Source organism: Cibotium barometz, chromosome 23 (assembly GCF_041138505.1).
Source record: "Cibotium barometz isolate CiBa-2024 chromosome 23, ASM4113850v1, whole genome shotgun sequence".
Lineage (NCBI taxonomy): Eukaryota > Viridiplantae > Streptophyta > Polypodiopsida > Cyatheales > Cibotiaceae > Cibotium > Cibotium barometz.
The window spans coordinates 13,127,600-13,271,778 of NC_141068.1; the positions used below are offsets into that span (position 1 = coordinate 13,127,600).

Here is a 144,179-nt window from a genome sequence, read left to right on the forward strand (position 1 = left end):
GGTTTGCTTATAATGCCTCTTACAACCAAAGCATCAGGATGACCCCTTTCAAAGCTCTTGAAGGTACATAATGTGTTTCATGTCAGTTTACTTAAAAAGTATGTACCCAGTCAGAGTCATGTTCTAAATGATGAACAATTAACATTTCCAACTCAAGGTCAAATGGAACTTGAACTTGAAGAGATCCTAGATGTACGGGATAAAGAGAATGTGGGGGAGGGAGAGCTTCAAACCCTAGCAAGCAAACACACACACACAAGACAAAGCAAGACACAAGAGAGAGATGGATGGCTGAATTTTCTTCTATCTTCTTCTTATCTACTCCACCAACATAACATAAAGATAAGAGTACACACTATGGATGAATGGTCTACCCCCAATATCACTTCATAGCTTGGATGCTTTCCAAAATCCACTACTGCAAATGTGTGCTCATATTTAATCCCACATGTGGTGACCAATATGTTCTCTAGCAGCCCAATGGGATGTTCTACGCTTCCATCTGCTAGCTGCAAGCGCATCCTTCTTGTACTCCTAATAGCTAGTTTGCACGACTTTTCCCAAATGGACCTTGTCACAATGCCCACTCCTGCACCACTATCAAGTATTGCAGTTGAAGCTACTTTTCGCACTTCTAATGGGAGGGTAGCATTTCCTTGATCATCCTCACAAAATTTTCCTACTTTGTTGATAGGAACTGGCATAACATGCTTTGTCTCAGGGTGTATAGTACATTGATGGTGACCCTTTTGTAGCAATACCTGCTCTAACAAACATGTGGCAATATCATTCCACAACTCTGGTCGAAGCTTTATCAAATCAAGCAAAGGTAAGGTACAAGCCACTGGTGCTGACAAAATAGCTTGCACGATACCCATATCCATCTCCTTTGTCAACCTTCTATGCATGGAGGGTATCCTCAAGGTTTGAGAACAGTTCTCATATTCTCCCAAATAAGATGATAAGGTTTTCATTGTATGCTTACTTCTAGGAGAAACAATTGTTTGAACTTCCTCCTAGATGCTTGGGCGTCTGAAGTTGTTTTCTGTGCCCCTGGTAAAATCCACTTCAGAGAATGGAGGTGAAATAATAGAGGACATATTCTCATTAACTTTCTCATGAACTGCTGCCCACATCTCATTTGCCATGTCCTCGTTAGCATCAATAACTTCATCATTGCATGGGAAGGCAAGAATAGGTGATGGCAGAATGCCTTCTTTCAATGGGGTGTCAATTGGTGCAGATTTCTCTCTATGAGCTTGTGAGATCAGCTCACTTTTCATTTCCCAACTTGATGACACTTCTGGTATGGTTTCTAATGTTGGCTTAAGAGAGGTTGGGCCCCGAGGGATAGGTGGAGGTGGGCCCTCAAGTATTGATTGAGCTTCCCTAATGAGTTGCTGATGTACAGCTAGATTGATCTTCTCCTTCACGAGGGTTTGGGTATTCTTGAAGCTTCTTGGGTAGCTCAGATAAAGCTGCAATGCGACTTCTATGAGCATCAATGATGGCATCTAGAGTCTCGTTCACCTTATCCACAAAAACAGAACCCCCAGAACTATCCTCGGTTGTACTAGCCTCATCTTGTTTAGCACTAGGCCCAGGTTGAGGTTGATGCTCCTCATGCACTTCTTGGGATGTAAAAGCTTGATCCTTCATGTTTTGTTTAGAGACTTCTTGAGAACTAGTGGATGGACTCTTAGTTTGCTTGTTGCAGTTCTTTTTCCTCCTAGTGGTCCTTTTTCTATTGGAATGTAGGGTCTTGTCCACTAGATTTGCCTTTGCATCCCTAGTTCGAGGTGTCTCATCAGCCTCTGCATTTCGGCATTTCGTGTCTGTGATCTAGTCATGACTCTAAGTGGCACGACATCCTCATTCTCTGATGAAGGTGGCGATGGAGCTGCCTCTACAAAGTTGAGTGAGACCTTTGGTTGAGAGGTGCCTTCCTCATGTGGTTTCAGCAAACAATCCTTTGGAAAGTGTTCTACACAACACCCTAGACAATATCTTTCAATTGGTGGAAACTATGGTACTGTTGTATTGGATCGAGCTGCTTGCCTTGGGCGATGTGGACAATCACGAGCCCAATGGGGTTCTCCGCACTCATAACAGGGGCCCATTAGTTTGGCTTCTACTTTCCTTTACTGCCATTGACCTGAGGGGCTTGGAGTCCTAGGTTGGTAGGCGCCTAGCAACATCAAAGAATTTTGTTTCCCCGGTTGAGGCTCCAGTGCTTGGCTTGGATATGCGGGACTTTCAAAGAGATTTTCCTTGCATGAATATGGTGCATATTCCTCCTCCTCCACATAGCTTGGGTTTACCAAGTCTCTACACATATTTGAATTGTCGTAGTCAACAAACCTCACAGGAGCAGTCCCAGGAGCAGGAGGTTGAGCTCCAAGTACAGGTTGTGCTTACTCTTGTGCCATCGATGGCTTACGTTTAAAATTAGTGTACTGTTGATGCATTTGTGGAGCCACTGCACCCCTTTGCTGCTCACGTTCTTGTCTCATTCTTGCAATGCGAGTACATTCCTGTGAGGTGTGGGTATAATTCCAAGCACAGGCCTGGCACCACTTCTTTGTGGGTTGGTTTGTGACTAGAGGAGAAAAGGTATTACATTCTTGGGTTTTATGGTTACCGCCACATGCTCCACAAAGATGAGGACCTGGAGGTAGTACACTCCTCATTCGCTGCTGTTGTTGTTGTGGCTACATGGGTGGGCGATAGGTTTGTCCCAATCTCCTTAGTACTAGGTTAGCTATGTGGTCTGGATTTACTAGTGCGCTAGACCCTGAACTTTGGTCATCACTCCACTGATCTCTAGGTTGCACCTTAGGGCCAGTACCATCTTGGAATTTGAAGTTATCTGTGAAATCCATAGCATCATGGCAACACTCATTGAAATTTGTGTGCTTCTTTGCATAGAGATGTGTGTGCAGTGTTGAAATTTTGAGTCCTTTTATAATGTACTGCTTCATCCTATTTACACAGTCTCTAACACTCTCAGTCTCGCCTTGCTTGAAAGAGTAGATGTTTGCTACTGTGTCATCCTGAATCCCCATCAAGGAAAAAGCAGCAATGAATCTCTCTTCCAAAACTCGTAAAGAAGATTTGTCTGAAGCCTCTAGTGCCTGAAACCAAGTAAGGGCCTTTCCCTCAAACTCGTAAAGAAGATTTGTCTGAAGCCTCTAGTGCCTGAAACCAAGTAAGGGCCCAAACCCTTCAATTTGCGTATGCTTGTCAGTCACTTGCTTAGCTCGAACTGCTTGCCTAAATGCTGCTACATGGTCATATGGATCTCCTGACCCTTCGTACTTCTTTACCAGTTTCTGAAGAGTTGATGGCCTTACTCGTCTTGAATACTCATCATTAGGCCTACGGCCTCTCTCTCAGTGGTTCCTCTCTTTGGTAAGGTGGTCTATATGCATCCCGAATTGGTGTGGGTCCCCTATTACCTGCCTCACCAACCCTCTCCAAAGATCATGTTACCCGCATTTTAGGAGGTGCATTTATGGGAGGCCGAGTTGGCTCCCCTACCCTCCAATTGTCATAGTGAGAGAAACGTTGTTGTGGTGTGATCTGGGCTCGCACTTTTGGTGTAGGATAATATTTTGGTGCTAGAGTTGGGCTACTTGCAGTGGTCCACTTTGATGTTGATGGTCCCTCTCTAGTGAACTCTCGTAGGGGAGGAGCAACAGTTTCTCCAAGAAAGGCTGTCTCTCCTGGTTTAGCTGTATTAGTAGAGAACACTTCCATGAATAATGATTGTCCTCTCCACGTGAGCTCACGAATCTCCTTCCAATCTAAGGTTCGATATTCATTGGCCCATTTATCAATGATTCGGTTCTTGTATTCTGCAAGCTTCTCGACTACCACCACAAGTGCTAGAGGAAGATCTAGCTCTGGCATTCTAGTTGTGGCATAATATTCTTCTAAAGAGTCCTTATAGACCTCTTGAAGTGGGTCATCCTGAAAGACCTTTGTCACTGGAATTTGTCGTACAAACTCCCATTGGTTCTCAGCCCCCTGATCCATTTTGCTCTTGCCTTTCCTATCCCTTTCCAAATTTAGATCTATAAAAAGTAAATCATCTATGGATGGCTTTGAGGACTGGGCATTGGATGGTCCAGGCATGTCCGGCTCAATGACCCAATCATCTCTAGACTCCCTTGCTCCGGAAGGCTTTGATAAATCTAGGAACTCACTCTTAGAGAGCTCTCCTAATTTGTCTACATTCTCTGGATGATAGGTGACTTCGTAGCGAACACCATCTCCACCCATGTACATGTTACCCTGGTCATTGACTAGAGGTGCTCTATCAAGCTCTGAGAAAAAGTCCGCAATCTTAACGAGATACCGTTGTTGTGGATCCTTAAAGATCTCAGCTCCTTGAGCATTCGTGTAGACATATTGAAGTCTCACATTGAGTGGTAACCCCATGGTGTCGGCTTCAAATGGATTAAAAGATCTTGTGGGTGTCCTATTTGGGGCTAAGGGATGACTATTTGACGGCCCTAGATTGTCCATAGACAATGAGCTAGTTGTCCTGGAAAGGGTATCAGATTGGGATTCGGAAAAGGTTTCAACAATATCTGCCAAATTTCCTACCGATTGGGTCCCACTTTCCTGCATAGGTACTCTAGAAGGTACCCTAGACCCTATGGCAGTGCCTATATGACAGTGCCTATATGACGTCCCGATCGCAAGTGCATAAGGTCAAATTTTAAGGTTTTTTTTTCAAAAAAAATCCAAAAATTTTCAAGTTGGCTCAAACTTTGCCAAAACCCATTTTGAACCCCCTTGAACACATTAGGCCAAAAAAATAGCATATTTTTCAGGATCGAAAATCGCCTAAAATTTACTAGTTTCCCGTACTGACTCACTATGGGAAAATGGTTCCGAGACCGAAATTTCGACGATGGGTGTTTTCTAACTCCTCTCGAAAAGTTAGATAACCTCCCAATTTTTTGCGACAGAAAATGAAAAATTTTCCAGACTCTTTTTTTTTGGCACCCCCTTATCCGGTGCGGTGTGGCGGTCTTTATAGTGCGGTGTGTGGGTCTCTCCGCGCGGTGCGCTGTTCACGCACAGCCGCCTTCTTTTATTATTATTATTATTTTTCCTTTTTTGAAGTGCGTGTGCAGTGAATTCAATGCGTGTGCAGTTGTGAGTTTGCAGCGAATTCAATGCATGTGCAGCTGTGAGATTTGTAGTGAATTCGAAATGTTCAGTCTTCATGTGTGTACAGATTTCAGTTTCTCTACAGGTGCAGGTTTAACAGAGAACTAAAATGCAGGTTTAACAGAGAACTAAAATGCATAAAATTAAAGATGCAAAAAACTAAACTAAGCTAAGAACAGAAAACAAAATGAACATGCAGAAAATTGAAACTGTGAAAATTAACCTCAGACAGCAAAAAATATCCTCAAACAGAATGACAGAAATGCAAAAACAGGCCTCTCTCTTTCGCACACAAATTGAAATTGGCAGGTTTAGCGCCTACCTCCAATCCTTCCCGTGTGTTGAATCCTTGTCCTGACCTCAAGGGAGAAGCGTAGCTAGCCAATCGCACTCAAATTGCAAGACAAATAAAGAGAATTTAACAACAGATTAGTCTTAAATAAGTACTAAAATTAGTCCCAAAGCTTGCTCTCCTATCCAACAGTTTTGCAATCGATTGGAGCTTAACAAGGAGTGATAGTGTGTGTATGGTGCTCAACTAATGTAGGTACTCGCTCCCCGGCAGCGGCGCCATTGTAGAGCGGTTCTCTCTACTGTGCAATATAGTGCTCATAGAGTACTACCGATCAACAAACGGTGTTAAGAAACACAATGTCAATCTGAGGACTCAACCCGATTAGTGCATGAAGGCTTATCCCATGAGGGAGAGCTCACATACACGAACCACCACTTGACGATTCAACCATTCAACACCTCAATCAATCTCTCAATCCCTTAAATCCACTACACTAATCAAGAGAACAAGCAATGCATGGCAATCTCTTAATCCCATTCAAACATTGATTAAATCTTAGCTTTCCCTAATGCCAGCAAACCCATAAGCATGCATCTACTAACCCACAAGCTCAAGCAAGCATAGAATGTAACATTCACAAACCCACAAGCTCATAGAGAGAGTCTATCCATGAATAACTCATTGCCAATGAAGTGGGCAAAAGCTTGCATCAATGGACACTACACACACACACACTACAAGCATGCATACATGAGAAAGAAAGAAGCATTCAACTAATCATAGATTAATCTACTTCAATGATGCTAAAACAGGTTAAGAGAAAGAAATGGAGCTATACTCATTGGAGCTTGATGCTCATTAGAGTACAATAGAGAGAGAGTTAGAGAGTTGCCATAGCTTGAGAGCTCAAGAGCTTTACTCAATAGCTTATGAGAATGGCAAAAAACGTACTCTTTCTTTAGCTAACATCTCTTTTATAGAGATGTCACTAACCCTAACCCTAGGCCTCTTTCACACATGGGCGGACAACCCCATAAGTGAGCCTTGCTTAATACACTTAGAACTCTCATTTAGAACCCACATTGGCCTAAAACGATTTACATTGCACTTCGGCACAAAAATATGAAAAAATTATGTGCGTCTTTATGTTCCCATGGCTACAATCCCGCTCTCTCGCATTAACTGCTTCCGGCCTCCTGCCATAATCCGTGTTCCCGTGAGTGTTCCCGTGGAACAGATTGCCTCTCTCTCTCTCTCTCTCTCTCTCTCTCTCTCTCTCTCTCAATAGTTAGATTCTCCTCCATCTTACAATAAGCACTATAGGTAACATTGAGCTCTTCTATAACTCCTTCCCTTTTGGTAAGGCACCATTGGAGTGACAAGGCCCTAGCCTCCCCACAAGAAGGGGTTGTCAACATTGATGGCTAGAGGCAAGCCCCGACATGGACCTTTGCATTTTCCCTTCTTCCCCTTGTGCAAGGCACTACATTGTTCCCATTTTCGTGCATAGAGGTGGTTGTAAAATTTGACTGTTTGGATTGAGTTTACGATCTTAGTGACTTCTTTTTTTTTTGGGACCAATAGATATATATATTTATTATTAAAAAGCGGCTTTAAATCAGATCAAATTTTACATCATTGCATTCAAGCCCTATTCAACAAATCACAAACCAAAGATCGTATGTCATCTTCTAGTGCAAAAGAAGACTGTCCCCATGAAATCTAATAACCTAGCTAAATGCAAGCCTCAATCGTGGCTTCAGTGGTATAACCTTTAGGAGATTGTTTCTCCAGAATTTCACCCTTCTTAGTCCAGATTTTAACTACTGGTTTGGTTGTAACCGGGTTCTCTATAAAGTCCACATAAGTGTAATCAATTTGTTTCACTTTGTGGTACAATCTTATAGTCTTTGGTCCAAATTTCACTAGCTTTGACTTCAAGTTTAGCCTTGTAACTTCCTGAAAACATAGAGAACAACCTGTTAGGCTCAGCCCAGTATGAATAAAAGTCTCCCTAGCAGGAATAGGAACCAAATGATGGCTATTTGCAGAGCTTGAATCATCTGCATCATCTCTTCCTTATTCAGCTTATTCACATAGTAAATAGATCAGCACATGTATATACATTTGTGCATCAACTCTGTCACATCTATCCTTGTATCAATTACTTTTTGAAAGACTATACAGTTCTTGGTGTTCCATATATCCCAAAGATAGCAGAACCTGATTATATTGAAGATTAAGTCAGCATGTCTATCATTAGTAGACCATCTCCCTAAAATCCAATCCCCCCATTGGCCTTGTATCCTTGTATTACAGTAGACCCATTTCCCAATTTTGGTCCAAGTACCTCTTGTTTATATAAGAAAGAAAAGAGAACATATAGATGTATTTGGAGAAAAAACATAGAGTTCACGTGCAAGGAGAAAAAGGAGAGTCCAACATTAAATATTAGATTAGAACTCACCCACTCCACTAGGGGGTGAGTTAAAAAAGGGTGTGTGAATAAAAAAATCATCTCAATGATTGTTTTTTTAAAATAATTGAGAGGAAAGTTCCCACACTCTTCACCCCTTTCATGGAACGAAGGGGAGGGGGAATCGAACCCAGTCCGGTGTGGAGAACGGTTGCCACCTTTAAAACCCGCGACCCCACCCCTCAAGGATTGTTTTTAAATATTCAAAGTGGCAAGAAAACATAGATTAATTGTGAAAGAAAATAATTTTCAAAAATAAAAAATAAAAAAATCTACAGAGAGTTCATTTTGCGAAGGGTTTGAGAAGGGGACAGCACACGGTCTTCTCGCATCACATGCCACCTTTCCCCGTTGCGCTGAATGATTCAATAGAATAGAATTGACACAGTAAGAACAGCAGAAACGAGAAGAAGAAAACAACCCTCGCCATCGCAATGGTTTCCTCTGGCGTTCTCGGCGCCCTCAGAAGAGGATGCGCATCCCCTCTCCTGGTGCGCTCCGCTCCCCCTCCGCCTCGCCCTCTCTCTCACACACATACACGGTGCTTGTCAGGTCTGTTTGCATTCAGGTTTAGGGTTTTTCCCTGCAACACATCATTTCATTTCTCTTCAGGAAAAAAATTAGGATGAGAGTTGCTTTTTGCATCACATCGCTTTTTTTTCTCATTCTGCACCTTCATTTCCTTATTGCTGCATGGAAAACGGAATTTGTTTTCGCCGTCGCATTTCCTTTTTTTTTTGGGGTTCTTTTTTGTTTTGTTTTGTTTTGTTTTTGGGCGCAGTTTTAATATGGATCTTCTTTGTGCGGGTTAGGTCTAGGGTTTAAACTGCTGCTGGGAGCTTTTGATTTTGTTGTTTTGAATTAGAACCTTCTCATAGCCTCATTCGCGTAGATTTCAATTTATCTTTCATTCTCTGCACTCTTCATGTATAATTAAGGAGTTGACCAAAATAGATGTTGAAGTCTCCCATCTTTTTAAGCTGCTTTTTGAGGTTCAACTATGAACAGCGCATTGCAAGCTAAATTTCTTGCTGCTATTGAAGTTGAATGAAAAGATGGCTACATTTGATTGGCTTTGCTCTTCTTTGTCAGGGTGAGTACAGGGGAGAGTATTTTGTATGGCATCCTTTTGGACAGAAATTTGCCATTTAATATTGGTCTGCAGATTCTGTTGTGTGTTATGTAGACTTCATTAGTATTTTCAAGCTCTTGGCTGCTCACCAGCTTTATTAGTTGTGTGAGCAAAGGGTTGAGCTAGAGACCATGAAGAAACTGTGACTATGTTTGCGGGTGTCGGGCATTCTTTTGATCTCCTCGTTGTCTTCTTAGCAGCAATTTAAAAGAGTGGCTGATCAAATATATGCACCAGCCAGCTGGAGGAGCTTTTGTGCTGCAGCCAAGGAGGTTTACATCTGTCCATCATTTTCTTGTAAGTTCAATAAGTGGATCTGTTTTGGTTGCTAAATGGGGTTATCTTGGCCTACTTTATGATACAGATTACTGTTCGTGATGCACTTAATTCTGCTCTTGATGAGGAGATGACTGCAGACTCAAAAGTCTACCTTATGGGTGAAGAGGTAGTTTTTTTTTTCTCTGGGGGGGAACCTTTAATGATGGTTGCAATAGATTTTACAAACTAATTTTACAGCACTTTTTTCTGACTTTATGCTTTGATTTTCATGAACAATGGGTTTTAGGTTGGAGAATATCAAGGTGCATATAAGGTATATCTTTTATTTTCAGAAATTTGTGAGCGTGGACCCTCTTTTGGGCTGGACTTATGTAAGCTTCTGCAGTTTGTTAATTATGTTTTTGTTTCAAAATAGGTATCTAAAGGTCTTCTACAGAAATTTGGACCTGACAGAGTGCTTGATACTCCTATCACAGAGGTATTAGTCAAGTCCATGATGCAGCTGGCATTTATCTGAGGCTGGTATTAGGCATACGATGCATCCTCATATTCTTCTGGTTGTTCACCATTTTGGCGGCATTGGAGTTGTTGATCTAGTAGACTTGGAAAATTTGCAGGCTGGTTTTACTGGTATTGGTGTGGGTTCAGCTTTCTATGGCCTCAAACCTATTGTAGAGTTCATGACTTTCAACTTTGCCATGCAGGTAAGCTGGTGTCTGTTTCTCTCTGAAAGTCGAGATGTTTTCTTAACTTAAATTTTGAAATCTTTGAGACAATGTTTAAAAGTACGAATGCAGCTCTTGTTAGGCCCAGGCTTTTATTGCAAACTGCAAGGGGAAATCTTGTTTATGGCCACAGTTCATAGTAGGGGGGGTGTCATATGTGTGTGCAGAAGGATAGAAAGAGGAAGGATTCTGCAGAAAATTAAAAAGCCCTGATTTTAACCTCTTACAGAGACTCCAATTACATGAATTTTACTAGATTTTTGGAATGTCCCAAATTTTCTTTGCACCTTCTGATTTCTGCGAGTACTACTGGTTGATTTTTTGTCGTTGAGGCTCTCCCCTTTTTTTTCGAAATGCTTGCTTGGCGTTGCTTGCGGCTATAAAAGAGCTCGTGAAGTTCCCCGCCCCCCTTGCTGAATTGACAAGAGACACACAATGAGCCGGAACGGCCAACCCCTCCCTCAAATAAAGTATATTGATCTTGGGAGAATCAAGTACATAGTGTCATGGGCGTTTTTGACCAGATTTCCATACCAATGCATATGAATACAGTATTGCAAACAAGTGGTTGCATATGAATACAGTATTGCAAACAAGTGGTTGCCGATGTAGACTTGCAATCCACGCTACCCTCTCAAGTGCCCATGTTCCCTACCATCTGCTCTCTATTGTTCCACCAACACATGGTAGCAACAATCTGCAAGAGAGCACGTAGGACAAGAGAACACTACACAGGGTATGTGATCTTGTAATCCGGTTTCTCTCTCCTGCTACTTGCTCCCATATTTAAGCATAAAAGCTTACCAATAGCAAGTAGAGTCGATGACAGCGGAAGTCTTTGCGATGGAAGTCCTTGGAGTGTTGAGATCTTCGATTTGTCGCATTTCTTCGCGACAAAAGTCTTCAAGAGGATGAAGGGAACCTTGGGAAAGCTTCCCCTATGGTCCAACTTAAGAAAGGAGGGTTGAAATTAGGGTTTTCAGCAAAAGACCAGAAATTACAGCAATAAAGAGAGCTGTTTTGTTGAATTTCAGTCATTGGGAGTGTGTAGGAGAGTGATTAGCATCCAGAAACACTCTTGGAAGCTTGAAAAACACCTTAGCAAGTTTGGAAATGGAGTTGGGAAGGAGAAAGTGCAGAAAATGCAGCCCAACAGTCCTCATGAAGGAGGCGCCCATCTCTAGAGAGAGGAGGAAGAGTGAGGTGGTGAGTTGTCCAGTGTAGGTGGCAGGCAGGTGCTTTGTGGAGCAAGCTAGAGTGGACACATGGTTGGTTACTCCCTTTGTACAAAGGGGATAAGGTCTGGGCGGTGGACATTGGGTTATGTCCACATCAGCGTGTGTGAACATCGGGCTGGTCATAATTTATAAGTGAGTTTTGGTCACCCAAAACTTAATGAAGTGTGTACACACTCACTTATAAATTAGTGCTAACTCCCATTGGTCAAGCAAGCATGAAAACAGCATGCAATTTCAATTGCAAGCAAGCACATAAAGATGTTATGCAATGCAGCATTGGTATGGACAATCCCCGTTCATGAGACTATACCAAAATAGCCGTGCTCCAGGCAAGTCCACGAGTTACCAGACCCAATGGAACACCAATCCACCAAGCATTTCCGGGCACGGAGGCACAAGTCCCAACGAAAAGCCAAGTCCACAGTATCATATGAGTGGCATCAATCCCCGGCATATACAATTGCCATGGACGCCAGTCCAATGTACATACATGATGAGAAAGCACGGGTGGACCAATTGGGTGGCCAAATGGTGACATCCCCCCGGCTTCTAAACAGTTGTCCGCAACTGAAAAGCATCCAAATATGTCTGAAGCACATGCGGGTAATCTCTGAAGAACTCTTCATCTACCCATTTAGCATCAATGGGAAGACAGTTCTTAAACTTCACAAGGTAACGCCTGACAACTTTGTGTGACGTGAGGGATTTGACCGTCGTAAACACAACCTTAGGCTGACTAAGCTGCACTTAATGATGCTTACGAAAGACAGATACTGTCAATGCAATGCAGTGCAGCTATATTAGATGAATGGGTTACAATGAGATCTGAATAGATCTATGATGCTGTCCTAGATGAATATCCTTCTTGGGATGAGATGGATAGGCTGAATGCTGATGCTGAGGACTGTTCCTTGCTCCAATGCTCAGGTCCACCCTTCGATGCCGGCTTCCCTCTATGTAGGAGATAGGAATGATGACTTATATGCTGAATATGCTGTCTATATGCTGAATATACTAATATGCTGGATGGATTGCTGTCCCACTGTCTTTCCCTTGTCTCCTGGGAAGGAAATGCTGAAGGGATGGCTTTGGAACTGATGCAATGTTGATCGGATGCTGAAAACGCAGATGCTCTCCTGTTGCCTGGGAAGGAAACGCTCAGGAGATGGATGCGTTGGCTGAACTGAACTGGACTGAACTAGGCGTTGAACTGGGAATGCGTTGATGGACTGAAAACGCTGATGATCTGAACTGAGATGATGCGCTTCTATTTATATGTGTTCTTGGTGCTGGTCGGCTAGCCTTGAATGCTCACGGCTGGCTATAAATGCCATAAAATGCCAGTCGGTTGGTAATAAATGCTGTCGGTTGAGCAAATATGCTGTCGGCTGAGCAAATATGCTGTCGGTTGATGCACATGAATGCCTTACAATGCTCATGATGACTAGAGTGCTGATGTTGGTGATAAAATACCCCCATATGATGCTCATACTGATATATGCCTGACTAATACTTAGATGTCTGATTAATGCTTGATGATGCCATGCCACTTGTACATCTGATGGGTGTGCACGTGACACTTTGCCTGCAGCAAGCTTGCGTTCCTTGTGATACACAATCTGCTCTGGTTGCAAGATCTCCTCAAGCTCATCCACTTCTGGTGGATCCTCAATGACCGTTTCACTGGGCTCCGGCCCTACATACTTGCGAAGGAGACTCACATGAAAAGCATTGTGTGTGTGCCAATGACTAGGTAATGCCAATCTGAAAGCCCGATCACTCGAAAAGGCCCATAATACCTGGTTGCAAGCTTAGGAGATGCAGCCTCTTTGCCAGGCCTCTTTGCACGTCTTGCTTTCTCAAATTTCAGCAATACCCAATCATTCTCTTTAACATCCAATTGCCTTCTATGCTTGTCGGCTTGTCGGCAGCCTTTTTATGCTTGTCTTGTGACCTTGCAATGGCTGTCCGCACTTGAGCAAAAGCAATATCCAAGTCTCTTACATACTCATCAGCTGCAAATATCTCATCCTTTGTGCGAAGGATGGGTGGCAAAACCACCTTACCATAAACAATCTCAAACGGGGCCTTTCCCGTAGATGCATGCACTGTGTTGTTGTATGCAAATTCCACAAGCGGTATAAGTACTTCTCCCAAGAAGATTTCTGATCCGCCACATAACATTTCAAGAGATCCAATACGGCTGAATTTGCAACCTCACTTTGCCCATCTGTTTGAGGGTGATAAGCTGATGAAAAGTCCAATTTGGTGCCCATATTATCAAATAAGGCCCGCCAAAAGAGACTTGTAGTCCTGGGATCTCTATCCCCCACAATGGACTTCGGCATTCCATGATGCTTGAAAACTTGTGCAAGATATATTTTAACCATATGCTTAGCTTTGATGGTCTTTTTGACCAGCAAGAAGTGAGCTTGCTTGCTAAACCTGTCCACAATTGTCCAAATTGCATCATTACCCTGTTGGGTCTGTGGCAAGTCCATAATGAAATCCATTGTAATACTTTCCCATGGCTGTGTGGGAATAGGCAATGGCTGAAGCAAACCTGGTGCCTTTTGCCTATCAAATTTTACCTTTTGACAGGTGATACATGCATGTACATGTGCCTCTATGTCCTTCCGCATACCTGGCCAAAAGAAATACCGCTCAATCATATTCGTAGTAGGCATTATGCCTCTATGACCAGCATATGGAGGAGCATGGCACTCATCCAAAACCTTTTGCCGCATGTCAAACACCACACCTAGGCAATTATCTTTCATGAGATAATCCTCTTTGATCACATATGAGGCATGTGCATGACCAGCCATCAAATCAGCCCAAATAGTGGCAAAATCAGCATCCGTATGATACAAATCATGCATGGCAGACAAGTCCCCATGAGAGGCAACCGATATAGCTGCGACATACGGCTTTTGTGATAATGCATCGGCCACTACATTCTTCTTTCCTGGGGTGTGTAAGATCTAAAAATGAAACATAGAGAGGAAATTGGCCATCCTCATATGCTTCTCTGACAGCTTAGTTTGGGTAAGAAAATACCTCAAACTCTGGTGATCTGTCTTCACAGTGAAATTAGCCCCAAGAAGGTAATGTTTCCATATAGTAAGTGCATGAATTACAGCCAAGAGCTCTTTCTCATAAATGCCAAGAGATAGCTCTGCATCATGCAATCTACGGCTCTCATAAGCCACGGCACGTCCCTCTTGATTAAGGACAGCTCCTAAAAAAATTTCCAGATGCATCACATTCCACACTAAAAGGCTTTTGCAAATCCGGAATGATCAACACTCACCATGAGTAGTTGCATCTTTCAATTTGAGGAATGCATCCCTCTCTACATTAGTCCATTTGAATATGGCCTTCTTCTTTGCATAGTTACTGTGGAACGGCGTTCCGCTGTCACCAATTGGCCGACCATTTGGTCCATTCCTAGTTTTTGCGTCTCGTTCACTTGAGGCCAGGCCGGTGTCTCGTGTGAAGAGGCCAGTATTTTGCTGACATGGACGGGAGCCAGACTGGTGCCACCCGTGTGTTAGCAGGATGGTGTCGTATGGACGGGAGCCAGATCAGTGCCACCCGTGTATGACCTGGACTGTGTTCGATCCATGGGACTGTCACGCCATGGAAGAACCAGTATTCGTGCCGTGTTTTGCCTATGGGACTGTCACACCATAGGGAGACTCGTGCCTGGAACTGTGTCTTACCTATGGGACTGTCACTCCATAGGAAGACCAGGTTTTTATGTATTAAATGTCGTGCCAGTTTTGTGCCGACAGATATTTTGTACTTGTTCCATGAACGGGAGATATGTCCATGTTACTATTTGCACATGCACACATATTTTGCATGTTTGAAACTGTTTTCGCATGATATGTATTCGTGTGTTTGCCTGCTTGACGTGTTACTTAGTGAGCGGGGACGCCTGCCAGTGAGTCGTGAAGTCTGCCCTGTATTCTGACAAGTTTCAGTGCATGTGAACAGGTGGTAAGTATATGGTACATGTTGTTTTAATGTTATATATTCTAACCCTTTGATTTATAAGGTTAGGTGTTCACACTTATTTAAAAGTGGGCACCCCCTTTGGGCACCCACTTTGGGGCCAAGGTGGGGAGCCCCACTTTTAAGTAAGTGTGGGGGTGGGCATGGTCACCTACCCCCACTAATCCCCCACATGCATGCGTGGGTATCACCTAAGTTAACTCCACCTTTATTTTATTAAAAAAAAAGGGCCCCCTTCAAGCGTGGAAGGCATCGCTTCCCTCTTACGTAGAGAACCACCATCTCTGCGCATGTTCCCCTGAGGCGGCCTGTTTTCCATCAACTGTGAGGCGGCTGTTTACTCCACGCTGCTCCCTCTCTCTCCCAGGCGGTTGGCTGTAACTCCCACAGGCGGCTGCTCACTTTCCATCCAAGCGACTGCCTCAACATCTACACAGGCGGCTGCTTCATCTTCCCTCTGTACTGTTGCGCATACTGTTTTCCAGGCGGCTGTCACCTCCAATAGCGACTGTGTACACTGCTGCTGGCTGCGCTTGTTTTACTGCAGGCGGCTGTGTTGCCAGCCCAGCACTGACTGCAGGCGGTTACTCTCCCCCACACGACAGTACACCAGCAGACAGTTACTCCCTCTGGCGACAGTACTTGCAGGTTGTTTCTTCTCTTCTGGCTGCATCTCTCCAAGCTGCGCATGCCCTACAGGCGGCTATGGCTATGCGATTGTGTTCCGGCTAGTAGAGCACTACGCTCAGGCGACTCTGTTTGGGCTCCTCCACACTACGGCCAGGCATCTCCTCTCTTGCAAGTGGATGCTTCTTCTCTCATAGCAGGCGGCTGTACCCTTCGTGGTGGTGCTTGTCTTGTTAGTTCTACACGAGGCAACTCTTTCATCAACAAGGGTGGCTTCAAAGCCTACACAAACACCATAAGTTTTGGTCTTCTATCAACCATCTACAAGTAAGTGATTTTTCAGATTTGAATAAAGTATTTTATGTTTAAATCTGATAAAAGATTCATTCCGCTCGGCCAACACCCGTTCGGTGCCGGGTTGTCCAAGCTGTATTGGCGAACCTCGGTCCAAAGGTGCTGAGATCGGGAGAGCCAGACGTTAGTACGAGAGCGCCTGTTTGTGCGTGGTCTCGGAACACCAGTGAGGCGCTCTCTGCGGAGTCCAGTGAAAGCACAGGACCGTAGAGATTGGACCACACTAGTGGTCGTTCTGCTTCGAGTTTTCTTCATCGAAATCCGAGCCTACTTGTTTGGTACTGTTTTCATATGTACATGGACATTATCTGGTTCTCAGAACCCATGGAGCATTGTATTCTTTAAATACTCCCAATAAATATATCATATATTGAGGGGGCTGTCGGCCCGTTCCGGCCCCAGTGCTGGTGTCCATCTTTCCATTTCTGTTCATTTAATTTTCAAGTTGTTGTAAGTTGTCCATTTCATATTTGTGGTTTTAAAGTTGTGCTATTAAGCGTGTGGGTGTCTAACGGAGTCTTTCCCACTTGTCGAGATCGGTTTCATTGGTATCAGAGCACGGTTGTTTCCCTCTTCCTAGTGGGGAAACGAACCTGTGTACTGGACATCCCGCTTTTAGCAAACTTTGAACACAATGGACAGCCAAGGCAACCCTTTGGAAGTGCCAAATTCGAGGGGTCCATCTAGTGCTTCTCGTGGGTCTGATGCCCTGCGTGGTAGGCACAAGCCCCTTGAAAGGGTTCTTGATAGTGAATCCAAAGGTCAAGTGTCTCCAGGAAAAACAGTTATGCTTGAACAAGAGCTTGATGCTATGAGGGCTGAAATGGAACATATGAGAAAACTTTTGCAGGCTCAGGAGCAAGAATTAAAGTTTTTGCATGAAGATCCCCATCTACAAAGTGCTATTGAAGCCAGGAAGGCTGATGCTATGGTTGATGTAACCTTTGAATCAATGGCTCGTGAAGTGGGCAAGAAACCAAGGGAGTTGGCACTTGCCTATCTCCTTCGCAAAGGTGATATCAAAGAGGGGGATGACGGAAAGCTGAAATTCAGAAATCCACCTCGTTTGAAGCATGGAGATCCCGCATCCCAGAGGCTGAAATCTTTCATGCAAAAGGAAGAGGTGACTATTACCTCTCGACATGCATCCTCTCCCCAAGGCACTAAGCCTGACAGATTTATGTATGCCAGTGCTCATGGAGGACACGAAAGTCACATGCATGCAAGATATGTATCTCATGGTGACAGGTTTACTTCCAAAAAATTTTTGCCTTCTGAGTTGTCTCATGGAGAGACCATGCCACATGCAGGTAAGTCACATGCATCTGAGCTTCGAGTTCGTGGAGCACATGCCACCGTGCCCCATGAAGCTTCTATGACGGCCCATGGAGCCCATGCAGACAGGGCTACCCCGTTGGATAAGGGGAAAAGAAAAAGAGAAGACCATGAGCCTCATGCCAGGAAGCTCAAGGAATTCAAAGCAGGTGATAAATCTGTCAAATTTGATGTCTTTCATGGTGAACATGATGCTTCTAAGGTGTTAGCGTTTGTGGCACAGTTCGACATTGCTTTTAGCGATGAGGACTTTACAGAAAAGTCGAAGGTGCGCCATGCTAGCATGTTTCTGAAAGGGACTGCTGCCCATTGGTGGATCACTGAAAAGATCACCAAGGATCCCATCTCTACTTGGAAGGAATTCAAAGATAGATTTTATGCTCAGTTCTTGCCACCCAATGCGGAGCAAACTCTCACTCAAAAGTGGGATAGGTTGGAACAAAAAGATAATGAGAGTGTGCAACAGTATGTTAACAAATTTTGGAAAGTGTTGCTGGAAGTGACTCCCTTCATGCTAATCTCTGAGGATGAAAGAAAGAGGAAGTTTCGTTCTGGATTGCAACCTGCTTATAGATCGGGTATTGAATTGCACCCGAAACATACGTTGCAACAACTCACAGCTTCTGCCCTTGCTATGGAGCAATTGGTGCTCAAGATCAAGCAGGAACAAGGAGGTTCCAAGGGGAAGGACAAGGCTGTCCCAAATCAGCAAAAGGGTGGACAGCCACCTAAAAAGAACTTCCGGGAGCCTTACAAGGGTGGTAAAGCTGAAAATAACACATCCAAAGAACAGGGCCCAAGAAAGAACAAATTTGAATTAACTCCGGAACAAAGAGAGCAATATGCTAAGGATGGAAAATGCTTTTCTTGTGGTAGCAAAGACCACATGTTTCGGCAATGCCCAGATCGCAAACCAAAGCACGAGGACAAGCACACCAAAGCAAATGTTCATGCAGTTCCTGATGTGCAAGGTAATACAGGTCATGATGCAAAAGAGCGTATGGTTTGCAAGGCTTGGGGGCAAATCAAGGATCAGCCCGCACTCTTTATGTTTGATGACTGTGCAACTGACAATTTCATCTCTATGCAAATGGCAGCTGCATTGGGTATTGAGGTTGAAAATATGGGACCTCCGATTGAAGCTGAAGCTGCATTTATTGGCAAAGAGGTGCAGGTTACCCCTTTGATTGGGAAGTTGCGTATCCATATCCAGGGTTACCTTGACAATGAGCATTTCTTAGTTGCTCCACTAAATGGATGTGATGTATTGTTGGGCAAGCCATGGCATCATAGGCTTGAGCCCCGCAAAGACTACAAGTCTAATATGATTTCTTTTATGCATAAAGGTCGCATGCATTTTATTGATGCTGGCAAAGAAGGGGATTCTATCCCAGTTGTATCACACATCCAAATTAATAAAGCAATGAAAAAGAGTCTTTCAGCGTACTTGGTTTTTGTGCGTGATAATCTTGTGCCAAATCATCAAAATGTGGATGCTATGTCTAATGATAGGCTGAATTTTCTTAATGCATTCAAAGACTGTTTTGCTGACTCATTGCCAGGTGAATTACCTCTCCAAAGGCCCGAAGATCATCGTATAGATCTTGTGCCAGGTAGTTCTCCACCTAACAAACCCGCATACCGAGTGAGTGCTGCACAACAAGAAGAAATTATGAAGCAGGTAAACGAGCTTTTAGAGAAAGGTTTGGTTCAGCCCAGTTCCTCACCTTACTGCTCTCCTGTGCTTCTTGTTCAAAAGAAGGACGGATCATTCCGTATGTGTGTGGACTATAGAGCTTTGAACAAGCTTACCATCAAGAACAGATTTCCTAGTCCACGTATTGATGATATCTTGGATAAGCTTGATGGCTCAGCTTGTTTTAGCAGACTTGATTTGAAGAGTGGTTATCACCAGATACGTGTGGTGCCACAAGATGTCCATAAGACTGCATTCAGGACAGCCTTCGGATTATATGAATTCTTGGTAATGCCTTTTGGTCTCACCAATGCTCCTGCTACTTTTAATCGTATGATGGATAGGATATTCCGACCCCATCGCAAGTTTACATGAGTCTTCTTTGATGATATCTTGGTTTTCTCCAAGAATGAGCAGGAACTCAAAACTCATTTGGTCACAGTGTTCGAAGAGTTGCGAAAGCATAAACTTTTCGTCAATGCCAAGAAAAGTGAGTTTTTCCTTTCAGAGATTCATTATCTGGGACATATTGTATCCAAGGATGGAGTTACAATGGATCCTGCAAAGATAGAGACTATTCGGAATTGGCCCGAATTGCAAAACGTACATCAAGTACGTAGTTTTCTGGGATTATGTTCGTATTACAGGCGTTTCATAAGGCATTTCGCTATGATTGCCACTCCTCTACATGATCTCACGAAGAAGAAAACTGTTTTCAAATGGACTTCAAAGGAACAGGATGCTTTCTTGCAGCTCAAGCATGCGATCATATGTGGTTCAGTATTGATTGTTCCTGACTTGCACAAGTCATTCGTGGTTGAATGTGATGCTTGTGGTGATTGCATAGGAGCTGTCCTAAATCAAGAAGGGCATGCAGTTGCATACGAGAGCCGTCGTTTGCATGATGCTGAGCTTCAAGTTGTCACCAATTGGCCGACCATTTGGTCCATTCCTAGTTTTTGCGTCTCGTTCACTTGAGGCCAGGCCGGTGTCTCATGTGAAGAGGCCAGTATTTTGCTGACATGGACGGGAGCCAGACTGGTGCCACCCGTGTGTTAGCAGGATGGTGTCGTATGGACGGGAGCCAGATCAGTGCCACCCGTGTATGACATGGACTGTGTTCGATCCATGGGACTGTCACGCCATGGAAGAGCCAGTATTCGTGCCGTGTTTTACCTATGGGACTGTCACACCATAGGGAAACTCGTGCCTGGAACTGTGTCTTACCTATGGGACTGTCACTCCATAGGAAGACCAGGTTTTTATGTTTTTATTTCGTGCCAGTTTTGTGCCGACAGATATTTTGTACTTGTTCCATGAACGGGAGATATGTCCATGTTACTATTTGCACATGCACACATATTTTGCATGTTTGAAACTGTTTTCGCATGACATGTATTTGTGTGTTTGCCTGCTTGACGTGTTACTTAGTGAGCGGGGACGCCTGCCAGTGAGTCGTGAAGTCTGCCCTGTATTCTGACGAGTTTTAGTGCATGTGAACAGGTGGTAAGTATATGGTACATGTTGTTTTAATGTTTTATATTCTAACCCCTTTGTTTTATAAGGTTAGATGTTCACACTTATTTAAAAGTGGGCACCCCCTTTGGGCACCCACTTTGGGGCCAAGGTGGGGAGCCCCACTTTTAAGTGAGTGTGGGGGTGGGCATGGTCACCTACCCCCACTAATCCCCCACATGCAAACGTGGGTATGACCAAAGTAAAACTTCACTTTAATTTAATAAAAAAAAAGGACTCCCTCCATGAAGCGTAGGAGCATCATCGCTTCCCTCTTACGTAGAGAACTGGCGACCACCCTTCCTTGCGCATGTTTACCTCAGGCGACTGCTGGTTTGTATGCGCTTCTGCTCCCAGGCGAGTGCTGCTGGCTGAATCCCCTCTGCTGCGCCTGCCCCTCTACAGGCGGCTGAATACTCTGCTGGTGGCTGCGTGGAAACGTGCAGGGGACTGCTGACTCTGCTGCTGGCTGCGCCTGACTCTCTACAGGCGACCCTCTGCTGCTGGCTGCGCCTGACTCTCTACAGGCGGCTGACTCTGCATTACTGGCTGCAACCAAACTCTCTACAGGCGGCTGACTTTACTGCAAGGTGGGCTGCGCCTGACTCTCTACAGGCGGCTACTCTCCCAGGTGACAGTACTTGCAAGTTGCCCATCCTCTTCCGGCTGCGGGTTGCTCATCTTCTACCGGCTGCATCTCTCCAAGCTACGCATGTCCCTACAGACGGCTGGGGCTATGTGCTTGTGTTCCGGCCAGTAAGAACACTGCCCTCAGGCAACTCTGTTTGGGTTCCTCTACACTGCAGCCAAGCCTCTCCTCCTTTGCAAGTGGATGCTTCTTCTCTCACAGCAGGCGGCTGTACCCTTCGTGGTGGTGCTTGTCTTGATGCTACTACTTGAGGCAACTCTTTCTTCGACAAGGGTGGCTTCATAGTCCACACAAACACCACAAGTTTTGGTTTTCTATCAACCATCTACAAGTAAGTGATTTTCAGATTTGAATAAAGTATTAATCTGATAAGGGATTCATCCCTCTACGGCCACCCCCGTTCGGTGCCGGGTTGTCCAAGCTGTATTGGCGAACCTCGGTCCAAAGGTGCTGAGATCGGGAGAGCCAGGCGTTAGTACGAGAGCGCCTATTTGTGCGTGGTCTCGGAACACCAGTGAGGCGCTCTCCGCGGAGTCCAGTGAAAGCACAGGACCGTAGAGATTGGACCACACTAGTGGTCGTTCTGCTTCGAGTTTTCTTCATCGAAATCCGAGCCTACTTGTTTGGTACTGTTTTCATATGTACATGGACATTATCTGGTTCTCAGAACCCATGGAGCATTGTATTCATTAAATACTCCCAATAAATATATCATATATTGAGGGGGGGGTCGGCCCGTTCCGGCCCCAGTGCTGGTGTCCATCTTTCCATTTCATTTCATTTAATTTTCAAGTTGTTTTAAGTTGTCCATTTCAAATTTGTGGTTTTAAAGTTGTGCTATTAAGCGTGTGGGTGTCCAACGGAGTCCTTCCCACTTGACGGGATCGGTTTCATTGGTATCAGAGCACGGTTGTTTCCCTCTTCCTAGTGGGGAAACGAACCTGTGTACTAGACATCCCGCTTTTAGCAAACTTTGAACACAATGGACAGCCAAGGCAACCCTTTGGAAGTACCAAATTCGAGGGGTCCATCTAGTGCTTCTCGTGGGTCTGATGCCCTGCGTGGTAGGCACAAGCCCCTTGAAAGGGTTATGGATAGTGAATCCAAGGGTCAACTGTCTCCAGGGAAGACAGTTATGCTTGAACAAGACCCTGATGCTATGAGGGCTGAAATGGAACATATGAGAAAACTTTTGCAGGCTCAAGAGCAAGAATTAAAGTTTTTACATGAAGATCCACATCTGCAAAGTGCTATTGAAGCCAGGAAGGCTGATGCTATGGTTGATGTAACCTTTGAATCAATGGCTCGTGAAGTGGGTAAGAAACCAAGGGAGTTGGCACTTGCCTATCTCCTTCGCAAAGGTGATATCAAAGAGGGGGATGACGGAGAGCTAAAATTCAGAAATCCACCTCGTTTGAAGCATGGAGATCCCGCATCCCAGAGGCTGAAATCTTTTATGCAAAAGGAAGAGGTGACTGTCACCTCTCGTCATGCATCCTCTCCCCAAGGCACTAAGCCTGACAGATTTATGTATGCCAGTGCTCATGGAGGGCACGAAAGTCACATGCATGCAAGATATGTATCTCATGGTGACAGGTCTGCTTCCAGAAAAATTTTGCCTTCTGAGTTGTCTCATGGAGAGACTATGCCATATGCAGGTAAGTCACATGCATCTGAGCTTCGAGTTCGTGGAGCACATGCCACCGTGCCCCATGAAGCTTCTTTGACGGCCCATGGAGCCCATGCAGACAGTGCTACCCCGTTGGATAAGGGGAAAAGAAAAAGAGAGGACCATGAGCCTCATGCCAGGAAGCTCAAGGAGTTCAAAGCAGGTGATAAATCTGTCAAATTTGATGTCTTTCATGGTGAACATGATGCCTCTAAGGTGTTAGCGTTTGTGGCACAGTTCGACATTGCTTTTAGCGATGAGGACTTTACAGAAAAGTCGAAGGTGCGCCATGCTCGCATGTTTCTGAAAGGCAATGCTGCCCATTGGTGGATCACCGAAAAGATCACCAAGGATCCCATCTCTACTTGGAAGGAATTCAAAGACAGATTTTATGCTCAGTTCTTGCCACCCAATGCAGAGCAAACTCTCACTCAAAAGTGGGATAGGCTGGAACAAAAAGATAATGAGAGTGTGCAACAGTATGTTAACAAATTCTGGAAAGTGTTGCTGGAAGTGACTCCCTTCATGCTAATCACAGAGGATGAAAGAAAGAGGAAGTTTCGTTTTGGATTGCAACCAGCATATAGATCAGGTATTGAATTGCACCCAAAACATACGTTGCAACAACTCACAGCTTCTGCTCTTGCTACGGAGCAATTGGTGCTCAAGATCAAGCAAGATCAAGGAGGTTCCAAGGGGAAGGACAAGGCTGCACCAAATCAGCAAAAGGGTGGACAGCCACCTAAAAAGAACTTCCGGGAGCCTTACAAGGGTGGTAAAGCTGAAAATTACACATCTAAAGAACAGGGCCCAAGAAAGAACAAATTCGGCTTAACCCCGGAGCAAAGAGAGCAATATGCTAAGGATGGAAAATGCTTTTTTTGTGGTAGCAAAGACCACATGTTCCGACAATGCCCAGATCACAAACCAAAGCACGAGGACAAGCACACCAAAGCAAATGTTCATGCAGTTCCTGATGTGCAAGGTAATACAGGTCATGATGCAAAAGAGCGTATGGTTTGCAAGGCTTGGGGGCAAATCAAGGATCAGCCCGCACTCTTCATGTTTGATGACTGTGCAACTGACAATTTCATCTCTATGCAAATGGCAGCTGCATTGGGAATTGAGGTTGAAAATATGGGACCTCAGATTGAAGCTGAAGCTGCATTTATTGGTAAAGAGGTGCAGGTTACCCCTTTGATTGGGAAGTTGCGTATCCATATACAGGGCTATCTTGATAATGAGCATTTCCTAGTTGCTCCACTGAATGGATGTGATGTATTGTTGGGCAAGCCGTGGCACCATAGGCTTGAGCCCCGCAAAGACTACAAGTCTAATATGATTTCTTTTATGCATAAAGGCCGCATGCACTTTATTGATGCTGGCAAAGAAGGGGATTCTATCCCAGTTGTATCACACATCCAAATTAATAAAGCAATGAAAAAGAGTCTTTCAGCGTACTTGGTTTTTGTGCGTGATAGTCTTTGCCAAATCGTCAAAATGTGGATGCTATGTCTAATGATAGGCTGAATTTTCTTAATGCATTCAACGATTGTTTTGCTGACTCATTGCCAGGTGAGTTACCTCCCCAAAGGCCCGAAGATCACCGCATAGATCTTGTGCCAGGTAGTTCTCCACCTAACAAACCCGCATACCGAGTGAGTGCCGCACAACAAGAAGAAATTATGAAGCAGGTAAATGAGCTTTTAGAGAAAGGTTTGGTTCAGCCCAGTTCCTCACCTTACTGCTCTCTTGTGCTTCTTGTTCAAAAGAAGGACGGATCATTCCGTATCTGTGTAGACTATAGAGCTTTGAACAAGCTTACCATCAAGAACAGATTTCCTATTCCACGTATTGATGATATCTTGGATAAGCTTGATGGCTCAGCTTGTTTTAGCAGACTTGATTTGAAGAGTGGTTATCACCAGATACGCGTGGTACCACAAGATGTCCATAAGACTGCATTCAGGACAGCTTTCGGATTATATGAATTCTTGGTAATGCCTTTTGGTCTCACCAATGCTCCTGCTACCTTTAATCGTATGATGGATAGGATATTCCGAACCCATCGCAAGTTTACAGGAGTCTTCTTTGATGATATCTTGGTTTTCTCCAAGAATGAGCAGGAACACAGAACTCATTTGGTCACAGTGTTCGAAGAGTTGCGGAAGCATAAACTTTTCGTCAATGCCAAGAAAAGTGAGTTTTTCCTTTCTGAAATTCATTATTTGGGTCATATTGTATCCAAAGATGGAGTTACAATGGATCCTGCAAAGATAGAGACCATTCGGAATTGGCCCGAATTGCAAAACTTACATCAAGTACGTAGTTTTCTGGAATTATGTTCGTACTACAGGCGTTTCATAAGGCATTTCGCCATGATTGCCACTCCTCTACATGATCTCACGAAGAAGAAAACTGCTTTCAAATGGACTTCAAAGGAACAGGATGCTTTCTCGCAGCTCAAGCATGCGATCATATGTGGTCCAGTATTGCTTGTTCCTGACTTGCACAAGTCATTCGTGGTTGAATGTGATGCTTGTGGTGATTGCATAGGAGATGTCCTAAATCAAGAAGGGCATGCAGTTGCATACGAGAGCCGTCGTTTGCATGATGCTGAGCTTCATATGGATATCTATGAGAAAGAGCTCTTGGCTGTAATTCACGCCTTAAAGATATGGAAACATTACCTTCTTGGGGCTGAATTTGTAGTCAAGACAGATCATCAAAGCTTGAGATACTTTCTATCTCAAACTAAGCTTTCAGAGAAGCAAATGAGAATGGCAAACTTTCTTTCCATGTTTCATTTTCAAATTGTGCATACTCCAGGAAAGAAAAATGTGGTGGCTGATGCACTATCTAGGAGGCCTTATATTGCTGCAGTCTCAGTGGCCTCTCATGGAGATCTATCTGCTATGAGAGATTTGTATCATTTGGATGCTGATTTTTGCCATATATGGACTGATTTGATGGCTGGTCATTCACATGCCTCTTATGTTATCAATGAGGGTTATCTAATGAAGGATAATTGTCTATGTGTGGTGAACGATTTGCGTCCAAAGGTTATGGACGAATGTCACGCTCCACCATATGCTGGTCATCGAGGTATTATGCCTACTACTCGCATGATTCAGAGGTATTTCTTTTGGCCAAGCATGCGTAAAGACATTGAGGCTTATGTGCGTGCATGTATCACTTGCCAAAAGGTGAAATTTGATAGGCAAAAGCCTCCAGGTTTGCTTCAGCCATTGCCTATTCCCTCGCAACCTTGGGAAAGTATCACGATGGATTTTATTATGGATTTGCCTAGATCCCAGCACGGGAATGATGCTATTTGGACTATTGTGGACAGGTTTAGCAAGCAAGCTCACTTCTTGCCCGTCAAGAAAACCATCAAAGCTGATCATATGGTAAAGCTTTTTCTTGCTAATATTTTCAAGCATCATGGTATGCCCAAATCCATTGTTGGGGATAGAGATCCCAGGACTACAAGCCTATTTTGGAGGGCTTTGTTTGATAATATGGGTACTAAGCTTGAGTTTTCATCAGCTTATCATCCCCAAACGGATGGCCAAAGTGAAGCTGCAAATTCAGCCGTGTTGGATTTGTTGAAATGTTATGTAGCAGATCAAAAGACTGCATGGGAGAAGTATCTTCCACTTGTTGAGTTTGCCTACAACAATACAATCCATGCTTCCACAGGAAAGGCTCCGTTTGAGACTATTTATGGCAGAGTGGTCTTGCCACCTATCCTTCGTACCAAGGATGAGATCTTTGCAGCTGATGAATATGTTCGTGACTTAGATGTTGCCTTTGGTCAGGTGCGGACAGCCATTGCAAGATCTCAGGATAAGCATAAAATGGCTGCCGACAAGCATAGAAGGGACATGGAAGTCAAAGAAGGTGATTGGGTATTGCTGAAATTTGAGAAGGCTAGGCTTCGGAAGAGGCCAGGACGAGAAGGATCATATCCTAAGCTTTCTCCTCGCTATTATGGACCCTTCAAGGTGATTCACAAGATCAATGAAGTGTCCTACAGGCTTGCTCTACCTAGTCATTGGAAGATTCACAATACTTTTCATGTGAGTCTATTTCGGAAATATATGGGGCCAGATCCTGATGAGCCTGTCACAGAAGATCCGCCAGAAATTGAAGAGCTTGAGGAGATCCTCCAGCCAGTTTTCACAAGGAGAGAAAGCTACCTGCAGGAAAGCTTTCCAGGAGATACCTTGTGAAGTTTAAGAATTATTTGCCTATTGATGCCAAATGGGTAAATGAGGATTATTTTGCAGATTATCCGCAATTGTTGCAGGCATATCTTGAGGCTTTTAAGTTGAGGTCAACTCTTTAGAAGCCCGGGGGCCAGGCCGGTGTCTCATGTGAAGAGGCCAGTATTTTGTTGACATGGACGGGAGCCAGACTGGTGCCACCCGTGTGTTAGCAGGATGGTGTCGTATGGACGGGAGCCAGATCAGTGCCACCCGTGTATGACCTGGACTGTGTTCGATCCATGGGACTGTCACGCCATGGAAGAGCCAGTATTCGTGCCGTGTTTTACCTATGGGACTGTCACACCATAGGGAAACTCGTGCCTGGAATTGTGTCTTACCTATGGGACTGTCACTCCATAGGAAGACCAGGTTTTTATGTTTTTATGTCGTGCCAGTTTTGTGCCGACAGATATTTTGTACTTGTTCCATGAACGGGAGATATGTCCATGTTACTATTTGCACATGCACACATATTTTGCATGTTTGAAACTGTTTTCGCATGACATGTATTTGTGTGTTTGCCTGCTTGACGTGTTACTTACTGAGCGGGGACGCCTGCCAGTGAGTCGTGAAGTCTGCCCTGTATTCTGACGAGTTTTAGTGCATGTGAACAGGTGGTAAGTATATGGTACATGTTGTTTTAATGTTTTATATTCTAACCCCTTTGTTTTATAAGGTTAGATGTTCACACTTATTTAAAAGTGGGCACCCCCTTTGGGCACCCACTTTGGGGCCAAGGTGGGGAGCCCCACTTTTAAGTGAGTGTGGGGGTGGGCATGGTCACCTACCCCCACTAATCCCCCACATGCAAACGTGGGTATGACCAAAGTAAAACTTCACTTTAATTTAATAAAAAAAAAGGACTCCCTCCATGAAGCGTAGGAGCATCATCGCTTCCCTCTTACGTAGAGAACTGGCGACCACCCTTCCTTGCGCATGTTTACCTCAGGCGACTGCTGGTTTGTATGCGCTTCTGCTCCCAGGCGAGTGCTGCTGGCTGAATCCCCTCTGCTGCGCCTGCCCCTCTACAGGCGGCTGAATACTCTGCTGGTGGCTGCGTGGAAACGTGCAGGGGACTGCTGACTCTACTGCTGGCTGCGCCTGACTCTCTACAGGCGACCCTCTGCTGCTGGCTGCGCCTGACTCTCTACAGGCGGCTGACTCTGCACTACTGCCTGCAACCAAACTCTCTACAGGCGGCTGACTTTACTGCAAGGTGGGCTGCGCCTGACTCTCTACAGGCGGCTACTCTCCCAGGTGACAGTACTTGCAGGTTGCCCATCCTCTTCCGGCTGCGGGTTGCTCATCTTCTACCGGCTGCATCTCTCCAAGCTACGCATGTCCCTACAGACGGCTGGGGCTATGTGCTTGTGTTCCGGCCAGTAAGAACACTGCCCTCAGGCAACTCTGTTTGGGTTCCTCTACACTGCAGCCAAGCCTCTCCTCCTTTGCAAGTGGATGCTTCTTCTCTCACAGCAGGCGGCTGTACCCTTCGTGGTGGTGCTTGTCTTGATGCTACTACTTGAGGCAACTCTTTCTTCGACAAGGGTGGCTTCATAGTCCACACAAACACCACAAGTTTTGGTTTTCTATCAACCATCTACAAGTAAGTGATTTTCAGATTTGAATAAAGTATTTTATGTTTAAATCTGATAAGGGATTCATCCCTCTACGGCCACCCCCGTTCGGTGCCGGGTTGTCCAAGCTGTATTGGCGAACCTCGGTCCAAAGGTGCTGAGATCGGGAGAGCCAGGCGTTAGTACGAGAGCGCTTGTTTGTGCGTGGTCTCGGAACACCAGTGAGGCGCTCTCCGCGGAGTCCAGTGAAAGCACAGGACCGTAGAGATTGGACCACACTAGTGGTCGTTCTGCTTCGAGTTTTCTTCATCGAAATCCGAGCCTACTTGTTTGGTACTGTTTTCATATGTACATGGACATTATCTGGTTCTCAGAACCCATGGAGCATTGTATTCATTAAATACTCCCAATAAATATATCATATATTGAGGGGGGGGTCGGCCCGTTCCGGCCCCAGTGCTGGTGTCCATCTTTCCATTTCATTTCATTTAATTTTCAAGTTGTTTTAAGTTGTCCATTTCAAATTTGTGGTTTTAAAGTTGTGCTATTAATCGTGTGGGTGTCCAACGGAGTCCTTCCCACTTGACGGGATCGGTTTCATCAGTGCCACCCGTGTATGACCTGGACTGTGTTCGATCCATGGGACTGTCACGCCATGGAAGAACCAGTATTCGTGCCGTGTTTTGCCTACGGGACTGTCACACCATAGGGAGACTCGTGCCTGGAACTGTGTCTTACCTATGGGACTGTCACTCCATAGGAAGACCAGGTTTTTATGTATTAAATGTCGTGCCAGTTTTGTGCCGACAGATATTTTGTACTTGTTCCATGAACGGGAGATATGTCCATGTTACTATTTGCACATGCACACATGATTTGCATGCTTGAAACTGTTTTCGCATGATATGTATTCGTGTGTTTGCCTGCTTGACGTGTTACTTAGTGAGCGGGGACGCCTGCCAGTGAGTCGTGAAGTCTGCCCTGTATTCTGACAAGTTTCAGTGCATGTGAACAGGTGGTAAGTATATGGTACATGTTGTTTTAATGTTATATATTCTAACCCTTTGATTTATAAGGTTAGGTGTTCACACTTATTTAAAAGTGGGCACCCCCTTTGGGCACCCACTTTGGGGCCAAGGTGGGGAGCCCCACTTTTAAGTAAGTGTGGGGGTGGGCATGGTCACCTACCCCTACTAATCCCCCACATGCATGCGTGGGTATCACCTAAGTTAACTCCACCTTTATTTTATTAAAAAAAAAGGGCCCCCTTCAAGCGTGGAAGGCATCGCTTCCCTCTTACGTAGAGAACCACCATCGCTGCGCATGTTCCCCTGAGGCGGCCTGTTTTCCATCAACTGTGAGGCGGCTGTTTACTCCACGCTGCTCCCTCTCTCTCCCAGGCGGTTGGCTGTAACTCCCACAGGCGGCTGCTCACTTTCCATCCAAGCGACTGCCTCAACATCTACACAGGCGGCTGCTTCATCTTCCCTCTGTACTGCTGCGCATACTGTTTTCCAGGCGGCTGTCACCTCCAATAGCGACTGTGTACACTGCTGCTGGCTGCGCCTGTTTTACTGCAGGCGGCTGTGTTGCCAGCCCAGCACTGACTGCAGTCGGTTACTCTCCCCCACACGACAGTACACCAGCAGGCAGTTACTCCCTCTGGCGACAGTACTTGCAGGTTGTTTCTTCTCTTCTGGTTGCATCTCTCCAAGCTGTGCATGCCCTAGAGGCGGCTATGGCTATGCGATTGTGTTCCGGCCAGTAGAGCACTACGCTCAGGCGACTCTGTTTGGGCTCCTCCACACTACGGCCAGGCATCTCCTCTCTTGCAAGTGGATGCTTCTTCTTTCACAGCAGGCGGCTGTACCCTTCGTGGTGGTGCTTGTCTTGTTAGTTCTACACGAGGCAACTCTTTCATCAACAAGGGTGGCTTCAAAGTCTACACAAACACCATAAGTTTTGGTCTTCTATCAACCATCTACAAGTAAGTGATTTTTCAGATTTGAATAAAGTATTTTATGTTTAAATCTGATAAAAGATTCATTCCGCTCGGCCAACACCCGTACGGTGCCGGGTTGTCCAAGCTGTATTGGCGAACCTCGGTCCAAAGGTGTTGAGATCGGGAGAGCCAGGCGTTAGTATGAGAGCGCCTGTTTGTGCGTGGTCTCGGAACACCAGTGAGGCGCTCTCTGCGGAGTCCAGTGAAAGCACAGGACCGTAGAGATTGGACCACACTAGTGGTCGTTCTGCTTCGAGTTTTCTTCATCGAAATCCGAGCCTACTTGTTTGGTACTGTTTTCATATGTACATGGACATTATCTGGTTCTCAGAACCCATGGAGCATTGTATTCTTTAAATACTCCCAATAAATATATCATATATTGAGGGGGGGGTCGGCCCGTTCCGGCCCCAGTGCTGGTGTCCATCTTTCCATTTCTGTTCATTTAATTTTCAAGTTGTTCTAAGTTGTCCATTTCATATTTGTGGTTTTAAAGTTGTGCTATTAAGCGTGTGGGTGTCCAACGGAGTCTTTCCCACTTGTCGGGATCAGTTTCATCCGCCTTCCTGGAACGCCGGAACGCCGGTCTGGAGCTCAACGCGTGCTCGGAACGCAGAAACGGCAGGCGGAACGCGACTTACACCGGAACGTGTCGGAACGGCGAGTGGAACGTCGGAACGTAGGGCGGAACGCTAGTTCCGGGCGTTCCGGCATGTGTGCATATGCGCGACGGTGGGTTTATTTGCTGTTCGGGTTTATTTTGCTGCGTCTATTTTTTTGGCTGAGCCTCCTGCTTGAGTGCTCTCCCTACCACTCCACCCTTCCTCTTGGCTGCCCCACACTCTCCGTTCCACCTACTACTCCACCCTTCCTCTTGGCTGCCCCACACTCTCCCTACCTCGTTGGCTTGAGCCTTGGTTGGAGATTGCTTCTTTCGGACCTGGCTATGCTCCACCCTCATCCGAGGCATTGCGCACTACACTTCTAGCCACAGAGAGGACGGCCATAGAGGATGCCTTGGGACCCATTCAGGATCTATGGCGTAGATGTGGCGTCACTATCATGGGTGATGGTTGGAGTGACACTAGGAGCCGCTCCATTCAGGGTATCCTTGCGTACTCTAGAGGATGTAGCTTTTTTATTAAAGCTATTGACAATTTAGAGGCGGGCAAAATTGCAGAGAGATTGGCAAATATTTGGAGTGAAGCCATTGATTACGTGGGTCCCAATAATGTCATCCAGTTTGTTTCTGATGGAGAGAACTCAAACAAGGCAGCAGGGAGGATCATTGCGGATAGGTACCCACATATTTGCTTCACTCCTTGCATGTCACATGGGCTCAACAATCTTCTCAAAGATATTGGTAAGATGCAGTGGGTGGAGCCTTTTATTGAAATGGGCAATCACATTGTTTCATTTATCACTCGCCACCACTACATTTTGGCTGTATTTCGACAGAGATCCCCAAAGGATCTCTTAAAGTATTCAGATACACGCTTTGCATATAATTTCCTTATGCTAAAGCGTCTTTTTGAAGTGAAGAATCATTTGAGGCAGCTTGTAGCTTGTGAGGAGTGGGATGCATGGCGAGAGCGTACCTCAGTGGCAGGTATTCGATGCAGGTCCATAGTTCTTGATGACACTTTTTGGGACACTGTTGAGGTATTGTTGCAGGTTGTGCGGCCAATCATTCCTATGTTGAGGCTTCTTGATGGAGATGAGCCTTGCATTGGCAAGGTGTATGAGGGGATGGACAGGATGATTGAGAGAATCCTATCTCTACAGACTTTGGATGGAGGTAGGAGACAGGAGCTATCTCGTCTTGCGACAGGCAGGTGGACAGAGTATCACTCTGCATTAGAGGCTGCTGCTGCATTTGTGGTGGATCCATAATTTCAAGGCAAAGGACAAGAGACAGATGCAGAGGTTGTGCAGGGTTGGGAGGATATCTTGAGAAAGCTTGTACCCAGTGCAGATGATAGGAGGAGGGCCTTTCCTTCTATCGACAAAAGAGAGGCCTCTTCGCTTTGCAGGATGCACAAAATGATAGGTTCAAGATATCCAGTGCACGGTGGTGGGAGGATTATGGGACAGATACACCATTGCTGCAAAGATTGGCCATTCGAGTGCTTAGCCAGGGTGCTAGCTCCTCGCCATGTGAGCGCTTATGGAGCAGTTTTGGGAACATTGCAAGCAAGAAGGGGAACAGGCTTGGTGTCCAGAAGGCAAATGACCTTGTATTTGTTAATGCGAACTTGCGTTTGCTTAACAAGTTCAGGGCTGAGTGTACTCCAGAGCCATTTATTGGATTTTGCCTTGATCTTGATGACAATGATGGTGAGGATCAGCCAGAGGGAGAGGATGATGTGGAGTAGCATGAGGATGAGCAGATTGAGGGACAGCTTGGACAGGAGGATGAGATCCCACTTGCTGATGACTAGTCTTTGACTCATCAGTTACCTTGGCCCTTGAGGCTAGTTTTGTACTTGTCATACTTATACTTTTGTCATGACTCATATGTCCATTGTACTCAGCTTTTTCAGCTATTATATATCCTCATGCGATGTACTTTCTTTTCAGTTTCTATTTGGAGTCTGGACTCTTTAAATTTTTAATGTTTAAGACTTTAAAGTTTAATCTTGGATATTTTAAATGTTTTGTCATTTTATGTCATATGCTGACATGTCATATGACGTGGCGTTCCCCGACGTTCCCGATCCGCTCCCGTTTCTGTACCCGCTCCTGTTCCAGCATCCGACGTTCCCGGAACGTTCCCGTTCCGCGGTAACTATGCTTCTTTGTCAAGTCATGCAAAGGAGAAGCAATCCATGCAAAGTGCCGAATGAACCTGCGGTTGTAAGAGCATAATCCAAGAAAACTACGGATCTCATGCACCGAACTAAATTTGGGCCAATTCCGAATTGCATCAATCTTTGCAGGATCCATCCGCACTCCATCTTTGGACACAATATGCCCAAGATAATGTATTTTTGACAAGAAGAACTCACTCTTCTTTGCATTTATGAAGAGTTTTTGCTTACGGAGTTCTTCAAAAACAATGGCCAAATGAGCTCTATGCTCTTCTTCGGTCTTCGAGAAGACTAGGATGTCATCAGAGAAGACACCTGTAAATTTCCTGTATCTACGGAATATGCGATCCATCATTCTATTGAATGTAGCTGGGGCATTTGTAAGACCAAAAGGCATAACAAGATACTCATAAAGCCCAAATGCTGTCTTGAAAGCAGTTTTGTGTACATCTTCAGGCACTACACGCACTTGATGATATCCACTCTTGAGATCAATTCGGCTAAAGCATGCCGATCCATCCAACTTGTCAAGGATGTCGTCTATGCGTGGAATCGAAAACTGATTCTTGATGGTAAGCTTATTCACAGCTCTATAATCCACACACATACGAAAGGATCCATCCTTCTTTTGAACCACCCTTTTCACCAGCATCAATTACATGCTCTCGGCCTTTATGCATGAAGGTTATCTTGTTGGTCTTGTAAGCCTTGCACAGATCAATATGTGTATGCCAAGGCTTTCCAAGCAATACATCACAGCCATTCAAAGGCGCCACAAGAGAATCCTCATGATCCACATAGCCTTGAATGTGTATGCGCAACTTGCCAAAAATAGGCATGACCTACACTTCTCTACCAACAAAGGCAGCCCCTGCTTCAATTTGAGGACCCGTGTCCTCCACTTCAATACCCAAAGCAACTGCCATCTGTGTGGATATGAAATTTTCAGATGCACAATCATCAAACATGAACAAAGCGAGCTGATCCTTAAGCTGTCCCCAAGCTTTACATACAACTCTGTCTTTGCTATCATGTGAAGTGTTGCCCTGCACATCCGGAACCATGTGCACATTAGGCTTTGATGCATTTGCATTATCATGCTTCTTCTTGTTTGGGCATGCCTTTGCAATATGCTCGGTGCTACCACAAGTAAAGCATTTCCCCTCACTCATATATTGCTTATTCTGCTCCGGAGTGAGACCATAGTCTCTCAGTTTGAAGGGACGCTTCTTGGTAGTGTTATTGTCATGTGCATGATCAATGCCATGTACCTTCTCAGGGCTAATCCAGAAGGGGGCAGCCAGTAAAAGATCAGTAGAACTAGGAGTTTGGAGCATCTGGTGCAGCAGAGGCCAGTGTGGACTTGTAGCAGGGGCATGGAACTTTGGAAGGGTATGGATGAGCTGTCGGCTGCTTGCAAAGGTGGGCGGCTGGACCAGATCAGAAGTGGCTGGTCCAGATATGACACAAACGCAGATTTTTGTATGGTTTTATGCTCACGATTGCTGGCCGACCAGCAGTCGGCCAGTTCTACAATATTCCAAGGCCTATAAATAGGCACACATGCTCATTGTAAAAGGCATTCAATCCTCTAGGGATTGGGTTAGTAGGAGTCCCATAGGGGGACAGAATTTTGGGTGTTATCACCTTTTTATGAAGGTAGCCTAGGGCTGTAGCAAAGTACCCTTTTTGTACTATAATATACTGAAATTCCAGCACATCTCTCTCTCTCTACTCTCTCTCTATATCTGCGTTTTGCATCAGATGGTTTCCAGGAGTGTTTAGGGCTGAAAGAAGGCTCCCAGAGCTTCCGCGCGTTTTATTGGTATCAGAGCATTAGGCTCAGCAAAGCTTAACACTGAATCAGTCCCATATGATGGTGTACAGGTCCAAGGTACAAGAAAGTACACGGATATGAAGCCCAAGGCAAGGAACACAGAATCGGGAAGAGCTCCTAGGAGGTTTTTGGTGGTGTGCCACAAAGCCAAAGGGGATGGCAGTCCTGTGAGCCAGATAGGTTCTCGGGCAACGGTCCCAAGGGAGGATTATCCTCCAAGGGTGATGTGAGAGTGCCAGACTCATTTCTCAGGAATGAAGACCAAGACAGTGTTCAGAGTCAGGGCAGGAATGGATTGTGGACTAGATGGAACAGATGCATAGATCTTAGTCTGAGACAAAGTGGTTTGGAGAACAGGCCGGGCTTTCAGAGAAAAGGGTTGTCAGGGATGGATGGATGACAGAGGGACTTCGGGAAAGGATTTGGTATGATGACAGTCATCCAAGAGCAGGTTGGAATCCCGTCATCAAGTTTAGCAGAGGGGGATGTCATGTGCATGATCAATGCCATGTACCTTCTCAGGGCTAATCCAGAAGGGGGCAGCCAGTAAAAGATCAGTAGAACTAGGAGTTTGGAGCATCTGGTGCAGCAGAGGCCAGTGTGGACTTGTAGCAGGGGCATGGAAGGGCATGGATGAGTTGTCGGCTGCTTGCAAAGGTGGGTGGCTGGACCAGTTCAAGGCGGCTGGACCAGATCAGAAGCGGTTGGTCCAGATATGACACAAACGCAGATTTTTGTATGGTTTTATGCCCACGACTGCTGGCTGACCAGCAGTCGGCAAGTTCTACAATATTCCAAGGCCTATAAATAGGCACACATGCTCATTGTAAAAGGCATTCAATCCTCTAGGAATTGGGTCAGTAGTAGTAGGAGTCTCATAGAGGGACATAATTTTGGGTGTTATCACCTTTTTATGAAGGCAGCCTAGGACTGTAGCAAAGTACCCTTTTTGTACTATATGAAATATACTGAAATTCCAGCACATCTCTCTCTCTCTACTCTCTCTCTATATCTGTGTTTTGCATTAGATGGTTTCCAAGAGTGTTTAGGGCTGAAAGAAGACTCCCAGAGCTTCCGCGCGTTAGAGTTATTTTCAGTCTTTGGACCATTTTTATCTTGGTTTTGGTCCTTTTTAGGTGGCTGTCCATTATTTTGCAAGTTTTGGACAGCCCTCTCTTTGCCTTGAAATGAGGGTTTAGCCTTATTGGATCGACTCAAGTTGAGTTTCAATTGTTCGGTGGCGGTGGCGGTTGCAATTAGTTGGTGTAAGTTATGACTAGGATACATTTGTAGTCCTGCTTTGTACACGGGTTGCAATCCCGATTGAAACCTTTTCTTCCTTTCCGCCTCGGTGACATGCATAAATGGAGACACCTCCAAAAGCACTTTTCAAAACTTTTGTAGATATGCATTTACCGATTCCCCCTCGTTTTGCTTCACCCAATCCCACTTCATTGTTATCTCATTCAATGCATTGGGAGGCAAGAATTGAGCATAGAACCTCTCCTTGAACACTTCCCATGATCTAACAAGATTCGGTGAGAGCTTCTCCGTGAAATGGGCAGCAGTGCCTTTCATGAACATGCCTACATGCCGGATCATGGATTTGTGAGTGAAATTCTCATCACTGAAAGCAATATCAAACTGGGCAATAAAAGCAAGTGCCTTTGATGCATCATATTCTCCATGATATGTGTCAAACTTCACAGATTTGTCTCCGGCTTTGAAGTCACGAGACTTTGATGCATGTGCGTGCATCTCAACATGTTTTCCCCCATGTTTGTCCATTGGGACAGCCCCTGTGACTGGCATCATTTTAGGACCAAAAGGTGATGCATACATACATGTGTCCTGTAAGCATGAGGCATGGTTGGTCCCTCAACATGCATTGATACATTTTCAGCCATAGCTTCTCCCTCACGAGCACACTCAAAGGCATAAGTGGCATGAGAGAGACGTGGAATACCTGCACCAACAGAAAATTGCAGCCCATGTTGCATGTGTTGTGCATGCACATTTTCAGCTGGCAATGGCATTTGACATACATTTTGACCACTGCCATAAACATTGTATCCTTCACGGGCTACATAAGGCATTCTTGCATGGCGTGAAGTCACTGATTGTTCCTCTCCCATAGCATGGAGATTCATCCTCTTAGACATAAGTTCTTGTTCGGGCACCTGTGGGGATTCCAAGACATGTGGGATGGTTGCCTTTTCTGCATAGGCATTCTCGGTACGAGCCAAGTATGCACGTGCTGCATCCCTCGGTTGCATGTGCAACTCTTGAGCAATCATTGCCATTGCATGATCCATATAAGATTCAGCTTTCTTGGCCTTCAAACGGTCATGTACCAATGGATCCTCGCGGCGGTAGAGATTCAATTCTTCTTGTTGTGCATGTAGAAGAGCCTGGATACGAGTAAGTTTAGCCCTCAAGACTATGGACTCTTCTTCCTGCATCTTCTCTTTGCCACGGGATGGCTGTCCCACATATTCATGTTCCCTATTGTGCACCACATGAGTTTGCTCATCCTGTACAACATTGGAAGCATGCATTTCATTGTCCCTGCCTCTTGTGTTAGCATCTCCAACATTCATTGTATGGCTGTCCATAATGTTCTAAGTGTAGAGATAGTTAGTGTTCACGGTGATCGTCTCTCACGATAGAAGAGAACCGTATGCTCTGATACCAATGTAACTTGGTTGAACACAATGCTAATCAATACACTTAAGTACACTAAGATTTGATGGACACTTGCCCAAATACAAGAAGTAAATTGCTGAATTGACAAGAGACACACAATGAGCCGGAACGGCCGACCCCTCCCTCAAATAAAGTATATTGATCTTGGGAGAATCAAGTACATAGTGTCATGGGCATTTCTGACCAGATTTCCATACCAATGTATATGAATACAGCATTGCAAACAAGTGGTTGCCGATGTAGACTTGCAATCCACGCTACCCTCTCAAGTGCCCATGTTCCCTACCATCTGCTCTCTATTGTTCCACCAACATATGGTAGCAACAATCTGCAAGAGAGCACGTAGGACAAGAGAACACTACACAGGGTATGTGATCTTGTAATCCGGTTCCTTCCTCCTGCTACTTGCTCCCATATTTAAGCATAAAAGCTTACCAATAGCAAGTAGAGTCGATGACAGCGGAAGTCTTTGCGATGGAAGTCCTTGGAGTGTTGAGATCTTCGATTTGTCGCATTTCTTCGGGACAAAAGTCTTCAAGAGGATGAAGGGAACCTTGGGAAAGCTTCCCCTATGGTCCAACTTAAGAAAGGAGGGTTGAAATTAGGGTTTTCAGCAAAAGACCAGAAATTACAGCAATAAAGAGAGCTGTTTTGTTGAATTTCAGTCATTGGGAGTGTGTAGGAGAGTGATTAGCATCCGGAAACACTCTTGGAAGCTTGAAAAACACCGTAGCAAGCTTGGAAATGGAGTTGGGAAGGAGAAAGTGCAGAAAATGTAGCCCAACAGCCCTCATGAAGGAGGCGCCCATCTCTAAAGAGGAGGAAGAATTGAAATCCGGCCTTTGTAGAAAAGCCAACCATCACATATCAAAAAGTGGCATGGTCCTGTGGCATTCAGTTCTTGTTCCCATTATGTACCGAATTCCTCGAAATCCGCGTACATGTGCTTCATGTCATCTTGTCACGTAAGAGCAAGGTGGTTTGAATCAAAGTCACAGTTCCCTTTTTGCCCAAAGCATCAGCAGGTACCAGCAAGGTGGTTTGAATCAAAGTCACGGTTCCCTTTCTGCTCAAAGCATTGGCCACTGGGTTGGCCTTTCATGGGAGGTACTCAATCATACCACCAAATTGCTGGAAGATCTGGCTCTAATGGTGCTGACGATCACTCCACTGTGCACTTGGCATTGTCTGAATCCAGCGTAATGCCTGATAGTGAGTGTGAACCTCAAATTCACGGCCATAGAGGAAATGTTTCAGGGCCTGAATAACTGCTAGGAGTTTCCGATCCTAGATCGAGTAATTCTTTTCCACAGGCAGTAACTTACGAGACATGTAAGCTACTGGATGGCCATTCTGTTGTAACACCTCTCCAATTGCGATGTTACTCGCATCGGTGGTCACTTGGAACGTCTCGTCACACGTGGCAAGCACTAGACAAGGCGCTTCTAACAAAGCCACCTTGAGATTCTTGAATGCCTCCAACGCTCATGGAGTCATTCGGATCCACTGCCTTCTAGTCTTGATCCCCTTTAGCAGATCGGTGAGATCTGCCGAAAGGTCAGAAAACTTGTCTATGTGGGTGGAGTATGCTTGGCATATACCCACAAAGGATCTGATGTCATAAGCAGTTTGTGGTACTTCCCAATTGACAATCTCGACCACCTTGGCCGGATCAGGTTGGGTGCCTTCAATACTGATAATATATCCAAGGTAGTGAACCTTGAACAAATAAAATTCCGACTTCTTCTCATTGATGTAGAGCTTGTTGCTTTCCAGCAACTTCAGGACTTTCTCTACATCAATGTCGTGCTGCTCAATAGTAGTTGGAAATACCAATATGTCATCTAGAAATATAAACATACACTTTTCTATTAAGTCCCTGAAAACACGCATCGTCATGCGGTTGCGTTCGTCAAGCCAAAAGGCATGACCACAAATTCATAGTGAGCCCATTTCGTGCGAAAGGTTGTCTTGCGGATGTCTCTCTCAACAATCCTCACCTGGTGGTACCCACTCTTCAAGTCCAGTTTCGAGAACATCTTGGTTCCATTTAGCCTCTCGAGAATATAATCTAATCGAGGCATTGGGAACTTAATTTTGATAGTTAGCTTATTGAGTGCACGATAATCGACACATAATCGAGAAGACCCATCCTTCTTCTTGACAAACAGGATCGGTGCTGCAAATGGTGACACATTTTTGGTGTGGGCATGAGCCCACTGGGTCCACCAAGGAATGGCCTCACTTCCAAGTGCCAACTAGCCAAGATCACTCTGTCAGTATCATTTTGTCTAATTGCGGCAAAATAAGCTTCAAAATGATGCAACCAAGAATAAAGAGTTGTGGGGTTGAGTTTACCATTATGCTTACTGAAGTTCATTTTCTCGAAATGACTCGAGGAAGCTGCTGGTGTCATTCTTGCATCTAAAGCCACACAAGGTATCTTTCGTGTTCCACACATCGCTTGGTTTCTTCTTGTGCAGCAGCACGGGATGCTGCCGCATGGTCTTCCATCTGTCGAATCTCCATTGCTCGCATCTACAACTCGAGCATCGAACTTGGTTGCGGTCGTAACCCTTAAAAAGGGTCATTTTGTAGAGGATATGGGATTTGGGAAACGGAAGGAGAGGGAGGAGGAGACGGAGAAAGAGGGGCTAGAAAACAGGTGCGCTCGTCTAGGACCAAGGCCAAGATCTTCGCCTTCTGCTCTTCCAATTTGGTGCCCTGTTTTTGCGATTGCTTGCATCATCTGTTGGAACATCTCCTGTACACTCATGTTTACTGCCCTCGAAGGACTGCCTGGTGCACTTTGCTTCGAAGTTTATCGTCTCTCTCTTCGTCGTAGCTCACCATAGCAGGAAAAAATGCACCTCCTTTCCGGAGCGCAATCTGACCATCCACTGTGTGTGTGGGAGACTTCTGGAGGCTGAAAACCAACCGTCCTTCGAGGGGCGGGAGTCACACCGAAAGGGGTGGTCCACCGGAGTCTAGAAACCAACCACACAAGCGAGATTTTTTTTTGGGGGTTTTTCTGGTTGAATCTTCACACTTGAAGAAGGCTCTGATACCAGTGTAGCATGCGGAAGCTTCGTGGTCGAATCGGTAACTTCAATGCTCAAATTTCAGCAATCATTCATGACAAAAATAACGCACAATATTGAAGATGTGCAGAAAATAGAGTGAGAGAGAGGGAGAAGAGGTGTTAACTATTTGGCCCTCCAAGCTCTTTTTCACATGATGGAACTCTTGCCCGGACAGATGGACAGGTTGGTGGACAGTTGGGAATAAGGTTCTTAAAACTGGCAGCGGAGCTATAGGAGGCAGCATGCGGATTTTTTGAGCAGCGGCGGCTCTGGGCGCGGCGGCGGTGGCAGCTTCGTCTGCTGCGGCGGCAGTTCTGAAGCAACGACGGCTCTACAGGCAGGGTTGAGGCAGAGGGTGGAGAGTAAGATGATGATGATAATGATGAAGCTCTTGCTCTTCATAAGGTGAGTCTCTCAAGGTGGCTCTCTCAAATTCTTCTCCACGAGGTTGATCCGTAAAGAGGTGTTCTTCAAAAAATTGTTCTCTATCATCAAGAGGAATACAAGCTTCTTATATACTTGAAAGGGGTCCCTGCTTTTTGCCATGCCTTGCTTTTGCCTTTTTGCCTTACTTTTTGCTTTTCCTTTTTTTTTATAATTATTTTATTATTAGCCAAATATAGCTAGAGTTCTTGATTTACACTTTTGTAGCTTCAGGGCCTTGCTTTTTGCCCCTGGAGCTGCTTTTTGGGAAAGCGGTTTTTAGCTTTTTGATCCAGTTTGGTGTCCTCTTTCCAATAATGCTCTTAGCTCTTGGTCAACACAGTTGACTTTTTGCTTTTTCTTGCTTTTTGACCAAGATTGGTGCTTTTTCCTGTGCCGGTTTTAAGAACCCTGTTCCCACGTGTGCACCAACCTGTCCATGTGTCTGGGCCACAGTTCCATCATGTGAAAAAGAGCTTGGAGGGCCAAATAGTTACAAGAGGACATAGTATTGAGTCCCAAATACCCTCTCTAGGGCCCCCACCATGAATGGTGTATTTGCTTTATTAGAATCATGTAAATCAGAAAATAAAGAATGAACCTTGACTTGCAATGTTCACCTTGGTTGGACCACTCCCCTTGGCTGTCCTGGCCCTTGAAACGCGGCAACCCTTTGTCAATAATGAGATGCTAGAACTGAATTCTGGGCTGGGCTTTTATACCCCTTCAGGCTTCTAGTCGGCCAGCTTTACAAAAGTCGGGCTGCTGGAAAATCCTCACGACTAGGAACAAATAGCATTTAATGCTATAAATGCCATCATTTCACTCCTTAAAAGTGGCTGGCCATCTAAGCACACATGCTGGGCAGCCCCTGTGCTGGCTGTGTGGGCTGCCCCATACCTGGCCGACTGGCTGGCCAGGGCCCCTAGGGCTGGCCGACAGCCTGTCCAGCCCATGCCAAGGCAGGTGGGCACAGCATGGGGCCCTCCTGGCCCCTTGGGGTTGCTATAAGCTGCTCCATGCCCACAAGAAGAGCCTTAGGCTCTGCTTTGGGGTAGCCCTATATGCATCCACAGACGTCTAGCATCTAGTTGCAAACCAGATACACAGATCATCTGACATCATTCCAGAGGGAGACTTAGTACGGATTGGCATTGCTTCATGTTCAAGACAATGCCCACTTGACCTCGGACGCGTAGAGTGGAACCCTAGCTTACTTGTCCCGGACTGGGCTCACATGGGACCAGTTTCCACTCTAGGTCTTGCACCTTGTTGTTCAGATATGTCTATGTGGCATCCAAGTGCGGGATGCACGTGACAGATTGACCTTCGGACATCATGCTGCCACCAAGTAATGACTTCCTTAGTGAGGTGTGGAGTTGCCAGATGGACTTTGTCTTAAGGATTTGCAACTTTAGCCAACGGAAAATATGCAACAAAGGGATGTATAAATTGCATGACTGAAGAATGATCACATGTACCATCATACTTACTAAAGTTTGATTGAGCTCGTATGATGGTAGTTAATGGAGTGGTTGAGGAACTAGGACTGGTTGCCAATTTGGGGAGCTTGGAGGGTTGTTGGCAACTATTGATGCTGGAGTTGCATGGCTTCTTGATCGAGCTTATGTTGATACTCCAACGCCGTGCGTTTTGCCTGGCATCGGTCTTCGGCCTCCTTGCGTGTATCAGTGGATGTATTACTTGGAGTATGTTCCACAAGACATGGGTGGTTTAGACATACAGGTGCTGAGCAATACTGATGGATACATGTTTCTAAGGAGTATGGTTCTTTGTTCAGCTTTCTTCTTTTAGGGTGCATCGGAGACGATGTAAGTAGTTCTTGTGCTCCATTTGAGCTGATGCATTAGTGGTTGGAGTCTAGATAGCGGAGTTTGCTGGGCTATTCTCTAGAGTGTTCTTCTTGTGGGCTGCCGGAGGATACTCAGAGGTTTGCAGTGTTTTTTCATGGACGGTTGGACAAACGGGGAGTGCTCGACTAGGTGGAAGTTGGTCATCCGCAGGTTTCTTTGCTTGTCTTTGTGCTGATGCGACGAGGACGGAATGTGAGCCTTCGCAGGGAGCGCAAAGTGGTCTCGCAGTGTTCGGGATCTTGCGTATCTTGGATGAGCTTTGATTGGATCTTTTCCTTTTATGAAAGGGCACTTTATATGGACACCGTGCAGCTGAGTACAGCTGCAATGCAAGTACGGGAGAATGTGACACACCTATGAGTATGTAGGGCAGAGCCAGACATGAGATAGCAAATGACGAGTATGGTCGGACAGTGCAGGTGACATGCGGCATTGCCATGCTGCTGTGATGTTGTGGTAGTGGTGACATGGCATTGATGACGTGGTGATTGGGTACAGCTGGCTGACAACATTACTATTGACCGAATATTCATCTTCTTTCCTCAGTGTTGTACTTCACAGAGCGTTTCTTTGTAGGCAAAGTGCTAGCCAAGAGTGTATAGTAGGTCACATGGCTCTGATTTGACGTCTTCATTCATAGCCACATCTTGTACTTGAATTTCAGTTGTACTACTAAATTCTTGTATATAATACCAAACAGTAGTTTAGGACACGTGTGTGTGCTGAATGTGTGATTCCCCTGCACTCTTCTTTCTCTCTCTCGAAAACCCTAGCACATAGACGCAAGTGTTCTACATTTATGCTTTTGAGCTTCTAGGTCACACTGTGCGTGATGAGAAAATCGACTGCATTTGAGTGGGCTTCATCATGGCTTGGTCTGCACTTCACCTGTGGAGGAATCATTGCTCATTATGTACGAAGATATGACGAATAAGAAGCTAGGCATTTTGTATTTAGAAATCTGCATCTACTCTTGGGTTTTGATAATGGTAGTAAGGACACCATAGCACACGATCTATAGTATGAAGGATGATCTGAAGCATTTTGCATGAGGTTAACAGTGCAGTTTTTTGCTGATCAGGTAGGGATTAATCCATGCATTGTTGGTGTTAATTAATCCATGAAGATCTCACATATTAATTTTTTTGGGAAAGTTTTTCCTTTGCTGGATGTGGTTATGTTTAGCAACTGGAATGCACACTACTGATGTGATTGTGGGGGTTATCTTTTTTTAGGCAATTGATCACATAATCAACTCCGCAGCCAAGACAAATTACATGTCTGCAGGGCAGATTCCTGTCCCTATTGTGTTTAGAGGGCCAAATGGGGCTGCCGCAGGAGTTGCTGCACAGCATTCACAGGTGATTTTATTTGATTTCATATTCTCATTTGGTGCAGGAGCCTTATAGCTACACATGGTTTGACATTATTTTTTGCTTGCATGTGCAGTGCTTTGCTGCATGGTATGGCTCATGTCCAGGGCTCAAGGTTCTCTCTCCTTACTCCTCAGAGGATGCACGTGGCTTGTTGAAGGCAGCAATTCGGGATCCTAATCCTGTGGTATTTTTAGAAAATGAGCTACTGTATGTATTCCTTGCCTTTTATTGATGTGCCCCATCAAGTTATATCAATGTATTGATGATTAGGCAAGGTCTGGACAATTGTGGTTCTTGCAGGTTGTTTTTCTCTGCTTATTCTGCAAATGCAAGTGTCTAAGTTATTTAGGTACAGTCTATCGATGTTTTCTTTTTCAATTAAAGGTAACACTTACAGAAAGACATGCAGATCTATACATATTTTGATTTTGAGAGAGAGAGAGAGAGAGAGAGAGAGAGATTCTCAAAAGACCTCAAGGGTCTATGAGAACAAAAAATAGTACCATAGCTCAATGGCAATACTGATCCATGAGGGGAAAGAAACTGAAAACTGAAGGCAACTAGCTACCGTGTAGAAAGTAGTACAAATAGCCGTGGGGCTAATCCGAGGTGCCAGTATGGGAGGAATGCATGCCTCATCCAATAATAGTACCCTCCTCCATGACAGAGCACAGAGCTGTGTTGATGTCAGTCTTGTGCAGAGAGAGAGAGAGAGAGAGAGAGAGAGAGAGAGATATTAACGTCTACGAGAGGCCAAAGTCGGCCTATGAGACAAAAAATAATACAACTGTGTTCTTCCGGTCATCGGAAGAAAAGAAACAAAAGAAAAAGTGTGCATGTGTCTGGATACAACTGTGAATCATCATGGATCGGTGGAGCCCATATACAAACAATATAAGGGTGTGGGGATGTGGATGGAGTGCTAAGGCAAGATGCATCTCTATATGCTGAAGGGGTAGTACAAGCATGCTATGCAGATCTATGTCTAACTCCATCCAGTGCCATAAGAGGGATATAAGATATCATACATCGCCGATGCTGAGGCTGTGAATGGCATGAACATGTACCATGAGTCTGAATGAAAGCGAGAAGAGAGAGAGAGAGAGAGAGAGAGAGAGAGAGAGAGAGATTCTCAAAAGACCTCAAGGGTCTATGAGAACAAAAAATAGTACCATAGCTCAATGGCAATACTGATCCATGAGGGAAAAAAAACTGAAAACTGAAGGCAACTAGCTACCTATACGATGAATGTGTGTAGAAAGTAGTACAAATAGCCATGGGGCTAATCCGAGGTGCCAGTATGGGAGGAATGCATGCCTCATCCAATAATAGTACCCTCCTCCATGACAGAGCACCGAGCTGTGTTGATGTCAGTCTTGTGCAAAGAAAACTGTTTATGAGAGAGAGAGAGAGAGAGAGAGAGAGAGAGAGAGAGAGAGAGAGTTGTATTAAGGTCTTCAAAAGGCCAAAATGACCTATGAGACCAAAAGGTTACCTCATATCCATGAGGTACATCAGCCTGGGTACAAAAAAGCAATAAAGAAAGATAACAAAAATCTAGAATGATAAAATCTGATCTAGGTACATGAGCAGAGAGCTCTCATATCACCCTAATACATCCCTCATGGGCCGCTGTGACATGGTGAGAGAGAGAGAGAGAGAGAGAGAGAGAGAGAGAGATATTAAGCGTCTACTAAAGACCCAATGGGCCTATGAGACCAAAGTGATACAATAATGCCCATGGCATATCTCATCATGGAATGGAAAATAAAACAGAAAGAAATCATAAACATAGCTATCTCACTGGGATATTAAGGGTCTACTAAAGACCCAATGGGCCTATGCGACCAAAGTGTTAGAATAATGTCCATGGCATATCTCATCATGGAATGGAAAATAAAACAGAAACAAAACATAAACATTGCTATCTCACTGGGGTGATACAAAACTGTGCATGGAAACTCATCATGGAATACTAGGAACATAGAAACATGAGAGCAGCATCAGCTCCCCGTAGATGGTATACCACTTTCCAAAATATCAAGCATAAGGCTAATGAGTATGACTGAGAGGTCTCCCTCAGCTATGTCAGGTGTAAAGGTAGCTTGATGGCGGTGAAGCATTTCATGGATTTGGATCTGGAAAAACCCCAAGGGTCTATGAAACCAAAAGTGGTACAATGGTACCATGGATATATTGAGCCATGGAAAGCTGAAAGAAAAAGTAAAAAGAAAACATCGAACACTAGTGCTCCTCTGACTCAACCCCTGCATGACAGAGCCTACATGTCCTATCCTCTCTGGGTATTTGCTCAACTCTGCCAGTCTCTATCCTCGGTCCATGGGATGATACCCTAAGTTGGCCAATGGCTATCCTCATGGCATGGGACATGAAGGCATCGAGATAACTTGGTCTCTGTATGAAACCATCTACTTGAATCTCAGGAAATGATCTCTGTAGTACTGCATCCTTGTAGGCAATGGGCCTACTGGTGTGATCCATGTGTTATGTATGTATAGCCCCAGTAGCTTGTATCAGATCACCTGGTTCTTGTCCTCGTGTGTAAGCCTAATGTATGGGGAATCTGGATAATACTGAAATGGAGGGAGCTGGGCCATCTGTAATCCATGTGCTTGAAACCAAGTGAGTACTGTGCCATACCAAGATGAATGCTCTCCTCTGATTGCTATCTGTTGTGATGACTGTAGTGCAAGTCGGGGGAGTCGAATTGGATCCATCTCCCTCACCCTCTGTATGTAAGTGACTGTCTGGAACAAGGCCTCCATCTGGCATCAACATAGGAGTCGCAACAAACTCTGCCTGGATGATCTGGTGGGGAATAGATGGCTTGTTGCGTATCATTGGCGATAGCATCATGATTTGAGGACGCTCCATGCGTTGCCAATGTGCCGGGGATTAATATGGTGCCCAAAAGGGAGTTGCATACATAAGTGCGAGAGTGACTAGGGTGTCAAAAAGCCAACCCTTCTTCCTCGGCTCTTGAAAATGCGACTGGAAACAATGCCTCTCCAAGAAGGCTAGAGCTGCATATTCTCTAGTGAGTCTATCCTCTGCTGCCTGTCTCATAGAGAAGCGTGGACTAGTTAAGGTAGCTCCGAGATAGACATATGAGTGCACCACCTCAACATTGTTACCCATGTAAGTGATCTCTGTGCAACGTGCATGTGGGTAGGAGGTGTGGAATACCATAACTTGGTTTTCCCAAGGTGGACTGAGAGTCCCCTCTATGTGCAAAAATCTTGTGAAGTATCCATGTGCTTCTGTAGCCCCTCCTCAAAATCTGCAATGAGTACAATATCATCAGCATATAAAAGGATGGAAACAAGAATATGAATAGCTCCTAGAAAAGCTCATCTGCCTCTGGTTCTGTCAATGAAGTTTGAGATCTCATCTATGTAAATTCCAAAGAGGGTCATAGACAGTGGGCATCCTTGTTTCACTCCGATGGTACTAGATACCTCCTCAGAATACTCCTCTCGAGACTCTCACCCTGCCAATAACTAACTCATACAAGGCAATGATAGCCCATATCATGTCAGACATGACCGTGAGATGTTGTAAGCGCTGTAGGAGACGCACCTGAGACACTGTATCAAAAGCTTTGCGGAAGTCCATAGACCAGCAGTATAGTCGACGGCCATCTGCCTTGGCCTACTCGATGATAGCTCGAAGCATGAATATGGAGAAGGTCCTCTTGAATTGTGCCTGCCCTAATGCCCTGTATTCCTCTCTCTCTCTTCCAATGTGTTGAGCTCAGACTCATGTATAGACCCATAGAGCTTTGCTAAGATATGGCCGGTAATGATGGTTCTGTAGTTATTAGGATCCATGGGGTCTCCCTACATCCAAGAGACAACGGTAGAGCTGATTTGCATAGATAAGATCACAATCATGGGTGAGAGAGAAGAAAGAAAGAAAGAAAGTTATATTAACGTTTACAAAAGGCCAAAATGACCTATAGGACCAAAAGGATTATATCATGTCCATGGAATACATCATCATGGGTACTAAAATGAAACGAAAGAAAATGACAAAGCTAAAATGCTAGAGTTGATCCATGTACAAAGAGCATAGGCTCGCATATATATATAGATATATATATTAATGTCTACGGAAGACCCCAAGGACCTATGAGACCAAAAGTAATACAATGGCCTGAGGCTTTGGGTCGGGGACGTCTGGCTCGTAGAATGGATCGAGCTCTCTCGCTAAGAACTCCTCTGGCACGTGGAGCTGGAGCGTGGGTACAGGTGGTGGGCTCTGACGTCGTAGTAGAGGAACTGTTGTGGGCAGTGGATTTTGATGTGGATGTGTATACCACAAAGAAATCTGTGATAGCTCTCTGTGAGGTGTCTTGCCGGAGCCGGGGTTGTCTCTCAGCATGCTGCCTCAACACTACATCCCTGTGTCGTCTGAGCTCCACAGAAATGGAGATGGACCAAATGGTGACATCCCCCCCGGCTTCTAAACAATTGACCTCAACTGAAAAGCCTCAAGATATGCTTGCAAAAGCTGCGGGTAATCAGAAAAATAATCCTCATCTACCCACTTTGCATCAATGGGCAAGTAGTTCTTAAATTTCACGAGGTATCTCCTGGAAAGCTTTCCATGTGGTAGCTTTCTCTCCTTGTGAAATACAATCTGCTCTGGCTGGAGGATCTCCTCAAGCTCATCAATCTCGGGCGAATCTTCTGTGATGACAGGCTCTTCGAGATCTGGCCCCACATACTTCCTCAAAAGACTCACATGAAAAGCATTGTGAATCTTCCAATGACTGGGTAAAGCAAGCCTATGTAGGACACTTCATTGATCTTGTCAATCACTTTGAAGGGTCCATAATATCGAGTAGAAAGCTTGGGATACAATCCCTCTCGTCTTGGTCTCTTCTGAAGCTTAGCTTTCTCAAATTTCAGCAATACCCAATCACCTTCCTTGACTCGCATGTCCCTTCTATGCTTGTCGGCAGCCCTCTTATGCTTGCTTGCAATGGCTGTCCGCACCTGAGCAAAGGCTACATCCAAGTCATGCACATACTCATCGGCTGCAAAAATCTCATCCTTTGTACGAAGGATGGGTGGCAAGACCACTTTGCCATAAATCATCTCAAACGGGGCCTTTCGCGTGGAGGCATGTGCTGTGTTATTGTAGGCAAACTCTATGAGTGGAAGATACTTCTCCCAAGCACTCTTTTGATTTGCCACATAACACTTCAACAAATCCAACGCAGCAGAATTTGCAGCCTCACTTTGACCATCTGTTTGGGGTGATAAGCAGAGTAGAACTCAAGCTTAGTGTCCATGTTGTCAAATAGAGCCCTCCAAGAGAGGCTCGTAGTCCTGGGATCTCTATGCCCAATAATGGACTTAGGTATACCATGATTTTTGAATATGTGAGCAAGGAAAAGCTTCACCGTATGATCAACTTTAATGGTTTTCTTGACGGGCAAAAAGTGAGCTTGCTTGCTAAGCCTGTCAACTATGGTCCAAATAGCATCATTCCCATGTTGGGATCAAGGTAAATCCATAATGAAGTCCATAGTAATGCTTTCCCATGGCTGCGAGGGAATAGGCAAAGGCTGAAGTAAATCTGGAGGCTTTTGCCTATCAAATTTCACCTTCTGGCAAGTAATACATGTGCGTACATAAGCCTCAATGTCTTTACGCTTGCTTGGCCAAAAGAAATATCTTTCTATCATGCGTGTCATAGGTAAAATCCTCTCTGACCAGCATAAGGTGGAGCATGACTTCTCCATAACCTTTGGATGCATATCCTTCACCACACATAGGCAATTATCCTTCATAAGATAACCCTCTTTGATCACATAAGAGGCATGTGAGTGACCAGCCATCAAATCAGTCCATATATGGAAAAAATCAGCATCCAAATGATACAAATCACGCATGGCAGATAAGTCCCCATGGGAGGCCATTGAAACTGCAGCCACATAAGGCCTCCTGGACAAAGCATGTACCACTACATTCTTTGTTCCCGGAGTATGTACAATCTGAAAATGGAACATGGAAAGGAAGTTTGCCATTCTCATTTGCTTCTCCAAGAGCTTTGTTTGAGATAGAAAGTATCTCAAGCTTTGATGATTTGTCTTGACTACAAGTTCAGCCCCAAGAAGATAATGCTTCCATATTTTTAAGGCATGAATTACAGCCAAGAGCTCTTTTTCATAAATGTCCATATGGATCTCGACATCTTGCAATCAACGACTCTCATAAGCAACTGCATGACTTTCTTGATTTAGGACAATCCCTATAAAATTTCCCACATGCATCACATTTCACCGTGAATGGCTTTTACAAGTCGGAAACAATAAACACGGACCCACAAATGATAGCATTTTTGAGTTGCAAAAAGGCATCTTGCTCATTCGAAGTTCATTTGAAGGTGGCTTTCTTCTTTGTAAGATCATGCAATGGCGAGGTAATCTCAGCGAAATGCCTTATGAATCGCCTATAGTATGAACATAACCCAAGAAAGCTACGCACCTGATGTACATTTTGCAACTCTGGCCAATTCCGAATGGTTTCAATCTTAGCAGGATCCATTCTTACACCATCTTTGGATACAATGTGCCCCAAACAGTGTATCTATGAGAGAAAGAACTCACTTTTCTTTCGAAATATCCTGTCCATCATACGGTTGAATGTTGCCGGGGCATTGGTAAGGCCAAAAGGCATCAACAAAAACTCATACAATCCAAAAGCTGTCTTGAATGTGGTTTTATGGATATCTTGGGATACCACACAAATTTGGTGATAGCCACTCTTTAGGTCTATACGGCTGAAACAAGTCGAGCCATCAAGCTTATCCAAGATGTCATCTATGTGTGGGATTGGAAACCGGTTCTTGATGGGGTGAGCTTGTTTAGAGCTAGATAATCCACACACACGGGAAATGATCCATCCTTCGTTTGCATAAGAAGCACAGGAGAACAAAAGGGTGAGGAGCTTGGCTGAACCGAACCCTTCTCCAAAAGCTCATTAACTTGCTTCATGATCTCCTCTTGTTGTGCGGCACTCACATGATAAGCGGGTTTGTTAGGTGGGGAAGTACCTGTCACAAGATCTATGCGATGATCCTCGGACCTCTCAGGAGGTAGCTCTCCTGGCAATGCATCAGCAAAACAATCTTTATATGCATTTAGAAAATTCAGGCTTTCTTGAGTCAATACATCCACATTCACATTACTTTGTTCAATTTTGTCACGAACAAAAACCAAATACGCAGAAAGACTCTTTTTTATTGCCTTATTAATTTGGATGTGAGATACAACTGGGATGGAATCCCCTTCTTTGCCAGCATCAATGACATGCATGCGGCCTTTATGCATAAAAGTGATCGTGTTGGTTTTATTTTCTTTGTGTGGATCAAGCCTCTATGATGCCAAGGCTTACCAAGCAATACATCACATCCATTGAGAGGAGCAATCAAGAAATGCTCATGATCCAAATAACCTTGTATACGTATGCGCAACTTGCCAATAAGAGGAGTCACTTGCACCTCTTTGCCAACAAAAACAATGTGGCCAAACGATTGGGCACCCCTTTCTCCCGAAAGTGGCCAAGCTATCAATTTTAGAAGGTTTCTCTTAAAAAAAAACAATGTGCTTTCTGTTTTCCCTTTTTTAGCGAAACCCTCAAAAAGCTAGTTGCCATTTCTGGCCTGCTTTCTGTCAGCGGTCAGAGCCTTCTGGCGACCTGCTCTGCCAGCGCACAGCAAGTCTGCTGGCTGCCTCTGCCTCTGCCCTGACCCCCTGGTGTGACCGTTGGGCGTCTCTGCTCTGCTGCAAGTTTGCTGACCACCTGGTGTGACTGTCGGGCCTCTCTGCTCTGCTGCACCTACAGCCCTCTGTGCTCATTAACAGCCTGGCTGCTCTGTTGCGCCAATCAGTTCTGCTGCTGCTGTGGAACCTTATCATGCCATGCTTCTGCCCCAACAGTCGCGGGCTGTCTAGCTGCTCCATTCTGGTCATGTTTTGCTGTGCCAACCAGTTCACCATCTGGCTGCACAAGCAGCCTCTTATGCGCCTACAGCCCTGCTGTCTAGTGTGCACAGGCTGAGTACAGCTCAGGCCTGCACATTTTAAGAGGAGAAGTTGAGTGCCTTTATTCTAAGTGTTTAATCGAATTTATAGTTATGTGTGAAAACCCCCTGACCGGTTACAAACTACTTTGATCTCCAGAGGAGGTGAAGTGTGAAGTCTTCTTCCTGGGTACAATGCTCTGTTCTTGGTCACTTTTAGTGGGCCATTCAACAATTTTTTGAAACACATTTGTCATGTGCATCACAGATGCCATGGACATTTCTAGGGCTAGATCCAGAAGAGGCAAGCAGATAAAGATTATGAACCAGTAGAACCAGAAGGTAGGAGCTTCAGGTGACTCATCTGAGGTGGACATGGAGCATAGCATGGATCAGAAGGCTGTCGGCTGCATGGAGGCTGACATCAGCATGACCAAAGGACTGTCGGCTGCAGGACAGAAGGTGCTGGCAGCAGGCGCATCCAGAAGACACAGTCGGCAGCATTAAATGGATTTTATGAATTAATAACTGGCCGACCAGCAGTCGGCCAGTTCCCCACATGCTCCAAGGCCTATATAAAGGCACCTTTGCTCCATGTTTGAGTCATTCCACCCACTAGGGGTGTGAGTCAATAGGAGGTCCCATAGGGGACAGATTTTAGGGTTTATTACCTTTTTATGAAGGCAGCCCATGGCTGTACAGATATGTACCTTTTTGTACCATAGTATATACTGAAATTCCAGCACTTCTCACTCTCTCTCTCTACTCTCTCTCTACCTGCGTTTTTGCATCAGATGGTGCTTGTCTGCATCAGAAGGTTTTCAAGAGTGTTTAGGGCTGAAAGAAGACTACCCAGAGCTTCCGCGCGTTACAACATTCCTTGGAGCGCAATAAACTGTCCACTAGAAAAAGAAACGCTTGTTTGCACCTACCATACCCTCTATCAAAGCCCAAAGCTTTGATACCAATGTTACATGCCTGTGGCAGAAGAACTTAAGGTGTGATTAAAAATGCAACAAACTTAATTAAGAGTGAGTGAGAGAGAGAGGAGAAGATGAGAGGTACACCCGATTGAGTCCCAACCAACCCACTTAATTGCAACCAAATGAGTTCTAATGGTGACCGAACTTTGTAAGAATGAGGGTGGGGTCCACATATACACATTAAGGACCTCCACCTTGCGATACAATGATGTTTTCAAGGAGTGTTTACCTCATGGATGAAGCATTGGCTGAGTTCCAGGCTGGCTAGTGGCATAGGATGTGCTCACTAGGCTAGATTTGTGCATGGGATGATGCACTCATGTAAATCTCGCACTTCTTAATTGAGATCTTTGCTTGTACAAGGGTTAATCGTTGTTGCTCTTTATCATTTGTGAGATGCTTAATGAGGGACTCACACATGCTTAGAGCTCATCCAAAAGGTTACAATTGTGCTCTTTATGAGAGAAAGATAAAACACTATTTAGAATAATTTATGAAGGCATAGTTAGTCTGGAGTTGATTGAATTAGGAGTATTGTAGGCACACTCAAATTCGCCAACAAGCCTATGAGGTCACTGTCACCATTTGGTCTCTTCTCTAGTCTCGTGCCAATTTACAGGGGCTAGGCAACCTCGTGCTGCCCGTATTGAGGCTAGTGTGTGGACTCAAGCGCTTGGGATCCTAGTTTTTGTGTCCATTTTTGTCCAGTGTGTGTGGATCTGAGTGCCCATAAACGCTAGTGCTGTACATGTTCCACGACCAGAAGATTTGTTCATAACAAAGTGCATATGCAAACATGTTTGCATGTTTGAAATTGTTTTTGCGTGAACTGTTTTTGTGTGATTGTCTACTATGAATGTCTACTTCACGGGCCTTGGATGCCTACCTGTGAACCGTGCAAATGCTATGTATTCTAGTGTGTTTTGTGGCATGTGAATAGGTGGTAAGTGCCCTCCAAAACTTTATTTTAATCTATTAAAATGCTTTGTAAGGTTTATAACCTTTTGGAGGTTCACATTCAAAAAAATTTGAGTGGGCAACTTATTAAAGTGCTCGGGGCCCAATCTGGTGGGCATCCCATTTTGGGCACTTTGTGGCGATACTGTATGGGTTGGGCGTCCCATAAGTGAGGGGTGACCACCTATGTGGCAAGAGTTGGTGTAGACAACAAAAATGACATGCACGATTAATTCTCCTCTTTTTGCAAGCTTCATCTTCAGCTTCCTAGCTTCCTGCACTCCATGACTCCTGTCACCAATTGGCCGACCATTTGGTCCATCTCCAGTTTTGTGTCTCGTTCACTTGAGGCCAGGCTGGTGTCTCATGTGAAGAGGCCAGTATTTTTGCTTGACATGGACGGGAGCCAGATTGGTGCCACCCGTGTGTTAGTAGGAAGGTGTCGTATGGACGGGAGCCAGATTGGTGCCACCCGTGTATGACTTGGACTGTGTTCTATCCATGGGATTGTCACGCCATGGAAGAACCAGTATTCGTGCCGTGTCTTGCCTATGGGACTGTCACTCCATAGGGAGGCTCGTGCCTGGAACTGTCTTACCTATGGGACTATCACTCCATAGGAAGGCCAGGATTTATGTTTTACATCGTGCCATTTTTGTGCCCGACAGATATTTTGTACTTGTTCCATGAACGGGAGATATGTCCATGATACTATTTGCACATGCACTCATGTTTTGCATGTTTGAAATTGTTTTCGTATGACTTGTATTTTTGTGTTTGCCTGTTTGACGTGTTACTTACTGAGTGGGGACGCCTGCCAGTGAGTCGTAAAGTTTGCTCTGTCTTCTGACAAGTTTTGTTGCATGTGAACAGGTGGTAAGTATATTGCACATGTTGGTTTGATATCTTATTTCTAACCTTTTGTTTTATAAGGTTGTATGTTCACATACACTTAAAAGTGGGCACCCACTTAGGGGCCAAGGTGGGGAGCCACACTTGACTTGTGTGTGTGTGGGGGTGGGTGCATGGTCACCTACCCACACCACCATGGAACTGGCCGCCCACATGCAAACATGGGGAGCCAGCCAACTCTAGTCGTGCAACTCCCTCTCCAACACCTTAAAAATAGTGGCGACCACCCTTCGTGAGAGAGAAAAACCGGCAATCGCTTCTGCTTCAAGATGTTGCGTATCTGTATAACCAGGCGGCGACTGTACAAGAACTGCTGCGCTGCTTCTTCATACAGTAGACTGTATGTTGCGCAGGCTGCCTATTCTGCAGGCAGCTATGTGTACTTCTCCAGCTAGGCGGTGCACTGCCTATCCTGCAGGCGTCCCCTGTATTCTCAGCAGCCAGGTGGCTGTGTGTGCGCTTCAGATAGGCAGCCAAACAGGCTGCGCTGCCTACCACAGCAGCCGACTATGTATCCACCACCAGAAAGCTGCGCTCCAGCACCAGCTCCAACTGGCGGCTACTTCACCTCTGTCCAGCAGGCTGCGCCTGTCTACTGCAGGCGCCTACACCACCTCCTCTCTTGCAGGCGGCTGCGCAGGTTGCAGCCAGACGTTACATCTCTCATCAAGGTGGCTACTCCTTCTGTCCAGCAGGCTGCAGGTGACTGTGCGCCTCCATCTCCTCCTCCAGGCTGCCTTTTCTCCACTGCAGCCGAGCGACTATATTGGCTGCTCTTCCACGCTTCTTTAGGCTGAGCCATCTTCTCCTATACATCTGGTGGCTGTGTTCCTACAGCGAGGCGTTACCTCTCCGAAGGCGGCTGCTCCATTTCCTTTTTGCAAGAGGTTGCACTTCCTTTCCATTGACGGTTACAAGAGGATTTTGCACCTCTTAGGTGGCTACACCTTCTGCACAGGTAGCTCCTCCTCAATCTCCCCGACAAGCTGATGTGTCTCGGTGTCTCTCTCAAGTAGCTGCACACAAATACCTCGGGTATTGGTCTTCCATCTGCAATCTACAAGTAAGTGAATTTTCAGATTTAAGTAAAGTACTTTGTGATAAATCTGATAAGGGATTCTCTCCATGGAAACAGCCATTCGGTGTCGGGTAGTCCAAGCTCTTGGAGAACCACGGTCCAAAGGTGCTGAGATCGGGAGAGCCAGGCGTTAGTACGGGAGGGCGTGTTTGTGCGTGGTGCTGGAACACTAGTGGGGCGCTCTCCGCAGAGTCCAGTGAAGATACAGGACCGGGACCACTCAAGTGGTTGCTCTGCTCCGAACATCTACTTCAAGCCTTTTGTTTGGTACTGTATTCATTTGTACATGGACATCATCTGGTTCTTGGAACCCATGGAGCATTGTATTTGTTAAATACTCCCAATAATATATTATATATTGAGGGGGGGGGTCGGCCCGTTCCGGCCCCAGTGCTGGTGTCCATCTATTTCATTCCATTTCATTTCAATTTCAAGTTGTTATTAAGTTGTCCATTTCAAATTGTGATATTAAGTTTTGCTATTACGCGTGTCGGTGTCCAACGAAGTCTATTCCCACTTGACGGGATTGGTTTCATTGGTATCAGAGCACGGTTGTTTCCCTCTTCCTAGTGGGGAAACGAACCTGTGTATTGGACACCCCGTTTCGAGCACAGTTAACACAATGGACAGCCAAGGCAACCCTTTGGAAGTGCCTAATTCGAGAGGTCCATCAAGTGCCTCACGTGGTTCTGATGCCTTACAAGGAAGGCACAAGCCCCTTGAGAGGGTGAATGATAGTGATTCAAGGGGACAACTGTCTCAAGGAAAGACAGTCATGCAAGAAGAAGAGCCTGATGCAATGGTAAACGTGACTTTTGAGTCCATGGCACGGGAAGTGGGCAAGAAGGCAAGGGAGTTGGCACTTTCCTACCTTCTCCACAAAGGTGATATCAAAGAGGGGGAAGATGGAGAGTTGAAATTCAGAAATCCATCTCGCTTGAAGCATTGAGATCCCGTATCTCAAAAGTTGAGGTCTTTTATGCAAAAGGAAGAGGTGACAGTCACCTCTCGACATACATCATCTCCACAAGACACAAAGCCTGACAGGTATATGTATGCTAGTGCTCATGGAGGGTATGAAGGTCACGTGCATTCAAGACATGTATCCCATGGTAGGGGTGACAGGTCTGCCACTAAAAGAGTTTTGCCTTCTGAGTTGTCTCATGGAGAGACATTGTTTTATGCAAGAAAGTCACATGCATCTGATTCTCAAGTTCGTGGAGCACATGCCACCGTGCTTCATGAAACTCCCATGATGGCCCACGGAGCCCATGGAGCCCATGCAGATAGGGCTGCCCCGTTGGATAAGGGGAAAAGAAAAAGAGAGGACCATGAGCCTCGTGCCAGAAAGTTCAAGAAGAACAGGTTTGGTTTGACTCTTGAGCAAAGGGAGCAATATGCGAAAGACAGGAAATGTTTTGCATGTGGAAGCAAAGAGCATATATTTCGGCAGTGCCCCAAACGTAAGCAAGATGCAAGAGGACAAGCAGTCTAAGCTTGATATGCATGCAGTTCCCGATAGGCAGGGTAGTGTTGATCATGTTGACAAAGAGGGATATTCCATCCCTATTGTATCTCACATCCGTATTAATAAAGCGATAAAGAAGAATTTGGTAGCAGATGCATTGTTCAGGAGGCCATATGTGGCTGCAGTTTCAGTGGTCTCTCATGGGGACTTATCTGCCATGTCGACTGTATGCTGCGCAGGCTGTCTATTCTGCAGGCAGCTATGTGTACTTCTCCAGCCAGGCGCTGCACTGCCTATCCTGCAGGCGTCTCCTGTATTCTCAGCAGCCAGGCGGCTGTGTGTGCGCTTCCAGACAGGCAGCCAAACAGGCTGCGCTGCCTACCACAGCAGTCGACTGTGTATCCACCACCAGAAAGCTGCGCTCTAGCACCAGCTCCAACTGGCGGCTACTTCACCTCTGTCCAGCAGGCTGCGCCTGTCTACTGCAGGCGCCTACACCACCTTCTCTCTTGCAGGCGGCTGCGCAGGTTGCAGCCAGACGTTACATCTCTCATCAAGGTGGCTACTCCTTCTGTCCAGCAGGCTGCAGGTGACAGTGCGCCTCCATCTCCTCCTCCAGGCTACCTTTTCTCCACTGCAACCAGACGACTATATTGGCTGCTCTTCCACGCTTCTTTAGGCTGAGCCATCTTCTCCTATACATCTAGTGGCTGTGTTCCTACAGCAAGGCGTTACCTCTCCTTAGGCGGCTGCTCCATTTCCTTTTTGCAAGAGGTTGCACTTCCTTTCCATTGACGGTTACAAGAGGATTTTGCACCTCTTAGGTGGCTACACCTGCTACACAGGTAGCTCCTCCTCAATCTCCCCGACAAGCTGATGTGTCTCGGTGTCTCTCTCAAGTAGCTGCACACAAATACCTCGGGTATTGGTCTTCCATCTGCAATCTACAAGTAAGTGAATTTTCAGATTTAAGTAAAGTACTTTGTGATAAATCTGATAAGGGATTCTCTCCACGGAAACAGCCATTCGGTGCCGGGTAGTCCAAGCTCTTGGAGAACCACGGTCCAAAGGTGCTGAGATCGGGAGAGCCAGGCGTTAGTACGGGAGTGCCTTTTTGTGCGTGGTGCTAGAACACCAGTGGGGCGCTCTCCGCGGAGTCCAGTGAAGGCACAGGACCGTAGAGACTGGACCACTCAAGTGGTTGCTCTGCTTCGAACATCTACTTCGAGCCTTTTGTTTGGTACTGTATTCATTTGTACATGGACATCATCTGGTTCTTGGAACCCATGGAGCATTGTATTTGTTAAATACTCCCAATAATATATTATATATTGAGGGGGGGGGGGGTCGGCCCGTTCCGGCCCCAGTGCTGGTGTCCATCTATTTCATTCCATTTCATTTCAATTTCAAGTTGTTATTAAGTTGTCCATTTCAAATTGTGATATTAAGTTGTGCTATTACGCGTGTCGGTGTCCAACGGAGTCTATTCCCACTTGACGGGATTGGTTTCAACTCCCATCGTGTTTGCTCATAGAGGAGGCTCCACCCATCCATTTGCAAAACCGAGCACATTTCTGTGATCCTCATCAAAATGGGCCCTGCTACACCCCTCAGCGGCGGCTGCTTCACTAGGGTGGTCTATACCACTGCCACATCATTAGTAGGCAGTTGAATTGCTGCTAGACGGCCTCCGTGTGCTGCCCTTAATCAGCCCATGTTGTTGGCCAACTTGTTTTGAGCTGGTCAAATCTTTTCGGGGATTGGTCGTGTTGATTTAAATTTTAGGGTTGGCTGTTCCAGGCGTCCATAGTGCTTGTCTGTGCGTGTGGGTGGTGCGTGTGCTGCGTGACCAGTCCATTGATATTTACGATGCGAGAGAAATTCGCCTACGACTCTGCTACCACTCTGCCGCGCTGTTTGGTTGTGCTCGGTAGTGACCATCAGTGCCAATTCTTCATTTTCAGCATTCCCATCGCTGTGAGGCTACAATCCAGGTGCTAGTATGGATACACCAGGGGCGCATGTGGACTTGGAACACTAGTTTTGAGATTACTGCACTCCAGTGAGAGGTGGAGAGTTGCTGGGAATGCTGTTCATTGATGGAATCATCATCGAAGATATTTATTTATTATTTTTTCCGACTGGCCTTAGGCCCAAGACCCTCCTGTAGTTGCCGTTTTTCATTGCCTGTAGGCAATGCTATCAAGGAAGCACCTTGTGGGGTTTTGAACCCACGATCTCTTGGTCCTAGGCAAACACCTTCACCACTTGGGCTGTCACCTCATTTGCACTTGTATCCATTTCTTTGTTCATGGAAAATGTGGCTTAAAAAGCCCGGTTTGGCCCCAATGTGGTGTCATTTATCCCAAAGAGTTTTGTGAACTTAATTGCAGTGCAAATAATGACCATTGTTCTTTTTTGGACCTCAAGATTTCTCAATCTTGTGCTAGTTTAGATGTAGATATATATGATAAACGTTTACAACCTGAGTATTCCAACTTAAATATCATAAGAATGCCTCACTTCACTTCTAACATTTCTAAAATAACTAAGTATGGTGTTATCTCTTCTTAATTATTCAGATTCTCTCGTGTTTGTTCAAACAAGTTTGCTTTTATTACTCAAGTTTGCCAACTCATCAATTTGCTTGTGCAAAAGGATTATTGCTTTAAAAAGGTTTTAAGCAAAGTTTGTTGTTTTTTGAATCGGAGTAGACATATCTTTGAGATTTCTACTTTTGGAATGTTTAAGATTATAAGTAATAAGTTTCACAAAAATGGGGAGCTTAAAAGCCCATTTTCTGTTTAGATCATTTTAGCTCTTAGTTGTTATTTATCATTGCTTCTAGTCTTGCTTAATCATTGCTTTAATAGGGAAGTGATTTGGTTTTGCTAGTCTAGTTGTAGCCTTGATCATGACTGAGTCTGTCCTTCACCTCCGGAGAAGTGATAGAAACTTAGCTCGTTGGTCTCTGGATAAAATTTTTGTCCTCTTGGTTAGGACAAATTTTATATATATGTAAACCTGCACCTACTTTGGGGCGCTGATAACGTGAGTAGGGATGTCATAGCACCTAGTCCATGCTATGCATGATGAAGTTGATGATCTTATACTTCATGATTGGACAATCTTCGAGGTAAAGTTTGCACTTTTTGTATTCTGGTCTTTACTTGTTTTGTTTTAGTGATAACGTGAGTAGGGATGTCATAGCACCTAGTCCATGCTATGCATGATGAAGTTGATGATCTTATACTTCATGATTGGACAATCTTCGAGGTAAAGTTTGCACTTTTTGTATTCTTGTCTTTACTTGTTTTGTTTTAGTGAATTAGTCATTAAAAATTTGTTTACCTTGTTTGTTAGAAATTCTTTTGTTGTGGTTCAATAAAGAATTTGTGTGTGTGTGTGTGTGTGTGTGTGTGTATGTGGGCGTGCGTGATTTAGTTATGTATTTGTCTATTTTTGCAAGTTATTATTACTATTATTATTATTATTTTTTCTTGTGTGTCTATATTAAGCCTTTTTATTTTTTATTTTTTTACTTGTTTTTGGTGATTCTCTTCTTTCTTTTAAAATTATTCGTAAGTTCAGATTCATCTGGCCTTATGACGGTATATATATAAAGCTTCATTTTCAGCATTGTCTTTGTCTTCTGTTGTTAAGTGTTTTAGTGTTCATTATTTATGAGACGGTGCCCAATTATTGCTCACACCCAACCAAGCGAATTACATCGGTATCATAGCACAGTTGTGAATTACATTAGTATCATAGCACGGTTGTTTCCTTCTCCTCAGCAGGGAAATGGTTTGTGGGCTTGGACACCGTGTAAATATTGCACTTGACATTATTGACGGCCAAGCAAGGAGTGGTGAAGTGCCAAATTCAAGAGGGAATCCAAGTGATACACATGCCTCGGAATCTATGCATGAAATATATGCACCTACATCACGTGCTTTGGATTATGCACGGGTTGGACAGCCATCCAAAAGCAAAGAGATCATGCAAGAAGATGAGCCTAGTCCATTAAAGGCTGATAATTAGCATGTGAGAAGGCAAGTGCAAGCAATAAAGTCCGAGATCTCATCTATGTAGAGGCCAAAGAGTGTGGGTTAGTAGAGTGGGCATTCCTGTTTCACCCCAATATCATTGCCAACTGGTGATCAGATCAGATAATCCACTTGGAGCCCTGATCCTCCTTGTCACCAATTCATCACTCCCCAAATGATCTCCTCAGTGAAACCTGACTCCTGCTTTCGGTGGAAGAGGCGAGCACGTGGGACTGTGTCAAATGCCTTCCAGAAATCCACGAAGCAACAAAAGATCTTCTAGCCTCTCGACTGTCCCTCCTCGATGATGGCCCTCAATGTGAAGGTATGATCCAATGTCGAGTAGGAGCGTCTGAAACCAGCTTGCCCCTTTGCTCCCATGCCATGATGTTCCTCATGTGAGCTAGCTTCAGCCTCCAAAACTGAACCATATAGCTTTGCAAGTGTGTGCCCCATCATGATAGTGCAGTAGTTGTTGGGGTTCATGGGGTCGTCGGCTTTATGGATCGGCAGTATGATGTTGGTGGACCAAGAGGGTGGGAAACCATGACAGAGTGCCCTATTAAATAGCTCAGCTAGAAGGGGGGCAATGGTGTCACAAGCGTGGGTGATGTGCTCAGCTGAAAGGTCGTCATGGTCCCTGGATTTCCCTGGCTGAAGCTTATGGATGGCCTTAGTGACATTTTGAGTAGTGAAGAGGGTGGTTGAGCAGGGTCGGGGTGGCTGAGGTGAAACAATACTATGGCTGGTGTTGGAGGTGTAAAGATTTTGGGTATGATGGAACCAGATGTTGGGATCAGTAATTGGGGTGGCTGACCTGCGTTCTTGGAGCTCCTTCCATGCCTCCTTACTGTTTTTGCTCAAGAGGGTGCGGCAAAGCTTATGTTGTTGCTTAAGGATGAACTCCCTTTTCTTATGGCGGCTGAAGCTTTGCCATTTTTTCTTGCATTGCTTTTCAGTGAGCTGCCTGCATGCTTTTGTTGGAAAGCCTGGCACTCATCGTCATACCATTGGTGTCGCGGTAGGGAGCCCGATGGTGGTTTGGCTGTGGTATGTTGGGTAGTAGGGAAGGAAATGTGAGCTCATTCATGGAGAAAAGAAGTGAGCTGAGAGGTAATAATACTGAGTGGGGCTGAGAGATCAATGGCTGAGATACGGGAGTGGAGGTTGGATCGATACACGACATCTAGGCTGTGGTCAAAATGAACCTCCAAGTAGTGGGATGTGGGTCCGTGAGGTGGTTGCTTGGGGAAGGAACCCAAGAGAGTGAAGGCCAAGTAGGCATGGTCAGCACCTAAGGGGTAAGGAGGGATGCGGAATTCTAATATATGTGAGGTGAGGCTTGGGGATCCCATCAAGTTCTCCATCCCATTATATATGATGAGCCCACCAGCTGCCCCGGACTCCAAGAAAAATCTGCCATATGCTTTTATTTTTCCCCCATCCTTGGATCTCCTCTTGAAGCTCATGTCATCTATTTCTATGTCCTGTAAAATGATACGATCTTGCTCAAAATCGAACAGGCTGACCTGGGTACTTCTGGTCTGGGCATTAAAATCACCTAACAAACAGGAAGATCTCCCGTTGTGTAGAAAATTCCACAATGTCTTTGTATAAGGCCAAGTAAGGGGACTGCCCATCGGTGGGGGAGAACCTGGATGTGTCGGGAGGGAAGTAGCGTACAGCTGTGTACCATATGACCACCATACCTCTCCTCAGCCTCAGCTACATATACCTGGATTCCTCATCATTTCTAACCACTGATAGAATATTTCGGAAGTGTGGCTTGAAGAGGACAGCCACCCCTCCGGAACCTCTCATGCCTCCACAGGTCCGTGTCTCTCCATGATAGGCAGATTCCCATACATACCCAAACACCTCTGGTAATCCTGTCTCCTGGATCTGGTGAGTCTCGGTGTAGAAGATGACTTTTCTATTTATGAAGGTCTTGGCAAAGCCTCCTGCATCTGACCACATTGTACCATTGCAATTCCATAGTGCCATTTTCAGCTTGCATGTGGCCTCATTGACCCACGCCCCTATTTAGTACGCTGATCTAGGATAATAACTCTGCCTTCTCTGTACACAGCCCATTTACCTGCCTTGCGTGAGAGATAGAGTGCTGCTTGATAGAGAACATATAAAATGATCCTGGACAGTCTCCATCTAAAGAAAGACACATGCTTATCTGGCAGACATGCATGCCTATTTGAGCACCTACTGCATGTGTGTGATTTACGTGCCTTGCATGAGAGAGAGAGTGCTGCTTGATAGAGAACATATAAAAGCTTCCTGGACAGTCTCCTTCTAAAGAAAAACACATGCTTATCTGGGCACATGTACATGCCTATTTGAGCACCTACTGCATGTGCGTGATTTTTTTAGTTATTTGAAATTTATCTCCCCAACAATGCTTTGAAGTTCATATGCTTGTGATTCTGTATGCTTTGAAGTTCATATGCTTGTGATTCTGTAAGCTATGAAACAATTTCTGCTGCTACACTTATCATTTTGGGTGTGCAGATATGGAGAAGCATTTCCAGTTTCAGCTGAAGTACTCGATCCTAGTTTTGTTCTTCCTATAGGGAAGGCTAAGGTGAGAAGATTCAGGAAGTGGAATCATGTGCCTATGAAAGTTTACTGCTCATTGACTTATTTTATTCGTCAATATTGTCTTTGTATGGGGGCAGATTGAGCGTGAGGGAACTGATGTGACCATCACAGCTTTCTCTAAAATGGTTGGCTATGCTTTGAAGGTAAAGCCATTGTACTTGTTTTTTTTTTGTTGTTGTTGTGTGTGCGTCCCTTTGTAAAAAGGTAAGCCTTAGCTGCTAGTGGCATGTAATATTTGCTAAACGACCATATTTTTTAAAAGTAGGTTTTGGGGAAATTTTTAAAATAGAATCTTCATTTTTTCCTCCATGATCTCTCTCTCTCCCCACCCATCCATCCAAAGCAAAGGCATGCTTTCTTGAACAGAATCTTCCTTTTGTTTTGGGTCGGATTCTGTTAGTAATTAATATATATATGTGTGTGTGTGTGTGTGTGTGTGTGTGTGTGTACAAAAAGGAGACTTCTATTATGTATGAATAGACCATAAATCACGGCTGGAAGCTGGAACAAAACAAGGCCTCTCCCCAAAATGTAGGGTGATCTCAACCAATATGGGGCACAAAGGTGCCAAGAGAGTCCTCTGGGGGTCATTGAGAAAAAGATCCCTTGATCACACTCCCTCATGAAAACAGTGTGCTTTGCATGCGCAGATCTGGATGGTCCCTATATACAAGCCCATGTGGCCATGAGAATGTGAATAATATCTCCCCATATAATACAAATGCAGTGAGTGTCGTATGTCTAAGTGCCCTCAATAGCCTCTGTGCATCTGGCCCTCTAAATCTGCCAAGTTGTGATACTGGCAATGAGCTCCCAGGTAGTATCAATCCTCTGCAGAGGTGGTCTATAATGTGTATGAGGAATATCCTATAGCATGTAGTGTTGGGCCACGCCTCTGCATATCATTATGGTTGTGTATAGATCCCTGCCCTCAAAAAACATTTGTGGACCAGACTGAGTGAGCCAACCAATAGTGGCCCAAGTAACATAAATGGTCTCTCCTCAATCTGCACATAAGCTGAGCTATAGAGCCTTAAATCCTCTGAGCAGCTCTACACCCCCATATGCAATGTTGCACAGTTTGAGAAGCTACCGGGCATATGGGACAGGCGGGGTCTTCTCCAAATTTAGCCCTCCATTGATTAATGGGAAGGCCACCTTGTAACAATAACCAAAAGAAGTGGGACATCTGGCTCCTCCTATATGAGTGTCAAAATCTCTTTTGAATCAATGGGGTGATGTCATAGCTCTCCCAATTCGACGTGAGTGTAGGGAGTCCTGAATTTGCCCAAGTAGGAGCTTGGCATCATGGACAGTGTACCTGAAAAAAGGCTTACTCTTCATAGGATCGGATGCATCAATCCACTCCCACTCACCAGGATCCCAATGAAGATATCTGATAGGACATCCACCATACAACCATAAGCACCAAGAGCTATGGGTCACAATATTTAGTGGAGGGTCAACATGCCATTGCTTTCCTAAGCGGCTAACTACTCTCACTAGGTGGAGGGCAGTGTGAGGAATAATCTCCTGCGTGTCACATTTCAACAATCTCCATGGTGGCTGGATAGAAAGAAACATGATCTCCCTCTTCATGTTGAAGGTAAAGATGTTGATCGTGAAATGTGCTAGTAATCCGCTCATGAGGTATAGCTGCATAAATTTGATCAATCCGTCTGAGACTCCCTCTGAGGTGTTGGGTAGATGCAGGTCTCCGATCCATAGGGGGACTTTTAAAAGTTTTCCAAGCAATAACTGTCGATACACATCTCTCCTAGCCAAGCCACTGCATATATCCAGACACACCCAAAGGTCGTCCAACCTCATCTCTAATGAGGTCATTCCACATAATGGGCTGTCTATTAGCCTCATCCTCTAATCTAGGAAGCCTCTATCTCAAAAAAGGTCTCCGCTACTCAAGGCTTTGATAATGGCAACTATAAGTGGAGAGGAATGTGGCCTATACTCTGCCTCAGTAAAGATGAAACGTGAACTGAGAATCCAGACTCCACCATGAGGTGTACAACCAAAAATGTGAAACATAAAAAAATTATTCCTAAGGCTAAGTGCCTGGAAGGAATCCTTTGACCGCTAGCTTGCAAAGCAATGCCCTGCAATATATCCGGATCTACAATTTTGAGCCCCCCTTCTTGTCTAGGGTGTATAACAGTCTCCCAAGCCACTTTGGCCCGGGCGTCTAGGGAACCATCCAAACCTGACCAAAGAAAGTTACTTGCCAATCTCCGCAGGCTGGACAATGCATCCACGCGAGAGAAGCACCAACAAGAGGCAATGAATGATGCTGAGGCAAGTAGTACTTGGTTAACCACCACCAAGGATTTGGAGGCTAGATCTGATCTCCTAGAACACCAATGAAGAAGTTTCTTCCTAATGCTCATAAGTACTGTTGCAAAGTGCTGTGTAGGCGATATATCAAACCCAACTTGACACCCCAAATATCTGGCAGTACATTCTTTGTCAATCCGAGCTCTACACAATTGACCCTTTGGGAGTCGCTAATCCAAAAGCCAACCGAATTATGCCAATTGATGCCCTTGTAGCCAAGCAAAACACTTCTGATCCAGTTCTGAGAGAATCCCATACATCTAAGAGTCCCTTCAAGGAAATCCAATCAACTCTATTGTATGCCTTCTCAAAGTCTAGCAATAAGATGGTGCTGGTTGCTTTCTTCAACCGCCTTCCAAAAAGAGAAGATATTATCAAAGATACTTCTTCCTTGAAAAGGAACCCATCCTACGTATCATGAATCACAACTTGCAAAACCAGCCACAACCTCATGCTTGCTACCTTGGCAAGTATTTTATAGGCAGTCCCAAGCAATGTGATAGGCCTCCATTTACCAATATTGGTTGTATCACCACCTTTTACGATAAGGTGAATAAGACCCTCAGTAACAGAAGAAGGCTTAGTCCTTGTGTTCACATTTACTGGAGGGATATCCCCCCAAAGTCATCCCAAAATATCAAGAAAAAAGGTGGGTGAGAGGTCATCATCCCTTGGACACTTACCCTGAGGTAACGCACGGAGTGCTTGCTTGAACTCCTCAGAGGAGAAGGGGGCATCAAGTGAAGTAAACATGTCCTTGATGATCATCTAATGACTCTTGGGCATGTAGCGATACTCGCTTTCTGCTCCAGGGAGTACTGAAGCTCAGCCCTAACAATACATAAGGTATCTGCAATCTATTGGGCATCCCGGTGCTTTTCATGTTCCCTCTGTAATGCTGATAACCTATGTGTAATAGCCCTCTCATTGTCAAATGACATTTTTGTTGGGGTTAGGGTTGTGCACAGACATAGACTCACACAGAATGAACAACAACAAGAACACTCAAGAGAGATGGTGATTGATGCTCACACAAAGTTGATAGCGTAGAATGTTTGGACCTTGGGGGTTGACTCCACAATATCAAAATACAATAAATGTGGTGTCCTTTCACACCTAATATCCAAGGGGAAAAACCCAAAGGGAGAAAAGTGCCCCTGGTTAGCCCCATGTTCACATGTGGCACTACTCATGGCATGTGGCACAACTCATAGTATATATGCCAATAAATCCCCCTTGTAGTGGCAATGTGAACCTGAACAAGGTCTGCAACAGGTCACTCTTTGTAGGAGAGTAAGCCTAAAGATTTGTGGAAAGCTTCAAACTTCTAATGAGGCAACGCCTTCGTGAACAGATCTGCAACATTGTCCTGTGGGAGCAGTAAGATAATGAGATCTTCCTTGCATGAATCCTCTCCCTGACATAATGATAATGAATCTCTATCTGCTTAGTGCGTGCAGGAAACACTGGGTTTCGTGCCACGGCTATAGCACTCTGAGTGTTAGTGAGTATGTGTCACATAGTCACAAGCGATGGGGGACGGCCATAAGTAGGGAACGGTGACGGGGGAGGGAACGACACTCAAAAAATACTTTTTTTTAAATAAAATTTTTCTACTCCACACTTATTCTACTTTGGAAGTACATCAAAATGAGCACAAATTTACACTAAAATGGTAAGCTTTTGAGTCATTAATAATTAAGTAGATACAAAATGAGTCATGACTCAAGAGTTAGGAGTCAGGACTAAGCCTTAAGGAGGCAGAATACATGGACGGACACAAATGAGTCAATGACAAAAAAGTGCTGAAGACTAGAGGCTAGAGGCTAGAGCTAAGTAGTAAGGCCCATGAATCATGATCCATGAATGATCATCCATGGGTAGCTTGTGCCAAAGAACCATCAAGCTCATCCTCAGTCTCATCCTCATTGGCATGCTGCTCCTGCACCTCATCCTCTTGTTGCTCTTCTTGTTGACTCATCTCCCACTCGGTGAAGGAATCTACCTTCTTGGTCACGCTCTTGCAAAGCATTCGCAAGTTTGCGCTGACGAAGACAAGGTCATTGGCACGCTCTACCTCGAGTCGGTTCCTCTTCCTAGAGGCAATGTGGCTGTAGGTACTCCAAAGTTGCTCCAAGCAAGAGGAGCTGACGGCCTGGCTAAGTATGCGGATGGCAAGCTGCTGCAGCTCCGGTCCATCTGAACCAAAGTCCTCCCACCATAGAGCAGCACCAACTTTGGAGCGGTCAACCTGTGCATCATGACAGCCATAGGAGCCATGAAATGACCTGTACATTGAAAGCTGGTCCCTGATCTTGCGCCTAACCGATGCATCAGGCACAAGACGATCCAAGATGATCCTCCATCCAGCGCTCACCTCCCGGTCGCTCTCCTGCTTGTTGCCTTGGAATTCTGGGTCCACCACATAAGCTACCGCATGCAATGGAGAGTAGTAGGAATTCCACCTTCCTAGACACAAGGCATGGATCTCCTCGTATCTGTCTTCGTCAGGCACGAAGTCTTTCAACTTCTCTATCATGCGATCCATGGCCTCGTAGACCTTGCCTATGCATGGTTGCATAGCGTCTACAATCCTCAATAGGTGGACTATGGGCCTCACCATAGCATATGTGGTCTTCACACGCTCCTACCAAGAGGCGTCATCCGCCCGTAGCCTACACTCTTGGCCAGTGTTTGTATGGGACTCTTGCATGGCGACAAACTCGTCGCTAAGGAAAAGCCCCCTCAAAGCACCACTACAATCCTTCAACCGGCCCAACATGAGAAAGTTGTAGGCAAACCGGGTGTTGGAATATTTGAGGAGAGAGAGACAGGACCTCTTGTTGAACTCATGCCGAAGTCTTTGGTGGTTGAGGACAAAGGAGACCATGGTGTTGGCCTCCTCAATGAGCGGGCTGATCCATGGAATGCCCCGATGTCTTTGAGGAGGTTGTTTAGGCAATGAGCCATACAAAAGGACACCGTGACATGTCCATACATACCTTGGAGAATAGCTCCCGCCGCCCTATTGGAAGGCTCCCCATCCGCAACAAAGCCCACTACATGCTCGGGGCCAACGATCTCCATGGTGGTAGCCCACTCCGCGGCAAGCACATCCGCGCTCTTCCCAGTGCCGGATGCATCATGAGATGAGATGAAGTACATCTCTCCGCGGGAATATGCAACCATGCCGTGAATGAGTTCCTCTTGCGGGTGTCACTCCATCCATCCACAATGAGGGAGACTCCGTTCCTCTCCCATTGCCGCTTTGTGTTGTCGGCCGCTTGCTCTACAATGCACTTCTCCTTCTCGAGCAATGTAGTGCGCAAGCTCTCGGATGAGGGGGGCGTATAGGTTGAGCCATACTCCCCAATCTTCTTAACTATGACCTTGAAGTATTCTGACCTATTCAAGAAAGTAATTTACTAATGAGAAGGGGACTAGGATGATGAAAACGTGAATGATGAATTGGCAATGATCGATTGCACTTACCTAGCCGCTTGAAAGGCAATGTGGTCGTGGAAGAAGAAGCGGGCCACCGCCATATCCACCTTCTCCTTCAACTTGGGGTTCCAATTCTCCCCAAGTGTAGATTGTCGCCGTGGGCCACGTAATGGTTGAGAGGCCGTGGAGATGGAGGGTGCCGGCGTCGTGGATGGAGTAACATTCCGACTTGATGGTGAAGGTGATGGTGTGCATGATCCCGATCCACCACATGACTCCATTGTAGAGGCTTGAGTTCCTCTCCCCATCGTCGCGGGATCCACGGCCACTCGTGGTGTCCTTCTTGTCGCTTCGACTGCTTCGTAGACGCTAAGCTTGTCAAGAAGTTCCCGTCTCTTCTCGGGCGTGACATTTGTGCAAAATCTCACCTCATGCCCACTCTCATGCAAGAGGTGGGCTCGCACTTTGTCGGCGCCACCCGTTCGCCGGTACGGGCAAAGCTTGCATACCCATGGCCGAGAACCGCCTCCATGAGCGGATGTGGTGTAGTTAACCTCCTCCCACCATGTCCATCCCGTTGTCCTTCTACGAGAAGCCCCGGCACGTGAGGAGGATGCCATGGTTGAAGATGGCTTGATTCTTGAGCCTTGAGAGAGAGAGAGAGAGAGAGGCCTAGAGGCTAGAGCCTAGAGAGAGAGAGGCCTAGAGGCTTGGAAGTTGGAAGGCTCAAGAGGCTTGAAAAGTTGAGGGAGAAGTGAGAGAGAGAGAGAGAGAGAGGCCTAGAGCGTAGAGGCTTTGAAGTTGGAAGACTCAAGAGGCTTGAGAGAGAGAGAACGAAAGAAAGAAAGAAAGAAAGATTTTATTAACGTCTTCCAAAAGACCGAACTCGGCCTATGAGACAAATCGGTGTACCTGTATGGGGTATCCTCTGTCATCCCAACAAAATGAAAAAGTACTGAACTAAAAAGCTGAATCTGGGTGTGCAATAAGTACAATGAGTGGTGGAGGGGATGGAGCTCTACTACGAGGAGAATGCAAAGCTATATGCATGGAGTATACAATCATGATATGCAACCTAGCTAGCTCCATCCTGTACCATACTGGGGGTATAAAATGGTATACATCAATGAAGGGGGTGTCCACAGCTCCATGAAGAACATGCTTGGGTGTGCTCTGAAGCGAGCCAGTCGCTCCGCACCCTCTTTGTGAAACTGAGCTCTGATCTCTGTCATCTCTCTCTGGTATACGTGTGGTGTCCGAAAGCCAGGTGTCCTCTGTCTCCTGCGGGCTCTGAGTGTCTCTGCTCTCTGGAGAGTAATTCCCTGCCGTGTAGGGGCTGGGAGTGGGATGGATCTCTGAAAAAATGTAGTAATCTGTGTCTGTCGTCCCCCCTCTGGAGCTGTCTGAGCCTGTAATGATGTCTCTCTGTGGCGCTGTATGTCTAGAATGAATCTCCCCAGTATGCGCTGGGCTGCTGCCTCAAAGATCTGGCATAGGGAATGTGGTTCTCTGAATAAAATAGGATATCTCTCTCTGATGGCTGTATATGCTCTGCATCTGCATACATAATGCTCCTCACTCTCCACCTCCTCTCTGCACAATCTGCATACCCTCTCCTCTCGGGGGATCCGTGCTGCTCTGCCAGTCTCAATCTCCAATCGGTGTGATGAAACTCTAAGCTGACCAATAGCCACTCGGGAGCCGTGTGGTAAAAAGCCCTCCATGTATCTAGGCCTCTCTATAAATCCATCATCAGTGATACTCATGAAGTGATCTCTGTAGTATAGCATCTTCGGTGGAAGAGGCTGTGTAGGCGATATCCATGTCTCTCGTGTATAGAGCTGTCATAGATCCTGTCTCAATACTCTGTTCCTCTCACTATGAGAGAGACGGATATGTGGTGCATCCCTGTCATACTAGAATGGTGGTAGATGATCCATGTCTAGGCCATGCTGTGAGAACCAATGTGTGACCTGTGCATACCATGATCCTCTGTCTCCTGCCTCATCCAGCTGTCTAGATGCCTCAAAAGCTCTGTATGACAATCTGTCCTGTGGCATCTCTCTGAATCTGTCTAGCAGGCATATAGTCTTAAATATGGCCTCTACCATCATAGGAGGCGCAGCAAACTCTGCTCGGATAATGTCATGAGGTACTGACGGTTTGCTGTGTATCATGTGTGCCATCATGAGGGCCTGTGGTCTCTCTATCTGTGTCCACTAATGGGTAGCAAGGCCTGGCGCCCATACCGCTGCTCCATACATCAATGCCGGTGTGACTAATGTGTCAAATAGCCACCCCTTCGTCTGGGGCTCCTGAAAATGCGCCTGGTGGCACTGTCTCTCTAGCATAGCCAATGCTGCATATCCCCGTGTCAATCTAGCTCTGGCTGCTGAACCCATGGTGAAGCGTGTGGCTGCTGTAGAGAAGGTAACCCCTAAGTACACGTATGATGTCATCACCTCCACCTGGCGTCCTGCGAGAGTGAATGTCAGCTGACTCCTGCCATGTCTCGATGTATGAAAGACCATAACCTTGGTTTTCCCAAGGTTCACAGTAAGACCCCTCTGTGTGCAGAAATCATGGAGTGCATGTAGATGCTGCTGTAGACCACATGGAGACTCAGACACTAATACAATATCATCAGCATAAAGCATAATATGTACTGAGGTACCTGCTAAATCAACTCCATCTCCGCCTCCCCGTGTAATGAAGTCAGCCACCTCATCAATGTATAACCCAAATAGCGTGGGGGAAAGTGGGCATCCTTGCTTCACACCAATGGTGCTAGCAATAGTCTCCGACATACCTCCTGGACATCTGACTCGCCCAAAAACCTGCTCATATAATGCATAGATGCCCCATGTCATATCTGCTGGTATGCCAAGAGACTGCAGGCGCTGAAAGAGCCTCTCTCGTGGTACTGTGTCAAATGCCTTGCGGAAATCCACAAAGCAGCAATAGAGCTTTCTCTTCCTCACTTTGGCCTGATCAATCATACATCTCAAAGTGAATACATGGTCAGTGGTAGAGAAAGCTCTCTTGAAGCCTGCCTGCCCTGATGAGCGTAAACCTGCTCGCTCAGCATATAAGCTAAGCTCTTGCTCCAACACTGCACCATATAGTTTGGCCAGCACGTGGCCAACCATAACCGTCCTGTAGTTGCTTGGATCGAGCATATCACCTGTTTTGTGAATCGGCACAATGGTGTGCATCGTCCACTCCGCAGGCAAACCCTCTGCTAGTGTCCTGTTAAACAGGTGTGCAAGAAAAGGAGCCAAAGAATCTACTGCATATATGAGATGCTCACCCTGCAGGCCCATATGGCCCGGCGGCCCGTCCATGCTGTAGGCGGCGGATAGCTTCCTGTACCATCGAGTGGGTAAAGAAGCTAGCTGTGGTAGGTCGAGGCTCCTGTGGGCTGAGGTATAGGTGGCTATTGTGGGGCGTGGTATAGGCCCTCTGCATATGTGTGCCATGTCTATGGGTCTGCAATAGGTGTCGGTGTCCGGGGCTCTCTGAAGTGCCGCCATGAGACAGGGCTATCTCTACTCATGAAGAAATGAAAGATCTCTAGCTCATGTATCTCTGCGAAGGCCCGCCTTTTGCGGCGAGTAAGTCTCCTCATCTCTCTCCTCAACTCGTGCTCTGTGATGGCTCCCAAGGCTCTCTGTATGCGGAGCCGTGAGTATAGGGCTCTGCACTCGTCATCATACTATCTGTTCTGGGGCATAGTCCCAGATCTCGCAGGCTCTCCTGAGTGGACACGACGTGGGAAGCTCTGTAATGCAGCCGTGTGTAGGAGTGATGCCAGCTGGGCTGTAATGGCATCCATAGGTGCCAGGGGATCCATGAGTAGGAGCCCATCCTCTACTCTGCCAGTGTATATGTCTGCCATGTCATGTGTGAAGTAGATGGTAGTGTGTGGCGTCGGTATGTGGGGGGCTGGTGATACTGGTGATCCGGCTAGTGAAAATGCCAAGTATGTATGATGTGCCCCAATAGGATGAGGTGGAATGGAGAATGAGGTGACAAGCTGTGATGCCTCCAAAGACCCCATAATGTAGTCTACCACCGTCCCTCCGGTCCGTGTGTGACCCCCATGTGGGAAGCATGTCATCCCGGCCACTGTAGCATCCCGTTATAAATAACGAGACGATGCCTGGCTCCCAACTCTAGTAAGTGGTCCCCATAATGTCCTCTGTCTGGTCCAGTGTCCTCTGATGCCCGACTAGCCCCTATCTCCTCTGGATCCACAGGGTGGAGGATCTCCATGTCATCATAGTCATACACCTCACACTGTCTGCTCTGTGTGTGGGCATTGAAGTCGCCCGTAAGAAATACTTCCTCTAGTGTAGAATAATGCATAATCTCCTCTGACAGACAAGTGTATGGCGAGGCTCCTGTCTCCTCCTCCTTTGGCATGTCCTCTGTAATGACATAGGAGGATCCTGATGGAGAAAAGTAACATAGAGCTCTGTATATAACCCTGTCCTGTGAGAGCTGTAAGCTGATCCACATGTATTTGGCCTCTGGATCCTGTGCTACCACTCTTAGTCTCCCCTGTAGCTCCCGTCTGAATAGAACTGCTACTCTCCCCGACCCTCTCGAGGTACCCTGGCGTGTGGTCCTCCTATATGCTGACTCCCACTGGAATCCCTCTACTCGAGGTAGCCCTCTCTCTGGGCTCTGATGTGTCTCTGTGAGAAGTATGATGTCTCTCCCCACCATAACATGCTCCAGTCGTCCAGGCTGCATCCATAGTGAACCATTACAGTTCCATACTGCCATGTGTATCTCTGTCAGTGGCCTGGTCTGTGTCCCATAGGCCCCAAACCGCTAATCCATGGGCCGGCCATCAATGATGACCCGACCATCTCGATAGAAGGCCTTCTTGCCTTCTCTCCTCGCGTGTAAGACTCGTGGCATGCAAGCTCTCCTATGCTCAAGCTGCATCCTCGTGAGATTGAGTCTTTCCCGGCTCTCCATGCTTTGGTGAAGGGGAGAGGGTGCTCTTCCTTATAGCCGAGCTTCATGCATAGAAGCTGTCCATCTTTTTCGGGAGTGGAGTCGGGTGTCTCGGCTATACTTGTGACTCGAATGTTGAGGCGGCGGGCATGCCTCATCTTCTCCTCCTCAATGGTGGTGTGAATGATTTGGTGTTCTTCCCTTTGAGTCTCCTCCCTCACTTCTTTACGGTTCTTCACCACCTCAACCCATCCTGACTGCTTGGCTTCGAGTTTCCCTCCATGTCCTTTGTGATCTCCTTGGAGATCTCTTCTTTGATGGCCGTGAGAGTGTTGTCATTGATCTCCCCTTCTTCCTTCTCAGTATTCTTGATGGCTACCATTTCCACTTTCAATGCACTCACCTCCTCCTTGAGTGCCGTGTTCTCTTGTTCGAGGTTTGTGACCCGTGCTTCGAGAGCCATGATGTGCCGGTGTAGTTTGTTCTCCACCTCATTGAGGTTGGAATCGGATGTCTTCTTGTTCTCCTTGATTAGTGCCTTCATTGCCGTCTCGAGGGCATCGAGTTTCTCTTGGAGACTCGGGGCCATTCCTCCAGATCACTCTCCAGTCCTTCCCACAGGTAGGGAGGAGAGAGAGAAAGAAAGAAAGAAAGGTAGGTATATTAACGTCTACGAGAGGCCAAAGTCGGCCTATGAGACAAAAAATAATACAACTGTGTTCTTCCGGTCATGGGAAGAAAAGAAAAAGTGTGCATGTGTCTGAATACAATTGTGAATCATCATGGATCGGTGGAGCCCATATACAAACAATATAAGGGGGGGGGGTGGGGATGTGGATAGAGTGCTAAGGCAAGATGCATCTCTATATGCTGAAGGGGTAGTACAAGCATGCTATGCAGATCTATGTCTAACTCCATCCAGTGCCATAAGAGGGATATAAGATATCATACATCGCCGATGCTGAGGCTGTGAATGGCGTGAACATGTACCCTAAGTCTGAATGAAAGCGAGCTAGCCTCTCCTGTGTCTCCATCTGGTGTCTCATTCGGATAGCTGCTATCTCTCGGTGATGGAGTCGGGGTGCTGTATGTCCAGTCTGTCTAGGTCTCCTCCTGGCTCTCAATTCCTCTGCTCTCTGTGCGGTCACCCCACGCGGTACATTAGCTGGCACTGGCATAGCTCTCTGGAAGAAATCTGTGAGCTGGGACTGTCACAAACCCCTATATTCTAGGGACATGCGGATGCGTGTCAGGCCTAGAAACATGCGGATCCATGTATGTATTATACCTGGGCATGTGTATGGATCATATGAGTGGATGCATATGAGTCCAAGGACATGGCAAGACATTTGTGGACTTTCGGGCGGTGCCCGTGTGGATTCCGGCCATGCACACATGGTGTGTTATGATGGCAGGTGGAATATTTTCAAGTACAAGAATGAATGTAGGTGGTTCTCCAAGTTTACATGTGCACAATGCATAAATGATGCATGCCATAACGTTATTTTACTTTGTGTGACATTGTCTTGCTGCCTGGACAATGCTTGTTATTTTGGCTTGTGAAGTCCGAGGGACCGGGGACGCCCGGGCACCTTGTGGACACGTGTGTGCACTCCTGTTTGGGCCTAAAACTGTGGGCTTATGGGTTTTGCAGGTGGTAAGTGCGTCCACACTCAATTTACAGCTTACTTCATTTACTACTAAGGTTTATTGGTTTGCAGGTCCACACTCATTAATAAGTGGCCGGACAACTTATAATGCGTTCGCATTTGGTTGGACCAAAATTAATGAAGCCCGGACAGCTTATGGCCATTTCCCATTTGGTTGGACCTAAACTTATAGAAACAGGACAAATGGAGCACTATGGGCTGGACACCTACCTGGACACCTTATGGGGACACATGTCAGCCAGCATGTGTAGGTGGCACCTGAAAAAGGCGCCTCCCTCAAAAGGCCATTTTGGGCTGTTTTACTCATTATTCAACATATTGGAGAGCTGGTTGGAGCTTTGGGAGTTGCTACAGGGCTGGTTGCTTGCTTCCCGGACTCGCACAAGCTTGGACAACGATCCCCACACTCTTCTAAAGGGCTGGTTGGTAAATTTTGGACTTGCAATTTCTGTTTATTGCGAGTTTTGGGCTGGTTACAAGTGTCCAAAGTCAACTTGGACAGTACAGGACAGCTCTAGGGACCTCCACAGGGCTGTAGGACCCTTTACAGGTGGATTTCTCGCGACAGAAAGTTGCTGTTTTGGACTGGTTATTGCACAAAACAGGCCGGACAGCAATGGAATATGTGAGCATGGATGTGTCTCAAGGATTCCTCGTATAGCAGGTGCTTAGGGCAAGCGTTGGGGACACTTGCTCGCGGAGAACACATGTTTCTGGATCAGTTTCTCGCGTGGAAACAGGGCCTAAAGATCCATTTACATCTTGTGCAGGGGGGAGTACCTGTGAGGATTGTGATACTCTTGTGCAGGGCGGATGTACCTGTGAAGAGGCTTGTGCAGGGCGGATGTACCTGTGTGTAGGGCGGATGTACCTATAGATTCTCTTGTTTAAAATGTATTCATTCATAATGTATTTGGAAGAATCAGGTGCAGGCTGGTGGTGAATCCCCAGGCACCCGTAATCTTGTACTTTGCAGACTCTTTTGGTAATATAACCTAAAGGGGGGGGGGGGGGGCAGCCTATCATCGGCCCCTTTATGTGGTGTACTGTCATTTTCAGCTTTGTGGTTGTAATGCTCAAGTGTCAAGTGCTCAGAATCTTGTTCACATTTATACGATTCCAATACACGCGTCCGCCTCCCGTTACATTGGTATCAGAGCTCAGTTTTTCCCCTCATTGGAAAACGGTCTGAGGCTTGGAATCATAACTGGTGACCTGATTTGAGTGTCATGGACAGCCACATTTCTGACAGTGTGGAGAACACATAGAACCGTGAATTTCATGGTACAAGGGATGCAAGAGATGCTGCAGGCAATGATGTCTATGGAGATGCAGGTACTGATGACACTATGCATTCTAATTTGGAATCTTTGAGGCGTCAAGTGCGACGCTATAGGGCTGAAACTGAAGAGCTCAGGTCATTGAAAAATGACCCGGATGTACAAAGGGTGTTGGCTGTGAAGGCAAAGGCTTCGGTCCATGAAGTCAATTTTGAAGCAATTGCAAAGGAAATGGATGTTGAGAAACCCCGAGAGCTTGCACTTGCATACCTAATGGTTAAGGGTGATGTATACACCGAAGCAGATGGTAGATTGGCTTTCAAGAAGCCACCCCTCATGGCTGCCCGTGGTGGTGCACATGATGCACAACAAGCAGGAAGAGCATAGCAAGTGCCAAATGCTGAAAGGACAAGAGTCCCGGGTGCTAGGCTTGATGCAGGTCAAGAGAAGAGTAAGGATGAGGGATCCTCTACTCATTCCCGCTTTGCTCCAAGAAGACATATCCGTTCTCGTGTTGAGCTTTCCAGTCATTCGGAGAGTGTGGCTCCAGAGAGAACGAAGAGGGATCGTGAATCTTCATCGCGGCATCATCACCATGGAGATGAACAGGATGTACATAGGGATGCACATAGAAGGAAGAAGCCTCGAGAGTTCAAGTCCGGTGACAAGGATGTAAAGTTTGAAAACTTTCAGGGATGGATGGACTCTACCAAAGCACTTGCTTTCATTAGACAGTTTGAGATAGCTTTTTGCAATGAAGACTTTTCGGAAAAGTCTATGCTCAGGCATGTGGGAATGCATCTCAAGGATACGGCAAGTGATTGGTGGCTCATACTTGATGGAAGTGCTGCCCCAACTTGGTCTTCTTTCAAAATTCAGTTTTATGATCAATTCTTACCACCAAACTTTGCAAAGGATGTACGCAAGGAGTGGGATTGGCTGTCCCAAGATGAGGGAGAGTCCGTTGCTTCTTACATAGCAAAGTTTTGGAAAGTCCTTCTCAAGGTTACTCCCTTCATGAAGATTGGAGAGGACGAGAAGAAGAGAAAGTTTGAATCGGGGCTCCATCACATCATCCAACAAAGCTTGGGAGTGTACGCAAATAAGACCATACAAGAGCTTATACACTCAGCCATGATTGCGGAGAACTTGCACATGAAAGCACCCACAAATAAGCCATTTGTAGGTCTAAACAAGAGCAAATTCAGGGCTGGTTATGACCAGAAAAAGGGTGGACAGCCACCTAAGAATGCTCCCAAAGATGGCCGAGATGCAAAGGATGACTCTGAAAAGAAGCCGGGGGGTAAACGCCACAATTTCGGGCTCTCAAAACAGCAATTGGAAGAGTATAGGAAAGCTGGAAAATGCTTTAAGTGTGGCAGTAATGATCATATATATCCTAAATGCCCACAGAATCCTAAGAACGCTGAGCCTAATGTGGAAAAGCCTCTTGTGAATGTTATACCCGATGTGCAGGGTAATAGAGGGCATGAGCCCAAGAGTAGAGTCATATGCAAGGCTTGGGACAAATTGAAGGATCAGCCCGCTTTGTTTCTTTTTGATGATGCTTCCACATATAACTTTATATCCGTACATATGGCTGCTGCCATAGGTCTCAATGTGGAAGACATGGGAATGCAAATGAATGCAGATGCCGCCTTTGAGGGCAAACAGGTTGATGTAACTCCGGTCATTGGTAAGCTCCGTGTACATATACAGGACTACCTCGACCATGAGAGCTTTTTAGTGGCTCCTCTTACAGGTTGTGATGTTTTGTTGGGGATGCCCTGGCATCACCGTTAAGAGCCTATTAAGGCTTACAAAGAGAAGAAAATCAGCTTTGTACATAGAGGCCGTGAGCACTCTATAGATGCTGGTACTATTGGAAGTACCATACCTCTTGTAAGCCATGTATAAATTAATAAGGTTATAAAGAAATCAGCTTGTTCTTACTTGGTTTTTGTACGTGATACCATTGAACATTCTAGTGTTGATGTTAGTACATTACATAGATCTAATTCCCGGTAGCTCTCCACCTAATAGGCCACCATACAGGGTGAGTGCTAGTCAACAAGAAGAGATTATGGCACAGGTGAATGAACTTTTGGAAAAGGGTTTGATTCGGCCTAGTTCCTCGCCATATTGCTCGCCGGTACTTCTTGTTCAAAAGAAGGATGGTCTGTGGCACACACGTGTTGTGGGGTCATAGTGATCTTTTTGAGCCATGGGGTTGCTCGGGAGTGCCACGGAAGTGTGTGCACAATTTTCTTTAGGGTTTGGCACCATGGGTGGCACTTCTTTAATGAAAATAGGGATGGATATGGGCAAGGTATTTCCTCTTGTTGCTTGGAGTACCGTGCCCTCAATAAGATAACCATCAAGAATCGGTTTCCGATTCCGCGCATTGATGACATCTTGGACAAGCTTGAAGGTTCGGCATGTTTCAACCGAATAGACCTCAAGAGTGGGTATCATCAAGTGAGAGTGGCACCTCAAGATGTACACAAGACTGCATTTAGGACAGCCTTTGGTCTTTATGAGTTTTTAGTGGTGCCCTTTGGCCTTACAAATGCACCCGCTACCTTCAACAGGATGATGGACAGGGTGTTCACAAAGCATAGAAAGTTCACGGGTATATTCTTTGATGACATTATTGTATTCTCAAAGAATGAAGCCCAACATCGTGAGCACCTGGCTATTGTGTTTAAAGAGCTTAAGGAAAATCAGCTCTACATAAATGCAAAAAAGAGTGAATTCTTCCTCCCAGAGATTCACTATCTTGGTCACATTGTATCAAAGGATGGTGTGCGCATGGATCCCGCAAAAATACAAGCCATGCAAGAATGGCCAGAGCTGAAATCAGTCCATGAAGTGAGGAGCTTCCTTGGTTTATGTGCTTACTACAGGAGGTTCGTCAAGCATTTTGCTTTCATTGCCGCTCCGTTACATGAGTTAACAAAGAAGAAAGCAATCTTTAAAGGGACACAAGAAGAGAGAGATGCCTTTCAAAAGTTGAAGAGTGCAATCATCTCGGGACCGGTACTCATTATTCCGGATTTGCTTAAACCTTTTGTGGTGGAATGTGATGCATGTGGGGACTGCATAGGGGCTGTTTTGAACCAAGAAGGACATGCCATTGCCTATGAGAGCAGACGCTTGCAACATGCAGAGCTTCACTTACAGGTTTATGAGAAGGAGTTGTTGGCTGTAATTCATGCCCTTACTATTTGGAAACACTATCTTTTAGGGGCTGATTTTATGGTCAAAACTGATCATCAAAGTTTGAGATACTTTTTGACTCAAAGTAAGCTCTCAGAGAAGCATATGAGATGGGCAAATTTCCTCTCAATGTTTCATTTTCAGATTTTACACACTCCAGGGAAAAAGAATGTGGTGGCAGATGCCTTATCTAGACGACCATAGGTTCATGCTATTACAGTTGCATACCATGAGGACTTATTGGATATGCGTAATACTTATCATCTGGATGAGGATTTTGCACATGTATGGGCTGATTTGCAAGAGGGTATTGCTCTCCCATCTTATGTCATAAGAGATGGATATCTCATGATGCAAAATCGTATGTGTGTGGTAAAGAATCTTCGCCATAAGGTTATGGATGAGTGCCATGCTCCTCCATATGCAGGTCATAGAGGCATTTTGGCCACAACACAAGCTTTGGAGAGGTATTTCTTTTGGCCAGATATTCGCAAGGATATTGAAGCATATGTACGTGAATGTATGGTATGTCAAAAGGTCAAGTTTGACCAACATAAAGCACCTGGATTGCTTCAGCCTTTGCCTATACCAAATGAACCATGGGAAAGCATTGCTATGGATTTCATTATGGATTTGCCAAGGACGCCACAGGGAAATGATGCTATTTGGACCATCATTGACAGGTTTAGCAAGCAGGCACATTTCATTCCTGTGCCCAAGACAATAAAGCCAGATCATATGGCTAGGATGTTTTTGGCACAGATATTCAAACACCATGGCATGCCTAAATCTATTGTGGGGGATAGAGATCCTAGAACCACAAGCTTATTTTGGCACGCATTGTTTGACAATATGGGTACAAAGCTAAACTTCTCATCAGCTTACCATCCACAGATAGATGGGCAAAGTGAAATAGCAAATTCAGTCGTCCTCGACCTGCTGAAATCTTATGTATCTGACCGCAAATCGGATTGGGAGAAGTATTTACCACTTGTGGAGTTTGCCTACAACAATACGGTACATACTTCTACGGGCAAGGCGCCCTTTGAGATTATCTATGGCAAGGTGGTACTACCACCCATCCTTCGTACAAAGGATGAGATTTTTGCAGCAGATGAGTATATCAGAGACTTGGATACTGCATTTGCATAGGTACGGACAGCCATAGAGAGGTCTCAAACCAAGAATAAAAAGGCAACTGATAAGCATAGAAGGGATGTACAATTCAAACAAGGTGATTGGGTCTTGCTAAAATTTGAAAAGGCACGCCTTCGGAAGAGGCCAGGGAAAGAGGGAAAGTACCCTAAGCTTTCCAACAGGTACTATGGACCTTTTTAGATCTTGGAGAAGATCAATGATGTTGCATTTCGGCTTGTACTCCTAGATCATTGGAACATGCATAATGCTTTTCATGTGAGCCTATTGAGGCCTTATGTGGGACCGACACCGTTTGAGCCGGTTTTGGAAGACCCACCCGAGGTGGATGAGGTGGAAGAGATTCTTCAACCTGAACAGATTGTTTTTCACAAGGAACGAAAACTTGCGGGAGGCAAACTTGTTCGTAGGTACCTTGTGAAGTTCAAGAATTATTCAGCTTTGGATGCGAAATGGATGGATGAGGCCTACTTCGAAGATTACCCAGATCTTTTGAAGGCCTATCTGGAGGCTTTTCAGTTGCGGTCAATTGATTAGAAGCCGGGGGGAATGTCACAAACCCCTATATTCTAGGGACATGCGGATGCGTGTCAGGCCTAGAAACATGCGGATGCATGTATGTATTATACCTGGGCATGTGTATGGATCATATGAGTGGATGCATATGAGTCCAAGGACATGGCAGGACATTTGTGGACTTTCGGGCGGTGCCCGTGTGGATTCCGGCCATGCACACATGGTGTGTTATGATGGCAGGCGGAATATTTTCAAGTACAAGAATGAATGTAGGTGGTTCTCCAAGTTTACATGTGCACAATGCATAAATGATGCATGCCATAACTTTATTTTACTTTGTGTGACATTGTCTTGCTGCCTGGACAATGCTTGTTATTTTGGCTTGTGAAGTCCGAGGGACCGGGGACGCCCGGGCACCTTGTGGACACGTGTGTGCACTCCTGTTTGGGCCTAAAACTGTGGGCTTATGGGTTTTGCAGGTGGTAAGTGCGTCCACACTCAATTTACAGCTTACTTCATTTATTACTAAGGTTTATTGGTTTGCAGGTCCACACTCATTAATAAGTGGCCGGACAACTTATAATGCGTTCGCATTTGGTTGGACCAAAATTAATGAAGTCCGGACAGCTTATGGCCATTTCCCATTTGGTTGGACCTAAACTTATAGAAACAGGACAAATGGAGCACTATGGGGGCTGGACACCTACCTGGACACCTTATGGGGACACATGTCAGCCAGCATGTGTACCCACCAGGCCCTTGAGGTGGCACCTAAAAAAGGCGCCTCTCTCAAGAGGCCCTTTTGGGCTGTTTTACTCATTATTCAACATATTGGAGAGCTGGTTGGAGCTTTGGGAGTTGCTACAGGGCTGGTTGCTTGCTTCCCGGACTCACACAAGCTTGGACAACGATCCCCACACTCTTCTAAAGGGCTGGTTGGTAAATTTCAGACCTGCAATTTTTGGTTATTGCGAGTTTTGGGCTGGTTACAGGTGTCCAAAGTCAACTTGGACAGTACAGGACAGCTCTAGGGACCTCCACAGGGCTGTAGGACCCTTTACAGGTGGATTTCTCGCGACAGAAAGTTGCTGTTTTGGACTGGTTATTGCACAAAACAGGCCGGACAGCAATGGAATATGTGAGCATGGATGTGTCTCAAGGATTCCTGGTATAGCAGGTGCTTAGGGCAAGCATTGGGGACACTTGCTCGCGGAGAACACAGGTTTCTGGATCAGTTTCTCGCGTGGAAATAGGACCTAAAGATCCATTTACAGCTTGTGCAGGGCGGAGTACCTGTGAGGATTGTGATACTCTTGTGCAGGGCGGATGTACCTGTGTGTAGGGCGGATGTACCTACAGATTCTCTTGTTTAAAATGTATTCATTCATAATGTATTTGGAAGAATCAGGTGCAGGCTGGTGGTGAATCCCCAGGCACCCGTAATCTTGTACTTTGCAGACTCGTTTGGTAATATAACCTAAAGGGGGGGGGGGGGGGGGTCAGCCTATCATCGGCCCCTTTATGTGGTGTACTGTCATTTTCAGCTTTGTGGTTGTAATGCTCAAGTGTTAAGTGCTCATAATCTTGTTCACATTTATACGATTCCAATACACGCGTCCGCCTCCCGTTTCAAGGACTGTCTCCCACCCCTAGTGGGAGCGGGTGTCTGGAGGAGTCTCTCTCGAGAACTATGAAGCTCTAGTAGTAGTCTGCCAAGCTGTCGCTGGTCCGAGGCCTCCATCAACTGATGTAGTGAAGAGTGCTCCTCAAACAATCCTGCATATCTATCTTTGACCCCCTGGTGGGCTTTACATCTACATACAAAGTGATCCTCAGTCTCCACCTCCTTGCGGCACAATCTGCATATCTGCTCAGCTCTGGGAACCTGTGCCGCTCTCCCAGCCTCTATCTCTAGCTGACGTGATGAGACTCGTAGCTGTCCAATAGCAACGCAAGAGCTGTGTGGCATGTATACATCCATGTACCGCGGTCGATGTATGAACCCATCCCCCGAGATGCTCATAAAGTGGTCTCTGTAATACAGCATCTTCGGTGGTAGTGGGCTCTGTGGTGCTGTCCATGTCTCCTGTATGTAGTGCTGCCATATGTCCTGTCTCATCACTCTGTTCCTCTCATTGAGAGAGAGGTAACCCCGTGGAGCAGACTGATCATACTGAAAAGGTGGCAACCGCTCAATGTCTATCCCATGATGTGAGAACCACTGTAGCATCTGTGCATACCAAGATCCAGTGTGTCCAGCCTCGGCCAGCTGTCTGGATGCCTCAAAAGCTCGGAGAGAGAGAGAGAGAGAGAGAGAGAGAGAGAGAGAGAGAGAGTTATGTTGCTGCCTTGGGGGCTTGAGCAAGGGTGGGTGCGAAAAGGGGAGCCCAGCCACCGCAGCAAACAGAAGGCGCAGGCAGTGGGCGGCGAAGAGAGAGAGAGAGAGAGAGGGCGGACAGTGAAGCGGGCAGCGCAAGTAGGCCAGCACAGTGCGAGCACAGCAGCGCCAGGCGTAGCACAGTAGGGGGTGCGCAGCGCAAGCAGGGCAGCCTGGGCTGGTGGGTACGAATAGGCGCAGCACAGCGTGGACAGGGCAGCGCTAGGCGCAGCACAGCCAGGGTGCGCAGCGCGAGCAGAGCAGCATGAACAGAGAGGGGGCGGCGGCGGCGGCACACAGAGTAGAGAGAGAGAGAGAGAGAGAGAGAGAGTCTAGAATCTAGATAGTAGGGCGGCGGCCTGCGGGCCTTGTGTGAGAGCCTAGAGGCTTGGAACTTGGAAGTTGGAAGCTAGAAGAAGCTTGAAAGCTTGAGCCTTGAGAGTTGTGTGTGCTTGTAGCCTTGTAGAGGCTTGTTCTTATATAGATAGGCAAGAGAGAGAGAGAGGAAAGCCTCAAGGGCAAGAGAGAGAGAGAGGGCCAAGCCTCAAAGGCTCGAGGCTCAAGGGCCAAGGCCTAAGGCCAAGCCAACAGCCATAAACGGCTAGAAACGGCAAGCGCAATGGCCAAAAACGGCGAGCGCAACGGCAAAAAAACAGCCAGAAAAAAAACGCAACGGTTCTCTGCCGCCCCCCCACAAAGCTGTCCCCCAGCGGCGTCCCTATCCCCGTCCCCTGTGAGTGACGCGTCGTGGGGGACGTCCGTCCGTCCCCGTCGTTGTTCCGTCCCGATTCGGCGTCCCTGCGTTCCAAGCAGACGTCCCTTCCATTCCCTGTGACTATGATGTGTCACATGCACACCCGAAAGGTGTACAAGTGACATGGCATCATTCATGGCATCATAAACATTAATTAGGAATTAATCGAGATTTATCTGGTATTTTCCAGCATTTTATCAGGCATTTAAGCATGGTATTCAGCATGTATCTCGCGGTATAGGCTGAGTACATCATCTAAAGCACCACATTAGACTTCATTAGGCTTCATAGGCATTTATGGTGGCAGCCGACAGCAAGTAGGTGACAGCCGACAAGTATTATGAGCATTTATGGCATTTATGGGCAGGTTGTGAGCATCTAGGAGCTGGCCGACCAGCATCATTCACACACATATATAGAAGCGCATCAGTTCAGTCCAAGCATCTCAGATTCTCTTCAGCGCTTCCTTCCTAGTAGACAAGGGAAGTCAGCGGGACAGCAGTTCATTGTCATCATAGGCAGCACATTCAGTCCATGGTCTCATCTCTCCTCAGCGTTTCTCATCCATGGAGCAAGGGAGAAGCAGATCAGCAGTATAGCCAGCATATTCAGCACATAGTTCATCATTCCTACCTCCTACATAGAGAGGGAAGCCGGCATCGAAGGGTGGACCGTAGCATTGGAGCAAGGAACAGTCCTCAATCATCATCAGCAGTCATCATATCCCCCTCTTCGAGAAGGATCTTCATCTAGGTCAGCATCATAGGTCTATTTAGATCTCATTGTAACCCATTCATCTAATATAGCTGCATTGCATTGCATTGACACTATTTGTCTATCTCTTAAGCATCATTAAGTGAAGTTTAGTTAGCCTAAGGTTGTGATTACTACGATCATCCCTCACATGTCACAGTATGGTGGTGGGTATTTGCTGACACTCATGAAGATCAGTCATCAATCTCCTCAAGCCATACACAATCTACTGTGGCTGTAAAGGTTGCCCTGTACTTCACAAGTAGATGTGGCAACAGTGGGCTACTTTTTGCTCAGCTGTGGTGAGATGCCAAGTCAATGAAGATGCTACTCTATCTAGTCCCTACTAAGAGCCTTTGTGAATATGCCTATGCAATTCTTTGTCGTTGGGTAGTAGACCATCTTGACCTCCCTAAACATGATGAGCTTGCACACAACGTGATAATGAATCTCAATGTGTTTTATGCAAGCATGAAACACATGATTCCATGCAATGGCCATGCAACTTTGGTTGTCACATTGTAGTGTTGTAGGAGGCTAGTTTTGCACCACTCCCATATCCTATAGAATCCACCTAAGCCATAATGCCTCACATGCTGCAAAGCATATAGCTTTCTACCTAAACTCTGTTAATAAGAGATCACTGTAAGCATGTAACTGCAAGTTGCCCCCCTAGGATATACCAATGCAAGATCCAAGGAGCCTTGAAGATAGCGGAAGATCCGCTTCACTACTTGCCAATGCTTTGTACTTGGGCTGTGCATAAATTTGTTACACTGGGAAACCCCAAACTGAATATCCGGGCGTGTGTTGCATAATGAGGCTGCTCATCACTGCTTGTCTGTAAACACTCATATTAAAAGGCTCTCCAACATCATACGTGCTCAATTTCAGCTGTGGCTCCATCGGAGTAGAGATGGGCTTACAATCTTGAAACCCAAATTTGTGCAACAGCTTTTGAATGTACTTTGATTGGTGTACATAAATCCCAACGTCTGTTTGCACAAATTGTTTGCCCAAATTATAATGCAATAATCCCAAATCTATCATCTCAAATGACATTTGCAATTCAGCTTTGAATGTTGAAATTTTCTCCATATCATTCCCAGTTAGAAACATGTCATCCACATAAAGAATGAGCATAATCAAAGTGCCATGATCCTCTTTCACATAGAGGGTGCTCTCTGTTGGACTATTGCGAAATCCCTACGTGGTCAAATAAGTATGTATCTTCTCATACCAAGCTTGGGGAGCTTGTTTGAGACCATAAAGTGCTTTTCGAAGCTTGCATACTTTGTTTTCATGACCATGCATCACAAAATCAATGGGCTGATTTACATGCACTTCTTCTTGCAAATCCCCATTGAGAAAAGTTTATTTTATGTCCAACTAATGCATTGTCCATCCATGATGGGCAGCCAATGCAACAAAGCGTCTAATTGTGGCCATACGAGAAGTAGGTGCGAAAGTCTCAACATAATCAATGCCCTTTTTTGGGCATAACCTTTGGCCACTAGCCTGGCCTTGTACCTGTCAATGGTACCATCAGACTTTCTTTTCAACTTGTATACCCACTTTGGGCCGATGGGCTTCTTGCCTGCATGCAGGAAAGCCTATCAAATTCCATGTGCTGTTTTTATGGATAGAATCCATCTCATTTTGCATGGCTTGCATCCAATGCTCATCCTCATGGGCCTCTTGAAATGAATCTGGCTCATTTGCATCATAAAGTGTACTCATGCAAGCAACATCTGCCTGTTCTCTTGCATTACGTGTACCGGCCCGTGTCCTGTTACCAAGTGGAGTTGAAAGTTTGCTCTCCCGTAAAGTATGGAGCAGCCAACGAGGTACAACTCTAGCCTCCTCCGTTGCCGTCCGCTCTTGCTCCACTGCTTCCTCCACATTTTGAGGTGTAATGAGCTCATTCATGGGCTTTTGAACACCCAAATGCTGTCCATTAGGCAAAGTTGATAGCTGATCTTTTGAGCCAGCAATTTCCAACGGGAGAAGTACTTCCAACATGTTAAGTGGGCCTGAAGGTGGCTGTCCAAAAAATTCAGCCTATGGCTGATCTGAATTTTCAATAAACACAACATCTCTGCTGTCCAAAATCCTTTGTGTGGAAGGATTAAAGAGACGGCAGCCTTTATTGCCACTGCTGTAACCCACAAATATGCACTTAGTTGCTTTGTCATCAAGCTTACCTATCAATTGTTGAAGTACATGTGCATAAGCTATACATTCAAAAACTCTAAAGTGATAACTTTAGGTTTCCTTTCATGCCAAGCCTCATATGGCGCTATGGTTTTCAATGCTTTGGTAGGGCATCTATGATTCTATTCAATACGTGTAGCACACATTATTAATAGCCTCCATTCGGAATTTGTGAGGCAAGCCTTTGCCTTTAACCATACATCTAGCCATTTCCATCAAAGACCTATTCTTTCTCTCAGCAATACCATTTTACTGAGGAGAATATGGCATCATGCATTGATGCTTTATGCCTTTTTTTGCCATAAAAGCTTTGACATGTATTCCCTTCCTCGATTTGTACAGAGGGTCTGTACTTTGCAACTGGTTTGATTTTCAGCTTGTGCCACAAAATGTTGAAAACATGCAAATACATCAGATTTCGCCTTCAAGGGATACACCCAAGCAAATATGGAGGAGTCATCGATAAAGGTCACAAAGTATAGATGCTTTCCAAAAGATGGTGTCCGCATAGGACCACACACATCACTGTGCACAAGCTGTGATTTCCAGATAGCCCTTGTTGATCCCTCTTTTGGAAATGCATTTTTGTGCATCTTACCCAATATGCACCCTTCACATACGTGTTTTGGTGGCAGCTCTACATGAGGCATATCCTGTACCATTTTGTCTTTGCAATAGCATCAAACTCCCATAATTCACATGCCCAAACTTGACATGCCACAATGTTGCCTCATGCATGGCAGGTGTAAGAGTGGTAACCACATGAGCATCATGCTCTATCCTATCAAACTTGTCAAGCTGATATAACCCATGGTACCAATGCATAGCCACCTTCACGGTGTTTCACTGTGCATCTGTCGTCCTCAAAATTGACTGTATATCCTCTTTTAGCAAAAGAGGAGACGGACAACAAGTTCCTGGCACATACAATACATCTAGAAGACATAAGTCTGCACCATCTGCTGTTGTGAGGATCACCTCACCAACACCTTGAACTGGATAAGAAGAATTGTTTGCACATGTTACTCGCTTGCCTTCAAGGGTAGCCATAAGCTTCTTAAACAAATCCCTCCATGAGGTAATGTGTTTAGAAGCACCACTGTCAAAGTACCATGTGTAGTGTCTTTCATTGACACTGAGAGACATATGCTCCAATGATACATCATAAATTCATAATTGCAAGTAAGGAAAGTGTATTCATCATAGTCACAAGGAACGGGGAACGGTAACGGCGGGGGACGGGGACGAGGACAGGACGGGGGATGGCCATAAGTAGGGAACAGGGACGGGGGAGGGAATGGCACTCAAAAAATACTTTTTAAATTTTTTTTTTCTACTCTACACTTATTCTACTTTGGAAGTACATCAAAATGAGCACAAATTTACATAAAATGGTAAGCTTTGGAGTCATATTAACAAAATACGCCAATCAAAGAGTGAAGGCGTTGACGGTTGATTGTATTAATAATTAAGTAGATACAAAATGAGAGAGAGAAAGAAAGAAAGAAAGAAAGCTGTATTAACGTCTACTAGAGAGAGAGAGAGAGAGAGAGAGAGAGAGAGAGAGAGAGAGAGAGAGAGAGAGAGAGAGAGAGAGAGAGAGAGAGACCCCGGCGGATGCGGTCATACTGTCCTCGCAGGGTGTGGATCAACTCCTGCCAAATCCCCCGAACAGTCTCTGCTGGTGGCTCCAGTCTCCCCTCAAAGGCCCTGAAACACCGGGCCCTCCAGGTGAACCAGATGGTGAGGCTGCTGAGGAGCTCCCACCGAAGATCCCTCTCCTGTGTCCAGCCGACGGACGAGAAATCCAGTGAAGGAACAAGGCGAGGCTGGCCCCTAATGAATTTGATGGCCTGGCTATCCTGCTCCTTCTCGCCCATAGCAGGCCCTGACGAAGTCGACCAAGCAGCGGCTCCCCATGTATACATACCCTCTGGAGAGAGGGGGGCCAGAATGCGCAACATCCTCAGCCAAATCTGCTGCGCTTGAGGGCAGTCCCATAGGCAATGTCTCTGTGTCTCCCTAGGGTGGCCGCATCGGGCACAAGCCGCCGGAAGACCGCTGTAGGCAAGCCAGGTGCCAACTACAGAGCCCCTGTGGGCAACCAGCCACTGGAAAGTCGAGATCCTGCGTGCCTGTCGACTAGCCCAGAGCCTCGTCCAAAAATCCTCCTGGAACTCCTGTGAGAGTCCCTGTAGCCGCCAGTGCCCCGATGCAGCTGAAGAGACCATCCTCCTCGCCATCAAAATATGTCGCCCCAACCGAACAGTATACTAGAAAAAGGTGATCTCTGTGGCCTTAAGGGATGCATAAGGATCATGCCACTCGTACTCGCCAGGGTCCCACTGGAGCCGGGCCAAGGAGCGCGCTGCATATGCCCATATGCGCCAATCAGAGTCCACATCTGCAGGGTCTGGGTCAATATGCCACTTCCGAGAAGCGGCGGCCACTACCCGAATCCTTTGAAAGATGCACTCTGCAACCAAAGGCGACTCCACCTCCACTCTCTGAAGTCTGCCCTCATCCTGGATCTCATAGTAAAGGCATTTGCCATCCTCAGTGCAAGCTCTGACAGCAATCAGGATCTCCAATTGTGTAAAGGCTCCCATCCACCGTGGGGCCACTGGCTCGAGAGGCGTGAACCACTCCTCTGTGAGTGCCTCTCCTGAATGTCATCCCTCATAATCAGCCCCCCTCTGAAGTGACTCAGCCTCTCCACCTGGATCTCCTCTGGAAGACTGCAGAAGGCCTGCCAGTCTCCAAAACTACGTGCTGGGCCTGCCGCCAATGGTCCCCAGGCTAGACGAGGCCGAGAACCCAGCATATGACCCTGCTCTGTGCGAACTGTTGGGCTCCAAATGAGCGGTTGTCTGGCCCGCTCCTCATCACAAGAAGGAGGTCTCTGAGAGAGTCCCGGTCTCAGCAACTCCCAACCTCTCAGGATGCTCAAGGCGAATCTGTCCTCCCATCCTCGACTGAGGCCTGTCCTCCTCATCTCTATGAAGATCCATCATATCTCTGGTGCCCAAGTACCCCCTGCTGGGGGAGCCCGAGCCTGTAGCCGCTGAAAAAGAAGCTCTTTCCAAGGCTCAGCACCTGGAAGCAACCCCCGAACAATAAGCTTCCCCAATAGGGCTCTGCTCTGATCAAGTGGATCGATAATGCCCAAGCCTCCCTGGGCCAACGGAAGTGTAATAACTGCCCAAGCGACCTTAGCCCGGGCTGGCTGATCGTCCCGCCCAGACCAAGGAAAGTTCCTGATCAGCCTCTGTACCTGGCTGATGCAAGAGCTCGAAAAGATCCAGCAAGACGTGATGTACCACATGGTCGCTAAAAGCACCTGATTTGCCACCACCACCCTCCCAGCCAAGGATAGCCGAGCTGTACTCCAATACAAAAGCTTCTTCCGAATGCTCACAAGAAGCGGGGCAATCTGCTGCTCAGGTGACAAATCAAGTCCAATCTGGCATCCCAAATACCGTACTGCTGTGCCAGGAGGAATCCATCTAAAACCCGGGTCTGGGCTCCATGTCAGAGTGGGAGCGCTACTGATCCAAAAGGCCACTGTCTTGCGCCAATTGAACAATGCTCCCGAAGCTGCACTAAAAACCTGAAGCGACTGCTCTGCCCGCTGAAGATTGGCCTCCTGGCCATGCAAAAATAAACCCGTATCATCAGCAAACTCAGCATCGAGCAGGTCCTCCCCCCGGACTGGGAGCTGGAGTCCTCTCAAACCAACCTCCTCTGCCGTCAGATACATGCTCATATCATAGCCTCAGCAAAGAAGAGAAAAAGAAACGGGGCAAGAGGACACCCCTGACGGACTGATCTGGTCAACTCAAAACTCGGCCCCCGTCCTCCTGCAATCAGCACCTGGTTTCGAGCTGTGGAATATAGAGCGGCCACTCCTCGGATCCAAAGTGGCTCAAAGCCCAGGGGAAGCATAGTGCCCTCTAAGAAACCCCAATCGACTCTATCGTATGCCTTCTCAAAATCGAGAAGCATCACGACCAAGTCCTCACCGAGAAATCTAGCTCGGGCTGTCGCCACCCAGAAGGTGAAGATGTTGTCAAGGATACTATGCTCCTTGACGAATCCTGTCTGGGTAGCATGAATCAACTCCCCTAGAAACGGCTGGATTCTCGAACTCAAGGCCTTTGCTAAGACCTTGTAGACAGTATTGAGGATCGTAATAGGTCTCCAATGTCGAATATCATCTGACACTCCCTCCCCCTTGGGGATAAGAAAGATCAAGCCCTCTGAAAAGCTATGTGGCATCACCCCAGTGTCCAAAACATACTGAAGGCCCCTGCGGAGGCCTGGCCCCAAAAGGTCCCAATAGCGCATAAAAAAGGCAGGCGTCAATCCGTCCTCCCCAGGGCAACTATGGCGCGGAAGGGCCCTTAAGGCCTCAGCAAGCTCAATCTCTGAAAGAGGCTCACCCAGAACTATACGCATACGATCTGTGACCCTCCTCTGCACATGGGCCCATACAATCTGTCTGCAAGCATCCCGAGCCTCAGTGTCTGGCTCCGCTGAAAGTAGGTCTCTATAGAACTCAGTGGCAATGGCTCTGATCTCCCCGGGCTCGGTGGCTATCGATCCGTCCGGCCTCCCAAACTGGCGGACTCCTGCGCGAGCATGGCGGGGTCGAGTAATCTCAAAAAACTCCCCAGTCACTCTATCTCCAAGCTGCGTCCACTGAGAGGTCTGGCGATGATAGTAAAACTCATGTCTCTGCTCCTCTGCCTCTCTAACCTCCTGGCGTGCCTGGCTCAGTTGGGACGCCACCCACTCACATGTAGGCTGCTGCTCCTGAAGGCGCTGAAGCGAAGCAAGGCTACGTCTCAGCCGACGCTCCGCTCGCGAGTCTCTCCCAGCCGTGTCAAGGCTGCAGCGTGCAAAAAAGAGCTGAGCTCGATGAGTCCCTGGGCACACTGGCCTGCTGCATCCTGGTCAGAGCTCTGACTATCATGCCATATCCTCTCAATGTCCTCAACGAGACTAGGATCTGTAAGTATCCTCTCTGGGATCCTCAACTGCAAGAAGCTGGTCTCCCGTGACCTCTCCTCAAGTGTCAAAATAACTGGCGCATGGTCTGAAAAAGAGGTGCCAGCGAGAATGCCAACGGAGCCCCCTCGCTCCCCTAACCAGTCACCCACATAAAAGCGATCAATCCGCGATAGATTAGTCCCTCCCTGCCGTTGATTCGACCGAGAGAAACTAAGACTGTCCTGAGAGCGGGAGAAGGCCCCATGCTGCCATGCATCAGTGATCCTCAATGTCATGCAAAATCGCTCCCACGCTGCAAGCTCCGTGCCGTGCACTGTAACATGACTGCCTCCCACCCTATCGGCCGGGTCCTCAAGCATGTTGAAGTCTCCCCCGACACACCAATGTGCGGCCTCTGGCAATGCATCCGTAACCTGGGTCCAGAACTCTGCTCTGGCACTAGCATGGTTGGGCGCATAGACATTGAGCACGCCAAAGAGCTCATCATGCGTCCTCAGAATGACATACTGTGCTCTACCAGGCACAATGATCCCGCGATCCACAATGGCCTGTCGCCATACATCCGCAATGACCATACATACTCCTCCCTGCCCACCCAAGGGGCCCAACCCTGCAGACCAAAAGGTGTCCCATCTACCAGGCATCACCGAACCGTATCTCCGGATCCTGCTCTCACCCAAATGGTGCTCCTGCATCATCAAAATATCAATACTGCCCCCAACCAGGCATCTCTGCAGCTCCTGCCTCAAGCAGCCACGATATCGTATATAATGTGCTCCGCCAAGGCCCTGTACATTCCATGAGATGATCCTCATGGATGACCTGCTGAGGTGGATGCTGTCTCAGCCGTACGGCGGGCCTTCGCAAGCGGCTTGGATGGAGAATAGTCCCCATCCGAGCGGCTACGAATGTGCCCACTCGGTGTGCTGCAAGAATCACGGATCAGGCGCTAGTGAGACTGTGTCCCATGGCGACTGCCTCCTGCTTAGACAAAGCAGCCTCGTGAATGCATACATATCCAGGGTCGCGTGCTAAGTCTGCCACTATACGCACGACCAAATGTCGAATCCCTGAGGCGTCCACACTCCCGGGATCAAGGAAAAAATGAGCCAACTCCCATAGTCGGCCTATCACATCTGTCACCTCTAGATCGCTCACATGATGAGAAAACTCAACTGCCTGAGTCTTCAAAGTGCTAAGAGCGAGATCCAGGGTTCACTCCGGGTCGCGAGGGCCACAGAGAGGGAATGAGAAGGCTACCGCTGAATCAAGTGCCTCCTCCCCGCGGGCCGGAGGTATCACTACATGAACTCTGATGGGAGCTGGCTCATGGGGGTCCTCTGCTCCAAAAATCCGTGTGAAGGAGTAATCAAAAGCCTCCGAGCGCTGTCGAGTGTTGAGACGACTCAGCCGACTGCGGATAGAGGATAGCCGTGAAGCCCGAATCGGCATGGTAAGTCTCCTCTGTGGTGCTCGAGCAAGGTCGGTGCTCAGTGTCCGCCGGACTGCAAGTGAGCGCCAGGGGACTGCCAGGGCCTCCCGGGGAGCTGAGGCGGGCGGGGGAGGAGGAGGGGGGGGAGAGGGGGGTGAAGAAGGAGCCGCTGTCGAATCCGGAGTGGGGGCGGGGGGAGGCGAAGGTGGAAGCGGGGCGGGAGGAGGGGGGGTGGAGGCGAAGGAGGGGGTGCTGGCATCTCTTGGTCCTTAGTTGGCGCTGGTGTCTCCTCTTGGAGGGGAGCAAAGCTGTTCCTCACGGGAACCTAGTGATGCTGAGACTGTGGCTGCTGCTGCATCGGTCTCTGGGCGTGCTGCTGTGGCTGTCTCCCTCGACGGCACCCCTGTCCAGGCTGCCACTCCGAGGTCTCTGTGGGCTGAGCAGGTGTCCCGGAGGCTGCTTGCCGAGCCGCATCTGTGGGCGGGCCATCAGGGGCCTGCTGCTGCGATGGAGGTCGGGGTCTCCTGCGAGGGCAGGCCTGTTGGCCGACCTGCCTACAGATAAAGCACTGATTCGAGAGCCCCGAGAACTCCACTCTCTGATCAATCCATCCCCCCCCTATCCTAGCTAGCTGAATGATCTTAGGAAGGGAGGAGATGTCACGAACCAAAACCCTGACCGAAGGTAGCCCAACTGCTCTAGCCACCACTGAAGCTGCTGTAGGGCTAGTCTCAAGCACCGAGCCTACCAATGCTCCTAGCCTCGAGAGGAGCGGAAGGTACTCGCGGCGGAGTCTAGGGAAGCAAACTGTAACATGGAAAAGGCGCTCTCCCTGCTCGGCGGCCGCTGTTGGGTCAAAGCCATGCTGCCAGGGTCTGAAGAATGCCCGAGCGCCCCTGATGTCAAGGGGACTCATGGCTAGGACCTGGGCCATGTTCTGGGCCGTCTCGAACTCGATCTGGTAGTGACCACGGCCCAGTAGTTGAACGTCCAGGATCTTGCCCACATCTGCAAGAAGGCGGGCCTGAAGAAGATCCCGGATCTCCCCTCTGTTGGGGCGAGTGCCGACTATACGGCAGATGGTGGAATGTGCCTGGAGGCGTTCCACCTTTGCGGCGAGGCTCGCTTCCTCTTCCGGTGAAAGAGAAAGCCTGATGGGGGTGTTCTCAGGGGCGGGCGAGGGGGCTGCGAAAGAGTCCCTTTGAGGTGGGGCGGGAGGAACCTCCATCAGAGTCTGAAGCTGTGTCGAAGGCGGAGCGAATACGGAAAACCTGCAAGAACCGAGCTGCACACAAAAGGAGGGGGAAGGCGAAAGGTAAAAAATAATAACCCCCTGGGGGCGGAGAAAACCAAAAAGGGGGGGGGGAGAGGCGGCGAAGACAAAACCCTTTTGGGGGGGGGGGGGGGGGGGGGGGCATTGAAGAGGAGGGGGGTGGGCGCGAAGGCGAAGAGCTACGGGAGGGGGGGGGGCTCGATGGCGAAGTGCAGGGGAGGGCGCTTCAGCGCAGGAAAATCAGGCGGAGGGGGGGGCGGCGCAAACCCGAGGGCAGGCGGAGGGGGGAAGGCGCGAGGGCGGGCAGGGTGAGGGGTGTGCAGATAGAAGCGCGAGCAGGGGGGGAGAGCTGGAGCTTCAGCGAGCCGACTTTCGATTCCTTAATAATCATTTTGTTAATGGGCAATAGGTTATGCGTAGATTAGAGGTAAACGATGGAAAAAGCCAAGGGATGGCTCCCTGGCAGCGGCGCCAAAAATGTTATGGCTCACCCTAACCCTCCTTGAAACACATCCAAAAAGAGACTACATGATGAACCACAATTGTCGTGAGGATCTTTCCAATGGCCGAGCTTGTAATCCTTGAGGTCTCCAAGCTATACAACTCCTTGAGAAACAATTTAACCGCGTCTCCCCGCCGCCGCGTTGCACTACGGGTACTCGTCCCTCCTCTCACATCACTTCACTCACATACACTCACTAGCATGCATTAAGGAGAGAGATTAGCAAGAGCAAGACTCAATTGCACAATGGGAGAATATCTTGTATTTGGTCCTCCTAGCTCTATTTCACATGATGAAATCCATGTCTAGATACGAGACAGGTGGAAGAAGACATGGGAACAAGGTCCACAAGGATTGATTAAGAAAACGCACCATTCTTGGTCAAAAAGCAAGGAAAAAGCAAAAAGTCAAACAGGGTTGACCGCAAGTCAAGGGCACCATTGGAAAGAGGAGACTGAGCCGGACCAAAAAGCAAAAAGGCTCTTTCTCAAAAAGCAGCTCTAAGGCGAAAAAGCAAGGCCTTAAAGCCAGAAAAGCAAAGCACCAAAAGTTGAGTAATATTTTATTAATAAAAGTAAAAAGAGAAAAGCAAAGCTTAAAAAGGCAAAGCAAAAGCATGAAGGCTTTTTGGCAAAAAGCAAGGTTTCTTACAAGTATAAAAAGGATTGGACTTCTCTTGTAGTACCATGAACAAGATCATTGAAGATTGAAGGAGATCATGGAGTATGTAGGGACATCATTATGATCATGAAGAGCTTCTTCTTTGCCATCAACACCTTCTCCAACATGCTTTTCAAATGTACGGTCAACCCTAGACTTGTATGGGCATATGCATGGGCAATACGGACGCATGTACGGGCATGTACAAACATGTATGGACATAAATTTCAGAAACCGTAAAAACTCCAGAAACCCTGAAACTACTCCAAAAACCCTAAAAATTGCTTTTTGGATGTTTTTATCGCCCAAAAACCATTAAAACAGGTTTTATATCAGTTTTCTTGCGAGAAAGAGCTTTTCCATGATTTTCTTCATGGACAAGGCTATAGGAGTCGTGGATATTACTCATGGGATGAGCGAGTGTTTCTTGGACTTGGACATGGAGAACTTGGGCATAGAGCTTGGACATGGAACATGAAGCTTGGACATAAACATGGAACTTGGACATATAGGTTGGGCATGAAGCTTGGACATGAACATGGAACTTGGACTTGGACTTGGACTTGGATTTGGATTCATTGAAGTATGCATAGCTTCCAATGCATGCGGGTAGCTATCTATGTATGCCGGTAGCTACCTATGCATGCCAGTAGCTTCTAATGCATGCTGGTAGCTTCCTATGCATTGGAGTATGCATAGCTTCAAATGCATGCCAGTAGCTACCTATGCATGTTGGTAGCTACCTATGCATACCAGTAGCTTCCTATGCATGTTGGTAACTTCCTATGCATGTTGATAGCTTCCTATGCATAAGCCTTATGCATTAGACATATGAATAAGGCTATATGCATAGGGCCATATGCATAAGCCTCATGAATTGGAGTATGCATAAGAGTTTTAAGTATTTTTGTTTTTTATTGGATCGATGTGGCAAATAACTTGTGGTGGCGGGATGTTACACATGAAGGAGGATTCAATATCCCAATAATATTTGTAAGTATATATTAGCCTCAAACTTTATTTTATCTTTTAATTAAAGAAGGTTATCTTAAATAACAACATAATTGTGATGTTCATTTGTTTGTATGCTTGACATCAAAGATCTTGTACGTCGACATCGACATCGACTTGGATATCCTACATCGGCATATTTGTTTGTTTTGTATTCATTGATTGTATTGATCTTGGCCAGCATGCCCGTGGATTGTTCCTGAATAAATTCCTGAAAGGAGGCCGGGCCTGTCCCCCGCTCAATGTGGTGTACTGTGCAAGATCCCCATTCCCTTTTCTCTCTCCCCTCTCTCTCTTTATATTTTTATCTCTTGGACATGTGGTTGAGTCTGTCACTGCACGCCCTGCTGGGCTTACAGGCCTTCCAAAAGGAAATCCTCTCGTCTCTATGATTAGGTGCATACATGTTCAGAATACCAATCTGTTTGCCATCCTGCATAATGATATAATCCACTGCGCTCTAGCAGGGAGAATGACACTATGGCCAATGATGCAAGGCAAGATAGGAGCTTACATTGAAATACTTACACCACCTTTGGTCCCTGCAGCTCTTGAGCAAATGGTGTGACTTGATAAGAACTGGCCAGATCTACCACATTGGCTAGCATCGAGTTTATGCTCCTACAAGAGTAAAATGTCTATAGAACCTTCCGTGATTGTATAGTGACGTTGGTTCTTGATAAGTTGTTTCCGAGACGACGCGGAAGAACAAGCTCTTTTAGGTTTTGTGAGACAATCCTCATGAAGACAAGGACTGAAAGTTGTGACCAGATCTTGTGGTCGATGAAGGACCCCCCCTTTCAAGGTGGGAACACGTCTCGTAGAAGTGAGGGAGGGAAATTCTCCAAGGAGAGGTCCATCTTTCCTTCCCATTCCGGGGAGAAATCCTTTCCCTTTTCGAGAATGGGAGAAGGGAAGCGTAATGCAGCATCATCATTACAATCCGGTTGCAATGCAAAGTCATCATTACATTCTTGCCACAATGCATCCTCATCACCGTGACAACCCAATTGCAAAGCATCCTCATCCTGTGTAGAATCATCATCATGTGTAGCGAGGGATGCAAAGGGGTTAGGGTGTCCATCTTTCCTTCCCATTCCGGGGAGAAATCCTTTCCCTTTTCGAGAATGGGAGAAGGGGAGCGTAATGCGGAAATTCTCCAAGGAGAGGTCCATCTTTCCTTCCCATTCCAGGGAGAAATCCTTTCCCTTTTCGAGAATGGGAGAAGGGGAGCGTAATGCAACATCATCATTACAATACGGTTGCAACGCAAAGTCATCATTACATTCTTGCCACAATGCATCCTCATCACCGTGACAACCCAATTGCAAAGCATCCTCATCCTGTGTAGAATCATCATCATGTGTAGCCAGGGATGCAAAGGGATTAGGGTGTCCATCTTTCCTTCTTTCCTTCCCATCTCGGGGAGGAATCCTTTCCCTTTTCGAGAATGGGAGAAGGGGAGCGTAATGTAGCATCATCATTACAATCCGGTTGCAATGCAAAGTCATCATTACATTCTTGCCACAATGCATCCTCATCACTGTGACAACCCAATTGTAAAGCATCCTCATCCTGTGTAGAATCATCATCATGTGTAGCTAGGGATGCAAAGGGGTTAGGGTGTTCCACTGAGTGTGTAGGCGTGGTTGTAGGGATGGGGGTCTGGGGACACGCTTGCCATCCCTAACCATCACCCATCGCTACATAACGTGTTGAGGTGCAAGAGCAGCAGTAGGGGGAGACATCTCATGAACATGTCCACGGTGCCTCCTAATGCGGCCTTTGGATCTGGGACAATCTCTACTAATATGACCCTGTTGGTGGCAAATACAACACTGATGTGCTCTGCTAGCAATCTTCATCCTCTGTGGAAAATGTGAGCCATCCAGTCTCTGTAAGAAGATGTAACCATCAGTGATGGAAGGGTCAAGAACAAGAACAAAAACTCGGGGTAAAGTACTTTAAATTGACCTCTAATCAATCCAAAAGACCAAAGGAAAACTAAAAATCCTAGTGCTATAAATATAGACTCTGGGAATAGTCCCATTTGAGCCTTCTCTATATTTAAATTTAAATGAGCCTTTAGACTATGGTTTCGTCCAAGTCGTCAAAACTAAGAGCATCCTTACCATAGTTTGAATATTGTTTTCGTGAAACATACCCATGAAAACATTCCACTCTCTTCTTGCAAAGATACAAGGGTAAGGCTGCACATAACCAATGTAGTCATCCAAGAAAACCACTACAAAATTTCCAAGATATGGCCGAAGGATATTGTACATTATTTGGTTGGAGCATTGGTCAACCCAAAAGGTAAAACCCAAAACTCAATAGTGGTGGTAACTTGTTAGAAAGCAAGTCTTTGGCACTCCGAGTCTGATGATAGCTAGATCTGAGATCAATCTTCATGAAGTATTTAGCTCCTCAAGTCGATAAGGTCATCCATTCGAGGTAATGGATACCTTTTTTTAATTATGAGCTTGTTTAGCCCATTGTAATCAACATAGAAGCACATTGTGCCATCCTTCTTTCTTGAAAGAAGCATCGGTGTCGCCCATGGAGACTTACTAGGCCGTACAAACCCTCTCTCAAGGTAGTCCTGTAGCTGCCTTTGTATCTCATCCTCTTCGGGTGAAAAGATAAAAGACGAGGAGGAAGAGAAGACTAAGAAAAGGAAGGAGAGGAAGTGGAAGAAGGGAGGAAGGAGAAGAAGAGGAGAGGAAGAGGAGGAGAAGGAGAGGGCCCATGGGAACTCGAGTTGGTACTACAAAAGGATCTATTTCAGGGAAAAGAAGCGGGAAAGGAAAACAAAAAATGTTCAAAAATGTGAATTTTTTCCTGACCAAGAGGTTTCCAGGTTTTTTTAGAAACGTTTTGTAGGTTTCAAAACGATGAAAGTACTAAATTGACAACCTTGGCAAGTACTATGTTCGAGGTGATGAACCTGAGATCTTGTTTATCTGCACGAATGGCTTACTCATCTTTTTCTTGTTTGGACAGTCCTTGGACATATGACCTGGTTGTGAGCACTTGAAGCATACTCCAGTTTTCTTTGCTTCTGCTATCTGAACCGCTTTCTTGGCTGCCCGCTTCTTTGCTTGAGCCGGCTGTTGGTTGTGGGATGAGCTTTTACACTGTCTCTTATTACCTAATACCTGTTGGGGCTTTGACTGAGGCTGGGATTCCCTCTTGTTTGGGCATACTTGATAGCATCTTCAAGCTGGTAATCCAGATCTCACCCGAAAACAAGCATGGATACTACATGCCGCAGGTCCACTTTGCACTGCGATAGGGAGTCCTTAAATTCTTGGACATACCTTTCAAAGGTTTTGCCTTTCATTTCCAAATCTTTCAGTTTGCGGTAGGCCTGGAAATGATCTACCATTGCAAACTGTCGATGAAAACCATCCTGCTACATGGTGTATGTGAAGACGAGTGCTTGATTCGGATTAGTTGGCGGTGGCTGCCCATAAACATCAACTGGCTGTCCCCCTTCTGGCCATCTTCTGCAGAGGTGGACCAGCCTGTGGGCGCCTTGCTTCAGGCTTCATGGGACTGCATATGGCCAGCCTAATGGCTGTACCTTGTTCTCAGGCTTGTACAACCAGAAACAGAGGCTTACCTAGGATCAAGCCGGCCTCCATGGGACTACATATGGGCACCCTCAGGCTTATACAACCAAAAACAGAGGCTTACCTAGGATCAAGCAGCCTGACGGCAGCCTGCACAACTTGTGCCTTTTACCTCCTATCCCCCGTTCCTCACACATCCATGCAAAGAAAACCCTCTTCCTTGCCCCTCTACTCATCCAAGCAGAAGTGACTAAACGCTTTACCCTCCATCATGCCACATATGGGTGTACTATCTGGACCCCTTATGTTTCTTGGCACAAATTCCCTCAAACTCCAGAATCCATAGGGTTCTTTCACTTGTCAGGCCCGCTCTGATACCACTTTAAGGTCTTATAGACCCAAACCCTAGGACCTTGTGACATAGAACCCACTTAAGATCGAGGCTTAAGGCTCACCTTCCAGCCATCGAGCCCCTCGAACACATCCCCAAGCTGGAGACCTTAGCTACACCCTGGGCCCTGCTCCAAACACGGTAAGACTAGGCATCCCATACCACCTAACCCTTGTTAACTTGTGGACGTAACAGTGTGTGTGGAGAGAGAGAGAGAGAGAGAGAGTTTATTGTTCCCTTTCATAGGGGCTTGCTATACTTAATTTTGTTCATGATTTTGGCTGCAGGCCGCAGAACTCTTGGCCAAAGAAGGGATCAGTGCTGAGGTGAAGCTTCCTCTTAGTGATGTTTTTAACGATTTGAGTACAACTTTCAAGCGACGTGATGTGGAGATGGTGTCTTTTAATTCTCATGTTTTTTCTTGGCTTTTGCAGGTGATAAACCTACGGTCAATCAGGCCATTGGATAGAGCAGCAATTAACAGTTCTGTGAGAAAAACTAACAGACTTGTAACGGTAGAAGAAGGCTGGCCTCAACATGGTATTGGTGCAGAAATTTGGTGAGCTTTCTTCCACAAGCATAGAATTGCATTGTGACTTGGGGTAACTTACAAGAAAGGTAAAATGCACATTACATTTGTAGAGGAGAATTAAACAACTTCATATTGTTTTGATCATGTCAAAGATGAAAATCTTGAAAAATGATTTTTAGTTTCTTCATTGCATGGAGTATAGGTGGATTTTTAGTGTGTTCATTGCATGGCTAGTGCTTGGAGTATAGGTGGATTTAAGGGACATTGAGGTCTTTCAATGCCGAAGGAGTACGAACCTCTTTCTAGTAACAGTTACTAGACATAGGAAGGTGGCATTTTCTGGTACATTTTAGCCTTAGCGGGAGAGTATGGTAGCTGCCTGACGGTTACGGAAAGAGTATTGGGTATCCTTTGATATATATATATATATATATATATATATTCTCATGCAGATTTACAGGAATTATAAAAGTAGGTTTTATGGCACGTGTAGTTTTATCTAATGCAGTGTGGATTGACTTTGATTTGATAGGAGTATCCTTGTGGCAAGAAAGATGGTTGTGCTTTAGAGGGTGCTTGCTTGAGGACTGTTTTCTGTGAATGGATGAGATGGCAGTTTTGGATTAAATGATTGTGTGATAGAAAGTTTTTCTATTTCACACATCTTCCATGAGAGTTGTTGACGTCTTGCAGGACAGATCTGACTTTTTTGGACATTGTTTTTCCTCAATGTGTGTGAAATCATGTAGCATGTTGTTGCGCAACTTGCTGTTGAAGTCTGGGGGTTCCAATGCATCGTTAGTGTGTGCAAATGCTTGCAGTATGCAGTTTCACCACTTACTGTTGAACTTCAGGGGTCCCAATGCATCATTAGTATGTAGAAAGGCTTGTAGTATGCGGTTTTACAAGTTGTGGTTAAATGGTGGGTAGACTGATCCTGAAGCTTCTTGGCTTGCATTCTATTTCTGTCTATGGAAATGGAAGATTCTACGGAGACAAATGGACTGTTCAAGGTCTTTGGGCCATTTTTGGGGGTTTCGTTCTTGCATTTAAATGGGTGCCTTTTGCTCATGCAATACTTAATGTCTCTAGATGGATTTTCAATAATTGCACATTGATTATTGAATGTTTGATCTTTTTAGAGCTATCTTGTGACATGCACCTTCCATGTTTACATAATTTTATGGTCCACTGGGAGACAGAGCTTGGGAGTGTTGAGAGGAGATTTAAAGAGTGTGAAAGGGCACTTGTGTCTGTGCGACAAGATGGCCTGAGGTCTTTTGTCAAGCCTTAGTGAAAGTACGTACTGGGAGAGACGATATACTTGTGCTATGAGGCTCTGACAATTGTGTTGGAGATCTTTAGGGAGTCCAGCATTTGTAGTAAATGTCAGCACTGTCAGCACATGAATCTACCACTGTGAATGGTTTTGCTGTAAATGTGGACTTAGATCTTGCCCTCTTGCAGTAGGATTGTGAGAACCTATCCCGGCATGAGCTTCCAATTGTTGTGCTGAGGTTTTTTTTGGGGTTCAGTGGAGTAGTCATGAGCTTTTGACATTAGTGCAGGAGATTTATTTTTAGGGATAGGCACAGGAAATCTTCCTGAGAGTGGTCCAGGTTTGCACATGAGCCCACCACTGTCAAAGGGGTTGTTTGAAACGTTACGGAGGCTGACTTAGAGGTTGCCCTTGTCACAGTAAGATTGTCGACCATGGAACGAACTTTGGTTTATTAGGCGAACAGGAAATGCACACTATGATGGAAAGATGATCAAGCTTGGGTTAATTGAAAACCTGCCCTTGCCTATTTGTAAATGAAGCATGAAAGGTTCATATTAATGCCACATTTTTACTTGGACTTTTATTTTGTTACTTGAATTGTTGATTAAAAGAGCGAGTTTAAGATTTGAGGAATGTTTGATTTAGGAGTCAGATTCCTGATTCAATACATAATTTGTGGATAGTGAGGGTGAACGTTATTATCCTGACAAATAAACCTTCTTTTACAGCATGAGCGTTGTTGAAGAAAGCTTTGAGTATTTAGATGCACCTGTGGAACGGATAACAGGCGCTGATGTGCCAATGCCATATGCTGCTAACTTGGAACGCATGGCTGTGCCTCAGGTAATACCTCGTGTTGTATAAGGCGGCGGGCTTTGCTTAGTTTTGTAGGCATATTGTCTGCATCAAACGCTCTCAAGAACAGAGTTTGTTTAACATTGATGTTAGAACCTGGCTATCTGGGTGGCAGATTGATGACATTGTGCGTGCTGTCAAGCGAGTGTGTTATCGAGCTGTTCCACTGAGAGCAACAGGTTGAGCAGCAGAAAATAAACAATTTGGAGGACCAATGCGGCTAGATATGATTTGGAGCTTATTGTGCTTCCAGTTTTTGCTACCACCACTCCTGCAATAAATAAGAATAAACACAAATCCAAGCAATAAGGTGCTCACCCTTCTGCACACATTATTTTGAACGCTTTTGAGGTAGCTTTCTTGATCCATCTGTGTTTTATAAGGAAGCTCAAAGGTGAGACTGTCAGCAGGGAGCTTGTATTCAGGTCGTACACTTTGCAAGTTCTTGTGAGTAGGTTGTGAATGTTTGCAAATCGAGTTTGTTCGGGTCCTTTGCCCAGCTAAGCTTCTTGAAATAAGGGTGCCTTTTGAGGCTTCTGTGATTTTAAACTTAGCTAAAGGAACAAACTTGCTCTTACTATTCCCCTCGTGAGTTTGGGCCATGTTGTTACAGATGTCGGAGATCAAGTTAGCAGTTATGATAACTGGGGACGGTTTTAAAACTCCTGTAAGTTTGGGCCAATTTGTTGAAACTATCTGCATGGCATGTGACGTAGATAATAGGGCTTACAAATGAAGCCATCATTTTCCATTACAAATTGTGCTCTTGGTAAAATTGGAACATCTTTGGGAAGCTCTAGTGGATGTAGCTGTGTTGCGGCCATGTAGTCAGAGGTAAGAGCGGATGAGTCAATTAATGTTGTGTTCGGTGACCGGTATTAGTGGCACATCTAGACTATAAGGGAATGGTGGCAAGTGATACATGTAGAGCCCATGTGAGAAAAACCAACATGTTATTTTGGCATAACATATTCTTCCCTGCTCTGCAAGTCACCTAATGACATGATCATTCATAAAAACATTATCCTATGTAATCTCTCTATCTGCCTCTAGTCATCCTTCATAAGTTTGGTCTCCAGAAAAGGGCCCATTTATCATTGCGAGTGTCACTAATGTATCATTGAGCCAAATTGTGGTGTTGCCTTTTTTTAATGTGCCTAGAAATTGTGCGCCTGTAGTTGGTCTTGAATGACATCATGTCCTCTCGCGAGCATACCTTGGGCTACTGCGAACATAGTAAAGAGCAGGCCAATGAAAGTAGCCTCTAAATACACATATGAAGTGACAATCTCTACATGATCCTCGTGAAGGTGTTGCTTTGATGCTACTTGATGTTACGTATTAAATGTCATGAGCTTGGTCTTCCCAAGGTCTATTTTCATTTAGCTCTTGCCATGCATCATTGCTATGTGCATTCGGTAAAAGCCATCCTCCCACGGCCAAGAAAGCTTTCTTATGATGGCCATGTAAGGGGTTGTTTTATCCTTTTTGCGTAGTGCTTAGCAGTTTCATATCATGTGTAAGTGGGTGTCTTTGTGCTCATCATATTAACTATTTTGTGGGATGGTACCACATGGAGGCTCATCTATAGAACATATTGTACAAAGTAAGGAAGCTTGGGATAATTCATACTTTGGACCCCATTGGCCTTTTCTTGCATGTGGGATTTTGGAGCTTGTTTAGGGTTTTCCTTGGGGCTGCCATGTGTCTCTAATGCACACTCGATTTTGTGAATCTTAGAACATCTTTGCATGACCATTTGCTCTTTTATGGGATTTGATGCATCAACCGATTACCATGAATCTTAGCCTTGTTTTTGGGGATTGAAGGGTTAGAAGCCTTGTTTTTAGGGATTGAAGGGTTAGATTAGGTTTCATATGGGCCATAATTCTTTGCAAGTTAAGTTTGAAATCAAGATTTGAAACCATGCCAAAAGGGGTTTTATCCTATGCCCACAAGGAACTGTAAACTGTTTTCGGGGTTGAATTGGGTTGTACTTGTGTCAAGCCTTTATGATATGTTGGTGGGATTTTATGGGATGATTATGGAATTTTAAGGCTTTTGAATTTGTAGTTTTCATAAACTAGAAAGGAAGTATCAAGAAATATTCTTGAGCCTAAGCTATGGAGCTAAATCCAAGTCCAAGAACACCTAGCACAGAAAGCTTCTCAAAAACTGTCAACACTTCTCAACTCCCAAAGCGAAGCCTAACAAGAAAAGGACCTATGGAGTCACTATCTGTCAGGAGTATGTAATGCTATCAAACTCAACCCCCACAGCTTTCCACAAATGCTATGTGATAAATATTTTTGTAATGTTTATAATATATCATGTAATCACTTAAAACAAATCAAGTTTTAGTATAAATATTAAGCAGTAAATTCACGATGATGATGTTGACAAGTGTGCAAAGATGTGTATCAAAAGAATTTGACAAAATATATAATGTGATGGAATTTTTAATATTGCTGTTTATCAATGTTTATCACAAATGAGGGAAAAGGAAAGAAAAGAGTCTCTCTTTTCATTGAGTTTTTATAGAATTTCGTTGTTGATGTCGTCGTCGTTCTTGGGTGTGTGAATTCTCTTGATGCTCAAGATACACAAATCAATAAAATTGTACAATTTTTAGTATGGTTGTGGTGGCTCTGTCGCTTGCGTTTCTTGCCTCTTGCAATTTTGTTAAGGTGCTTGTTGTGCACATCACTGGTGGTGGTTGATCGCCCCTCCGTTTTTGTTGTCTCCCCACACTTCTTTTTACACGACGGCTCTCCTCAACAAAAGGGTCCCTTCACCGGCCACCTCTTCGAAAATGATCTTTCAAAATACAGGTGTGTTCCTCCATGCCTTGGGCCATCCACCTTTTTTCTTTTCTTTGTCTAAGGTTCTTTCTTTATTGTAAATTTTGAAGGATAATATTCTCTTCTCATTAGTTGCCTTCTCTTTATGGCTTTTTGTTTCATGGATGACAAGTCCTGGCCGTTCTCACACGATTCTCATAGGACGATCTTCTTTTCTTTGAGCATTGAACACTAACAAGATCGTCATGCGTATGTGCCTTTACTTCGTAATTTCGTGCGAGAAGGAGAAACTTTGGCTAAGACCAAGTGAGCATTGTTGTAATTGTCACAGCGTGAGCGTGTGAGCTGCTATTTAAAATATTATGCATATACGGTGGATAAATAATGTACACAAAGCATGCACATGCAATGCAATAAAAAAAATTATCTGGGGGTAAAAAATACTCCAATAGTGGCATCCTGTGGGGAAACTAGTGAGCTAGTATGAACCTAGATTTTCTGTTAGACTAGTGCCTTATCCATTGGGCTACAAAAACATAATGAGATATGGTGGATCTACTTGAGAGAAAGTGACCTCGTGTATTTGTTGAGGAGTGTGTACGAGCATAAAGTATTTTTTTCCAAAGCATAACATTGATCTCTCTCAACATGCCCACTTCTAAAGATATACGCTCTACCCCAAAGACCTAAATGGTTTGAATATCCTTCCACAAATAGTGCTAAGATCTTCTAACGAGCGAGAACAAGTCTAGAAAGTCTTGAGGTTTTGGGCAAAGGTTCCAGAGAGAGCGATCGTGGCAAGTGTGTCGGCAATGGTGTTTTGACAATGTGGGACATACTCATTAATGGGGTCATGGAAATACGGAAGATCATAAGCTTGTTGGTAGTAGTAATGCATGAGAGGATGGAATGTTTTAGAAATGCCTAAAAGTCGGTGGAAAACTAATTGTGAATCTCCTTTTACATGAACCAAAGATGTCCCAAATTTTCTCAATGCTCTAAACCCAATCAGCAAAGCTTGATATTCAATCATATTGTTACTAAAATATTTCCCCAAACTAACCCCCAAAAGACTAATGCACCCTTCAAGATTATGTATAACAATGCCACATGATCCAAACTTTGTAGACCTTGTGCTAGCTCCATCAAACCACATAGTCCACTTGTCTACTACCTCCTCATTTGTAACACAAAGGAGAAAAGGTATTCAGATGCATAGTGAGAAGATGAATCAAATCCAGTATGGCTTGATTTTATCAACGTTGGTTTTAGTGGAAAACCATGTCCCATCCATTTTTACTAATTGGACCTTATTATTTGGTTTCACCTCAACTATACGATAAGGACTTGACCATACATGACTAAGCTTTCCTATGAACAACTCATGGCGGGCATCATAAAGCAATACTAATTGGTGCTTCTCAAACTCATAAGATTTGGCTTTTCTAGCTCGTTGTTTTGTTTGTCTCTGTTTGGAAACCTCTTGATGTAAGTAAGCTCTCAACCTCCCCTCATTTAAATGATTCAAAGTGTTTAATCTCTCTTGTAAAGACTCTTCTAAAGGGAGGTTATGCTCATGTAGAAATAGAAACCTTAAGCTCAACAATTCATTCTCAATGGGAAGTACACATTCTTGTCCATAAACCAATGAAAAAGGATATTAGGTCTAAGACAATTTCTCTCTACACCACTCAAAGACATACTCCAAGGCTCTCAAGTGTTCGTGTCTCTCAGTTCTCCAACTCAAGGTCATCCATGAAAATCTTAAGAAACTCAGCCAAGTCATCTTGAAAAGGTTCATGCATGAAGCATTGGTATATGGTTGGTACATTACATAACCCGAATGGCATGACATGATATGCATAGGTCCCACAGGTGGTTTTTAGTTTATCCTCATTGTCTATGGCTATTTGATTATACCCAGAAAAATAATCTATGAATGAATAGAGCTCCCTCCTAGAGCTAAGGAATCAAGAATTTGATCTATAAAAGGAAGGGGATAATAGTCTTTCGCAGTATCCTTATTCAATTGTTTATAGTCTACATAAATGTGTAATTGCTTATGTTTTTTAAGCGCAACTACTATAGGGGAGACCCACTCAGTGTTATCTATTAGAAAAATGAACCCTACTGATAATAAATTTTTTGAGCTCATCGTACACCCAAGTCAATAATGCTCAGGCAAGCATCTTTGTCTTTGTCCATAGGTTGGACATTTGGCTTTAAAGGTATACAATGGACAACCAACTTGGGTGGAATCCCCCTTAACTCAAAATAGTACCAAGACAAAATGTCTTGATACCTCTTACAAAGCTCAATTATACCCTCTTGTAGGATAGGGTCTATGGAGGCAGTCACAATGAATGTTTCATCATGACTTTTAATGGGAACCTTATGGTGTCAACATCTCTATAGCTAAGGGTGGTTTTTTCTTCTCACCACCAAAGCTAATCTCCGTGACAGTGTAAACATTGGGGGAATTGAATGAACCCTCACTCCCTCCATCACTAGCTAAATCATATGAATCTTCTTCCTTTTTAGATTATGGAGCTCGAGGATATGCATCAAGCTTAATTCTTTATTTCCCTCTCCCAAAGATAAGCTATCCTCTAGGGATATCGACCACACAATCACTCTTTCTGAGCCAAGCAAACCCTAATAACACTTGATATTAGCCAGACCATGGGCGTGTCTAATGTCATAAAAGTCCACTGCTATTGTTCTACCCGACATTGATTGGTAACCCTTGGATAAACCCCTATGGCTTGCATTATTCTATGATCTGCCATCCTACGACCACTCTCAGGTACACCATTAAATGTGAGCCCCAATTAGACAAAAATAGAATAGCTCAAAACATTAGCCCCAGACCCAACATCCACTATAGCTTTACCAATGACTAGCTCATGAATCATGCAAGCTATGGATGGGCGATCCCTATCAACTTGCATAGGATTTATCTTTTGCAGTTCCTTACTCCCGTGAGTTAAGTGGCGAGACAAACTCATATCATGAAATATTCTTCTAATTTAAGTGCGACCTATGAGAGCTCTCTAGCAGAATTGGGAAAGGGACATGATCTCCACATGGTTAAGTGTGTCAAGCAAATTAAAGTGAGAAATGGAAGATGGCAACTTACTTGGAAGAAGCGCCCTACCCTCTTTCTCTTTTCTTTTGGTTTCAGACTCCACCAAAGCGTGAGACTCTTTCTTAATGTGGGTAGGGTTCTACCTTAGATGTGCTAGCTTGCTCCTTGGGTTTTGTTTCCTTCCCCCCCTAGTGATGACACATATATGAGAGCTAGGTTGTATGATGTCAATCATGTTGATATGAGTTTTGTTGACAGATGGCATCTCTTAGATCCTAGTGCCAGAACTTGGGTCTTGTGGACTTGGCCACTCCTTTTAAAGGAGGGCATCGAGGTGCTTTTGCAACATCACTACGATGGTTCAAAGGTCTAGGTGGTAAAAGCTCCTCGTCTATTATTTTCAAGCCTAAATTTCATAAAACAATCAGCCTCTACATGCCCATTCCCAAGACAATATGTGCATTGTACATTAGGACATTCCCATGTGAGACGAGGTCCCTTGCAAGCTCGACAAACTACCCTTGTGGGTTGGGGTTCAATTTTTGGTGCTCCAAGGAGATTTTGTTGCCTCTTCAAAAAATTCACATCTAAAGTGATAGATTTGATGTTTTCATTCAATTGGTTCATGTAATTTGTGAACATATCTTTTAAATCACTAGTGTTAGAGGTGCTAGATTCATACCCATCTTGAGAAGAAACTTGCACTATTTGTGGTGATGGTGGTATGTACCGTGAGGCTAATGGTGGCATTAGCACATACTGAGAAGTACTTAGTAGAGCTTGTGAAGTAGTCGGCTGAGAGAGAGGATTGAGAGATGGAGGTGGCAAGACTAAAGGTTGGGATGGTGAGGTTAAAGTTTAATAGATAGGTGGAGATGAGAAAGTGGAGTGTGGTGGTGGGAAAGAAATAAGTGGCGCTACCCATGGTGTATATGTGGAGGTATAGGAACTTGCTGGTGGTTGATGAATACTTCCCATCAATGGTTGAGCAAAATTAACTAACCCTGGTGATAGGTGGTGGGCTCGAAGATTGTGCTTTCTTTTGAAGTTTTTCTCGATGCTTATATCGCTCAACCCTCTTAGACTGTCTCAATTGCTTGTTCTCATGTAGTGCAAGGCTTCATCTACCCAAGATTGTGAGTTTTTGTGTCACAAGACCCTAAACTAGAGATAGAGTCCCACTAGGCGTGCCACTGTCAGGACATATTCTTGAGCCTAAGCTCTATGGAGCTAAACCCAAGCCCAAGAACACCTATCAAAGAAAGCTGCTCAAAAATTGACAACTCTCCTCAACTCCCAAAGTGGAGCCCAACAAACAAAGGACCTATGGCTAGAGTGTGCGTCTATGCTCACTATCTTCCAGGGTTGGATGAGTGACAACATGCATGGAAGAACAAGATGAACTAGATTCATCACAAAAATCTGAAGGAGAAGAACCTCCTACTGGGGAAGTCAGAAAAGCCAAGACTCTACCCCAAGTTCTTGTAAACAAATTAAGTCACTACATTGAGAGTGATGATATGAATGCGATATGATTGCAGCACTATTTATAACATGCCAAGAGCTGACATGCCATAGCAATCTTGGATGGAAATGTTGAAGCCAGTATCATCACTAAGAAATGCTTTGAGAGAAGTGGGGAAGTTGACATAGACAACACTAGCCTAGTTGTGAAGTTGGTTGATGGGGCCACCTCAAAACCTATGGAACTCTTGTAGGATATAAAAATCAAAACTAAGTTTTCCTACAATTTTGTGGTTGGTTGATGGGGACCATACCAAAACCTATGGGACTTTTGCATGAATGTCCCCAATATGAACCAAACCACAATTATCTCCCCCAAAAACCTCAATTGTTGCTACCCTTTGAATGGATAATTTGCAACATTTCCTCTTTCTTGGGTTGCAACTATTGTTAGTTTTATGCTTGTTATATCCACTCTATAAATGTATATAAATAAATTATAATGAATAACTATTTGTCTAATCCTCTCTTACATGTATGTGACATGTAAGTTACCTTTACCCCCCCCTCACTGTGTAGTTAGTTGTGGGATGTTATAAATGTATAACTGACCCACCCTCGCTCCCATTTGTACCATCTCGTACCAGTGTGGCATCAAGAAAAAAGAAGAACAACGAAGCCCAATATCTCTTTGAATGTGGAAGGGTGCTAAGTAATCTATTCTCATCAAAGGCCAGCCACAACGAGCCGAGATACATATGTGCATCATTGTCTAATTGCACTTCAAGTTATGGTTTTTGTGTGTTGAAAATAACATGATATTCCAATATGTATCTTCTTCCCATTCTAGAAAATACACACCAGACATCAACTACCATAATCGTTCCAAGTTTATTTTTTCTTTAGTCTCTAAGATAGGTTTTTTGATGCCCTGGAAGGTAATAATAATCTAACATATATTTTCATCTATACTAAAAGGTCATTTACTATGGTCATTCTAAAATTGTACTTGAAAAGGTCATTCATGGTGTCATTGGAAATTTCTAAATTGTTTTCTAGCCACCATTAATAGTCTCTCTTTCTTGCTTGGCAAGAATGTTATCATGTGGTTAGGAACAAAGTATATACTATATTAAAGTTTTTCCCTATTGCTTGCAAGAATGTCACACATGTAGTTGATTTGGTTTCTTTTCTAAGTTTTCATTCATGTTTACTCTTATCTTAGCTATGGGGGGGAGAACTAATTTCTATCCTATATTATGTTATTATAAGGTTATTTTATTGATATGTCTTTTCAACAATACACTTAATTCTCAAACCAAAAATGGATCCAACAGTATAAGCACTCATCCTGATTGTAGTTGACTCACAGTTGTGACTAGAACACCATTCAGACCAACTTGTTTTTGACTACTAACTACTGACGACACCTGATTCCTGACTCTTGACAGTTAGACCTGATACAAAAACACTACCCTTCAACCCATATAAACCAAACCAAGCCCTCTAAACCTTCAGCTATACTGATTATATCTAATACTCAGTTGACACACAACTAACTCTGTATCCTCTCATCTGACAATGAGTGAGTCAGCACTAACTCAGAATCAGTTTCTCAAACATCAAATTCACACCCACATGTGATTTATCCCCATAAACATTTAGTTGATTATATATGATACTCAGTTGACACATAGTTGACTCTGTATCCTCTCATTTGATACTGGCTGAGTCGCACACATGACTCAGAATCAATTCCTCAAACATTAGATTCACACCCATAGGTGATCTATCCCCATAAATTTTAATCAAAACCGCATATATATCACAACAAAAACATCAAGACAACAGATAAAATCCAAACTCTCTGTGCACTTTAGATTTAAAAAAAACACTTAAATGTCTCAGCAGCCTTCAGACGTGAGCATAAACATAAGAAGAAAACACTAAAAAGCTTTTAGGGTCCTCCACAGATAGACCTTAGCAACACAACTTCATATTCTCTGAATCCACTACCATGAACATTATGTATTTCTCACACACAAATCAACCAGCACACTCAGCTGTGACAGACAACAATTACAGATGAGCAAGAATTAAACTAGGTCAAGTCTCTAACAGAGATGCTCCTTAGAGATCCTAGTAGTAGCGGACAAACCTCCTAGCTGACTCTTTGCCCTTTTTAGCACTCCCTTTGCTTTGAGACTCAAACAATTCTTCTCACATTGCACTATCCTTCTTGAGACTGCAATCTAGAAAAAAACTATAGAAACTCTAGCTTGCAAACTTCACGAAGAAAGCTGACCTACAGGTCTCGTCTCCACTACAGTCGCTCTCCCTTTGTGGTGGTCTCTCTAGCCACACTCATGATGAACCACACATCTTGAAGAGTCTCTCTTGTGGTCATGCTAACCCTCTCTCTCTCTCCCCATCCCAAAAACATCTAAAATTGCGTACTTCATGAACCTGTCACACCGTCTCGTTTCCTTCTCGAGCACTACGCCACCCGGCTTACTCAATCACCCATACTGTTTCTTTTTTCATTTAGCACCTGCGTAAATACACTTGGCTACCACGTCGTGTTTATCGTCAAGGATTCACTTCACACCTTTCTATATACATTTTATTTATCTACACACCATGCTTAGGTTGTCTGGGCTCAAGATTCTCCTCACATCAACATTAAAGCTAAGGTTTTCTTGTAATGATTCCAGGTCATTAACAATTCCACTCTCAGATTCGTATCGCAAGAGGAAGCCTAAGTTTATGGAAAGACTTCAAAGATTGAATGGACATAAGACTTAGAACATGGATGAATGAGAATGGAGGACTAACTCTAGACTCCTCAAATGAGTCTGAAGTCAAAGAACATGCTCAAGAAGTCAAGAAACCAAAAGTGCCAAACTCATGAACATGGCACTACCATATATAATCGACTTCAAGACATAGTAACGACATGAATGTGATGCATTATCATATACAATGGACTTCAAGACATAACAATCTTATATGGAGGTGCTAGGACTAGGAGAAATAAAGGTTGCACCTAGGTTTCAAGTCCCCATTTCTCCCAACATCCAATTATTCTACTAAAGAAAAGGCCTTTGCTTTGCCTTGAGGCCGAGGTAAGTCTCCTTGATCCATCAACAAATGCCTCCCTTGTCTCATAAGGATAGATGACAAGCTCATCTTTGACTACCCCCCTTGAGTAACAAACCTTGTCGTTGATGACCACCTTGATTAACACCTCTAACTCCTTATCGATAAGTGGTGGGTCTTATAGAGGCACAAGGGTACTATGATGGTAACGGCACTGGATCCCTAAGAAATTTGAGATTCCCTTGGCATTTTACTAAGGCCAAGAAGAAAAAGAGACCCACCCTACTTCATAGTCACAAAATTGGTGTGAACAATTACTATTACAAGCACATGGGTACTATGAAGTTAACTATGTCTCCCCAAAGGAGCAACCCACCTTTCCATCACCAACTAGAGAAGGCAACCTCAATCAAAACCCACGTGGGTGTGCAAGATGCACTACTTATTAAGGCTTAAGGATAATATGAAGGAAACATCAAGACTTTATTGCCTAGGTCTGTCACTGCAAATCTGTCACTACCAAACCCTTACCCTCTTCTACTCGAATTGCCCCCCACAACCACCCAAACCCTAACCCTCTTAAGGATAATATGAAGGAAACATCAAGATTTGGCTGCCTAGGTTTGCCACTACCAAACCCAAACCCTAATCCTCTTCAACAACCACTACTCATTGCCCCACAACCACCTAAATGCAACATCACATGGGCAATGTAAACCCAAATCCCATAAGGAAGCATAAATATTACCATAGGCCTTAGTTAAAGGTAAGGATAAATTGCTTTATGTTAAAAAAGAGGAATGCCCATTGAGCGGCTGCCTCACTTGCCCGCCACACTGAGCCATCATAATGAGATATTACAATTCCACTATGCAATCATATGCACCAAGAAAGCTACCTAAACCTACGCAAACCATTTAAGAATAGCCATAAAGTTGTTTTACCACCATAGGTAACCTAGCCTAGCTATCATCCTTAGCTGAACCACAACCGCAACCCGGTGCCCCTGACATGCCTCACTTGCCCAATCACACCAAACCCTCTGAAGGGGGGCTAGGTCCATGTACTAAACCCTCGTCAACTAGAGAGGGGTGCCACATATGTGTCTTGACCTTGACTCCCGATGAAAAAGTGTGAGGGGTAAAATGTAAACAAAGTGGTGAAAGAGTGTTGAAGAAAGAAAGAATGTTGGGAGAAGTGAAGAGGCATAAAAAAGAATGTGCAAGAGCCAATGAGTTGAAGAAGTCCTGAAACTTGGAGCAAATAATTCCATCCAGAGTCCTTTGAAAAGGGTAAGAGACAAGAAGAATGTCATGGAAATAAAAAAGGAGAGTCAAAGAAAGTAGATCCGAGTTGGTAAACACTGAATAAAGTAGCACATTGAGAAAGCATAAGTGTTGGTAAACATTGAAAAGCAGAAGTGCTAGTAAACATTATAGAAAGCAACACATTAAAAGCATAAGTGTTGGATCATGAGATGGAGAAAATGTTGGAAACTAAAGGAGAACACTCACATCTCTTATGACATTGGCTGAAGGATCCTCTTCTTTGGCACCACCTCTTTTTACCCCACTCATGCCATCACCCTTAACTTTGCCCATGGCTTCTTCACCGTCACCCACCCCTATCTCGCCCTTCCCCTTTCAAAAGCCTAACTTATCTCCACAACCCTAGGAGATGTCTTAACAACCTCAACATCTCATCCACCTACCAAAGGGGCCTTACAGTGTGTGTCTTATAATATTCCAAAAGCTTATGTAGAGTGACTATGCATAGTTTAGGTTGGCTTTGTGGGTTTAAGACAAATTTAGGAATTTTGGAAATTATTCGAGTCCCATTTCTTATAGGCTTGGTTGGAAACTCTGTATTTTTGTGTAGTTTGAGCTAACATCTATTTGTTGGTGCACTCTTTGTGCCATTAGATTATATCTTGACACAACTATTTGGCGTATTTGTTTGTAGTTGTATAGATACATACGTCAATGCAGCAATATTGGAAGGACAAGGGAAACATGACACTAAACTTAATTGAGATTATACAACACCTTTCTTATGAAGAAGATAACGTTAAATACTATCTACACTTTGAGACATTGAAGTAAAAACATGGGCTTTATTTAATTTTCCAAAAGAATTCTAAATATCACTTAGAAAGGAACCTTAGAAATGAGAGATCTCTAAAGGGTGTGGTGTTAGAAACAACAAAACAAAAAGTAAATCTCAATGACAATAACAATGTGCTAAGTTTACGATTGATCCACAGATAAAAACCCATCTTAGACACTATATCAAGATTATAAATGATGATATATATGCTCAAATTAAACGGACATTGAAGTAAAAACATGGGATAATAATGTCAAAGAACACTTGGAAAAGGAACCTTAGAATTGAGGGATCTCCAAAGAGTGTGGTGTTTAAAAACACGAGAAGTAATCAAATTTCAATGAGATTGTTACATTCAAGTTTACAATTCATCCGAAGACAAAAACCCTTCGTAGACACTTTGTCAAGATAATAATTGAGTACAAATTGTATCTCAAACATAGCGTTTTCTCATGTATTGCTCCAATACATACAAAGTTTCTCTATCATAAGCTGCTTCATTTACTAAAGTGTTGCAAGGATACTCCCGTTTGTTCTTTGCATAAATCCAACCAAGTAACCATGCGCTGATTGTTGTCTCCAAAAAACTTTGAAGCTCCTCTATATTTTGATTCCACATCTTTGGAAAAATTAAGTAGGTTTCGGGCATATTCCACATTACATTGTAGAGGGTATCATAAAAAATTAGCGTGTTATTTCCATCCAGGTCATGAAAAATTCTCCATGCTACATCTAAGTTTTTGTGGTATACAAATCGATATCCAATTAGAAGATCCGTCTTTTTTGACATGCTGCCTGCCCTGCTACAACCTTAAACTTTTGATGGTGCCGAGGAAAGCACAACTCAAGAATGCGTCGAGTCCTTTGTAGTCTATTAGTACTCCAGATCCATACCTCAAACCATTGCATACAAAAATCAAGGAAAGTGAATGCATCTTTGCGAATCAAATGCCAAACACTTGTATTCTCTTCCACAAGATGCATATGTTTGGCCCAGTCTGGACATACATCACCATGTTGCATCTCAATGGTCTTAAGTAAAACACCATTGACTTCAAGTATCAATACTCTTCTTTGTTTCCTTATTGTATCTGGGGGTGGTGGAACTCTTTTGCTTCTAGGTACATGAGTTACCAATGATTGGTGCCACCTCAATAGTAAGTTTTCTGTACACTAGAAATCAAAGCTATATGCTTCAACATATCCTGTTGAAAACAAAATGTATGGTTAATGGACATTCAAAATTTTAAATAAATATATTATGTGCCAACAACAACATAAATTCATCCATGATATGGATGGTCTTAAACCCTCATAGACAAACGCTCCAATACCTCAGAAGTTCAACCCAAAAAATAAAAGAGCGAGTATATTGTCAATGCTAAATTTCATCAAATTTATTGAATATGATGTATAAAAGATTTTCACTGTTGAGATAATTGAGTCTATCCAAATTAAATTATAATATTCATAGCCTTACACCTTGACAAGGCAATATCTTCAATAAAAAACAAACACATCTTCATTGCAATCGAATTGCAAATATTAACAAAAGAGATAATCAAATGACAGTAAGTTTGGAGGCATTTGATTGCTTGATACAATAGTGTAAAGATTTGGCTCGTAAAATCCAAAAATTAAACCCATCTAAGCACATTGTTTTGGCCAAAGCCTAAGTCTATCTTATGGGCTTTTAGTACAAAATGGCTCCAAACATTCTGCACCCAACAAGTCTTGATATTTGTGCAGATCCCATACTTCAAACTGCATGTTTAGACCTTAGAAATGGTTTCCTTCGACCTGCAGCAACAACTAATATGGGTTAGGTTGGAATCTGCTTATATTGTCACTCAATGTTTAATGAAACCAGACATTATCCTACCCATAAGCTCAAGTAAGGCTTTTGTAGCCTTGATATGTATACTTTTGCGATAACCACGATCATATCCCAAGCGAGTAGCATAAGCAATAGCGTGTTGATCACTCAAAATCCTTCTTTTGTAACACACTTTTAACAAGCTTAGCTGGTCTTTGGATAGTAATGGTACTCCAACTTTGGATGCCAACATTGCTAGATCCTTGCTTATGGATTCTACTCTTTTTTTCCCTCTTGATTGGACATACTTTAGCTTATCACCATACAATGGTAAGTGTGAAGATGAGTTTTTCACTTCATCTGAATATTCGTTGAGATCTTCTCGCAAAAATTGGGAGGTGAATTGGAGCCATTCTTCTAGTACATCTTGAAAATCGATAAATAAATTATGACCATGTGTGATAGGAGATTGACCTAGCCGATTAAGCAAAATAATAGACCTAATGTCATTTGTATTATTTAGATTTAAAAGGTAGGGTAGTGTTGAGATATCGAGCTCGTCTAGTGAGGCGGTGGACACTGATGACCCGCCTGGGGGATAGGCCCCACACTTACACCACTGGCATGGTTGGTGAGATCTTGGGTGATATGCGGCCAGTGGGATGACAGGCTGTGTGACAGCCACTCTAGAGACTGGCATAGTTATAGCGCCAGCTCATTTAGTCGGGTTCACACTATAGAGAACCCGTGTATGTATTGGTTGAGTACCTTTCATATTGTGTGTACTCTTATTCTTGTATATGGTGTGTTGAGTGTTGAGTAGAGAAGAAGAAGATTTTCAGCCTCTCACCTTGTGTGTTCTCTATTAGGGTTTGTGAGTGTGTGTGTGTGCTTGCAAGAGCTCAAGCTCTCTTCCCCCTGCATCTTTTCATGGTATCAGAGCCTGGTTCGTGCTAAGGGCTGAGCTGCAAGCAAGAGAATCACAAGAAGCGGTACGAGGGTAAGAGCTACAACTACTCTTCGCTATTGTGTTGGTGACTACACCCTTGTCGGGAGCTCTACGGGAGGCACCGGCAAACGATCTCCGATTGAGGAGCTTTCTTCGCGGGAGTAAAGCTATAGGGCAACTATCCAGTCCTTTGGACTAAAATTTTCGGGCCGAAAACGCGTTTCGGGCGCGTCTGAACCTCCGTTTTTCAGAAAGCAGGCGATTTCGAGCACTGCGGGTAAGTCATCGATTCTCTGCAGAACTCTGTTTTAAGAACTGCAGGAAGACAGATTGACTGTGCAGACACTGTGGGTGCTGCAAAGAGGTCTACAGTTGCCATTGGGTGTATGTATGCACATTGAAGTCACTGGTTGTGACATTTGAGAGTACTACAGTACCGCTGTGCAGAAAATACAGCATTTGTGCAAAAAAACCAGAGTGCAGTTTCTGGTAAAGTTGTGTGTTTGGCAAGATGTCAAATGAGGGGATAACTCAGATTGTGGCTGAGAAGCTGGATAAGAATAACTTCCATGCTTGGAGGTTCAGGTTGACGAATTTCCTGATGGGAAAAGGTTATTGGGACTACATAGAAGGTGAGCATGAAGAGGCACCGGAGATACCGGATATAAATCCGACTGCTGCAGATGTGAAAGAGTTTAAAGACTGGAACCAAGGAGCCAGGAAAGTAATGTATTGGCTATCCATTAGTATACAGGACACCATGATTGGGCACATTCAGGATGCCAAGTCCCCCAAGGAGGCGTGGGACACCTTGGTAAAGCTCTATGAAACAAATACCAAGGCACGTAAGATACAGTTGAAGAATGAACTTCATACTGTGGAGAAAAAGAGCATGTCTGTGAATGACTATGCGTTGAAGATAAAGGGCATTGTGGAATCCCTTGCATCTATTGGTGTGTCAGTAGATGATGATGACAAGGTGGAAGTCTGTCTACGTGGTCTCGGGCCGCAATACAAGGCGTTTAAGACGTCTATCCAGACTCGGGAAAACATTCCCAACTTTACAGATTTAGTGTCTATGCTGATTATCGAAGAGAAGAACTTGGGTGAAGACCAACAGTCTTCACAAAGCAAAAACAGTTCAGAGCAACAGGCCTTCTACACGAGTTCAGGAAGAGGACGAGGTAGAGGAGGCCGTGGACGCGGTCAAGGAGGTGGCCGAACAGGTAATCAGAATTACGGCCAGCAGCAGAGCAGCAGCAACAACAGTCCCAGAATCAACAACAACAACAACACGCAGGTGGAAGAGGCAAATTCAGAGGCAGGGGGAGTCAAAGAGGCCGTGGAAATTGGCAAAGGCAATATAATGATGCACGTGAATGCTACTATTGTGGTAAGCCAGGACATGTGCAGTCAGAATGTTATAAGAAGCAGGCTGACATGCAAAATGGGAAAGTGCAGCAAAACAACTATGCATCCTCAAGCAGAAATAATGAGGACAATGAAAGGTTGTTTGTTATGCAGCATGTTGTGAATGCCATGTCTGAAAATGTTGATGCAGCACAAAAAGATAATGTATGGTATGTGGATTCAGGCGCTTCGAACCACATGACGAGTCATGGGGAGTGGTTCAAGGAGATGAAGAACCCGGAAAGACCAGGTTTTGTGGAAACAGGGGATGACACTGCTCATCCAATTGCCCACGTTGGAGATGTGCCATTATCTATGCAGGATGGCAAAGTGAAGTACCTTGCAGATGTACTTCATGTACCGAACATAACAAAGAATCTGGTTTCAGTTGGCCAGATGATTAAGCAGGGGTTGCAGGTTCGGTTTAACCCTGATGGGTGTTATGTTGAAGATTTCAAAGACAAGTGCAGGTTGGTTGCAAAAGGCAACAGAGTGGGCAGAATGTTTACGTTGGATGTAGACATGCCTGAAATGAGTGCTGCAATGTTTGCAAATGGTTCAGGAGTTGTTGCAGACACAGACATATGGCATAAAAGAATTGGACATGTAAATGTGCAGAGATTGAAGTCTATGCAGACAAAAGGAATTGTGACAGGGCTGCCAAAATTTAAAGTGGAAGGTATGCAGAAAATATGTGAAGCATGCCAATTTGGGAAGCAAACAAAGCATGTGTTTCCACGTAACAGATATGTGAGCAGAAATGCACTAGATGTTGTGCATTCAGATGTATGGGGTCCTACGAAGACCGTGTCTATGGGAGGCTGCAGGTACTATGTCACTTTCATTGATGACCACACAAGGAAAGTGTGGGTATATTTCATGAAGGAGAAGAGTGAGGTGTTCACTCACTTTCAGAATTTCAGAGTTTTGGTTGAAAAGCAAACAGGGAAATATGTTAAGTGCCTAAGGTCAGATGGAGGGGGAGAATACTTCTCCAATGAGTTCTCTGAATTTTTGAAGAAGAATGGTATTCGGAGACAGTTCACATGCAGATACACTCCGCAGCAAAATGGAGTTGCTGAGCGAAAAACAGGCACATTGCTGAGATTGCGCGAGCATTGATGGAAGAGAAGAATATGCCGCATTGCTATTGGACTGAGGCTGTTTCTACAGCAATATACATCATGAACAGGACTCCAACTGCAGCCATACATGATGTAACTCCAGAGGAGAAGTTTACTGGCAGAAAACCAGATTTGTCTCATCTGAAAGTTTTTGGATGCATTGCATATGTGCATGTGCCAGATGAGCTGAGAACTAAGCTGGATCCGAAAGCTGAAAAATGTGTGTTTATTGGATATTCCCTTGAGCAAAAGGGATACAGGTGTTATAACCCTGCTACACGTGAGTTGAGGGTAAGCAGAGATGTTGTCTTTGATGAGATGAGCAGTTGGTATGCTGCTGAAAAGGAAGCTATTGGGACTGATGTGAGTGGAAGTGTGGTTGCACAGAATGCAGGTCAGCAATCACAGTCTTTGAGTGGACCAGGAGAGTCCTCATCTAGTGGGTCTATTGATAGACCATGGAGTGGCAGGCTCCGTCATAATACCAGCCCTGCAAATGTGATTAGTACATCACGTAAAGGAAAAGAGAAAGTGGTTGAGCCCCTTGGTATGCCTGACATTTTTGCAGGGCATTCTCATGTTGATGGAGAGTCTAGTGGCTCAGATATGAGCCTTGATGAGGAGCTTGGGATCCCAGCTATGAGAACACCTGGTGTAAAGAAGGCTATGGAGGCCATGAATGAAAAGCTGCGAAGATCAGGGAGAGTGAAGAACCCTGTGCAGAGATTTACATATGATGGTTATGTGGCACATCATTATGCATATATGGCAAAAGTTGTGCAGGTTGTAGAGCCCACATGCATTGATGAGGCTGTTGGAAATGTGTGTTGGGAGAAAGCTATGGATGAGGAGATGGATGCACTATATGGAAATGAAACTTGGGATTTAGTGCAATTGCCTGAAGGCAAGAAAGCCATTGGCTGCAAGTGGGTGTACAAAGTTAAACATAACAGTGATGGAAGCATAAACAGGTACAAGGCTAGATTGGTAGCCAAAGGATATGCGCAGACATATGGGATTGATTATGAGGAAACTTTCAGCCTAGTTGCCAAGATGGCAACGGTGAGAGTTGTGATAGCAGTGGCTGCGTCAAAGCAATGGTCTTTACATCAGATGGATGTAAAGAATGCATTCTTGCATGGGGATTTGCAAGAAGAGGTGTATATGTTGCAGCCACCTGGTTATGAGGATGTGGGTCACCCTGAGCATGTTTGCAGGTTGAAGAAAGCCTTGTATGGCTTAAAGCAAGCACCAAGAGCATGGTCTGACAAGATCTCTGAATATCTTGTCACTATTGGCTTTCATGTAGCCAATGCAGATTTCTCATTGTATGTGAGACATGGTGATAGAGGAGTTGTGCTTGTTGTCATCTATGAAGATGACTTGATCATTACGGGGGACCATGATGCAGAGATCTTTGATGTAAAGATCTTGCTTAGACAGAAGTTCGAGATGAAGGATCTGGGGGAGCTCAGATATTTCTTGGGCATTGAGGTGATTAGGTCACCACATGGTATTGGATTACTGCAGAGACAGTATGGCTTGGACATGTTGTCCAAGTATGGTATGACAAGCTGTAAGCCTATTTCTGTGCCATTGGATCAGAATGGCAAGTTGAGTGCAGATTCAGGAGAGATCTTGGAGGATCCTACTATGTACAGGAGCATAGTAGGAAGTTTGATCTACATGACGATCACCAGACCAGATTTAAGCTATGCTGTTGGGTTGGTGAGTCAGTTTATGCAGGTTCCACGGAAACCGCATTTGGATGCTGTGAGACGCATACTGAGGTATGTGAGGTCTACTTTGCATTGTGGACTATTCTATGAGACTGGGACAGAGATATGTGTACATGGTTACACAGATGCTGATTGGGCTGGTAGTATCTCAGACAGAAGATCTACCAGTGGATTCATGTTTTCTTTGGGGAGTGCTGCTGTGACTTGGAGCAGCAAGAAGCAGCCTACGGTTGCTCTATCGAGTACAGAGGCCGAGTACAGAGGAGCTGCTATGGCAGCATGTGAGGTAGCTTGGTTGAGAAAGCTACTTGCAGATTTGGGTCTATCAGTGGATAGACAAGTTGTCATTTTCTGTGACAACATTAGCAGTATACAGTTGGCTAGGAACCCAGTCTTTCATGCTCGTACGAAGCACATAGAGGTCCACTACCACTTCGTCAGAGAGAGGGTCTTGGCAGGAGACCTTGACCTTGTTTATGTCAGCACAGAGGATCAGGTAGCTGACATCTTCACCAAAGCATTGGGTACAGAGAAGCTCCGCAGATTCAGGGCTTCGCTTGGTGTACATGAGATGGAGTTGAGCTCGAGGGGGAGTGTTGAGATATCGAGCTCGTCTAGTGAGGCGGTGGACACTGATGACCCGCCTGGGGGATAGGCCCCACACTTACACCACTGGCATGGTTGGTGAGATCTTGGGTGATATGCGGCCAGTGGGATGACAGGCTGTGTGACAGCCACTCTAGAGACTGGCATAGTTATAGCGCCAGCTCATTTAGTCGGGTTCACACTATAGAGAACCCGTGTATGTATTGGTTGAGTACCTTTCATATTGTGTGTACTCTTATTCTTGTATATGGTGTGTTGAGTGTTGAGTAGAGAAGAAGAAGATTTTCAGCCTCTCACCTTGTGTGTTCTCTATTAGGGTTTGTGAGTGTGTGTGTGTGCTTGCAAGAGCTCAAGCTCTCTTCCCCCCTGCATCTTTTCAGGTAGAAGGTCATTGCACAGTACGTAGTCGTGCCCTCCTTGAAAACTTTCAGGGAAGAGACAGTTGTCTTTTGGATTAACACATCCCTTGAAAGGGCTATCATCAATAAGCAATGTATTCTTATTGCAAATATCTTGGCACTAATTCCAAACCTTGAGTAAAGGTTTAAACATAGCCTCAACAGTAGGCTTATCTGGCCTATACACTTTTCAAAGATTATGGATATAACATTCTTCTTGTCCCCACACCATAAAGAAATGATATTTCTTATGTGCATACTATTCAAGAGTGTTTACATAGGCACAAACATTCTTGTGTAGCATGGTGGACCAAATACCAACATGAAAGTACTGGCAAATCTCATCCAAAAATTCAAAACACCGGGGCGAATAACAACTGTGGTGCGACCAATATCAATTCGAATACAATTTGTTTGTGGATGCCTCTTCTCTTCCTTGTTGAGTAAAACTCCATTAAGATCAAGTATAAGTGCATGTTTCTTTATGGTGATTGCACGAGGAATATTTTCTGCATACGATACAAAAGAATGTAAACACTTTAATGTGTTTACATACTTAACAATGTTAAAACAAGTGATCCTATATTATCAATGAGAGCTAATTACAACAAAACATCCACAAGTTTACTTTCGTTTCATGCTCCCATACTCATCTATGAGATGATGGCTCCTAGACTTGATTGCATTTCCCTATTGATTGGTGAAGATTGAAATACTAATCTATCTCCATCTCTCTCAAAAGAATATAAACTTCCTAGAGGCCTACTCTTTTGTGTATCGGAACGTAGCTCTCAAAAGAATATAAACTTCCTAGAGGCCTACTCTTTTGTGTATTGGAACGTAGCTCCTCAACACGTTGCTCTATTTCTTGTGCACTTCTCGTCCCTTTTGGCGAACCCCTCTCTAGGTTTAATAGCTCATACTCCCTCTCCCTCACTCACCTTTCTGTGGCACCTCCTTCTCTCTCTCTCTCTCTCAGATCAAACCATGCAGCCCCTCAACACCTTTCTTTCACCTCCTTGCTACCTTTTGATTCCCTCGGCCCCAATCGCCCCCTCACCACCACCCCCCTCGTGTGCTATCTATCGCTCTAGCTGTCTCCTGAGCTCACCCCCTATCAACTACCTCGTTCCCTCTACTCCACTAACCTCGCTACCCTCACCTTCGCTCCCTGAAAGTCCTCTCCCACTCACTAGTTAGTAACGAGCCCCCTCAATCTCCTTGCTTCACTCACGTGTAATCTTTCACCACCCTCGCTAGAACTCACCCCCTCTCTCGCCACCACTCTTTCACCTCCTTACTAAAGAATCCCCCACCACTCACATATTGTTCTCTCCCTCCGAGATTCTCTATCTTAGTCTCCTTCACATTGTCTCTCAATCTCTAGTCCCTCTCTCACTCTCTGGGTCTCCCTTCGTCTCTCTTACTCTCCCACTCCCATATCTCTCGCTCTCTTTCAATCGATATCTCTCTATATTTCCTAAATTTTTCTCTATTATTAAGATAAAGAAAATAATTACATCCTAATTATTAGTTGTATATCAAGCATAAAGCCTACTGGTGGGAGAATGAACTGAGAAATTAGAGGTTCTAACTTCAAGAAGTTTGTAATATACTCTACCTTAAGAGAGGGTTTCCACTTGTCTCTCAAGCCATGTGAGTTACTTCTCGGCACCAAGAAAAGGTTCAACCATGACAAAGAATAATGACCCGTGTGGAGGACGTGGGCATCCTAGGGTAATTGATCATGATGAGGATGCCACTGAACCTTAAATAGCGGTAGCTATAAATATTTCCCAAGGAAGTGGAGGGCCTTCCCATAACCACGAATATTGGATCTCCACCTCACCATGTAAGTGGACTAACCCTAGAGGGTTTTTTTTTAGAAAAGAGAATTGTCTGATGCATTTAACTAGGAAATTTTTCTTTATGAAAATAGAAAAAGGTTATCTCTCTAATGTGAGTATGTTTGTTGCATGATTGCTACATGAAATAAGGATGCAAGATTTTGACAAAACTAGTAACATATTCTATAATTGTTGTAAAATTAAATCAAGGGACATGTTCTCTTGGGAATAACCATTCCGAAATGATTGGTTTGGGGCAACTGGGTATTCTCCCACCCAGGGCACCCAACTCCTGGGTATTAGAGAGTTGGAGAAACTGCTTATGATAGTTAACCCACCACAAAGCAGGGCAAGGGTTCCTTCCAGGATTGTAGATCCGAGCTTGATAGGTTTCATATTAGTGTAGGTGAGTGAGGGGGAATTTCACCTTACTAATATGTGATAACTTAGTGTAGGTGAGTGAGGGGGCATTTCACCTTACTAATATGTGGTAACTTATCGCCAACATGATGGTTACAAATCCTAGATTGTATGTAACTCGGTGCACCGAGGGATGTTTTTTCTTTCAAATTGTGTTGTAATTGAAGTTTATGATTAGATATGTATTGTTTTTGAAGTGATTTGTTGGCATTAAGGGATAAATGAACCAGTGAAGGGAATTAAAATAAGGAACTCTGTTATGTGATGCATCTACATCGAGAAATGTGCTTAGTAAATAAAAAACCTCATAGTTGACTGTATCCCAAATCTAGAAAGTGGGTGGTAGGGTGGACCCAATTAGTTGGGTACTTTCCAAAGAATAAAAATATAGTTAAATATTAGGTAAGTGTCCCGAGATCATGAATGTATTCGTATATCGGATAATCAAGAATTATCTCTCGATTAGGCAATGTTCATAAGAAATCTTGGTGTGTTTTTTACTAGTGAGATTCCTCCCTACCATGAAGGATGGAAGGGTACAGAAGGTACTTAGAGGTGGTATCAGAGCCATGCTAGGAGTAGAAAAAAATAATAATAATGAATTGAGACAATTGAATTACAGGTACAACCCCATATGAGAATTGATTGAACAATAGAAATACTCAAATTAACTTTTGGCCACTTAGCAGTCAAAACAATTGGTGAATGGAGAGCTTGGGTAAGTCACTTAGACTTCTATCGACCAAAAGCATCGAGGATAAAATTTCTACAGTTTCCCTCTACCCATGAATGTTTTTTCATTAGTAGATTCGAACTTGGATACCGAGCTATGCATCCTTTAGATTCTAGAGAAGCTTAGAGTACTAAAATACATGATATTGTATGAGACTCTTTTCCCTTATCAAATTGTCATTGTAAATAGGGAGCTTTGTTACGCATCCCAACATATCTAAGATCTGATCACTTAATTCATCCCTAAGAATAGAGTTTATTTTTGTGGTATATTTCACATAGGATTCTAAGGGATCACTAATTCCACAAAGATCTATGCCTTGGATCTTACCAAACAACCTCCCAAGTTTTTCCTAGGGATAAACAATCTTCAAGAAAGTATTGTAAATTAACACGTAATCTTGTTCATAAAAAGTTAAATATTAGGTAAGTCTCCCAAGACCATGAATGTATTTGTATATCGGTTAATCAAGAATTGTCTCTCGATTAGGCGATATCCATGAGAAATCTTGGGGTGTTACTTACTAGTGAGATCCTTCCCTACCATGAAGGATGGAAGGGTATGGGAGGTATCTTAGAGATGGTATCAGAGCCATGCTAGGAGTAGAAAATAATAATGAATGAATGAATTGAGACAATTGAATTACAGGTACGACCCCATATGAGAATTGATCGAACAATAGAAATACTCAAATTGACTTTCAACCACTTGGGCAAGTCACTTTTTAGACTTCTATCGAGACCAAAAGCATCAAGGATGAAGTTTCTACAGTTTCCCTCTACCCATTAATGTTTATTCGTTAGTAGATTTGAACTTATGGATGCCGATCTATGCATCCTTAGATTTTAGAGAAGCTTAGAGTACTAAAATACTTTATATTATATGGGACTCTTTTCCTCGATCAAATTTTCATTACAAATAGGGAGCCTTGTTACGCATATCCCAACATATCTACGATCTGATCACTCAATTCATCCCTAAGAGTAGAGTTGATTGTTGTGGTAGATTTCACCCAGGATTCTTAGGGATCACTAATTCCTCAAAAATCTATGGCTTGGATCTTACCAAACAACCTCCCAAGCTTTTTCTAGGGATAAACAATCTTCAAGAAAGTATTGTAAATCAACACGCAACCTTATTCACAAAATGTAATAAAAAGTGAATATTATCCTTTTCACCTCTTTAGGCTTCCTTAAATTGGCATTAAAGCATGTTCTTTGTTTTCACGCCAATAGGATGATAAAGCTGAAAGGAAATTCCTACTTAAGCAGATGCAACCCCCTTCCTTCTCTCAAGAGAAGGAAAAGATGTGGCTAAAGATGCAGAGGCATGGATAGACTCCATGACCAACTATTTCTCTTTTGTTGGTACTAATAAAGCCAACCAATCTATGTTGGCCCATTTTCGACTAACATGGGAGCTGAAATGGGTGATTCGAGGTAAGGTCTCTTCCTAAAGTTGTTGCTATTTTTATCCTTTAGTTCTTCTTCTAAAGGTTTGGCTCAAAAACTTGCATCCTGAAGGGTAGTCGGTCGCATGGATTCTAGCCGATGGTTGAGGGGAGGGTTTAGGCCTTACAGAAATCAACTAATGGATTGACCCAAGGTCATAGTTGGAGCATACTTCTTGAGTTTAGGGCAACCCTTTGGATTACCCTTTAACCATATTGGAATATGTTGGAATTTATGATCAATGTCATGGTCTAAGGTTAAAGCACTCAATAAAATGTAAAAGGACCATGTAATGTGAAGAGAATCCAGGTGAATGTAAGGGTCAAACCCCACTTGAAGTAGGCGAGTTTCAGAAGATTCCATGGAGGCTATATTCTAGGGAGCCATGTGGGGGGAGATGGCCTTGGATGCTCTTGGTGAGATGTAAGCAATGATGTCATTCAAACATGCACTCTTTGGCTATAAAATGGTGGCCCTCCTAATGAGAAAAACACGAATTTTATATGCTATGTAATGCTCCTTATTGTGCTGTCATTATGCTCTCTTAATCTTGGATTAAGTACTAGTTAATTACACTTTTGTTCATGTGACCACCATGGGTTATCTTGAACCACCATAGCTCTTTCATCACTCCATGAACTCATTAAGCTTTTATCATCACTCATTATGCTTTTCCCAACATGGTATCAGAGCCATGATTACCCCTAGGCATAGTAATTAACCACATTGATTAATTTTTCATTTTTTCAAGCTTTCCATTAAAGCTTCACTGCACCCCCTGCTGGTCTTTTGCTTCATGTGAGCTCTATACTCCACCAAATCTCAAGATTTTTGATTCAAAAGAGAGCTAACATCCGGCGCTTTCTACACCTAGCTCCATTGGAGCTCCCACGAAGTATACGCGGCGCATTTCGCTTTGCAGCAGCCCGCCTCTGCGCTGCGAAATTCATGAAATTGGAGCTCTACAAAGCATGGTTTGCAAATTCCTCTTATGAGCATTACATTGATGCTATGAAGCTCCTCCTTGTTGATTTTCATGAGCAATGGTCCATTGTAGCTGCTGTTTGAACTAATTTCTCAGTGACAGTATATGTTGTGTTGCAGAGCAGATTTACAGAGATTGAAGCAACATCTTGGCATGTTTGAGTGCTGAGCTTAGAGCCAATACCTTGGTTCTCACTTGGTTTAAAGCATTTTATGTTTCTCATTTGGGAAGAGCCTCATTCAATTGCTCAAAGCTCACTCTATTTTTGGGGGCAGTTTTTTCCTCTTTAATTAATCATCTCCACTAATCATCATATAATTATCTATTGAGATGACATTCTAATATGCATATTGAGTTGAATATCTCTTTGTAGTCATGCATTCGGATGCTGAATCATCTAATGAAGATTATATCAAAAAATCATTGAAACCCAAAAGCAAAGCTAGAAAACCTAGGATCAAGTCTAGGCCCCGTTATTATCACTATGCAAAGGCTTATGGGTTTCGGGAATTCTTGAGTAATTTCATGCATATATATGGTGAAGGGGGATTCTAGATTTTAATCTATTGCATTGTTCAGTTCCAATCATGGAGTTAACTTACATATCATCCTCTTTCATCAAGAAATTCAACGGTCATGACTTCCACACTTGGCAAGTCAAAATGAGATTTTTACTAATGAAAGAAGGAGTTTGGGGCATAGTCAATGGCACTATACCTAAACCTGCCACACGAGAAGGAGAAATCTCTTGGCAAACCAAGGATGAGAAAGCATTAGCTCTCATTGCCCTTGGAGTTGAAGATAGTTATATACATTACATTGGTAATGGAACATCTTCACAAATTGCGTGGAATTCACTGGATAAATCTTTTGGTGCTCAAGGCCTCCACAGCAAAATCAGTCTCAAAGTAGACTTTTACAGTCTAGAGTACAAGATTGATGAGACACTTGCATCTCACATCAACACCATGAAGAGCTTGATGGCCCAGCTCGAAGCCATCAATGAACCAGTCAAGGAGAGTGATGCCATAGCCATCCTCCTAAAGTCAATGCCATCCGAGTATGATACACTCATGCCGACCTTAAAGTATATGCAGGATCCCACTTTGGAGGGAATAGAGAGTGTTCTCTTGGAAGAAGAGAAGAAGCTGAAAGGTAGAGTCATTGATCTTGTCTCAAACCAGGCATACCTTGTTCAAAAGCAAACCGGCAAATCACTCCAATGTACACATTGTGGAAGGACAGGACACCTTGCCAAGAATTGCTACCACAAAGACAAGCCAAAGCGAATATGCACCAAATGTGGAAAGCCAGGTCACCTCGCCGACAAATGTTACACCAACCAGGCAAATATGGTAAGCACTTCGAATGATTCCGCAGAAGCAATCCAAGCATGCAACAATGTTACTACCTCCTTTGATGCAGAGGTAGATGCAGAATGGGCTTTCTAAAGCCAACAATGTTTATGCCCTCTCTTACCCAAATGTTTATGTATGGACACCTCTAACCACCGATGATGTAGGTTATGTGTTTCTATGATGCTCACAATATCTCTCAGTAGGCCATGTAGCCCTCAAGGGGGGATTGATGGGGAGTTGGGTCTCCATGACCAACAAATGATGATGATGATGCCCATGGATATGATGATGATGATGCTATGATGATGATGGGGTATGGGAGAGGAATGTTTTCATGTAGGAATGTTTTTCATGTCATGTCATTTTCTTTTTGCAATGTAGAAGCTATGCTCCCTATGAGCGATGCTAATTTCTTTTATGTACTGTAGAGCTATACTCCTTATGAGTTAAGCTTTTTCTTTCATGTAATGTTTGGATCAAGGGAGGGCAATATACCATGCCATGATCAAGGGAGGGTATTGGAATATGTTGGAATTTATGATCAATGTCATGGTCTAAGGTTAAAGCACTCAATAAAATGTAAAAGGACCATGTAATGTGAAGAGAATCCAGGTGAATGTAAGGGTCAAACCCCACTTGAAGTAGGCGAGTTTCAGAAGATTCCATGGAGGCTATATTCTAGGGAGCCATGTGGGGGGAGATGTCCTTGGATGCTCTTGGTGAGATGTAAGCAATGATGTCATTCAAACATGTACTCTTTGGCTATAAAATGGTGGCCCTCCTAATGAGAAAAACATGAATTTTATATGCTATGTAATGCTCCTTATTGTGCTGTCATTATGCTCTCTTAATCTTGGATTAAGTACTAGTTAATTACACTTTTGTTCATGTGACCACCATGGGTTATCTTGAACCACCATAGCTATTTCATCACTCCATGAACTCATTAAGCTTTTATCATCACTCATTATGCTTTTCCCAACAAACCATTCGATCAATGTGGTCAAAATTCACAACCAATCTTGCCTCACCCGAAAACCCTACAGAATGATCTTGCATGGCAAAGTGGAGTATGCTACAATTGCCATGAACCAGGTCATTTTCGTGTTGAATGCCCTCATCCACCCAAGGCTCTTAACCTTTTGAAATTGCCTCCCCAAAACTTTCCCCAGGAACCCTCAAGTTAATCCTAGGGGAAGAGCTGCTTCCATTCAACAACCCTCAAGTTAATCCTAGGGGAAGAGCTGCTTCCATGTTACCATATTATAGTAGTGATGTGTGTGAACACACTTAGGACCGCCGGGGCACTTTTTCCCTCACTAGGAGGTTTTTTCCCCCGTGCATTGTATATACGCCCATCATCTTCTAGGGCTTGTTATCTTTCATTTTTGGCACTCATAATAAACTACAGTGTTGTGCTCAAGCTTTCTCATCTTCTTGAAGTTGTGTGTGCATTCCTGCAACCCTAATTCCAACAATTGGTATCAGAGCAGGCTTCCTCCTCCCGGGCAGCATCACCGGCACCTGCCGCTTCATCTCCTCCGATTGCGACGAGGTTTCACGAGCGTCTGCAGTACTGCGCAGGCAAAATCGTCCTACTGTGCAGATTTTCTGTCAAGATTAAAATCTACAGGACAGGTGCCCATTCGTCTGTTTTGGGCTGTGCTACATAGCACAGGTCGATTTTATACAGGTTTACCTCTTACAGACAGCATTTACATCTAGTACTACAGTCATTGGCCATGGCTGACAACAATGATGTATTCCGCATGTTGGCTGCTGAGGATAAGTTGGATGGCACCAACTATCCATTGTGGGCATATATGATGCGACATGTATTGGTAGCAAAGGGGTTATGGAACATTGTGCAGGGTATTGATGCACGTCCTATTGTGGCTGGGAATGCTGCAAACACATCAGAAACAGGTACTGTTGATGATGGTGCAGGCACAAGTGCTGTAGCAGCTGTTCGAGAACCACCACTTTCAGCAGAGCAGATTCGTTGGGATGGTAGAGATGCGCAGGCTCATGCCTTGATTGCGCTGTCTGTCAAACGTACCATTATCCCACATATTCGCTCCTGCAGGACTTCTAAGGATGCTTGGGATGTACTTGCCACATTGTATCAGGCAAGAAATGAGGCTCGTGTTGCTTATCTCCGAAAACAGTTGGAGAGTGAGCATATGAACGAAGGTGATTCTATGGATAGCTTTTTGACAAAGATCAAGGATTTCAAAGAGCAGCTCATTTCTGCAGATGAAATCCTGTCAGACAGTTCACTTGTGCAGACTGTTTTGAATGGTCTACCAGATTCTTATCAGGGTTTTGCTTCCACTCTTCGCTTGATGATGAAAGGCAATCCCAATGCCTTATCATTTGAGGAGTTAGTTTCTGTTTTGCTGCAAGAAGACCAGTCAAGGCAAAACAAGAATATTATGCGTGTCGCAGATCAAGCTTTCGTTGCTAGTCAGAGAAGCGGGAAAGGTAAAGCTGGCTTTTCTTCTAGTAAGCAGAAATCTGCAAATGCTGCGCAACCAAAGAAGGAAGACAAAGATGAGAAGAAGGGTGACAAACAGAAGACATTTTGCAAGTACTGTAAGGGAAATGATCATGTCATCAAAGCGTGTCCTAAGCTGGCTGCGAAAGAGGCTAAGAAGAAAGAGGCTGGTATGGCTGTTGCAGATGCCTCTCCTTCTAACAATGAATCTGCTAATGTTGTGCTAGATACAGAATGGGCATTCAATGCGCAGTGCAGTTATGACCCATCTTTGCATGACACATGTATGTCTGCAGTAGATTCAGATGTATGGTACTTTGACAGTGGTGCCACTAAGCATATCACCTCGCAGCGCAGTTTATTCACTTTCCTTGAGTCTGCTCCCACAGGGAATACTGTCACTTGTGCCAATAACTCCTCTTATCCCGTTGAAGGAGTTGGACAGATTGTGCTGAATGTTGCAAATGGCAACACCTTTACACTTTTTGATGCATTGTATGTGCCAGGGATCAAAAAGAATCTGCTGTCAGTCTCCGCATTTGCCAAAACAGGTTTGGTTGTAAAATTTGTGGATGACAGATGTACTGTTCATGATCTCTCTTGTGGTGACATCATTGTAGCATCTGGTTCACTATGTCGAGGGCTGTATAAGCTCAATATGGATGGCAAATGTGTAGAGGATTCAGCATGTGCTATTATGGATACGCAGGCTATTTCAGATGCAAAACTGTGGCATGCACGTTTTGGTCATCTGAATTTTGCAAGTTTGCTGCGCCTGCAGAAATCTGAAATGGTGTCTTCTTTGCCTAAGCTTGAGGCACCTGTCAAGCATGTTTGTGAGGGCTGCATATTGGGTAAAATGCAGCGTGCTTCCTTTCCCAAAGATGGATCAGTGAGAGCTGAACGCAGATTGCAGCTTGTTCACAGTGATGTTTGTGGTCCCATGCAAACTCCATCATTTGGAAACTACCTTTACTTCGTGACTTTCATTGATGATTTTACCAGGCATGCATGGGTATATCCTTTGAAGGCAAAGTCCGAAGTGTTTTTGTGCTTCAAACAGTTTTTGGTTATGGCTGAAAATGTGTCAGAAAGTAAGATGGGCACCCTCCGTTCAGATCGAGGGGGGGAGTATATGTCTTCAGAATTTAATGCATTTCTGGCTGAGCGTGGGATAAAACACCAATGTACAGTGCCGTATACACCACAGCAAAATGGTGTGGCTGAGAGAAAAAACAGGTCTCTCATGGAAATGGCAAGATGTATGGTTAAGAGTCAAAGTCTACCACATGGTTTTTGGCTTGAGGCTGTCATGTGTGCCACTTATGTACTAAACAGGTGTCCCACCAAAGCATTACAGGTTGTCACTCCATATGAGGCTTGGCATAGCCGCAAGCCATCTGTTGGCCATTTACGTGTTTTTGGTTGCCTGGCATATGCATTAGTGCCTGTGCAACATCGCAGAAAATTGGATGACAAAGCTGTCAAATGTATTTTTGTTGGATATAGTGCTGAGAGCAAAGGCTATCGTTTGTATCATCCACAGACAAAGTGCATTTTGGTTAGCCGTGATGTTGTATTTGTGGAAGATGCAGTTCAGCCCTTGGTTTCATGTACTAAGGAGACAGATATCAGCTCACGTGATGTCTATGATACATTGTTGCCTCTTTTCAGTGGTGCACAGTCAAGTGCAATACCTCATGAGGCAGTTTTTCAGCCTATGCAGGTTTTAAATGATGGCACAGATCAGCCTATATCTGATGCAGATGTGCATGATGCACTTGAGGATGAGAGACAAGAGATTGAGGGCTCTAGGAATATGCCTAGATGGCTGGTGCAGACTTTGCGTGACAGCAAGTTGGATGCCCCTTTGTCTAGTCGCACTCGTTCTGGCTCTCATGGTGCCTCTTATGCGTCAGATTGTTATGCATTGGCTGTTTCTAGTATGTGCGATGAAAGTGAGCCTGTTTCATTTGATGAGGCACAAAGTTCAGAAAATTGGATGGCTGCTATGCAAGCAGAATACGATGCTATTATGAAGAATAGTACATGGTCTTTATGTGACTTGCCCCCTGGCAAGAAGGCCATTGGCACTAAGTGGGTATACAAATTGAAGCGTAAGCCTGATGGCACAGTGGATCGCCATAAGGCTAGGCTTGTTGCAAAAGGTTATGCTCAAGAGAAGGGCATTGATTTTGATGAGACTTTTGCTCCCACATGTCGTATGACCACTGTTCGTAGCATCTGTGCATTAGCAGCTCATAATGGTTGGAATGTACATCAGCTGGACATAAAGACTGCGTTCTTAAATGGAGATTTGCATGAGGAGGTGTATGTATCGCAGCCTCGTGGTTTTGTTCAAAGAGGGCAGGAAAACAAAGTGTGCAGGTTAAAAAAGGCTTTATATGGTTTAAAGCAAGCTCCACGAGCTTGGTATGAAAAAATACATGCATATTTGACTGCACATGGGTTTCAGAATAGTCCAACAGAAAGCACTTTGTATGTTAAACGTGTGGATGGTGTACATCTAATCATTGCTCTCTATGTCGATGACATGCTGCTCACAGGACCAAATGAGAGTCATATTGCTGATTTTAAGGCTGATTTGAATGCCTCTTTTGAGATGTCAAATTTGGGACATTTGCATCATTATTTGGGGATACAATTTAAGCAGTGTGATGGAGGTATTGCTTTGTGTCAGACAAAGTATATTGAAACATTGTTGCGGAGATTTGGCCTTGAAGACTGCAAGCCTATTGCTACTCCAATGGAGACAGGTTTGAAGTTGAGTCTTCATGATGCTGGAGATCACTTTGATGTCACACTCTATCAGACAGCTGTTGGTTGCCTCATTTATGTATGCATTACGAGGCCAGACATTCAGTTTGCAGTCTCACAGGTGAGCAGATTTATGCATAGCCCAGGCATTAAGCATTGGCAGGCAGTGAAGCGTATCTTTCGCTATTTGAGTGGTACTCGGCATCTTGGGTTGTTTTATCCCAAGGGGGGATCATTGCCGCCAGATTTACATGTTTTTTCAGATTCTGACTGGGCTGGTTGTTATGACACACGCGTGTCCACGAGTGGTTTTTGCTTCATGCTTGGAAGCTCATGCATATCATGGTTGAGCAAGAAGCAGCCTACTGTGGCCACTTCTAGTTGTGAAGCTGAGTACAGGGCAGCTTTCACAGCTACGGTTGAGTGTGTGTGGCTCAGACGCCTTATGGCTGATTTGGGTGTTGGGCAGCCATCTGCCACCACCATCTTCTCTGACAGTCAGAGCGCATTGGCAGTTGCGCGGAACCCAGTGTTCCATGCTCGTACGAAGCACATTGAGGTGCACTACCATTATGTCAGGGAGAGACTCTCTGCAGGAGAGATCAGTTTGGCTTATGTGCCAACACAGGATAACCTTGCAGACCTTTTCACAAAGGCTCTGCCTCGTGAGAAGTTCGAAGCTTTTCGCAAAGCTTTGGGCTTACTCCCTTTTGTGGATTCGTCCACATAGCTAGACACTTCCCTATACATGAGTGCTAGCTCTTGTTCACCGCATCACTCCAGGGGGGATTTGTTACCATATTATAGTAGTGATGTGTGTGAACACACTTAGGACCGCCGGGGCACTTTTTCCCTCACTAGGAGGTTTTTTCCCCCGTGCATTGTATATACGCCCATCATCTTCTAGGGCTTGTTATCTTTCATTTTTGGCACTCATAATAAACTACAGTGTTGTGCTCAAGCTTTCTCATCTTCTTGAAGTTGTGTGTGCATTCCTGCAACCCTAATTCCAACATTCCATTCAACAACACAATCAAGTAAGAAACAGAGTTCAAAACCCTACAGGCGGATATCATGGACAAGGTCATGGAAGAGGAAGAGTTGCTATGATCCAATCTGAAGAAGCAACCCTTGAAGATGAAGTTAGAGCCCAAGTTCATGTGTTGTGATAGAACACCAAGGTGAAAATCGACAATTTTCAGTGATCTTGACACCAGCATCTCATCATGGTAAACATTTTAAATTGCTGATTGATTCTGGAAGTACTCATTAATTTCTTTCACCAAAGTGTATCAAAAAATTAGGTCTTAATCAAAAAACATCCAAGAAAATGGTCATTAAGCTAGCTAGTGGCAAGGAAGTAATTTCCTAGCACACCATAGGGGATCTAGAGTTTGATCTTGATGGTAAACAAAACCAACTGCTACTTCCATGTGATGACCCTAGGAACATGATGGTATTCTTGGAATGGATTGGCTAAAAGAAAAGAAAAACCTCTATCCACTATGAGACTGGGCAAATCTCATTCAAGGATGCCAAAAACGAAGAAGTTGTAGCTTCAGGGAGAGGACTGGTAGACCCAACTTACAGCTAGTAAGTTACTAAAGGTTCTCGAGAAAAATCAAAAGGTGTTTGTAGTAAATCTCAACAAGATAGAGAAAGATGCTATAGGGAGTGAACCTGATTGGCCATAGGATTACAAAGATATTTTTCCAGAGAAGCTTACCCAAATGCCTCCACAAAGCGAAATCGACCCCATGAGATTGAGCTTATTCATGGAGCTCAATTGGTGGCAAAAAGGCCATATAAAATGTCAATCCCAGAATCAATAGAACTTAAGGAACAACTCTGACTGATGTTAAAACAAGGATTCATTAGTGTTGAGAGAACGTGGTGCTTATGCTAGATCAAGATGAGTGGAGGAGAGAGACCCACAAAATACAAGAACACATCTTGTTTATTAAGTTGCTTAATACAACTTGGCCTTTGCACACTACTAATGCCTTCTAGCTTCACCTTTAAATAGGTGAGCTAGTGGACCATAAGTCCATTCACACACACACCCTTCTCCTACCCTTTTACATGACCTTAATCTTTTAATACCCTCCCTCAATACCAACTATGAAAGAATTGGAACAGGTGGTATTGGACATAGGTTGCCTTTATAACATTAGGCGTACAAGGTTGAGAATATAGATGTTGTTACATTGAGATTTAAAACAAGTGCTCAGAGGAGTTAGAGGTTGATACAAAGTTAGCCTCTGAGTCTTTGTTAAGACATTTAGAAGTGATATGTCCCGTTTGTTTACACTTGTTACATTTCATCTTGTTGGGATATTTGATCCAATAATTATTTGCAAAATGACCTACCTTTTGCAATGGGTACACCTTACTTTGCTCACTTGATGTGACAAAGCTTGTTCGATATTCAATGGAATAAATGCATTTGAAGATTCAGCTCCTCCCTTTGGCCTCTTTTCTTCATCAAGACAAGATTGAATGACTCCTTCAAGGGTGGGATTAGGTATGTTCTTCAGGGGGTGGTGACTAAGGTGGGGTACACCTTCTTGACTGCTTTTAACAAAATAGCCACTGCATCATCTTCATCCATTCTCGCATTCACTGATGCAAGTTGAGTCATAAGACCCTTCAAGTGAGAGATAAAGGCTCCAATGCCGTCTCCCTCTTTGAGCTCCAAGAGCTGAAAAATTCAATTTTAAGTGATCTTGGAATTCTTACCACGAGCTCCATAGAGCTTGTCAAGCTCATCCCATTTCTCCTTTGCAGTTGGAAGCTGGTCCACGTGATGGTGAATAAGAGCCTCATCAAGATGGAGCATGATGATGGCTTGTGCCCTCTCATCATCTTCAATATCTTCAGCCTTAGTTCGATTAATAACCTTAGTGCCAGAGATGAATGGCCAAAAACCTTTGGAAATCATCTTGTACTTGATAAGAACTTGCCAAGTGTGGAAGCCCTCTCCTGAGAATTTCTTAATTTGGGTCTTAATCAAGCCAAGGATGTTGCATAAAAAAAGATTAAGATAATGAAGCTTATGGTTTAACACTTAGGGTTTGTGCCCAACCACTAATTCTGATGGAGATGAGCTTCATTAGTGTCAAAGAACACTTTCTTTGGTGATTAAGATCACCATTAGTGTTTAGCAACACTATTAGTGCTTAAGCATATTTTTAACATCTAATGATACTTGCATTGGTGATTAGATTCACCATTAGTATTTAAGAACACTCTTAGTGTTTAGAAACACTATTAGTGCTTAAGAACACATTTTTAGCGTCTAATGACACTTGCATTGGTGATTAGATTCACCATTAGTGTTTAAGAACACTCTTAGTGTTTAGAAACACTAAGAGCACATTTTTAACGTCTAATGACACTTGCATTGGTGATTAGATTCACCATTAGTGTTTAAGAACACTCTTAGTGTTTAGAAACACTCCGTAATGTCGAGAGGCTTCCCTTTGCTGATAGCTACACCCACAAATAGTGTTTAGCAACACTTTTAGTGCTAATAAGCACACTTAGGAATGTCGAACACTTGATGAAGCTTGATGAAGTTTGATGAATGAGATTTATGAACACCTCATGATGTATAGCAACAACTTCAGAGGATCTGGAGCAAAAGCACTTTCAAGAAGTGATTAAGGTTAATTAAGCCAAAATTAGTTTAAAAAACCACTATTAGTAAAAAAGACCATGGAAGCCCTGTGAGTGTAATGGGCTTTTATTGAAGCTTCCATGGCTTCCTCACAGAGCTGCCTGGTCTTTTGCTTCTTGCGCGCACGTCGAGCAGCCATTGAGACTCATCTTTGGGCTGTAGAACCTTGAGGCTTAGGGCTTCAAAAGCCCTAAGCTAATGTGGCTTATACTTACCCACAGAAGGCAAATGGTTGTACGAAATCCAACACTGCAGAACTATGTGCCGGCCTGCTCAGAACGCAATGGCGCGACTGCTGTGAGAGAGGAGTAACCCTTCAATTGGCTGTACGAAACTGAACGCCCGAGGGTATGCTTCATCGTCCTAGTTGAAATCAAGCCAAGATATGGCCTCCACAAGCAGCTGGAAGGCCTTCACTGGCTGGAGGTTCATCTCCACAAGTAGTGAGTTATGGATAACCTAGTCTACACCACATAAAATGTGACCTAATCTACCCAAGCTCTGATACCATGTTGAGAGAACGTGGTGCTTATGCTAGATCAAGATGAGTGGAGGAGAGAGACCCACAAAATACAAGAACACATCTTGTTTATTAAGTTGCTTATGAATACAACTTGACCTTTGCACACTACTAATGTCTTCTAGCTTCACCTTTAAATAGGTGAGCTAGTGGACCATAAGTCCATTTTCACACACACACACACCCTTCTCCTATCCTTTTACATGACCTTAATCTTTTAATAATTAGGCCGAGTGTATCGCCTTGGGGAGCCTCGGTCCTATCTCAGAAGAAGAAGAAGAAGGATGGAACCTTATGATTGTGCATTGACTATAGGATCCTAAATCAACTCACTGCTATGAAGAATAAATATCCAATTCCTAGGATCGATGAACTTCTAGATCGACTTCATGGAGACCAAGTCTTCACAATTAAAATTTGGGTACTATCAGATTAGGGTCAAGGAGGAAGACATCCCAAAGACAGCATTCAACTCTAAATATGCGCATTATGAATACATCATGATGGTCAGACTGAAAGGGTAAATCAAGTCATTAAAGATATACTTAGGACTTATTGCAATCGTGAGCCAAAGCTATGGTTGAATTACCTACCATTGGTAGAATTTTCCTATAACTCAACCCATCATAGGAGTATAGTATGCCCCCTTTCAAGGCTTTATATGGTCAAGATTATATAACACCATTAAATTGGTCTGATCCAATGAATAGAGTAGCGGCCTCTAAACAAATGCTGAATGACATGGATCAACAAATGAAAGCTTTCCAAAATGAGATTAAGGCTGCTCAGGATAGACAAAATCATTATGCTAATGCAAGAAC

General features: G+C 44.8%; 1 protein-coding gene across 1 annotated transcript; it reads left to right on the plus strand.

The window, feature by feature from the left end:
• The first annotated feature begins 8,265 nt into the window (after nucleotides 1–8,265).
• LOC147625653 (pyruvate dehydrogenase E1 component subunit beta-1, mitochondrial-like) lies at nucleotides 8,266–107,248 on the plus strand. The gene is made up of 14 exons (XM_086817175.1): nucleotides 8,266–8,446; nucleotides 9,288–9,359; nucleotides 9,452–9,532; nucleotides 9,653–9,679; nucleotides 9,782–9,844; nucleotides 9,984–10,070; nucleotides 45,013–45,138; nucleotides 45,227–45,360; nucleotides 65,176–65,248; nucleotides 65,343–65,408; nucleotides 104,109–104,147; nucleotides 104,256–104,380; nucleotides 106,364–106,478; nucleotides 106,606–107,248. The coding sequence occupies exons 1-14, from the start codon at nucleotides 8,390–8,392 to the stop codon at nucleotides 106,672–106,674; spliced, it is 1,134 nt and encodes a 377-aa protein (XP_086673301.1). The 5' UTR covers nucleotides 8,266–8,389; the 3' UTR covers nucleotides 106,675–107,248.
• Nucleotides 107,249–144,179: the final 36,931 nt, after the last annotated feature.

Bases quoted from the DNA above. Each gene is read 5' to 3' on its own strand.
- LOC147625653 (XM_086817175.1), top strand. From the start codon at position 8,390: ATGGTTTCCTCTGGCGTTCTCGGCGCCCTCAGAAGAGGATGCGCATCC. The intron at 8,447-9,287 runs GTGCGCTCCGCT...TCTTCTTAGCAG, and splicing joins GATGCGCATCCCCTCTCCTG to CAATTTAAAAGAGTGGCTGA. The intron at 9,533-9,652 runs GTAGTTTTTTTT...AATGGGTTTTAG, and splicing joins TCTACCTTATGGGTGAAGAG to GTTGGAGAATATCAAGGTGC.